Source organism: Pseudonaja textilis, chromosome 1 (assembly GCF_049901715.1).
Source record: "Pseudonaja textilis isolate UNSWEBS1 chromosome 1, rPseTex1.2, whole genome shotgun sequence".
NCBI lineage: Eukaryota > Metazoa > Chordata > Lepidosauria > Squamata > Elapidae > Pseudonaja > Pseudonaja textilis.
Window position 1 is genome coordinate 224,360,888 of NC_141990.1, and position 144,179 is coordinate 224,505,066.

Below are 144,179 nucleotides of genomic sequence, written 5' to 3' on the forward strand. Positions count from 1 at the left end.
ACATTTTGATGAGCAGATGCAGTTTTATCTGAGAAAAATGCCATTTCTATGAACAAAATTGCTTAACAAATATAATTTTAAACAATTATATATCTTGCTTGTACACACCCTATGTTAATCTCTAAGTTTCAACTGTCTCCTCTTTCCCTTTGTGATGAAATGTTTATTTGTTAGAAATATTATTCAACTTACCAAAGTATTGCACAGAAATGGCAGGCACAGGAAACACAAGGGGCCTGTCTACAGTCTTCCATGTCCAACAAATAGATTGATACAGCCTCATTGCATGCAACATTTCAAAAGGTAAGGATCCATATATTTTATTCTCAGAAAATTAGCATATTTTGCTTGTAGAAAATCTAAGATACCCTGGGGGGTTCAGGCAGAGTCTTTCATGGATTATAATAAATCCCATTGGCAGTGCGCATACTAGACAACAAAATTGTCTATCTCTTGAAAAGTTAGTGTGAATTGTCTAGACATAGTTTACAGACAAGATGCCGATGGAAAAAGAATTTATAGGATATTACTTTTTGACTCAACAAGTGGGAGGTGGTTTCATATATCCCACTAAAACATGGTTTGTTTTATCTATGGATTCTTGATGAAGCAATAGTGACTGGTTCACATGTAATGTCATGACACTAGTCATGATTTCCAAGCACGTTATTTGGGTTATTTGCAAACCCCTTATCTCTAACCATTTCTGCCTGTCCCACCAAAGCTTGCAAGGCAAGTATACTTTCTTCCATTCCTGCCTCAGATTCCTGCCTTTTTAGTCACATGAACAGGCCTTTTTACCAGGGGTGGGATTCTATTAGTTCGGACCGTTTCTATCAAACTGGTTGTTATGATTCTGTGCAGTTTAGAGAACTGGCAAATTGTGCTCCTGGGTGGCCCCGCCCCTCTCTGCCCACCCGCCCCCTCCCTGCAGTCAGTCCTTATCGTGCATGCGCAACATCGTGCGCATGCTCAACATTGTTGACTGCATTCTCCCCTGCCCAGTCACTCCTTAAGGTATTTCTTTTCCCCCCTCCCAACGATCAGCTGTTCCGATGATCAGCTGTGCTGGGATCCCACTTGCCGTCTTACTGCTTCACCCAGGAGGCTTCCCTGAGGCCCAGGAGGCAAAGGGGGGCTCACGGGGGGAGGGAGTTGCGCCCCCCCCATGCTCCAATTTTTGCCTTCCTGGGTCCCAGGGAAGCTTCCTGAGAGCAAAAATGCCACCCCAGGAGGCTCCCCTGATGCCCAGGAGGCAAAAAAGGGGAGATGCTGCAAAAAAAGAAGTCATGCCCACCCAGTCACATGGCCATGCCCACCTAGCCACGCCTACCTAGCCATGCCCACAGAACTGGTTGTTAAAAAATTTGAATCCCACCCCAGCTCTTTACTCATCTCTCAAGATGTGGACTGTTGTGGAGCGGCGGAGGAACGAGGCTGAACCAGAGTGAAACGTAAAAGGCTTTATTGCAATGAATAAAGGGTTGCCGTGTCTGCCTTCTCGCTAGGCAGGCTGCTGGCGGCAACGGAGCTGGCACTGCTCAACAGCTGCCTTTTATAGCCGGCTGTCAAACGGTGCCAGCCAATGGGAGCGGCTGGTGCTCCCGCTCAAACAGCGGACCTGGTTGGGGACTCCAACCAGTCCCAAAGACATAACATGGACAGACCCTGTTAGCTTTTTGCAAAGCCTTGAAATTGGCTCTTTTCCTGGCACCAAGCAGAACGTTGGATGAACTTTTGTGTAATGTAATGGTTGAGATTATTTTGTGGTGTAGCCTTGGTTTCATGGCATTTTTTGTTGTTTTATTTGGTTGGTTACTGTCTGTTTTCCATTTTTAATTCAAGGCAGGGCAGGTCTATTGTATAAGTGTGATATTTACTTTGTGTACACATCTACTCAGAAATAAATCTCGTAGAGAATACTCCTAGTAAAGCAGGTTTGCAGATTTACTGATCATTCTCTGCAGACCAGATATTTTGTGATTGCTGATTTTATGCAGCGATACACATTATACATACAATGTGTAGTTTTGTTTTTTGTTTGTTTTGTTTGCTTGTTTTCTGTTGTTAAATTAATTAAATTAAATAGCTGATCAGTTCATAGTTCTGAACCTGACAGATGTACATTGACTTGGAAGAGGAGATGAAATCCAATCTCTCTGAAAGGATCCAAGCAAATCCTGGAAGCTTTGTGAGGCTTTCCCATTCTGCAAACAGACATGCTGACTGTAGAAATGATTGCAACTCCCATGTCAGGATGGCAAAAGGCAAAAAAAGCAAGGAAAAAAGGAGACACATAATAGATAAAATTGTGTCCTCATCACCCGGATTAAAGTAATCATGGACTTTCAAGTCTCAATGCTTTAGAGCAGACTTTTGCTTACAAAAGTTGTATATTAAATGAGATATTAGCTAGTCATTGCAATGCATAGGTTCTTCCAGATGATGCATGGGAACTGCTAAAGCTGATATCAAAATCAAAATATCAGCCATATTGGAACATTGCTATTGTGTATATTTAAGCACATGAAAAAAAATCGGTTTAAATAACAGATTTTCCCACAAATGTCACTTGATTCTTCATAAGAAAATACAAACATTCCACTTATTTATCATAGTTGATTAATCTCATCTTAGACTGGCCCCTGTTTCAAAGTGTTTAGTCCTGGGTACAATCTGAATTTTAAAAAAAGTTTTTTTCTGAAAGCCCAATTATATATATCACAAACTCTCCTTTTATTTTACTATAATAAGCAGGCACAGCAACTAAGCAAAGATGTTCTTGGCACATCTATGCTGATTTCTAGCATGTCCCTGGGCTCTTGTCAGCCCTTCAAAATAGGCCAGGTCAGGAAACAGCAAGGATTTCAGGAATGCTACTGTGCTGTGGGGGGGATGCAGTGGCTCAGTGGCAAAGACACTAAGCTCGTCGACCAGAAAGGTTGGCAGTTCAGCAGTTTGAATCCCTAGTGCCATATAATGGAGTGAGTTCCCATTACTTGTCCCAGCTTCTGCCAACCTAGCAATTCAAAAGCATGTAAAGATCCAAGTAGAAAAATAGGGACCCCTTTGGTGGGAAGGTAACAGCGTCCTGTGCACCTTCGGCATTTAGTCATGCCGGCCACATGACCACGGAGATGTCTTGGGACAGTGCTGGCTCTTTGGCTTTGTAATAGAGATGAGCACTGCCCCCTAGAGCCGGAAACAACTAGCACATATATTCAAGGGGAACCTTTACTGTGTTGTGCTACGGTAGAATAAAAGAATCTTGAAACCTGAGAAATGATCCTTCTGCCCCTTTTATACCAAACATTGTCAAGGTGGGGTTGGTTTTTTTATTTCTCAGATTGTTCATTTTTCCTTTCCCAGGACTGAGCTATCTTTGTCTTAATCCTTGCATTTCTTTTTCAAGATTATCTGCACGCCACTCAATAGTTCCAGCTCATAGAACAAGAGAAATTAAGGATGCTGTATAGCAAGGGTGCCCAACCTTCTTGGGCCATATATAAAATATATAACATAATATCACTTTTAAAAATCACTAAAAAGCATATAATAATGTTAAAAGTTGTGGGGCCACATTATTGGCTATCTAGGCCTGTAGGCCATGGGTTGGACAAGCCTGCTGTATAGGATTTGGTCTTCTCCAAAAGATTTGACTTTCAGCTATTGCTGCTTTTTACCATTGATTTGCTCAATTAGTAGCTGGTTAACTTACTCAGCTTCAGAAACATATATATATGAGTAATATTTAAATCATCAGAAAGTTAAAAAAAAGGCTGCAATAATTCAGGAATTTTTAAATAATACTTTAATAATAATAATTATTTTTGCAAAAGCTAAAATTAACATTTAGTAGTGGCTCTTTTGTACATTTTGGTTACATGTAGTCCTGGAAGGAGAAAATAGCATAGCCTTGTCAATTTCACCATTTTTAAAAACAGTGGTCAGTCCATCCGTCTACCCTTCCTTCCATCAGAACATTTGGAGGAAAACAAAACCTGCCTACTCATTGTTCCACTGGTGAGTTTGTAAAAATATTTTGGTCCTGGAGAACAGCAATCAATGTCAAGGTAAAGAAGGCCTACCTTTCCTTCAGTCTTTCCCAGCATTAGAGCCTTCTCAACACAACTAGGTCTTCACCAGAGGTGGTATTCAGCAGGTTCTGACCAGTTCTGGAGAACCGGTAGCAGAAATTTTGAGTAGTTCAGAGAATCGGCAAATAACAGAGAATAATATGGCTTGTAGTATTTTGTAGGTATATATGTAGGTATTATATTGTAGGCATATTCTTTTCCAAAGCCTTCAGGACACCATACCAAGTGCTAGTCTGCATTTTAATTCTAGAATGTTAGTTTACTGCTGATGGTTGATCCCAAAAGGCAGAAGCTATTCACCAATATTTTCCTTGCTTGTGTCTTGAATAATTTTCTCTATCTTCCTGGGGTTAAATCAGGGATATATCAGAGTTAAATTGGGTTTATATCAGGTTATATCAAGTTATGCCAGAGATGTAGCCACTCTTTGTAGCTTGATAAGAGAGGTGCTGGTTGTTTGAGTGGTCCAGAATGTTAGGTATTCAGAATGTTGTTCCTTGATGCTCACTGAATGTTGTTTGCTTGCTGATGTTTGGTTACCCAACTACTACAAGTAACATCATCAGTGCTATCCTAGCACTGATGATGCTACTTTGTTGGGTAATGAAATGTCTGGGAGTTTGAATTTCTGCTGACTCTTTTTCCCTTTTTTAATTTTTCGGATATTCCCCTTTTTATTGAATTTCTTAAATCTCCTATATTTATTTCTGACTCTTTTCCTCTTTCTTTCCAGAGTTCTTTATTCTGGATGATCACTAAAAATGGCCTCTTCTATAATTTGCTCCGCCTCCTCTTGTACCTTTTGTCTTTGTTGTTCGTATTATGCAATTGAATTTTCAAAAAAAATTAAAGCAAAACACAGTGATTTGTAATGCCAGAGGAGATATTGCCATTTTGCAACTTTCTAATTAGCAATTTAATCCAAATAGTGTCTTGAAAGTTTATTTCCAACAGTCTATTTTTATTTTCTTTCTCTCAAATTTTAAGCTTCCACTAATCCAATGCCAAGTTCATATCAGAATCAACAATTAATCCAGGGGCAGAATCTTCCTGTTTCTTTCTTTGTTACAACGTTCAATTTTTCAAAGTTCTTGCTTTATTGTATTAACTTTCCATACAGTTTTTTAAGAGACAGAGTCTTTTAAAAGAAAAACAAGTTAAGTTTGACTTAGATGGCACTCCTTATCATGCTAATTCTTCACCCTCTCTTTTCTTTTTCCTTCTCTATTATTCAGAGCTTTTTAAACCACAGTTTTCAAAAAAGAAAAGATCAAATCCAATCAATATTAGGTTTCTTCTTTAACAATCTATAGTTCAGCTTTATAGTGCCTATATGGAATTAAAATATACTTATCCAAATTGATTGTATGATTCCTTCTAACCTTCCACCTTTTATGGTTCAAAGTCCTGCCGCTGTCAAAAGCAATTCACACCTTTTTCTCTCTTTCTCTTCATTGCTTTAAATCCTTTTTTAGAAATTCTTTGAAATGTTAATTCTGGGGGGTATCTTCCATTTAATTATATCATCCTGTTTCTCCTGCTACTTGCTTCTTTCTCTCTCTCCTGCACAATCTTATTCCAGTCTAATCTTCCCCTTCAGGGTGGCCATTTTAGAACACCACTTCAGGTGTCTTCGGGAGGAAGTAATTACCAAGCTGGGGAGGGGATTTGTGACTCCCCTCTACCCAGCAGACAGTGTCCCCTTCCTCCACCACCCCATGAGGTGGCTTCTGCCCCAAATCCAAAGATCAGGGCTCTCCGATGCTGAAGCATGGACCAAAGCCATGCATGATCGTGGTCAGCAGTCCGTCTTTGGGGAAGCTCAAAACTGGAAGTCGACAAAGACTTTCTTGAGTAGTGCTACCCCATCCAGAACTAAAAATGTTAAAGTCCAAGATCAGGAAAAACATACAGATGTAATTTTCTTTGTTTTGATTTAATGCAGATTAAATGCAAATTGTTCAATCAATTTAAAAATACAGTACATTGTGGTTTCATTTTTCTTTAATTTTTACTTAGACTTTGGATAACTTATATGAAATTTCAGCTCTTTTCTCAACTGCTCAAAATGCTAACAACATTCAATATAATTTTTCACAGAGAAATGTTAAGTATGGCTTTAAAATGAAGGAAGTTACATTTATATCATTTTTATTTTAGCAATATTATCTTGTTTAGCATTCTGCTAACAGCATCCTTTACCTCCCTGTTCTACAGACTGTAGATGAGTGGATTAAATGAGGAGATGACAAGAGTATAAAAGACGGATACAATTTTGTCTTTATTCAATGACAAATTGGAACCGGGCCATGTATACGTGAAGATGATGGTTCCAAAGAAAGTGGTTATAGAGGTGAGGTAGGAGGCACAGGTGGAGAAGGCTTTATATCTTCCCTGGGCTTTGGGTATAAGGGGCTTCAGGATCTGGGACTTTAACATCTTTAATTCTGGATGGGGTTGCACTATACTTGCTCCTTCCAATATGCATCTTGCTCCTTCCCTTCCCTTCCCTTCCCTTCATGGCAATGTTAAACCAATTTTTGTACAAATATTTATTGTTTTAATGTTTGGATATTATTTTGTTTTTAAGATTGTCAGTTGCTTAGAATCACCTTTAGAATCACTATGGAGGATTGCTTCTAAGTAAACATGAAAACAGCTCCTGATGTGATCCTCTATTATTAGTTGAAATTGCATTTTATGTAAAGATATTCTTGGAATCAGAGAAACACATGGAATAACTATGAAACCTAAATAGATCTAAATAGATTAAATAGATTATTTTCACCTGTATTATTCTTCCTTGCAGCTCACATCTTCCCTTCTTGAAGATTAAAAAAAAAGTTTCAGAAGGATAATTTTGAGGTAAAGAAAATGGAGTGAGGATGGAGAACAGAGAGAAAGAAGAACCATTCTCTTTCTGCCTGCCTTTAGGAGGGCCTTAATTTGAAAAAAAGCTTCCAAGTTGATTTTTAAGATTACCACATATTGCTAGTGGCCATCTATTGTGTTTTTAATTGGCAACCGTTTTTGCTTTTTTCATCAAATTTTTAATTCAAAGAACCTTTAAAAATAACATTCTTTCTTGTAATTAATGTTATTTTGTGTACTATTTTCCTTTTTTCATTACAAGGTATTTTGAAGGAATGTTGCTAAAATTGATTGAAGTACTTAAAATGTGGGTGATTAAACAAAACTGAACATACACATTGCACTTTACCATTAACTGACATAGACATTTTATCAGTTCCATCCACTTCAGTGCCAATAAAATAATAAGAAATTTTCCATCTGAATTACCTGGAAATATACATTGCATCTAAACTTTGATTTATAATCAAATCACTGACATTGACATACTCTTCTTTAGCTTCATGTTTCTGTCAATACTGTACATCTTTTTCCACAAGAAAAGCACTCAAACATTCAAGTATTTGTTTTGATTAATAAAAAGAAATTATCCTTCTTTTAAGTCAGCATGAAAATGCATTGTCCTTTCCTTTTAGCCTTGGTATGACTTGGTCATGGTATGAAACTTCTTTTCTCACCTCCTTAAATTGTTACCAAGCATTCAATAGGATGTTTCTAAGAGAAATGCAAGTATGACTTTCTTTTTTGAAATGAAGGAAGTCACATTTATACCATTTTTATTTCAACAGTGTTATCTTGTCTAGCATTCTGCTAACAGCATCCTTTGCTTCCCTGTTCCTCAGACTGTAGATGAGTGGATTAAATGAAGGGATGACAATAGTATAAAAGACGGATATGATTTTGTCTTTATCCAATGAGAAATTGGAGCCAGGTCGTATATACATGAAGATTATGGTTCCAAAGAAAATGGTCACAGTGGTGAGATGGGAGGCACAGGTGGAGAAGGCTTTATATCTTCCCTGGGCAGAGCTGATCTTCAGGACGGCAATAACAATGGCAATGTAGGAGATCAAAACGGTCAGAAAAGTTGTCAGTGCAATTGCAGTGGATATAACAAAATGCAGAAAGTGAGCAATGTGTGTATCTGAACAGGACAATTGGAGCATTGTTGGAACATCACAGAAGAAATGATTAATTGTATTTGAGCTGCAGAAATTCAAAGTAAAAATAATTATAGTCTGGACTATTGAACTTGCAGAGCCACAAGTATAGGCAGCTATGACTAAGAGGGTACAAAGCTTCTTTGACATGATAACAAAATACAACAATGGGTTGCAGATTGCTGTGAAGCGATCAAATGCCATCACGGCCAGAAGGCAACCTTCAGCGGTTACAAAGACAGCAAAAAAGAAGAATTGTGTGGTGCATTCTGTGAAGGAAATGGTTGAATGTTCTATCATAAATGTTGTCAACAATTTTGGGGCAATGGTAGTAGAAAGGCTAATATCTATAACGGAGAGATTTCTAAGAAAAAAGTACATAGGGGTGTGAAGCCTAGGATCAATTCTGGTTAGAATGATTATCCCAATGTTTCCCACCAGAGTGATTAGATAGATGAGCAGAAAGAAGATGAAGAGGGGAATCTGAAGCTCTGGGTGGTCCATGAATCCAACAAGGATGAACTCAGTTACAGTGGTTTGATTTGTCTGCATTGTTTATTCCTCTCTGATAGAATAAAAAGAGAGGGAAAACCTTATAGCAGTATGAGTACTGTTGGTTTATTTGAGAATGCCCAAGGGAGGAGACTCTGAAAAACCCAACCTGAAAAGGAGCTGTTTGCATGGAAAGCAGAATTACTTATTTTTGTATATATGGGCTTCTTGGATTGTGGGCTCTTGATAAGTATGCTCTTTTCAAAGTACATTGTTGCATTCGAGACTGTGCACACTATTACATAGATGTGAAATGTTGGTTAACAAACAATAGTTTCATACCTATTATCATCTCTCTGCATATTGTAGGAAGCATTTCTCTGTGGGGATGAATGTGGACTTCTTACTAAAATGTATTTTCTATTGCATTCCAGTACTCTCGAAGAAAGTCAGAATGATCAGTCACTGTGTGGATTTATAATTCTCTCCAGAGCACTTCTGCAGGAAAAGTTCTGTGTAAAAATCATTGTCATCTATTGGCTCCTATGCACCAACATCCATTCCACCTGCATCTGAAATTAATTTCAATTTGTAAACTATAAATCTTACATTTATAATTCATTATAGAACATTTCCAAGTGGCTGATTAATGTACATTATAGCCTTGTCCTGCAGTACAGTCCCATCTAGTATTTCTTTTTAGAAATACTTTGTAGAAAAATGCCATGGATTAATTGGATTTTAACATGGATATGTTTACTATGGTATATTATAAGTAACATACATCGATTAAGGAAATACTGTAAGCAACTCTTTGCTTCAATGCACAACTTATAGGATGAACCACTAAAGCCCCCACTGATAAGCTAGAAGAAAGAAGGAACCATCACAAAGTTCATTATTCACGCACTACAAAAGATTTAATTCACAAAAAGTATAAAAGGTATAAAGATGAATTGGTTTTCATATGCACAAATACATTCAAGGTATGATGAAGATTTCAAAACAGAAGGATTGTATGATAAATTGACTGATTTCGATAAGATTTTGACAGGTACTGATGAAAAGGTGATTAAAAAATTATATGGTTATTTATTGGAAATTAAGCTAGAGGAAGAACAAGTTAAAGAAACTATGATTGCTTGGGGGAAGAATTTTGGATATGGGATCGATTTAGAGAAATGGCAAAAATTGTGGTCTCAAAATTATAAAATGACAATGTCAACGCATATAAAGAAAATTTGTATAAGATGTTTTACAGGTGGCACTCTCCCCTGATAAGAATAGCAAGAATGTTCAAGAACAAATCTGAAAAATGCTGGAAATGTCATCAGATACCTGGCCCGTATTACCATATGTGGTGGACTTGTGAGGATGCTAGAAAATATTGGATTAAAATCCGCATATGGTTGGAAAAAATGACAAAGAAATACATAGACTTGAAACCAGAGATCTTTTTATTGGGAATCTTACCTGATACATATAGTAAAGACTTGAAATACCTGATTGTAAATGTATTAACAGCGGCTAAGATTGTATTTGCTAAAAATTGGAAAAATGAGAAAATACCATCGCAGGAAGAAATTATTAAGAAAATATTGGAATGTGCTGAAATGAGTAGATTGACATTTGAAATTAGAGAACAAGAGGATAAACAATTTTATAAAATTTGGGACCTTTTCTACCAATGGTTAGATAATAAAATACAATAATAGAATATCTAGAATTCTAGGAAATAATGACTATATAAAGATATATTTCTTTTTCTTTTTGATATCATATCTATAATAATGTTTTTAGGATAGATTTGGTATGATTAAGTAAATTATAGTTATCTCGCAAAGTATGAATGAATAAAATTATAGTCAAATGATTGTTTAATAGTGATACCAGAGTATTTAATTTCTGATTGATAATATGAGTTATTATGTAATGTAACTGTAATTGAGACTACAAAATGGATGCACAAAAAACTGGTAAACCAACCAACACACTGCTTGTATATTTATGAAAGAAAGCTGGATGTTTTTATGTTTTGTTTGTCTTTAAAAACCAATAAAATTGTTTTTCAAAAAAAAAGTATCTTGAAGAAGCTTTTGGAGTTTGGGTGACAAGAGAATTATAAGTAAAACACAGAACAATATTTTTATATCAAACCAGTTGAGTATTCCTACTTCTGTCTGAAAAAAAATACGATGAAGAGGAGAAGGAAGAAGAGAAAGATAAAAGCATTTAACAGATTATTCAACTAACTAGAAGTGCTCAATTAAAGAACTTACCAGATTTGGAATAAAGATTCCATTTCAAAAGATGAAAGATGGACTGTTTGGATAGAATTTCTCATTTTATACTTTGTTTACTATTAGTTAAGAACCAATTTATTAAAATCTCAATGCAATCTTTTGGCAAAATACACTTGAGGACCTACTGGGAATTCATATTTCCACTGTATAGCCTTTATGCATAATTAGTTCAAACTTTTATTGGAATTCACTAAGAAAACTCATTATGCAGTATGAACACTTTTATTTGAAGTATTAAGTTGCCATTTCAGGGACCTTAAGATGAAAGTACAGGGCATTATAGAAACATGTTTTTAAAGAAGCATTATACTTAGTAGTGCATCTCTAATGCAATGTAATAATAAAACAACAATGTTGTTTTTGACAATCCTTTTCTATGCAAATATAACAGAATCCAATAACTTCAAAATATTATTTTTTGTTTTATAAGTGATCATTTGAAGTTGATTGACATCTTTGCTATAGAAGTTAATACCGTCTTCCATCTAGGCAATACAAGAATCTCTAATTCTTTATTCCCCTCATTTCTTAACATCTGCATCAGTGCTGGGATTCAATTTTTTTTTCTAATGGTTCTGTTGGCATGGCTTGGTGGGCGTGGCAGGGGAAGGATACTGTAAAATCTCTAGTCAGAGGTGGTACTTGCCGGTTCTCCAAACTACTCAACATTTCCACTACCAGTTCTCCAGACCTGGTCAGAACCCGCTGAATACCACCTCTGATCTGCATATCAAATGGATTTATTGGGAACTCATATTTGCAGACTTAATAGTATAAGTTTTAGTTTTAAAGAAATTAATCAGTTGTTTTAATATCTCAGGTGTGTCAGAAGCTGAAAAAGCTGCTTGGCAATGTTGTTGGCCGACGCCGTTTGACAGCCGGCTATAAAAGGAGCTGTCAAACGGCAACAGCTGTTGCCGCCAGCTGACTGCCAGTTAGCCTCGGCAGCCGTGGCGACCCTTTATTCGCTAGAATAAAGCCTGTTAACTTTGAGCCTGTGTCTGTCTCTATCTTTACCGCCGCTCCACAACAATTGCCATCTGATAGATATCTCTGATAATCTCTTAATACCGAGTATATTAGAAATTCATCATCTATCAGTTGGTCTAAATGATAGATGATGAGAGAGTATTTACACCAAGACAAATTCCTTGTGTGTCCAATCACACCTGGCCAATAAAGTATTCTATTCTATTCTATTCTATTCTATTCTATTCTATTCCATTCCATTCCATTCCATTCCATTCTATTCTATTCTATTGATAACTTCCCCACTTCCACCCATTTTTTCATATCACCATCTTTCTGTTTAAAGTTGGTTTTCCCATAAAATAAATTTGGCATGAGGATCCCCAGAAAATAGCACTCTGAGCAGTGAGGCATGTTTTTCTCCTTGCCAGTGAACAACTGACTTTGTTAGCAAAGCTGGTCCTTTGACAGCATACTCCCCAGATCTGAATGGGAGTATCTAGGAACGTCCCTTGGATGACCATGGACAGAAAATATAGAGGATTACAATGGCTGGAGTGGTTGCATCTCCATCTTTTCCAGTCACTGTTTGTATTTTTAGGTGTGGTTTTTAACTTCACTTTTTGATGTTTGATTGTTAATAGTCTGGCTGAATGCCGATTTACTTTATACTCTTTTGCTTGATTATAAATGTAAACTTTCATCAATTTAATCCAGAGTTTTAAAATATTTTTTCTTTTGGTGCACGGAAGTTAGTGGCATGACAGTTTTTTTCCTTTGCAGTGAAAGTGACTTGATCTGATTTAAATGGGATTTTAACTCCAGCAATTTTGTATTTTACCAGTTTTTCTAAAAATACTTCATTGCTTCATTTTATTTTTATATGCAGTATTTTGCAAAATGCTGGTTGTACAGAAAATCCTGTAAATTAATGATGTTTTCAGAAATAAAATGTTAATAGTCCATTTTTATCAGTTATAACAAAATAGAAATGAACAGAAGAGAAATCCAAATCCAATCAATATTTGGTGTGATGACCCTTTGCCTTCAAAACAGCATTAATTCTTAAGCTTGCACAAAGTCAGGGATTTTATAGGATTAGAGTCAGATGTATGATTAACCAATTATATCAAGCAGGTGCCAATGATCACCAATTTCAAATATAAACTGTAACACAGTCATTGACTGAAACAGAAGCAGTTGTATATGAGGCTTAAAACTGGGTGGAAATGGATAAACTTGGGTGAGATTCTACCAGTTTGGACTGGTTTGGGTGAAATAGATGTTAAACTTACATCTGGTTTGCCAAACTGGTACTTGAACCGACTGGCTGTCCCTGCCCACCCTGCCCCTCTTCTCCCAGGAGTCTCCATGTGGCCCGTTTGGGATGCAGGTAAGTGCAGGGTCTGGGCAGAGGTTCTGGGAGGGCGAAAAATGGCCCTCCTGGAACTTCTTCCTTTTAGAGACTGAGTCTCACCAAGCCACGCCCACAGAGCTGATAGGAAAAACTTCTGAATTTCACCCCTGATCTCAACCATACTCTTAAAGCACAAGTTGTGAAGCCAGACCAACAATGGCAAAGTAGTGAAGATACCTATTTTAAATCTGGCAAAATGGACAGTGCAATTTTGCATGTTAGACATAGTCTATGCAAACATGGATTAGCAACATGGTGGGGGATTGTCTTCCTTCCAAATGTAGCACTATCCCTGAAAGGGCCACTAGAGTCTAGATCCCTGTCTCCCTTTCTTCAGACAATTAGCTTCTTCTGTGACTGGCTTCTCAATATCTCTCATTTTGTCATTTCCTCTGGCCATTAGCCCACTCTGGTTGCTTGTCCATGTGCCTCTGCTCACCTCCTCTGTCCCTTGGTATGTCTAGCACCACCCCTGGTCACTTGCTTGGTCACTCACCTACATTAAGTCAACTCAGCTGTCCTCTACTGCATCCGATGCTCCCTCTGGTCACTGGATGGCTCACTTGCCTGGCTCATTTGCCTCTGCCTTCTGTCCTTTGGCAAATCTGTAATAGCCTCAAGCTTCATAGGGTCAGTTGATATCCGTTCTTTGGAGACAACATGCCCAAGATAGCTGACAGAGACTTGATAAAGTTCAAAGTATTCTCAAAGACCCATCTCATCCTGGGAACCCTTTTTTTTGAACTCTTACCATCTGGAAGACGGTAGATAATAATAAAAGCAAGGACAAATAGGCTGAAAAACAGCTTCTATCCCAGGGTAGTAGCTCTTTTGAATTCTGCTGTATAGTGCAGTGTTGGTGCCATGTGGGGGTTTCCGTTCTATGTATGGAGTGTGAAGGATGTGTGTTTGTGTTTATTTTCATGGTCATGATGTGCAGTGAAGATGGTGTTTGATTTCGTTGTATGAGATGCAGTGACAATAAAGTAAACTAAACTAAACTAAAACTGACACTTCTCCCGGGACAGCTTCAACCCCTCCTTCTGGATTTATATCAGGACTTTCTCCAGTCACTCTTCATGTTGTTCAAAAATCTCCCTGAAGACAATGATGTCATCTAAATATGCTAACACCTCAGTCAAGTTCATGTCTCTGACTGTCTGCTCCATAAATTGCTGGAACATTGCTTGGGTCCCTGATAAACCCTGGAGCATCTGATTGTACTTGTAGAACCCCAGTGGGCAAATGAATGCCATCTTCTCTCAATCATCTGGGTACATGGGAAACTGATGGTTACCTGCTCTTCAGATCCAGCACACTGAACCACTTAGTCCTCAGTAGGCAATATAATGTGTCCTTGATCTGTAGAGTAGTATACCGGTTTGGGATGTTGCTCTGGTTGAGCATGTTATAATCTATGCACTTCCTTCCACATTTGTTTTTAGACACCACTATGGTAGAGCCATAAGAGCTCTGAGACTCTCAGATAATCCCCAAATTTTCCATTCTTCTGGATGTTCTCTGAAGTTCTCCAAGTCACCTAAAGGGATTTGTCAAGACCGCTCTCTGAACAACCTATCCTCTTATAATCAAATTCAATGTTGGGCACTCCTAACACATCTCACATCAAACTCATGTTTTAAGAATAAATTCCACCACCTCAAAAGTTAATCTCTGGCCCTCTTCTTCTATTCTGGGGTGAGTGGAGTGTCCTTTGGATAGAGCTGTTTCACTGGGATCTTGCCCTCAGCACCCTCCCCTGAACCTGCCATTACAATGAGGGTGACCACACTTAGTTGTCCTAACAATATCCAGTCCTTTAACGTCAGCAGGACATCTGTAACATTTCTGAGCCCTATCAAGATTCTCCCTTGGCTTTGCCACAATGTCCTTATGGGGAGCACTTCAAGGATCACTTCCACCCCAATGTCTCTTCTCTTGGAGTCAGCCTTGAGACAACATAGGGCCCAGGCTGTTTCCAGTTTAGCAACAACAACAAAGGAAACAGCAAAAAGTATAATATATCATTTTAGCAGTAACTAGTTACAATTCTATATGTAGTTATGTAATGCAATTATTATTCTATACATTTATATTTCTAATACATTTATATAACTATCATATTTTGTTTACTTTTTTGAACCTGATGTGTTTTGTATAAATGATCCAATATTGCAATAACTTTGTCCATACAAAGTCTAGATCAGCTGTCAAACTTGTGGCCCATGGATGCATCTAAGGCATATAGTTCAAAAGAATATTATTTCAAAATGTTAACAATTGTAATTGTTGGTGGCCTTTACAGTTAGTATGGAATTTCCAATTTTTATAAAATGACATGTGGCCCCTAGTCATATAACCATATTTTGGATGCTTGTCGATCAGTTTAAATTTACCTCTCTTGCCAAGTGACTGCTGTTTGCAATCTTATTTGCCAGCTTTCCAAGAAAGTCAATGGGGAAGCCGGCAGTGAATATTGCAAGTTGGGGGGGACATGGATTTGAGTTCAACTCCATCAGTGCACTGAGGGATTTGCTGTCCCTTCCATTTATGTAAAGAAAATACTCCTATATATTGAAGGAATGGATCTTAATCTGGTCAAATGCAACCAAATGCCAACTCAAAATGTTATCAAACTTTCAATAGAATTTTTCCTCAGAGAAAATGCAATTATGTGTTATTTCTTTAATATGAAGGAAGTTATATTTAAAACATTTTTACTTCAGTAATATTATCTTGTCTAACATTCTCCTAACTGCATTTTTCACCTCCTTGTTCCGTAGACTATAGATAAGTGGATTAAGTGAGGAGATGACAAGAGTATAAAAGACAGATATGATTTTGTCTTTATCCAATGAGAAATTGGAGTCAGGTCGTATATACATGAAGATGGCAGTTCCAAAGAAAATGGCCACAGTGACCAAATGGGAGGCACAGGTGGAGAAGGCTTTATATCTTCCCTGGGCAGAGCTGATCTTCAGGACGGCAATAACAATGGCAATGTAGGAAATCAAAACTGTCAGAAAAGTTGTCAGTGCAATTACAGTGGATAAAATGAAATGCACAAAATGAGCAAGCTGAGTATCTGAACAGGACAATTTAAACATTGGAGGAGCATCACAAAAAAAATGATTAATTGTATTTGAGCTGCAGAAATTCAAATTAAAAATAAGTATGGTTTCCACTGTTGAACTTACAAACCCACAGGTATATGAAGCTATAACCAAAAGGATGCAAAAATTCATTGACATAGTAACAAAATACTGCAATGGGTTGCATATTGCTGTGAAGCGATCAAATGCCATCACAGCCAGAAGGCAACCTTCAGTAGTTACAAAGATGTCGACAAAGAAGAATTGTATGGTGCATCCTGTGATGGAAATGGTTGAATGTTCTATCATAAATGTTGTCAACAATTTGGGGGCAATAGCAGTAGAATAACCAATGTCTATAATGGAGAGATTTCTAAGAAAAAAGTACATGGGGGTGTGAAGCTTAGGATCAATTCTGGTTAGAATGATTATCCCAATGTTTCCCACCAGAGTGATGAGATAGATGAGCAGAAAGAAGATGAAGAGAGGGATCTGAAGTTTTGGGTGGTCCATGAATCCAACAAGGATGAACTCAGTTACAGTGGTTTGATTTGTCTGCATTGTTTATTCCTCTCTGATAGAATAAAAAGAGAGGGAAAACCTTATAGCAGTATGAGTACTGTTGGTTTGTTTGAGAATGCCCAAGGGAGGAGACTCTGAAAAACCCAACCTGAAAAGGAGCTGTTTGCATGGAAAGCAGAATTACTTATTTTTGTATATATGGGCTTCTTGGATTGTGGGCTCTTGATAAATATGCTCTTTTCAAAGTACATTGTTGCATTCGAGACTGTGCACACTATTACATAGATGTGAAATGTTGGTTAACAAACAATAGTTTCATACCTATTATCATCTCTCTGCATATTGTAGGAAGCATTTCTCTGTGGGGATGAATGTGGACTTCTTACTAAAATGTATTTTCTATTGCATTCCAGTACTCTCAAAGAAAGTCAGAATGATCAGTCACTGTGTGGATTTATAATTCTCTCCCAGAGCACTTCTGCAGGAAAAGTTCTGTGTAAAAATCATTGTCATCTATTGGCTCCTATGCACCAACATCCATTCCACCTGCATCTGAAATTAATTTCAATTTGTAAACTATAAACCTTACATTTATAATTCATTATAAAACATTTCCAAGTGGCTGATTAATGTACATTATAGCCTTGTCCTGCAGTACAGTCCCATCTAGTATTTCTTTTTAGAAATACTTTGTAGAAAAATGCCATGGATTTATTGGACTTTAACATGGATATGTTTACTCTGGTATATTATAAATAACATACATCGATTAAGGAAATACTGTAAGCAACTCTTTGCTTCAATGCACAACCTATAGGATGAACCACTAAAGCCCCCACTGATAAGCTAGAAGAAAGAAGGAACCATCACAAAGTTCATTATTCACGCACTACAAAAGATTTAATTCACAAAAAGTATAAAAGGTATAAAGATGAATTGGTTTTCATATGCACAAATACATTCAAGGTATGATGAAGATTTCAAAACAGAAGGATTGTATGATAAATTGACTGATTTCGATAAGATTTTGACAGGTACTGATGAAAAGGTGATTAAAAAATTATATGGTTATTTATTGGAAATTAAGCTAGAGGAAGAACAAGTTAAAGAAACTATGATTGCTTGGGGGAAGAATTTTGGATATGGGATCGATTTAGAGAAATGGCAAAAATTGTGGTCTCAAAATTATAAAATGACAATGTCAACGCATATAAAGAAAATTTGTATAAGATGTTTTACAGGTGGCACTCTCCCCCGACAAGAATAGCAAGAATGTTCAAGAACAAATCCGAAAAATGCTGGAAATGTCATCAGATACCTGGCCCGTATTACCATATGTGGTGGACTTGTGAGGATGCTAGAAAATATTGGATTAAAATCCGCATATGGTTGGAAAAAATGACAAAGAAATACATAGACTTGAAACAGAGATCTTTTTATTGGGAATCTTACCTGATACATATAGTAAAGACTTGAAATACCTGATTGTAAATGTATTAACAGCGGCTAAGATTGTATTTGCTAAAAATTGGAAAAATGAGAAAATACCATCGCAGGAAGAAATTATTAAGAAAATATTGGAATGTGCTGAAATGAGTAGATTGACATTTGAAATTAGAGAACAAGAGGATAAACAATTTTATAAAATTTGGGACCTTTTCTACCAATGGTTAGATAATAAAATACAATAATAGAATATCTAGAATTCTAGGAAATAATGACTATATAAAGATATATTTCTTTTTCTTTTTGATATCATATCTATAATAATGTTTTAGGATAGATTTGGTATGATTAAGTAAATTATAGTTATCTCGCAAAGTATGAATGAATAAAATTATAGTCAAATGATTGTTTAATAGTGATACCAGAGTATTTAATTTCTGATTGATAATATGAGTTATTATGTAATGTAACTGTAATTGAGACTACAAAATGGATGCACAAAAAACTGGTAAACCAACCGACACACTGCTTGTATATTTATGAAAGAAAGCTGGATGTTTTTATGTTTTGTTTGTTTTGTTTGTCTTTAAAAACCAATAAAATTGTTTTTCAAAAAAAAAAGTATCTTGAAGAAGCTTTTGGAGTTTGGGTGACAAGAGAATTATAAGTAAAACACAGAACAATATTTTTATATCAAACCAGTTGAGTATTCCTACTTCTGTCTGAAAAAAAATACGATGAAGAGGAGAAGGAAGAAGAGAAAGATAAAAGCATTTAACAGATTATTCAACTAACTAGAAGTGCTCAATTAAAGAACTTACCAGATTTGGAATAAAGATTCCATTTCAAAAGATGAAAGATGGACTGTTTGGATAGAATTTCTCATTTTATACTTTGTTTACTATTAGTTAAGAACCAATTTATTAAAATCTCAATGCAATATTTTGGCAAAATACACTTGAGGACCTACTGGGAATTCATATTTCCACTGTATAGCCTTTATGCATAATTAGTTCAAACTTTTATTGGAATTCACTAAGAAAACTCATTATGCAGTATGAACACTTTTATTTGAAGTATTAAGTTGCCATTTCAGGGACCTTAAGATGAAAGTACAGGGCATTATAGAAACATGTTTTTAAAGAAGCATTATACTTAGTAGTGCATCTCTAATGCAATGTAATAATAAAACAACAATGTTGTTTTTGACAATCCTTTTCTATGCAAATATAACAGAATCCAATAACTTCAAAATATTATTTTTTGTTTTATAAGTGATCATTTGAAGTTGATTGACATCTTTGCTATAGAAGTTAATACCGTCTTCCATCTAGGCAATACAAGAATCTCTAATTCTTTATTCCCCTCATTTCTTAACATCTGCATCAGTGCTGGGATTCAATTTTTTTTTTCTAATGGTTCTGTTGGCATGGCTTGGTGGGCGTGGCAGGGGAAGGATACTGTAAAATCTCTAGTCAGAGATGGTACTTGCCGGTTCTCCAAACTACTCAACATTTCCACTACCAGTTCTCCAGACCTGGTCAGAACCCGCTGAATACCACCTCTGATCTGCATATCAAATGGATTTATTGGGAATTCATATTTGTAGACTTAATAGTATATGTTTTAGTTTTAAAGGAATTAATCAGTTGTTTTAATATCTCAGGTGTGTCAGAAGCTGAAAAAGCTGCTTGGCAATGTTGTTAACAGAAGAAGAAGAAGAAGAAGAAGAAGAAGAAGAAGAAGAAGAAGAAGAAGAAGAAGAAGAAGAAGAAGAAGAAGAAGAAGAAGAAGAAGAAGAAGAAGAAGAAGAAGTTGTTGTTGTTGTTTATTGTCATTGTACAAGTACAACAAAACTGTGGATGCACCCCAGCAACTGTTTGCAATGCAATAAAACCAAAGCACTTAAAAATGAAGATAGGAAAAATAGAGTACCCACGTCTTCATTTGCAATTAGAGAGTACAATATCTATGAATATACACAAAATATACATCCAGCACTGACTGTAATGCTTTGCCAAGTATAGTACACAAGAGATGGGTTGTACTTAATATGTTATTATACATCTGAATGGGGTATTGAGATTTCACATCTTAATAAGGTAGTGACTTAATAAGGTAGGTCGTGTTTATTTGCAGTTCGGATGGCCCAGTAATTGTAAATATTGCTGCTGTGTTCACAGACTGACAAGTTCTCTCTCTGGTCCACCGCCTTCACGGGAGCGCCGACCGCGCCCATTGGCTGACGCCCTTTGACAGCCGGCTATAAAAGGAGCTGTCAAACGGCATCAGCTGTTGCCGCCAGCTGACTGCCAGTTAGCCTCGGCAGCCGCGGCGACCCTTTATTCGCTAGAATAAAGCCTGTTAACTTTGAGCCTGTGTCTGTCTCTATCTTTACCGCCGCTCCACAACAATTGCCATCTGATAGATATCTCTGATAATCTCTTAATACCGAGTATATTAGAAATTCATCATCTATCAGTTGGTCTAAATGATAGATGATGAGAGAGTATTTACACCAAGACAAATTCCTTGTGTGTCCAATCACACCTGGCCAATAAAGTATTCTATTCTATTCTATTCTATTCTATTCTATTCTATTCTATTCTATTCTATTCCATTCCATTCCATTCCATTCCATTCCATTCCATTCCATTCCATTCTATTCTATTCTATTCTATTCTATTCTATTGATAACTTCCCCACTTCCACCCATTTTTTCATATCACCATCTTTCTGTTTAAAGTTGGTTTTCCCATAAAATAAATTTGGCATGAGGATCCCCAGAAAATAGCACTCTGAGCAGTGAGGCATGTTTTTCTCCTTGCCAGTGAACAACTGACTTTGTTAGCAAAGCTGGTCCTTTGACAGCATACTCCCCAGATCTGAATGGGAGTATCTAGGAACGTCCCTTGGATGACCATGGACAGAAAATATAGAGGATTACAATGGCTGGAGTGGTTGCGTCTCCATCTTTTCCAGTCACTGTTTGTATTTTTAGGTGTGGTTCTGTTTTTAACTTCACTTTTTGATGTTTGATTGTTAATAGTCTGGCTGAATGCCGATTTACTTTATACTCTTTTGCTTGATTACAAATGTAAACTTTCATCAATTTAATCCAGAGTTTTAAAATACTTTTTCTTTTGGTGCACGGAAGTTAGTGGCATGACAGTTTTTTTCCTTTGCAGTGAAAGTGACTTGATCTGATTTAAATGGGATTTTAACTCCAGCAATTTTGTATTTTACCAGTTTTTCTAAAAATACTCCATTGCTTCATTTTATTTTTGTATGCAGTATTTTGCAAAATGCTGGTTGTACAGAAAATCCTGTAAATTAATGATGTTTTCAGAAATAAAATGTTAATAGTCCATTTTTATCAGTTATAACAAAATAGAAATGAACAGAAGAGAAATCCAAATCCAATCAATATTTGGTATGATGACCCTTTGCCTTCAAAACAGCATTAATTCTTAAGCTTGCACAAAGTCAGGGATTTTATAGGATTAGAGTCAGATGTATGATTAACCAATTATATCAAGCAGGTGCCAATGATCACCAATTTCAAATATAAACTGTAACACAGTCATTGACTGAAACAGAAGCAGTTGTATATGAGGCTTAAAACTGGGTGGAAATGGATAAACTTGGGTGAGATTCTACCAGTTTGGACTGGTTTGGGTGAAATAGATGTTAAACTTACATCTGGTTTGCCAAACTGGTACTTGAACCGACTGGCTGTCCCTGCCCACCCTGCCCCTCTTCTCCCAGGAGTCTCCATGTGGCCCGTTTGGGATGCAGGTAAGTGCAGGGTCTGGGCAGAGGTTCTGGGAGGGCGAAAAATGGCCCTCCTGGAACTTCTTCCTTTTAGAGACTGAGTCTCACCAAGCCACGCCCACCAAGCCACGCCCACAGAGCTGATAGGAAAAACTTCTGAATTTCACCCCTGATCTCAACCATACTCTTAAAGCACAAGTTGTGAAGCCAGACCAACAATGGCAAAGTAGTGAAGATACCTATTTTAAATCTGGCAAAATGGACAGTGCAATTTTGCATGTTAGACATAGTCTATGCAAACATGGATTAGCAACATGGTGGGGGATTGTCTTCCTTCCAAATGTAGCACTATCCCTGAAAGGGCCACTAGAGTCTAGATCCCTGTCTCCCTTTCTTCAGACAATTAGCTTCTTCTGTGACTGGCTTCTCAATATCTCTCATTTTGTCATTTCCTCTGGCCATTAGCCCACTCTGGTTGCTTGTCCATGTGCCTCTGCTCACCTCCTCTGTCCCTTGGTATGTCTAGCACCACCCCTGGTCACTTGCTTGGTCACTCACCTACATTAAGTCAACTCAGCTGTCCTCTACTGCATCCGATGCTCCCTCTGGTCACTGGATGGCTCACTTTCCTGGCTCATTTGCCTCTGCCTTCTGTCCTTTGGCAAATCTGTAATAGCCTCAAGCTTCATAGCGTCAGTTGATATCAGTTCTTTGGAGACAACATGCCCAAGATAACTGACAGAGACTTGATAAAGTTCAAAGCATTCTCAAAGATCCATCTCATCCTGGGAACCCTTTTTTTTGAACTCTTACCATCTGGCAGACGGTAGATAATAATAAAAGCAAGGACAAATAGGCTGAAAAACAGCTTCTATCCCAGGGCAGTAGCTCTTTTGAATTCTGCTGTATAGTGCAGTGTTGGTGCCATGTGGGGGTTTCCGTTCTATGTATGGAGTGTGAAGGATGTGTGTTTGTGTTTATTTTCATAGTCATGATGTGCAGTGAAGATGGTGTTTGATTTCGTTGTATGAGATGCAGTGACAATAAACTAAACTAAACTAAACTAAAACTGACACTTCTCCTGGGACAGCTTCAACCCCTCCTTCTGGATTTATATCAGGACTTTCTCCAGTCACTCTTCATGTTGTTCAAAAATCTCCCTGAAGACAATGATGTCATCTAAATATGCTAACACCTCAGTCAAGTTCATGTCTCTGACTGTCTGCTCCATAAATTGCTGGAACATTGCTTGGGTCCCTGATAAACCATGGAGCATCTGATTGTACTTGTAGAACCCCAGTGGGCAAATGAATGCCATCTTCTCTCAATCGTCTGGGTACATGGGAAACTGATGGTTACCTGCTCTTCAGATCCAGCACACTGAACCACTTAGTCCTCAGTAGGCAATGTAATGTGTCCTTGATCTGTGCAGTAGTATACCAGTTTGGGATGTTGCTCTGGTTGAGCATGTTGTAATCTATGCACTTCCTTCCCCATTTGTTTTCTAGACACCACTATGGGAGAGCCATAAGAGCTCTGAGACTCTCAGATAATCCCCAAATTTTCCATTCTTCTGAATGTTCTCTGAAGTTCTCCAAGTCACCTAAAGGGATTTGTCAAGACCTCTCTCTGAACAACCTATCCTCTTATAATCAAATTCAATGTTGGGCACTCCTAACACATCTCACACCAAACTCATGTTTTAAGAATAAATTCCGCCACCTCAAAAGTTAATCTCTGGCCCTCTTCTTCTATTCTGGGGTGAGTGGAGTGTCCTTTGGATAGAGCTGTTCCACTGGGATCTTGCCCTCAGCACCCTCCCCTGAACTTGCCATTACAATGAGGTTGACCACACTTAGTTGTCCTAACAATATCCAGTCCTTTAACGTCAGCAGGACATCTGTAACATTTCTGAGCCCTATCAAGATTCTCCCTTGGCTTTGCCACAATGTCCTTATGGGGAGCACTTCAAGGATCACTTCCACCCCAATGTCTCTTCTCTTGGAGTCAGCCTTGAGACAACATAGGGCCCAGGCTGTTTCCAGTTTAGCAACAACAACAAAGGAAACAGCAAAAAGTATAATATATCATTTTAGCAGTAACTAGTTACAATTCTATATGTAGTTATGTAATGCAATTATTATTCTATACATTTATATTTCTAATACATTTATATAACTATCATATTTTGTTTACTTTTTTGAACCTGATGTGTTTTGTATAAATGATCCAATATTGCAATAACTTTGTCCATACAAAGTCTAGATCAGGGCTGTCAAACTTGTGGCCCATGGATGCATCTAAGGCACATAGTTCAAAAGAATATTATTTCAAAATGTTAACAATTGTAATTGTTGGTGGCTTTTACAGTTTGTATGGAATTTCCAATTTTTATAAAATGACATGTGGCCCCTAGTCATATAACCATATTTTGGATGCTTGTCAATCAGTTTAAATTTACCTCTCTTGCCAAGTGACTGCTGTTTGCAATCTTATTTGCCAGCTTTCCAAGAAAGTCAATGGGGAAGCCGGCAGTGAATATTGCAAGTTCGGGGGGACATGGATTTGTGTTCAACTCCATCAGTGCACTGAGATATTTGCTGTCCCTTCCATTTATGTAAAGAAAATACTCCTATATATTGAAGGAATGGATCTTAATCTGGTCAAATGCAACCAAATGCCAACTCAAAATGTTATCAAACTTTCAATAGAATTTTTCCTCGGAGAAAATGCAATTATGTGTTATTTCTTTAATATGAAGGAAGTTATATTTAAAACATTTTTACTTCAGTAATATTATCTTGTCTAACGTCCTCCTAACTGCATTTTTCACCTCCTTGTTCCTTAGACTATAGATAAGTGGATTAAGTGAGGAGATGACAAGGGTATAAAAGACAGATATGATTTTGTCTTTATCCAATGAGAAATTGGAGCCAGGTCGTATATACATGAAGATTATGGTTCCAAAGAAAATGGTCACAGTGATGAGATGGGAGGCACAGGTAGAGAAGGCTTTATATCTTCCCTGGGCAGAGCTGATCTTCAGGACGGCAATAACAATGGCAATGTAGGAAATCAAAACTGTCAGAAAAGTTGTCAGTGCAATTACAGTGGATAAAATGAAATGCACAAAATGAGCAAGCTGAGTATCTGAACAGGACAATTTAAACATTGGAGGAGCATCACAAAAAAAATGATTAATTTCATTTGAGCTGCAGAAATTCAAATTAAAAATAAGTATGGTTTCCACTGTTGAACTTACAAACCCACAGGTATATGAAGCTATAACCAAAAGGATGCAAAAATTCATTGACATAGTAACAAAATACTGCAATGGGTTGCATGTTGCTGTGAAGCGGTCAAATGCCATTACAGCCAGAAGGCAACTTTCAGTAGTTACAAAGATGTCGACAAAGAAGAATTGTATGGTGCATCCTGTGATGGAAATGGTTGAATGTTCTATCATAAATGTTGTCAACAATTTGGGGGCAATAGCAGTAGAATAACCAATGTCTATAATGGAGAGATTTCTAAGAAAAAAGTACATGGGTGTGTGAAGCCTAGCATCAATTTTTGTTACAATGATTATCCCAATGTTTCCCACCAGAGTGATGAGATAGATGAGCAGAAAGAAGATGAAGAGAGGGATCTGAAGTTTTGGGTGGTCCATGAATCCAACAAGGATGAACTCAGTTACAGTGGTTTGATTTGTCTGCATTGTTTATTCACTCTGATTGAACAAAAATGGAGAGAAAACCTTATAGCAATATGAGTACTGTTGGCTTATCTTAGAATACCCAAGGTTATGTAAGATAAATCAATCAGAATAGAACTGGCTTGAATCCAAAGTCCAAAAACTTCTTCATGGTGCTTTATGAGAATTAAATCTCCTGTAGTATATGAAATGCAAAAATGCAGAATAACAAGGTAACAGAATTGGAAGGGACCTTAGAAGTCTTTTAGTCCAACCCCCTGTTCAAACAGGAGGCCCTATACCATTTTAGTCAAGTAGCTGTCCAGTCTTTTCTTAGAAACCTCCAGTGATGAAGCATCCACAACTTTGGCAGGGAAGCTCTTCCACTGGTTAATGGTACTCACTGTGCTGAAGTTTATCCTGAATTCCAGGTTTGTTCTCTCCTTCATTAGTTTCCATCCATTATTTCTTATCTTGCATTCTGGTGCTTTGGAAAATAAGTTTACCTCATCCTTGTATTTTCCAGGGAGCATTTTTCTGTGTGAAATAATATAGACTTCCTGCTCCAAGAAGCTAGAAGTCTATTACATTCTACTACTCTCCAAAGAAGTCCAAATTGATCAATTATTTGAACTGTGTGAAATGAAGTGTAATCTACTTTGGTAGGAAATGTTCTGTGAAACAATCTTTGATGACTATTGGCAACTATGCATTAACATTTTTCTAAATTACATCTGAAATTAATTCCAATTTGTGATCCATAATCTTTACATTTACAACTAGTTTTAGATCATTTCAAACTGGCCGATTAGCATGCACTATATAGCTCTGCCTGCAGCAGAGTTCTATCTAATATTTCTTCTTCCAAGTAGAAATACTCTTAAATGGAATACCAAACTTATATCTAACTATGCAGTTTAGATTAAGTGGATTTTAAAACTGGCAGGACATTAGCTATGTCATGCAATATATTATTCCACTGGCAGCACCATATCTTCATAGCCACATTGTAATGATTGTGGTCATTACAGTTGTGCAGGTATATGTATTTGTTTTCCATTTGAACATTAATATGTTTACTACATCATAAGTAATAGAAATTGATTGAGGAGATACTGTATAAAACAGTTTTTCTCAATTGACAAATAATAAGATTAACCATTGAAGCCTATAGTGGTAAACTGGAAGAAAGAAGAACCATCTGTTGACTCATGAATTTAATTTGTTGCCACCCAGGAGCAAAAATTAAAGATGTGATTGTATCTTAGTCAAATAATCAAGCCCGCATGTTAGTATTTTTTTCTTCTCTTTCATATGGGGATGATATGACAATGAACCTGAAAACAATATCAAGAGATTATGAGCAGCTTAGCAAGAAAGGCAAAGAGATAAGAGCACAGATAGTGTTTTCCACTGTACTTCCAGCAAAAGGTCACCATCCAATGAGAGAACAAAATATTTTAGAATTACACTACTGATTTAAGGGATGGTGCTGTCAAGAGAACTTCAGGTTCTTAGACCACTGTCTATGTTACCTACCTAAAGGGCTTCTGACATGGGATGGGCTGCATCTGACAAGAACTGAAAATAATGTGTTTGGAAAATGATTGGCTTAGCTTATATGAAGGGCTTTAAACTTTAAAATTTAAACTTTAAAATTGACATGGGATGGGCTTTAAACTTTAAAATTGAGGGGAAAGGGTGACCAATCTTTAGGATCCAATCTCAAGCATAAACCCCAAGACAACCAATCAAACAAGGAAAACTCAGACATAGAAAAGAAGTTTTAGGAAACCTGGGGTCGGCCATAAAGGGCTTGGATGCCTAATGCTCAAAGTTTGAGGAAGAAACAGGGTGAACTTGAAAATACTAGTACATGAGGGCAGGTATTATATAGTTGCCATTACTGAAATTTGATGGAATTAAACTCATGGCTGGAATGTCATAATGGCAGGACTTTAATTACCCTGATATCAAGTAGGAGATCAAACAAGTTCTTGATGAGCCTGGCTCACAACTTTGACATCCAAAAGGTAGCGGAGGAGGGAAAGAAGATCAGCTACCCTGGACTTAATTCTTACTAACAGAGATGAAATGATAGAGGGGGTTGAACTAGCAGGATCTTTGGGAGACGGCAACCATATCATATTGGAATTCAATATAATGGAGACATAAGCAATAGAACAGTGTCTTAGGTTTTAAAAGAAATGACTTCAACAACTCAGAGAGAGCTTAGATAGTGTTCCATGAATAAAAATCTCAAGAATCTTTGGAAACTCTAAAAAAAGTGTAATTATAAAAGTCCAGCACAATATCACTGAAAGCAAAAATAAGAGAACCAAGAAGTAAACAACATGGTTGCATAAAGAACTATCTAATGAACTGAAAGACAAAAATGCCATGTATAAAAAATGGAAAGAGGGACACATAACTAAGACAGAATGCCAGTATACATACAAACCAATTTTGCAAAGATGAAGTCAGATAAAATAAGACTCAGAATGAGTTAAGACTTGCAACAAATATCAAAAATATTTTTTAAAAAAATTAAAAGCATGTAAAAAACAAGAACGAAAAAATTGGTCCACTAATGGGAAAAGATGGCAAGGAAATGACAGATAGGAGGGAGAAAACAGACTGGTTAATTCATTCTTTGCATCTGTCTTCACACATACACACAAAAACAGCACAACCTTCCAAAAACAGAACCGTAAAAGACAGACTAGGAATACAAATTAAAATAGGCAAGAAAATAGTAAGAGAACAGCTGTCTACTAGAGAAGAATTCAAATCACCAGAACCAGATGGAATATATCCCAGAACTTTGAAGGCGCTAGCAGACATGATCTTGGAATCACTGAAACATACCTTGCAAGATCCTGGAGCACCGTAGATTTATCAGAGGACTGGAAAACAGGTGGCATGGTTCCCATCTTCAAAAAAGGAGAAAAAAATGAATTCAGATAAATAGAGAGCAATCAACCTGACATCAATAACTGAGAAGAACCTTGAAAAGATAACAAACAACAAATCTGTGAACATCTAGAAACAAGCAAAGTTATAATCAGAAACCAGCATAGGTTTGTCAAAGACAAACAAATCTTATTGCATTCTTTGACAAAATGACTAAAATGGTGGAACGAAATGCTGTGGACATAGTATACCTGGACTTCAGTAAGGCATTTGACAACCTACTTCTTGCTAAGATAGAAAATAGGATTGTACCTGGTTGACAAACAACTCTCAATGTGTAATCTTCAGTTGAACTGCATCTACATGTAGGGAAGTAAACAGTGGGGTACCCCAAGGCTCTGTCTTTGGCCCAGTACTCTATAACATCTTCATAAATGATTTAGATGAGAGGATAAAAGCTGGCAGGAATAGCCAACACCCCAGAAGGTAAGCTCAAGATCCAGAAAGAACTTGACAGACTAGAACACTGGGCCCTATCTAACAAGATGAAATTCAATAGTGAAAAAAGGAATTTTACACTTAGGCAAGAAAATGAAATGTACAGGTACAGAATATGTGATACCTGGCTCAATAGCAGTAACTGCGAGTGGGTTTAAGGACTCCTAGTGGACAACCAATTAAATATGAGCCAGCAGTGTGCTGCAGCTGCAAAAAAAAAAACCCAACCCAATGCAGTCCTAGGCTGCATTAACAAAGGGATTTAATCAAATTCATGTGAAATATTAATACTGGTTTATAATGCCTTGATAAGACCACACTTAGAATATTGCATCCAGTTTTGCTCACCATGATATAAAAAAGTAGTTTAGACTTTAGAAAGATTATAGAGAAGAGCAAGAAAGATGATTAGGGACTGAGGGCTAAAACATATGAAGAATGGCTGCAGGAATTGGGTTTCTATAGTCTAGTGAAAACAAGAACTAGAGGTGACATGGTAACACTGTTCTAATATTTCAGGGGCTGTCACAAGGAAAAAGGAACCAACCTATTCTCCAAAATATCTGAAGGTAGGAAAAGAAGCAATAGATGCAAACTAATCAAGGAGGGAACCAATCTAGAACTAAAGAGAAATTTCTTAACAGTGGATGACTTCCCTCTAGAAATTGTGGAGTGCTCCATCACTGGAAAAGAGATTGGACAGCAATTCGTCTGAAATTGCATAGGGTCTCCTGCTTGAGCAAGGGGTTGGACTAGAAGATCTCCAGGGTCCCTTCCAACTCTTAATATTTTTTTTGCATTTCATGTACTACAGGATATTTAATTCTCATAAAGCATCACGGAGAAGCTTTTGGAGTTTGGGTGACAAGAGAATTCTAAGTAAAACATAGATCAATATTTTTACATCAAAACAGCTGAGTATGCCTGCATTTGCAAAAGTATGATGGTGATGATGAACATGAGGAGGATAAAGATAGGCATTTACTGAAGATATAAGCATTTAAAAATATATTAGTCTAAATAGAAAAGCTTAATTAAACTTACCAGATCAGAAATCAAAATTCCATTTCCAAAGATGAAAAATGAAATGGTTTGGGTAGAATTGTTCATTTTATATTTTGTTTACCATTAATTAAAAGCCAAGTCCATGAAACTCTCAGCTGAGAGTTCAACATATCATTAACATGTTCAGTGTGACCTCTAAGTAAAATAAACTTGAGGATGTACTGGGAATTCATATTACACATTCATAATTAATTCAAACCTTCATTGCAGTTCACTAAGAAATCTTATTATATAGCTTGATCTCTTTTATTTTGAAATATTAACTTGCAGATTGAGGAATTATAGATTAAAGAACCCTAATCAGACTATGATAGGGTTTCTTCAATCTATACATCCCTCAATATCTCTTATCTTGAATTATTAACTTGCAGATTGAAGGCAGAAACAATGAAGCTAAAACAAGAATGGCAGAGTAGTAAAAATACCCATTTTTAAATCATGCAGAATTCACAAGCTAATGTTGCATGTTAGATATACAGGTAGTCCTTGTTTTACAACCAACCAGGCACTGAAAAAAGTGATTTATGATTGTTTTTCATACTTACAATTTAGCCCATGATCACATGATCAAAATTTGGATGCTTGGCAACTGGCTCATATTTATGACGGCTGCAGTGTCCCAGGGTCATGTGATCACCTTGTGCAACCTTGTGACAAGCAAATCCAATGGGGAAACCAGATTCACTTTACAACCATGTTACTGTCTTAACAACTGCAGTGATTCAATTGTCAACTGTGACCAAAAAAAGGGTTGTAAAATGGGGCAAAACTCACTTAACAACTGTCTCACTTAGGAATGAAAATTTTGGGCTCCACTGAGGTCATAAATTGAGAACTACCTATGGTCTATCCAAACATGAAGTGGCAACATGGGAGTTTTCTTTTCCTTCAAATGTTTCTAGTAACTATTTTTCTATCTTAGCATATGTCCTTTGGCTTCCATTTTGTTTACTGGCAAAAACTATGGATTGATGGTTGTGAACGAACATTGTTGTACTACCATAGTTGGATCGAAGGGGGGTGGGGCAGCTTTGGAGTCCATATCTTCCCTCTTTTAAAGCCTTTTTTCTTGCATTAATGTTCATTTCCAGACTATAAGCATTAGAGTAGCAGTCAGGACAACTCATAAACATTAGAGATGTAAATACAAATTTTGACAGGTACTAGTCAATAAGATGCTGAAATGCTGTGAAATCCTGTAGCCTAGGTATTCCCACACTGAAATTCTTCATCTCATTTGCATTTTTATTAGAGAATCTGCTGGATATAAATGAGACCTCTTTATGTGTAGGCTTTGGGTCCTTCAGCTGCTTATGATGTGGATCCTCACTCTTTTCAGAGGTCCTGAAATTAATCTTGAAATGTCTCTGGCATCGATAGTCTGAAATGGATGCACACTTTCTGAAATACTTTCTATTTTTAAAATAATGTCCCACATTATATTCACTGAATCATAGTGGGGAATCGATTAATGAGATCATATAGCCATCTCTTTTGAGCCATGTAGGCCATCCCTTTGCCCAAGGTGGTTGTTTTCAATAGCCCAGCAGCATAAAGTGGAGGAAGAGGAATCAGACAAATTTTAATCTTGTAAACAAACAGTAGCAGTTTTAATTTATTTGTTAATAAGATTTATAAATGGCCACTCATCTCAGAAGAACCGACTCTGGGTTGTATACAATAACCAACAATTCAAAAATATATATAAAAAAACAATCCTATGTAACTGGGCAAGAATCAATCCCAGGCATCTCCTCTGAACCTGCAACAAGGCCCAGTTAAGAATGATTTGAGTGCTTTTGTTTAATCGATGCTGAAAAATTCTTCCACATGTCTCTGCAAAAGGTTCCCCAGGTCCCTGTTACTCATGAGGCCTTGTATCACCAAAAACAGGGCTGAGGGGTAGCAACTTGTAGATGCAATAAGGGTGGAGAAGTACTGCTGTTTCACTGCCCTACCATCACAAGGTAGGCCTTGACAGAGACTCTGACTCATTTGCTATTGAGTTTTTCCTTCGTTGAGTGCCAGCGATGCTCTAGGCACCTCTGCTCTCATTTGGCAGGGTCCCCAAGTGGGACAAGGATCCCCCAGAGAGGTGAGGAGGCATGGGTGCAATGATTCCAATGCCTCAGCCACACCCCCTTATTCCAAGCAGCAACTAAGGCTTCAGATGAATCCTGCAACAGACTAACAGCAACAATCCCCAGCACCTACTGGAACCCATCCATGTTCTTCAATTGTTAGAGGCAGACCAATGCAATGGTTCCAGCATCCCTATAGTGGAGCATTTAGTGGATACTAGGGAATCCCATGGAAGTCAGGGCATGATGTGGACAAGACAAAGGGAGATGCGAAGAATTCCCCCAGTTTCAGATCACATAATTTAAGCTTTGACAAGAACCAATTCTGCACTGTGACCATTACCCTGTCTGTATCTGATTCTGGATGACCTGGAATAAGCCCATGGTTCTTAAGCCATGAACTCCTGAAACACCTCATATCCCATTCCTAGAGAAGGTAGATTGAAGTCCCCCAGAACCATTAATTCTGGGAAAGTCCACTGTAAATCCAGAAGTTGAATCAAGGAGCTCAGACAGGGAAGTGGTTATGCTACCTGGAGGCTAGTATGCAGTGTTAGTCTGACCATATGCACTTTTTAATGAAGACTACATAAAATTAAATTAGGGTCTCAGCCCACAAAAGGCTACTAACATTTTCTCCAGGCTTCCAGGCAGAGGCAAGCAGATCATCCTGTCATTACCTCCTTTTCTGCTCTTAAAATGTGAATTAGGAGCGAAGCAAAAAGGAAAATATGATTTTGATTCCCTCTGTTAAAAAAAAACAACCATAAGAGTATAAGCCATGTTATATACTCCAGGGAACACATCACCAAATGAGAATTTAAATTGTTTATGACCACAAACAAAAAGCATTTTCAGCATATACATCACAATAGGTAGTTAGATGTCTGGCCCCAATAACAAAGAAATATAAGTACACGCTACTTCCAAGCAGATTCCTTTATTGTTCCTTGCCCATAGTCAGAAATCTTGTCAAGCTAAAGCAACTACAGGCTTCATTAGGGATACACTCTGAGAATCTCTAGGGAGGAGCTGGTTTAACTCTCTTTGTCCCAACCAAAGTATCTAAACTTCATTGTCTTTTGATTCTCTGGAATGTAGCCCCTCCTTCCTGGAAATTCAGACTACGTTCCATCATATTAGGGCAGTTTCTTTTAAAAAAGAGACTTTGAATCAGAGACATAGTGTGAAGATGAATAAATAAAGGAGAAAAAATAGTGTAATGTGATGAACAATAGGTACATAGTCAAATATTTTAAACATTGTCTCTTGTGTTCACTGATTGGAATTAAAATTGGATCCAGAAATGTCAGTGTCATGTGTCCCTAACCATGGAAAAAACATGTGTTGGTAACTCTCTTTATATGACATGTCTCATGATGATTAATTCAGCACTTTCTGAAGTTTTAATGACTGCTTAAAGGTAAACATTCCCCTTGCACATATGTGCTAGTCATTTCCGGCTCTAGGGGGCAGTGCTCATCTCCATTACAAAGCCGAAGAGCCAGCGTTATCTGAAGACGTCTCCAGGGTCATGTGGCTGGCATGACTAAACGCTGAAAGTGCACGGAATGCTGTTACTTTCCCACCAAAGTGGTCCCTATCTTTGTACTTTTATTTTTATGTGCTTTGGAACTGCTAGGTTGGTAGAAACTGGGACAAGTAATGGGACCTCACTCCATTACGCGACGCTAGGGATTTGAACCACCGAAATGGTCTGATATCTGATCGACAAGCTCAGCGTCTTAGCCACTGAGCCACTGCATCCCCAGTAATGACTGCTTAGAACTGTCATTTTAGGTGCTGTAGTTTAATAGTAAAGTTTCTGCTTCTTCCACAGACTTTTTGCTAGATTTTTAAAAACATGGGCTTAGTAGTCCTCCTTTATATTTACAGAAGAGGATTCTTTCTCTAACTAGTGCATTAAACCTTTCATGCTGCTTCTGATGACAAAAATTTTCACCTCAGTGTGCTCTTTGCTATTTTTATGATCCTGGTGGGCACCAAGTTTGCCTACTCCATAGATTACCTCTGGGTGCTGGAGGTGACAGCTCCTTGCTGATAGTCCAGCCATTCCATTGCAGCATTGCATTGATTTTTAAACTAATATATACATGAAGAGAGTCTTTTAGCATAAATCATCATATGATGGTGGACAGAAATAGTGTTTATTGTTGAAATGCAAAACTATGAAAAGTTCAGCTGGCAAGCAAAAGTATTTTATTATTCAAAATTACATCTAATCAACATCTAATGAAAATAAAGGCCAATAGAAGATTTTAATTAGGATGTTGAATAGAATAACAGAGTTTGAAGGGATCTTGGAGGTCTTCTAGTTCAATTCCCTTCTCAAGCAGGACACCCAATTTCATTGCAGACAAATGTTTGTCCGGTCTCTTCTTTAAAATCACTAGTGTTGAAACACCAAAAAATTCTAGAGGCAACTTCACTCCACTGATTAATTGTTCTGTCAAGAAATTTCTCCTTAGTTATAGGTTGGTTCTCTCCTTAATTACTTTCCATCCATTGCTTCTTGTCTTGCCTTCAGCTGCATTGAAAAATAGTTTGAGCCCCACTTCTTTGTGGCAGCCGCTGAGATATTGAAACACTGCTATTATATAACCTCTTTTCATTAAACTAGACATACCTGCAACCATGTAACTGTTCTTCATGTTTTAGCCTTCAGTCCCCTAATCATCCGTGTTGCTCTTCTTTGCAGAAGGTGTTTTTTCTCTCCTGCAGTATGCAATTTTATAAGATTAATTTCCAGGCTAAGTAGCAGTTCCAGCGCATGTATACCAGTGGTGGTATTCAACTGGTTCTGCCTGGTTCTGGAGAGCCGGTAGCAGTGATGAGCAGTGGAGACCGAACCGGTTCTCTTTGCTGCCCTGTGTTTGGTCCACCCGCCCGCCCGGGCTCCCATGCTCACTTTTATGGCCAGAATTCAAAGCGTAGCTGATTTGCGCGGCGCAGAATAGCGCCGCACGGCAGCTGCTGTAGTGACCAGCATCATGCAGGCTTGCAGGAGGAAAGTTAGAATGCCTGTGCACCTGCACAAAGTGCATGTTTGCTGCACACGTGCAAGCAAAATGTGCATGCGTGCAAAGCGCAGCCACCAAGCCATGCCCACCAAACCAGTGGCAACTTTACTTGAATACCACCACTGATGTATATGTCCATGTATGGTTGTGAAGTTGTTTGAGAGAGAAAGAATGGGATTATTTGTTTTTTTTAAAATAAACTTTATTAATTTTACAATGAAAACAGACAAACATACATAAATGTGAAAGAGAAAAAAAGAAATAAAGAAGAAAAAGTTAAAAAGAAAATTCAGGAGACAGTTAAAAACTGTTTCGTCCTCAACAGTTTGTGGGACTTTCTTTTCAACCTTATTGTGTACCCTCTATACAATTACTCCTTGTGCGAATACACACACACACACACACATATATATACATATACACTACTATGATTATAACCTATTTTCTTTTGCCCTTTGTTGTTTACTCGATCTTTGTTCCATCCATTCATACCAGCAGTCCCAGCTGTCATAATGCATTGATGTATCTTTTCCTTTTAATGCCAAAGTTAATCTGTTCATCTCTGCACAGTTTGCTATTTTTTGAATAATCATTTCCTCTGATGGAATATGAGGTTGCTTCCAACATTGTGCAAAGGCCAGTCTGGCCGCTGTCAAAATATGTATTGTTGTGTACTTCACTTTTTTTGAGAGTTGTTTATTAAAAATCCCTAATAAAAAGAATTCTGGTTTCAATTCAGTCTGTTCTATTGTCATTTCCTCCAACCATTTTCTAATTTTCTGCCAGTATTTTTGAGCCTCTATGCAAGACCACCACATATGGAAGAAAGTTCCCTCCTTTTTTTTTACATTTCTAGCAATTCAGACTCATGTTGGGGCGCATTTTCACTAATCTTGATGGGGGAAGGTGCCATCTGTAAAACATCTTGTAGGCATTTTCCTTGTAAGTTGTCGATTTTGTAATTTTGTTGTTTCTACTCCAGACCTTTTCCCAGAATGGGATTATTTGTTAGGGTCTTAACAGAGAAAGTGTTAAACCTAAATCATATGCTCAATACTGACTTTTGCTCTAAAGACCGCATTTAAGCATTGATAATACCTGTCTCTCTTCTCACTGTTCTCTATTAAACCTTTTCCAACATATGCCATTGCCTTGCCTCCTCAGACATTAAGATGCCTTCACTTCCCATTAAATGAAAACAAAATCACTTCTTCTGTTTAGCGTCTCTGATGACAAAACAAACTCCTTAGCAGTTTTTGAATGGATAATTTAACGTCTTTATTTCTCAAGGTATAAATCAAAGGGTTCATCAAAGGGGTTATAAAGACAAAAAGAGTTGAGATCCACGTGTCTTGACCTGGCGAGGAAGCGGACTTAGGTCTCAGATACACAAAACAAGCACAACTGAAGTGGGTGATCACCACAGTGAGATGGGAAGCACAGGTGGAGAACATTTTTTTTCTTCCCAAACTGGAGGAGATCCTTAGGATAGCAGAAATAATATAGGCATATGAAACAGAGATCAATAGGACTGTGCCCAGCAAAACAACAGCAGATAAAAGGACCACCACCAGATATGTCAGGTAAGTGTCAGTACAAGTCAGGTTCAGCACAGGTGAAATGTCACAGAAAAAATGTTGGATTTCTTTTGGCCCACAAAAAGGCAACCTGAAAATAAGGATGCAAATAACTAAAGATATATAGCATCCTGCTAGACACGATGCAGCTACTAGCTTGATGCAAACCTTTTTCTCCATCAGAACCTGGTACTGAAGTGGGTAGCAAATTGCTGCATACCGATCATAAGACATAGCAACTAACAGGAAACAGTTGTTGGCTGACAAACTAAAAAAGCAAAACATCTGCATGGCACATCCAATGAAGGAAATGGACTGTCTGTCGGTTAACAGAATGAAAAGAAGTTTGGGGATGGTGACAAAGGTAGTACAGGTTTCTGAGACAGATAATGCAAAAAGTAAAAAGTACATCGGACAATGTAGAGCCCGGTCAAGCAATATGACTGACATGATAGTCACGTTGAAGGTCAGGATGGTGCCATAGGTGAGGGAGAAAATCACAAAAAGTAAAGTTGGTTTCTTTCCAAGGATGGAAAAGCCCAGCAGCAGAAAATCATTCACTGAGCTGTCATTATTATTTTTCATACCAGATGTAACATGGTCCAGATTGTCAAGAAATAAGTGGGGAAGATATTTATAAGTCATAGGATGATCCTCTAGTCATCTCAAATGAAATTAAATTTGATCTTTGTTTTAGTTTAGGGTTTTCATAGAAAAGGTAAGCATGCATGAAACAAGCAATCCACTATATGACAGCAAAGACATCAGGTAAAATAGCTTTCCTTTCCCATAATGTGGACAAATAGTAACATAAAGTAAAATAATATGAGAAGCTGAGTGGCATTCAGATGATAGCTAATACCATCTCACCCACATTCTTAATATTTCCTCTTCATGTAGCTACTGGTCCTAAGTATCCATGTACAACATTCCTGCTTCAGTTACCTATGCAAAAAAGAAAAAGAAAAAAAGAAATACTACTACCATAGACACAATCTTTCCCCCATTTGTTTTCTGAAGTTTAGTGGCATTCTAAAAAAAACTTGATGAGACCGAGCCCAACTTACACTAACTGCTTTCTTTTCAGGCTTTTAAAATATACATCTGGTAACAGAACGATGCTTCGTACTGATTACCAACAGTGCCACACACCTCCATCCTGAAAAGATCCCTGGTTCTCCATTGTTTTTCATCAGGTTTTATGAAACAACTCTTCTCAATTTGCTAATGATATTTTTGACTTGATCACAGAAACAGGGATAAAGGTGCCGGATCCAGCCACTAGCCCATATTAGAGGCTGATGCAGATATATTCATGCTATCTTCAAAGCTTCATTTACAACAAACCTGTATTCAATTTTATTAAGATTCACAAAGATACTGATTTACTCTTTGGGAATATGTTCCCTTGATAACATAAGTGAGTTCACATTAGGAAAACATAATTTATCTTTAGAAGCATGAAGATTTTTTCTTTGTTGGGCAAAATACTATAGTGTATTCCCTTGGTTTCTCCTTGTTAAATGGCTAAAAGAGTTGAGCCTCCTCCCAGTATAGCAAATTAAGCCTTTTCAAGAAACAAAATTATAGATGCTATAAACTAAAGTTAACCAGAACTAATTACTTGTTTATTGAAAAGTTAGATTTAATCTCAAGGCTTCGTCAACAAATGTATGACAAGCAAATAACAAACCAAATAAAATATCAGTGATACAATGAAATATTACAAGTATCCATCTATATCAAGCCAAGACAGCTCTTTCTCAAAAATAGGCTCCAGTTTAGCTTTGTGGTGACTGGAAACAGAGTACATTGGAGCATTGCAGAACATGAATGCATCACTTTCCTGCAACCCCCAAAGCCTTTGCATCTTTTCCTGAGACTACACAGCAGGTGCAGAGCACAGCCATGCAACCTAGAAAAACCCTGTAGCAACAACTTCTAAGAGATTGCAGAAAAGTGCTGCATTTTATGCCTGTGTGTGCCCTAAGCCATTTTTGCAGAATGTCTCCGAAGCACTGCATAGACACCCTGGATGTGAGGATTAAAGGAAGCACTGAAGATTCTGAACAGCTAGGCCTTTGGCAAGGGAGGGTGAGACTCCTTGCTTCACTGAACTTGCCATCTTTTAACTTTAATGTTTTATTCTTATTTCTTTTTTGTGAGATACCTGGAATCTTTTTGAGAGTCTGATGGCGCACAAATTTAATAAATAATAATAATTCTGCAATGATACCATTAACACCATCAAACTGCAGCATCTGCCTATCCCAGGTGGTTGGGAAAGACTTGATAGGTAGATAAAATGCCAAATCTAGGCTAAACATCTGGTTGAATGTGTCATTGAAAAAAAAATCAACTGGAGGTCCTTGTAGATCACATGAAGTACATGCAGCATATATGTATCAAGTGTACAGCAGTGTAATTATTTTTTATTTGGCATTTGGATGATGATGACGATGATGATGATGATGATGATGATGATGATGACGCAAGGCATACTTTTTGGTATAGTGGTGAAGGTGCTGGACTAGAAATGAGGAGACAGAGTTCTAATTCAGCCTTAGGCATGAAAAACAGCTGGATGACTTTGAGACAGCCACTCATGCTCAGCCCAACTCACCTCAAAGGGGAGGAAAATAAGAGGAAGAAGTTGCCTTGAGTTATTTGTAAAAATAATAAATAGATACAAAAATGAATGAGTGAATAAATAAATAAATAAATAACCTCAAAACTGTAGAAATCATGGTAGACTTTAGAAGAAACCCTCCCATACTACCACCTCTTACAATACTAGACAACACAGTATCAACAGTAAAGACCTTCAAATTATCATATCACAAGACCTAAAATGAACACTTAACATCAAAAGCGTCATCAAAAAGGCACAACAAAGAATGTTCTTTCCGTGCCAACTCAGAAAGCTCAAACTTCCCAAAGAGCTGCTGATTCAGTTCTACAGAGGAATTATTGAGTCTGTCACCTGCACCTCTATAATTGTCTGGTTTGGTTCTGCAACCCAACAGGACAGATACAGACTTCTGAGGATAATTAGGACTGCAGAAAAAAACAATTCGTACCAACCTGCCTTCAATCGAGGACCTCTATACTGCACGAGTCAAAAAGGGAGCTGTGAAAATATTTACAGACCTCTCACATCCCAGATATAAACTATTTCAACTTCTACCCTCAAAACGACACTATAGAGCACTGCATACCAGAACAACTAGACACAAGGACAGTTTTTCCCCAAAATGTTCTGCTTATTATTCTCTGGATGGTATAAAGCAGACAGAATAACTCCACAAAACATCCATAACAAAATCTTTTTTAGTGATACATCAGGTATCCCCATAACTCACATTTGTGACAAAGTTCTTCTTAATGTCCAATCCTTTGCATATCTGTCTTGTAGTATAGAAAGATAAAAAAGTCTCAACCCCATGATGATTGGAAGCATGGTATGGTATGGTGGTTACAGGCAAGAGTGAGGGAGCCTCCCCCAACCCAACAAGGGTCAATATAGTGACCAATCAGGATTACAGATGTGGTCACATGACATGGACTACATTTCCCAGGATACCTTTACTACATTTACCATGATGCATTCCCTTAAGGGGACAGCTCACAATTCCTAAGTAACTATCCCAAATCCCATTAACTCTAAACTGTCTGGACAGCACATGAATGCCATCACTCTGCTAAACAAATAATTCCCTCAATACTCTCCAACTATTTACAAAGTCTGCATTACTATTACTATTAATCTTCTCATCATTCCTTATCACTCATCCCCTCCCACTTGTGACTGTATGTCACAAGTGGGAGGGGATGAGTCATTGTCACTTGTATCCTTACGATTTGTATTGACTGTTTCCTAGTATGATTTGATTGCTTATTGTACCCTATGACTATTATTAAGTGTACTTTATGATTCTTGACTCTTGATGAATGTATCTTTTCTTTTATGTATATTGAGAGCATTTGCACCAAGACAAATTGCTTGTGTGTCCAATCACACTTGGCCAATAAAGAATTCTACATTCTATTCTATATTCTATTCCTCTTCCCCCTTTCCAGAATAAATATAGCACATTTCTATTTAAGTTCTTCTAGTCTCTCTCCCCACTGTGTGTACACTTGGTCAATAAAGAATTCTAATCTAATCTATTCTAAAATTCTCTCTGTGTGCCATACGTATCGACTATTATATGGAGAACATGACTAACTTTTTCTAGGTCAGGCAATAGCCATCTAAAGGCAGTAATACAATTTTTTACTTATAAAAGGCACATCCGATTTTTTTAAAATTCTTGCTAAGTGTCATAAGGCTTGTACAAACTGTTCATTGGGGCTTACTTTAAATCACCTCAAATAGAATATGGCTGCTATCAGAGGTGGTATTCAGCAGGTTCTGACCAGTTCTGGAGAACCAGTAGAGGAAATGTTGAGTAGTTCAGAGAACTGACAAATACCATCTCTGACTGGAGATTTTATAGTATCCTTGCCCTGCCATGCCCACCAAGCCATGCCCATAGAACCGGTAGTAAAAAAATTTGAATCCCACCACTGGCTGCTATGCTCATTTAAATACCTGTATTTAAAGTAGCAACCAAAAATGTTTTTAAAAGACAGCTTAATAATTTTCCATTTTTTATTTACTTCAGAACTGCTCAAATAGACTTTTGTTTGCTATGTTCATTATATTTAAAATTCTCAAAAAAACAACTAAACAAAACAAGCCCCAGAAAGTCGGGCTATGAATGATCTAGGGTTATCTATAATCAATAGTGATAAAATTGGGGTCAGGGTTACTCCATTAGGTTTGTTAATCATCAAAAGTGGAGTTCGTAAATAGGTTTCTGAAATCATAATAATATCATTTTGGGAGAGGGTTCATGACCAGCTAAGATCTGCACTGGGTGGACCAATAAATCATCAAAACTAATGAGTCTCAAGTCATATAGAATCCCTGCTGTCCAGACCTTCAGGGAAATGCTGGTATATCACCCTGCATGATTTTTCCTGTTCTCAAAAGGCTACAATATTATATACATTTATATGGGCATAAACTGCAATGAAATTAAAATGGTTTTAAGACTGTGCTGTAAGCAATGGCTTGCAAGACCTGAGAAGCAACATTACTTGATGTTAATTTCCTCTGAATCTCCATTTATTCGAAACTTGTATTTCAGCCTAGGAAATTCTGTAATGGTCAATTTCCCCAAGTATTTTAAATCACTAATATAGACATACTTGATCCATTAGGCAGTGGTTCTAGATTCATTTAGAAGGACTGGCTGCTTCCTACTACAAGCATGACTGGAGTTGGGTTGATCTTTGGCTGCTATGACTTCTTTTCTTTTCTTATTGTAAGTTTTTTGTTTTGTTTTATCCCCATGCATAACATCACAATTGTGAGATGGGTGAGCTGTATAAATTGATTAAACAAATAACTATAAACAGGTTTGTGTGTTTACTTTGCTTGTGTGAAGAACGAGATTCAAATGTTTCATTTTGACTGCTTTTTTAGCTCCATCATTTCAGAGGATGAGTGGGGAATGAAATAGTCAGTTGCTGGAGAGAACTCACAGGAATGAATGTGTAGTTTTAATTATTTAAAAAAAATAATTTATTTCTCCCTATTTTGGCAGATGGGAGACATTATTATAAATTATAAGTGGTAGATGTTTAAAAAAGGGTGTGTGTGGAAATCACAGGAGGAGACATCCTTCCTTCCTTCCTTCTTTGTTATATGTAAACATTCTGTATACCTAGGTAGAATCTGCTAGCATAAGCAAAATATTTGTAATTGGAATTTTCCTCACTGATTGAGTTTCAATTTATTTTTTTAATTAGGAGAATCATATCTGTAGATTGAATAAACTAACAGTTTCCTTCCAATTTTACAACGAGAGTCCCTCATAAGATTACAAAATGATTCTAAACCATCACAGGGCAGCAAAAACTTTATTCTTTTTGACAAGTAATCATTTTCTTCAAGGCATCTTTTACCTCTTTGTTCCTCAAACTGTAGATCACAGGATTCAGCATTGGGACTATCAGAGTGTAGAATACAGCTGAGATCTTCTCTTGTTGCTGAATGTACATAGAACTGAGTTGCAAATGGCTTAAACTAACTGGCCCGTAGAACATGGTGACTGCTGTTAGGTGGGAAGCACAGGTGGAAAAAGCTTTGTATCTATTCCCAGAAGAATGCATCTTTATGATACTAGTCAAGATACATAGGTAGGAGATTATAATTATCAGGAGAGTAGAAACAGCAATTATTCCAGAGAAGGTGACCAATATAACTTCATTAGTATGGGTATCACTGCATGAAACTTTCAACATAGCTGGCGTGTCACAGAAGAAGTGGTTAATTACACCTGGGGCACAGAACGACACCATAAGCAAGCCAGAAGTGTGGGTGAGGGAATTCACTATTCCCCCTAGGTATGAACCTGCTACTAGCAGGACATAGACCCTTTTGGACATCATAGTGGTATAGAACAATGGCTTACAAATGGCTACATAGCGGTCATATGCCATCACTGCAAGCAGAAAGCCCTCGGTACTCACAAAGACTACAAAAAAGCAATGTTGGGTGATGCATCCAGCATATGAAACAGTTTTAAATCGTGCTAGATTCATCAAGAGCCTTGGTGCAAAGATGGAAGAGTAGCAGATGTCAACTATAGACAGATTGCTGAGGAAGAAGTACATTGGGGTATGAAGCCGGGGACTGATTCTGATCAATACCACCATTCCCATGTTCCCAGCCAGAGTCAGAAAATAGATCAGGAAAAATATCATGAAGAGGAGCACTTCAAATGCCAGCTTGTCTGTTAGCCCAAGAAGCATGAATTCAGTTACCATGGTGTTATTGTTCATGATCAGTTAGAGGTGACCACCTGGAACGGCACCTGCAAAGAGAAAGGCTGTAGAACAACTCTATTGGTCATATGCCATTACTGCAAGCAGAAAGCCTTCGGTACTCACACAGACTACAAAAAAATCAATGTTGAGCGATCATGGTGGCATCAGTTAACTCAACTTTAGGCAGCCAGCTTGGAATTGGCATCCTAGTGGAAAATTGGATTTTTAAATGAGATACAGAATTTTTGGAAGATCCTGTTTGTGTGAGAGGTATTTTTCAAACAAAAATACCTTCCATACAAACAGGTTGAATCTGAGTGAAAAATGCTTGGTGGATGGAGAAATCTGCTTATGCAAAAGATCATGTTTTCCCCTTTCTCCTCTTGGAGCTCCTATTCTTCAAAAAGCCTTTCTAGAAGTCCAGATGAACCAGATAACAAATCATCAGAGTTGGAACAGACCTTGTAGGTCATCTAGGGAGACTCTACACCATTTCTGACAAATGGCAGTCCAATCTCTTCTTGAAAGTCCCAAGTGATGGCGCTCTCACAACTTTGGAGGGCAAGCTGTTCACATATTGTTGATGGTGTCTTACACGATTGTAGTAAGAAACAGAAATTAACCAACAACTATGTAAAACAATTTTGCATTATTTCTTATACTGGATGTACGTTTCTCCCCATTGCTCTCTTGAAAAACCACACAACTCACAACGTTGAAATGGTCCTTCTGAATCATTTGAAGAGGTTTTTCAAGAAATATAGACAGCTGCAAGGGAAGGACACAAAGCAAGGCATGTTGCCTTTTGTTCAAATAGCATAGGATATAATTTAGGTGATTTTCCTAATGATTGGCATTTTTCTAAAGGATTTTTTCCCAAACCTGCATGGGTTTTGTGGGGAAAAAATAAAAGTCACCAGAAGATTTTAACTGCAGTTGCTTTTAGCATTATAGCTACAGCAAGTTAAGACAGTACAAATGATTAATGATTACCTGGATCCTTTGAGTATTGGGCAGCTTCAACTTCCTCAGCTTCTTTTGAAGATTTGTCCTTCATTGTAGATTTATCGCATGCATTGTTTGAAGTGTTTTTTTCTGATTAACATTAACATATTGTTATACATTAAGAAGATTAATTAAATGATATAAATCATTCCAGTTGTTCCAGGTGAATTACATCTCCCCACAATCCCAAATAAATTATGCCTAGAAATCCTAGATCACTACTCTGTTACTGTGTGAGTCAGAGGATTCTGGGATTCAAATGAAAATATATGAGCTAAGGAAGCAAGTAAAAATCCTCAGAGCATTTGCTCCACATTAAGTTTTCCTGAGGTTCCTGCCCAGAAATAGAATTGTATAAACTATACATAAAGCAGATAGACTCCTTTATGGGGGACCTAACACCTCTTAGATAGGCTGTCAAATACTTGAATGTTAACTAAAGTAAAATAAACTAATTTTTTAAGTACTTCCAGAAGGATCACACTGAGCAGAATAACTTTTAGAAAAGGCTCATTGCTGAAGGTGATCAAACAAACAACCATAGAGTGAGGGTGCAAAGTTGGAGAGCAGAGATTGCAGAAGAAGATGGATCTAGTGGATGCCTTATGGCTATCACAATCTTCTGCCTACATTTGTTAAATGTAATTATAACCCATTGGACAAGGTGATCTAGACTGGGCAATATTTGTATTCCAAAGTGGTAGGGTCAAGAACAATATTCTTTTTCCTTTCTAAATAAACACTGTCCAACTATTTACTAAATTTGTGTTACTATTAATTTTCTCATCGTTCCTGTCACCCATCTCCTCCCACTTGTGACAGTATGACTGTAACTTTGTTGCTTGTATCCTTATGATTTATACTGACTGTTTCCTAGTGTAATTTGATTGCTTATCGTGACCTATAACTATCATTAAGTGTTGCACCTTATGATTCTTGACTCTTGACAAATGTATCTTTTCTTTTATGTACACTGAGAGCATTTGCACCAAGACAAATTCCTTGTGTGTCCAATCACACTTGGCCAATAAAGAATTCTATATTCTATTCTATATTCTATTCCTCTTCCCCCTTTCCAGAATAAATATAGCACATTTCTATTTAAGTTCTTCTAGTCTCCCTCTCCCTCTCCCTCCTCCGCTCTCTTTGCAAATTGGGCTGAAAATTTAATTCACCACTGAAAGAAGAATGCTTAAAGAACATTTGAAGGATATACCAGATCAGGGGTGGGATTCAAATTTTTTAACAACCGGTTCTGTGGGCATGGCTTAGGTTGGTGGTCATGTGACTGGCTGGGCGTAACGAACTCAACATCACTAACATTGAGGCACGCATCTCCTCGCCTGGCTTCTCATGACTGTTGGGATGCCGCAACAGTCATAAGTGTGAAAAACAGTCATAAGTCACTTTTTTCAGTGCCATTGTAACTTTGAATGGTCACTCCACACAAGCAAAGTACCAGCAAAGGAGGGGGAAAAAAACTCCAGAGACATTCCTGAGACAGGAAGTCTAGTCCTGCCAAGAATGAAATAAGGGTTAACAGAGAGGCAGTTTCTGTAAGCAACACCAGAATGTTTCCTTCCTGCCTTCCTTACAGGATTAGGCTAGTAATTTATTCTAACAGCCGGTTCTCTGAACTGCTTAGAATGTTAACCACCAGTTCTAATGAATAGGTGCGAGCTAGTAGAATCCCACCCCTTTACCAGATGCAGAGTAGCTAAGAATCCTTTCTAATTTGGTTCTGAAAATTATTCCTTATGCATAAAAAATACCTTAACTCTTAAAAATAAGAAAATAAATACCAACCTTTGCAAAGGTAGCCTTGGGCATTTGCAACAGCCAAAATGATGTTCATTTCAGCTTTTAGATGCTATTTGCTACCACACAAACAATATTTTAAATTGAAGAATCCCAGTAGCTTTGCTGGATTTTTTTTCAGTTTTTGCTCTTTAGGCATCATAGGCATCTGATCTTCATAGACTATTATCCTGAAAATATTCAATTACTTTTTCTCTATGTTCTTGTATTTCACAGCACTATAAGCAATGTAAAGGCAATCCAGAAATAATTTTTTTATCACTAACACTATCCCAAATGAATGTAAGAAGCCAATTGACCTAGTCCTTCGAAGGATTGCATCACTTTTCAGTATAGGTTTATACAGAAAAGGCGAGCTGGTCACAGACTTAATGATTTTGGACAGAAAGACATCTATTCCTTTAAATAAGCTGAACCAATAGCACCCTTGAAGTAACTTCATCTTCAGAGTCTTAAGGGAAATGATTCCAGGCTATCCTCCTGGGAGCTTTAATGTTGTATTACTTTTAAATTATTCATAATTGATGCTTATTTTTTTGTTAAATAGAAAAACAAACCAACACAATTTCCTAATATCGAATTACTTTGCCCCATTCTGAGGATTCTCTGTGCCAGATCAATGAAGAAAAGTAACACTACTGTTCCAAACCTGATACTGTACAGCAGTATGGTTTCTATAATATAGATTGCTAGTGTCTTTGTGTTTGAAAGGCAATGGGTAATGTAAAGGAATACATTTGTGTGAAATTTGTGAATGAAATAAGACTGTAGTTCACTTGGATTTTGTGCGATCTAGATAAAAGTTGGATTTATGCAGATCCTCAGAGATCCCCATGTGAGTTCCATCTTCAAATTGAAGGTCACACCCATCTGATATTGCAATGACAAAACTAATATTGTTTGGCATCACCAAATGTGCAAAAACACAAATCCGAGCTATGGATTCTCACATGTCCTCACTATTTTTACATGAAATTTAGCTAATGCTACAATCAAAACATATACAGCCAGGGGTGGGATTCTATCGGTTCAGACTGGTTCAGGCAAACCCCTTGTTCCGATGATCAGCTGGCTCCAAACTGGTTCGCTGTGATGAGCATATGGGCCCACCCGTCTGCCCCTGCTCTTTCCTGTCCTTTATTTCCTTTGTTTAGAGCTCAGCTGATTGACACATCAGAGTGGTTTGCCATCCCTCAGCTGTTTTATTCACAGAGGCTTCAGTTGAAGGTAAGTATGGGCTTTTTACAATGCGGAGTGAGCAATCACTGAACCAGTTGTTATACCAGTGGAATCCCACCCATACAGCATTCATCTTCATGGAGTGATCTACAATCATCACACACCCCAAAGAACCAAAATGGATTCAGAGTCGGGAAGGTGATCCAGAACCCTTGGATCACATACTACCAGTTAAATTAAATTCATTGTTTTACTCTACAAGCTCAGGGAAATTTGGATTACTAAATCCCTAATATCCAATCATGTTTTAAGGAATCCTCTAAAACTCTTGTAAGAATGCATTAAGCTTGGTTTTGATCTATCTTTTAAATTCTTCTGATGTTATCTTCTTTTGACTGGGATTGGGCTGCAGGTCATAATATGATAATATGATAAATGTCTAGTTGTCATTAGAGTTCAAATGAGCAATCAAAAGGTGCAAATAAACATTGATGACATGCTGCCAAAGTGTCCCTCCCCTAAAAAACTGAGTTACATATTGGCAGTTTTCTTGTACTCTTTACATGCAAAACAATAATTCTGTTTAGAATGGGAAACTGAATGATATGCAGCAGGGGTTGCCAACTTTTTTGGCTTGGTGGACTGGCAGAAGTGGCGACGGCAGCAGGGGGTGGAGATAAAGGATGATTTCATGCGTGTTCACACATCACTTGCACAGCCTGGTCTGAACAGGTTGCGGTCTGGCACTGGACCACAGACCAGAGGTTGGGGACCCCTGATGTGGAGAACAGTGGGTGCCAATCCAATATAAATGGTAATATTTCTTTTTGCTTCTAAGTCACTCCAATTTTTTACTTCTCTGGAACAGATTTACAGATGCTTAAAAGAAAAAAAAAACAAGAACTCAGGTTCTATTGAAATGGGGAACCTCTCCTTAAGTTTATGCTTTTTGGCATAAACGAGAAATTTTTTCAGAGCTTGGTATCAGAGAGTTAACATGAGAAATACAAAGTAACTCAATGAAGACAATAAGGTAAATAGGCCACCATGCTTCTCTAAACTCAGAACTGCAAATGTAATAACAACCCTCCAATCCAACTTAGTAGAGAGTCTAGATCAGGCTTGTCCAACCTGCGGCCCAAGGGCCGCATGCGGCCCAGGTCACCTTGTAATGCGGCCCAGTGCCCACCCCAACCTTCATGCCAGAGCCAGCGAGGAGGAAGAGGAGAGGCAGGCGCGAGGCAGGGCGAGGCGAGCGCCAGGCCAAGCAGCAACAGAAAAAGCATGCGCCGTCAGAGTGCCACCTCCTGCTGTTGCCACCACCGCCATTGCCTCCGCTTCTGCCCCCGCCGCTTCTGCCCCCGCTGCCACTTCTGCCCCTGCCATCGCTGCCGCTTCTGCCCCCGCCACCTCCGCTTCTGCCCCCGCCACCGCTGCTGCTTCTGCCCCCGTCGCTGCTGCTGCTTCTGCCTTCCAGTCCTGCCTCATCCAGCTGGGCCATTTGCAGGAGGAGAGGTAGGCGCGAGGCGGGCGAGCTTTCTCCCCCACCCCCGCAAAATTTGGCCGGAAAATAAACAATGATAAAAAAAAACATGATAAAAAAACTGTGATAAAAAATAAATAATTTTTAATAAATAATTAATAATAAAAACATCTCGCTAACTTCATTTCCAAATAAATTTAATATGTTAACTATGTTTTCTATGGTTTTTTTTGGATGATCAGGTATCGTTACTGTTATTTTATTTTATGTGCGGCCCAAACCAAATTTTCATCTTCTAATGTGGCCCAGGGAAGGTGAAAGGTTGGACACCCCTGGTCTAGATGATGTGAAGACTGCAGCATATGAGAGACCATGATAAGTACAATGGTATGGGGAAGAAGATGGTCAACAATATTGAGGAATATTTTTTAGTAATTTCTCAGTTTTTTTACAGGTGAAACTCAAAAAATTAGAATATCGTGCAAAAGTTCATTTATTTCAGTAATGCAACTTAAAAGGTGAACCTAATATATGAGATAGACTCATTACATGCAAAGCAAGATAGTTCAAGCCGTGATTTGTCATATATGAGGTGATTATGGCTTACAGCTCATGAAATCCGCAAATCCACAATCTCAGAAAGTTAGAATATTGTGAAAAGGTTCAATATTCTAGGCTCAAAGTGTCCCACTCTAATCAGCTAATTAAGCCATAACATCTGCAAAGGGTTCCTGAGCCTTTAAATGGTCTCTCAGTCTGGTTCAGTAGGAATCACAATCATGGGAAAGACTGCTGACCTGACAGTTGTGCAGAAAACCCTCATTGACACCCTCCATAAGGAGGGAAAGCCTCAAAAGGTTATTGCAAAAGAAGTTGGATGTTCCCAAAGTGCTGTATTAATAGAACATTAATAGAAAGTTATGTGGAAGGAAAAGTGTGGAAGAAAAAGGTGCACAAGCAGCAGGGATGACCGCAGCCTGGAGAGGATTGCCAGGAAAAGGCTATTCAAAAGTGCTGGGGACTTTCACAAGGAGTGGACTGAGGCTTGTCAGTGCATCAAGAGCCACCACACACAGACGAATCCTGGACATGGGCTTCAAATGTCGTATTCCTCTTGTCAAGCCGCTCCTGAACAACGAACAACGTCAGAAGCGTCTTACCTGGGCTAAAGAAAAACAGAACTGGTCTGTTGCTCAGTGGTCCAAAGTCCTCTTTCCTGATGAGAGCAACTTTTGCATCTCATTTGGAAACCAAGGACCCAGAGTCTAGAGGAAGAATGGAGAGGGACACACTGCAAGATGCTTGAAGGCCAGTGTGAAGTTTCCACAGTCTGTGTTGATTTGGGAAGCCATGTCATCTGCTGGTGTTGGTCCACTGTGTTTCATTAAGTCCAGGGTCAATGCAGCCGTCTACCAGGAGATTTTGGAGCACTTCATGCTTCCTTCCTCAGACAAGCTTTATGGGGATGCCGAGTTCATTTTCCAGCAAGACTTGGCATCTGCCCACACTGCCAAAAGCACAAAACCTGGTTCAATGACCGTGGGATTACTGTGGTTGATTGGCCAGCAAACTCGCCAGACCTGAACCCGATAGAGAATCTATGGGGCATTGCCAAGAGAAAGATGAGAGACATGAGACCGAAGAATGCAGAAGAGCTGAAGGCTGCTATTGAAGCATACTGGTCTTCCAGAACACCTCAGCAGGACCACAGGTTGATAGTTTCCATGCCACGCCGCATTGAGGCAGTAATTGCTGCAAAAGGGGCCCAAACCAAGTACTGAGTACATATGCATGCTTATACTTTTCAGAGGTCTGATATTGTTCTATGTACAATCCTTGTTTTATTGATTGCATGTAATATTCTAATTTTCTGAGATTGTGGAGTTGGGGTTTTCATGAGCTGTAAGCCATCATCATCACAATTATGACAAATCACGGCTTGAACTATCTTGCTCTGCATGTAATGAGTCTATCTCATAGATTAGTTTCACCTTTTAAGTTGCATTACTGAAATAAATGAACTTTTGCACAATATTCTAATTTTTCAAGTTTTACCTGTATGGCTTTATTCTATGAGTTACAAGCTGTCTATTATGAAAAGACAATTGCATTGGATATTCTTTATTACAGTGCAAACACTTATTTTCAGAGAGAACCCTTTCTTCCATGGAAAAGCATGTAGAGAGGAAAACGCCATTTTCATACTGTCATTAGATCTGTATCTTCAAAATGCCTTTCCAAGGACTAGAGATCTCTGCTAACAGATGTTTCTGTGTGGGTTGGAATAATTAAAATGGAATATTGGAAACTTTCAAAAGAGAGAATAACATTGTGCATTGTTCATTGCGCATTGTGAGTGTATATATGATTGAGAGGAGGGCAGAAGGAAAACTAAGTGAGATTTAAAATTATTGAGTGGCTATAAAGATGTTTCTTTTCTCCTTTAAGTTATTTTAAGCAAAATCAAGGACCAGGGAAGATCATTTACCAACCCTGCTGTTTGCCTTGCAATTTATGTCCAGAAATTCCTCTGGAAAAGATATTTTATCAAATTTACATCATTTGTTGTTGTTTGTTTTTATTTTGAAATATAATCTACGTTAAGAAATTCTTTGTTAAGACTTCATATTTTTTTCTGAAATGTGGCCATTTTTCTTTGTTCACTCTGAAGATAAAGTAAAAGAGATATTTACTGGGACCCCAGTTCTCTTCCAAACACCTTTTTCATGGCATATTTTACATCCTTATTCCTCAGGCTGTAGATCAATGGATTCAACAGGGGTATTATTACTGTGTAAAACACAGATGCTGTTTTGTCAGTGTCAAGGGAATAGCTAGAAGTGGGCCGGAAGTACATGAAAAGAATAGTGCCATGATATATGGCCACTGCTGTGAGATGGGATGTACAGGTAGAAAATGCTTTATGCCTCCCTTCTGTGGAGTGAATCCTCAGAACTGCAGTAATAATGAATATATAAGAAGTAATAATGATCAGCAAGGTGCACATTTCAAACAAACTGCCAAAAGTGAATATCAGCATCTCATTCATAGATACGTCATTGCAAGCCAGTTTCAGAAGCTGGGTGACATCACAGAAAAAGTGATTGATGCTGCTGGAGCCACAAAAGGACAATCTTAACAAACCACAAGTTTGAATCATAGAGTTCACAACTCCCCATAGATACGAGCCAACTATCAATCTGATACAAAGCCTCTTAGTCATCACTGAAGTGTAGAGCAAAGGGTTGCAGATGGCCACATAGCGATCATATGCCATAGCAGCCAATAGGAAGAACTCAGTTGTGGCAAATATTGCGAAGAAACAATATTGTGTGATACAGGAAGCATAAGATATGGTTTTCCTATCCACCAGAAAGGTCACCAGCATTATAGGTGTGATGGTAGTGGAGTAACAGGCATCTAAAAAGGATAGGCTGCTAATAAAGAAGTACATGGGGGTATGCAACTGGGGAACAATCCAAATTAATAAAATCACCCCAAGATTCCCGAGCAGAGTGGCAATATAGATGGTTAAAAACGTTGCAAAGAGCAATTGTCGCATTTCCAGGTGTTCTCTGAGTCCAAAAAGAATGAAGTTGGTCACCAAAGTGTAATTTGTTCCAGGCATTGGTTTCATTCTCTTTTTCCTGTGAAGAAAATCAAGAAAAATATTTCTCAAAAACATACAGTTTGCAGAACTCTGAGCAGGTGGCTTCAATTTTCTCTTTCTCCTGAATATAGGATTTGTAATGAGAGAATGTTTAATTGATGAATTAGGGTGGGGAAAGGAGATTGTAGTTTTCCTCTCTTTACCTCTTTGCTATGCCATTTTTCTGCTTGCAAGAAGAGGGATCTTATTTTTTTGAAGAGGACATCTTTGAGAGAACATTTCATTTTGATTCTGGCAACAACAGTCAAAAAGTCAATACAATTATTTTAAATTTAGGATTATTTTGCCTTTAACATATACCCTAATGGTTTTTTAAATTTATTTTTGATTTTCCAATAAATACAGTAGATTTGTTGAAGTATATTTCTTACTGAAAGTGTACTTTTTGTCTCAGAAGTTTAACGTTATCACAGAGTAATATATCTATATATATAAAAGCGAAATACTACTCACGCATCATTACAAAATCTCCAAAACCATAAAGCCTACAAACTTGAAATTTGGCGCGCATGTTCCTCTTGACTTCTAGGTGCTCACTAAAAAATGATTTTTCGAAATGACCATCAGAGCATTTGTATTTCATATATTATTATTAACACACTCCGATGCTAAGGAGTTCTACTCCCCCTTCTCACCTGAAAAGAAATATGTTCCAAATGCAAAACACAAGCAGAGGAGAGGAGGTTCAGTTTCACTTTTAGTTTCACTGCAGCAACTAGCTTTAGTACAGAACAGTTGAGCTAAGCCACGTCTAGCCTCTTTGCTATCTCCTTCTTGCTCACACAGCAAATACTGTTTCAGTTTCCAAACAGCCCTCAACACACTCTCACACTGACAGGATACTAGCCAGATGAATACCAATGGATTCTGGTAGGCAGAGGCATATTCCACCCCGCTTATTTTCCTCCTCCAAAACTAAGCCCAATCACATAGTTTTGTAGCGAAGCACGGGTATTGAGCTAATTATAAATATAAGTGTTCATGCAGCTGGCCTGACTAAGAGAACTGAATATGTGATATATTATACAGGTTTTTTTTGTTATTGGAGATAATAAAAAATTCTTTGGATTGCAAAAACAATGTTCATGAAGTTCCTTGTAATGTAATGAAGCCTATTGTGCTCCACGGGACTTCATCAATTGCTTTCACACCTAAGTTCTGCAGAAGAACAACAGTTTCCTCAAATCTGTGGGGTGATCATCTCACTAAAACCATAGATAGCAGTGCTTAAAATACATTATGGTATAGAAAGATGAACTGCCCTGAAACAGAAAAATGTTATGACATTTTCAAGATCACAGTTTCTCTTTGGTGGTCTGACTGTCAGGAGTAAATTTAGGCACATAGGCAGTTACAGAAGAAAGGAAGGGAAACATTTAAACTTCTTAGAACCACCTGCAAACTGGAATGTAGCTTTGAAAGAAAGAAATGGCAAATAAGCCAAAGCAGATAGACAAATGTGTGTGTGTTTCTGTGTGTATTATTCTCTAGGAGATGCTGCTGGAAATGTGAGGTAACAGAATAGAAGATGGAGGAGAGGAAGCAGTGACTGAGAGAACCATGAACCAGACTATCCCCTGTCAAAAGATGCAAAGACTGGGAAGGAGTTTGTGGCACCAGGAACCAGAGGAGGAATTTGCAAAGAGAGAGCCAAAGAAGAAAACAGCCAGAGATTGTAGATGGTACAAAGCAGGAGGGTCAGGCGCTAGAACTGGACCAAGCACGTAAAGAAGGATAAACCTTGATATATTCATGGTTTGGGCATACAGGAGAAGTTACTGGCATTCTTAAGGTTTTGGTAAATCCATGTAAGAGGAGAGAAGAAACCAGCCACTAAAAGTTTTGTATTATCAAGGAAAGGAGTGGAGTAAAGGTTTGATTCTACTCCTTTGACATTTAGTTATTTTAATATTCCCTAGAGTTAGACTTTGTTAGTGTACATACTTAGGTATACACTTGATTCTCTCTCTCTCTTTCTCTCTCTCTTTCTCTCTCATACAAATATCCCCAGACGCATATGCCTAGAATTATTGTAATATCTAAAATTATATAGTAACAAATAGTTCTCTATTCACTTGTTAGTGGTGTCTGTATCTCTGGCTTTGTTCCTATCCATACTCAACCTATGACAGAAGAAATCTAAGCTTCTCTGGAAATATTATTATTAATGGAAGTAATAAGTACCAAACTAGTAAGTCAAAGAAACTGCGTACTCAGTATAATGCAGGTATAATGTTTATAATATCTTGTGTGAGTGGTGGTTTTTTGTATATATGTGATGGGGGAATAATTAGATATAAAGATTTGACTAACATGCTATATTATGTTAGCCATAATAAATATAATAAAATTACATTTATTTGAGGAAATATAAACATAGTTAAGAAAAGAGACATGAACTTGAAAACCCATATACATTTTCTTGTAATCTCCAAAAGCAATGAAATTTAAACCAGTTCCTAAAGGATATTGTATCTGAGACATATGCACCATTTGGGAGTTCTAAACAGAATCAGCTCATGTCCAACTATTTATTTTTGCATTATGTAATATCCCCCATTATTTTTGCAATCCAATATTTATTCATTTAGAAACTTCTATAGTGCATATGATATATAAAATAATCCTAAATAGCTCACATTAATATTAAATAGAAATAGAATATGCAAAACAAAATCAACCACATGACACCACATATTACAAGCACAACATCACACCAAATAGACTCCTCTTGCCCTTACTTTTCCTGGGCTACCTAGTCCAGTGCCTGGGTGGTGAGGCAGGTCTTTTCAGGCCTCTGAAGGATTCATACTAGGGTTGGAGTTCCTTGGAAACCCAGGTTGAAAGGCACAATTGTTCAGGCTCAAATTATCCTACTCTGGGCAATGCTGTGAAGATTCAGCTCTCCGGAGAAGGCTGTAATGCTTGGAAAGGTGGAAGGGAAGAGAAAAAGAGGACAATCAGCAGTAAGGTGGATGGACGCAGTTACAGGAATGATGGATGCACCATTGGAAGACCTAAAGGAAGAAATTAGGGATATACATTAACAAAATCTATCTATGCAATTGTCAAAAATAAACAATGACCTGAAGTCATATTAACAATTGTTATCAATAGGAAAAAAAGCTGTTCTTAATCTAAAATGATCTATTTCTTTCTTTTGACTATGAAAATATTATAGAAGTATTCATGGGATGTGTTTGTCTCTTCCCTACCCTAAGTGGAAAAGAAATCAAGCCAATTCCAAGGATGTTCTTCATTTGAAAACAACAGAATCAAATGAACCAATTCAGTTTGTAGCTGAAGCATGAAAAAATGATGCCCATCTAAATAAGAAGAGGACTTTGTCAGTATAATCTGTGCAAACTTCTTAAAGAACAAGTCATATATGGCACATTATAGGTTTAGTAAATCAGACACTGTCGCAGCAAAGTTATTTACAGGTCCTTTTATACCTCACATATGACTAATGAACTTTGAATCTGAATAGATCATTTTATTCTGATGATTGCTTGTGAGAAATAGACAAAATTGAATCAAACTAATAAAAGATGCACTGCCTACCTTTAAGCAGGAATTAGCATTTAAAAAGCATTCAGTTCAAGCAATAAGGCTGAAGGCTGGGTTTTCTGAAATATTTATATCAAAACTTATGAAATGCTCAATAACATCCCTAAAGCATGGTAATTAAAGTTCCTCCCAGATGTACATATTTAGAGGATTGTAATTGATCTCAAAATGATCCCAGTTGTTGCATTATATCATTTTAAAAAATATTTTTTCTTTTTTTCTTTCTCTCTTTTGAATGAGGAATGAATCTCTCCGTACATGTTCCTATGAAGATTCTCAGTATTAGATAATCATATCTGCAAAGAGACGGACAGTTTACATGGAATGAGACAATCTGTGAAATAAACCAGTCTGTAGATATTTGGGGGGGAGGGGTGAAAAATAATAACAGATGCCTGGAAATTAATTGATGGCATCTGGGAAGGAACTACAGTCAATATAGTTGTTATGATATTATAGTCCATTTTTCTTTAAGTTACCAGAGCAGAAAAGTACGAATGTTACATAATACATTATGTAATGTACAAGGTTTCACATGAGTTCTACTCTCTGTTCCTTTCTGAGGTGGGGATTCTCTGTTTTTACACAGTGTTTATCCTATGTTGACCACCAGGAAGCAGTATGTGACCAGTTTTGTCCTAATTGGCATCCTTCAGCATGTTTGTCTTTTAATTATGGTCTTCAAAGTTGAGAAGACAGAGAAAAGAGGAATCACCTGTATACAGTCACTACAATACTTGGAGCTGAAACCTAAGAATAGTCAAAAGCTGAATTTATTTTTAGTGAACAAGAGACAGTGGCAAGGAAATTAACACAGAAAGAAAATGGAGGTTATCATTTTAATAACTCTTGTTCAGGCTTTTAAAGTTACTGAATTCATATAGATAATAACTTCAGAGAATGAGATAGAACTGAACATTTTGATGATAAAGCAGAGATCTGATTTTTCTGGTGGGAACGGGAAAGAGATGTCATAGTGAATGATTCACATGACAAAAATACTGATACCAGCTTGAAAATACTGCTAAATATGGAGAATCAGTTATTTTACATGGTCCAACGGACTCTCTCTGTCTCCCACAAGCAATGGACAACTATACTATAAGAGCATCCGGAAGCTGCAGTTGGTGCAAAATACAGCGGCCCACATGGTTTTGTGCAGACCCAGGTGTGCACATGTATCACCTCTCCTGTGGGAATCTACATTGGTTGCTGATTTGCTTCTGGGTGCAATTCAAGGTGCTGGTTGTCACCTTTAAAGCCCTTCATGGCTTGGGACTAGGCTATCTGAGGGATTGTCTCTTGCCAGTCACATCTACCTGACCCATCAGAGCGGGGAGGCAGGGAATATTGTGAGTCCCATCCCGAGGGAGATACACCTGATGGGATCCAGAAGAAGGGCCTTTTCTATGGTGGCTCCCTCTCTCTTGAACATCATTCCCTCAGAGATTAGAATGGCCCCCATTCTAATACTTTCCAGAAGGCACTGAAGACCTGGTTCTGCCAGCGGGCCTGGGGAACTCAGAGCGGGATGGAGGCCATTAAATGGCTCGTGTGATCTGCTGTCACTGGGACAGGGGGTGGGAGTTAAAGAGCGATTTTGTTATATTATACTACATTAATTTATTTGATTCTTTTTGTTAGTTTTTATAGTTTTAAATGTGATTTTTATACTGTAAGCCACCTTGAGTTGCCATGGGTAACATAGGTGGCAATATAAATTCAATAAATAAATAAATAAGTACTACATATGTTCAAAGCTTCTGAATTATCTTCAAAACTAGTTCTTCACAGAATGCTCTGCAGTTCTGTACACTGGAATTAATATATTTATTAAAAATGCTACAACAAACAGTAATTATCCTGTGTAGAGAAATATATTACATAACCTCCTAGTTAGGGGAATATGGGGTAAAAGCATACTGCCTTGCAAGTTTCTAGGTCAGAGATCCTCCATTACATAAAACAGTATGAGCACAATTGGGAAAAAGCAAAACAAAACTAGGCTTTGGCTATGCATGTGTCATGCTGGCCCAAATGTACCATGTTGGTGATAATGTTCTTATCATAAGCAGAATTCAAAAACAGTCTTGCAGATTTTTAAAATTATTTTTCGTTATCCAAATTTCTAGGCCAGCTCCCAGAATGACACTTGGTGGCTTCAGAAAATTAAAAGCAAAAAATAATCTATGAGAGGGAACAAATCTCTCATATCATCACCAATTGGAAGGGATCTGCCAAACACCCTAACCCAAGGCTGAATGAATCACCACATTTTAGAGCTCACTTGAAGGTACATTAGGTGAACAAATCTAGGTAGGCTTGTCTATCACAGCTCATACCACTAAGCAACTGATAAGGGCAACATATGAGGACATATGATTCCTGAACTGAAAGTTTTGTACTGGTTATGAATTGCCTACCAGACACAATTCAGAGTATTGATTTTGAGCTCTAAAGGCTCAACAGTTTAAGACTATTTGTGGATTTACCTTAATTATTGTGAATCTGGTTGAGTAGCTTGGTTACTCTGCTATCAGCAATACAACTGTTGGGTATACAGGGAAAGTTTTTTTCCTGTGTTTTCTCCTGTTTTCTCCAAGAGGCATGGACATGGCCTATTCTGTATAGGAAACTAACTTTTTTATTAAGAATAATTAAAGCAATGAATTTGTGATTGTTACAAATTTCTATCTAGAAGATGATACCCAACCCCAAATTTGGCCTTTCACCAAATTTACTTCCTACCCATGCTAAGCATCTTGCTAGCAACAAAATTATGATGTTTCGATTAAATTATAAACAGGGATTTGTTATTGTTCCTCATTGCTAAAATACAACTTCCTTGGGTTTTGTGAAATAAAGTACTTGGGTTTTGAAATGGTTAATAAAAGTTTGAGAAAATATTAGAAACTTCATTCAGTTCTTCAGGACAACTTTTCTACATGTCATTAAGCTCCACCTCAGGAGACACAAAGGGCATTTTAATTATCCTAATTTTCTTCAAAGGCAAATCTTTGAAGTCTTTTTTTTCCTTTCCCAAAGTGAGAATATGTTAGATGGAAAGAAACTCTCAACATTCTCTTGTCCAACATCAGCAATGAAATTGGATAATCATGCTTGTCATCCAAAAGGTATGACCATTATTCTATGATAAAATAAAAGTGACAGGCCAGTGAAGCTTTGAAATAACTTGTAATCATGCAGTGTAAGATTTTGTGATGACTTTTTTTGCAGTCACTTTTGAAATTTATTATCAGAGTACTACTGCACTTTTATATTCTTTTTTAATGCTTGCCACAAGCAGCTCAAAAGTGTATTTCAGTAAGATTGCCTTGCTAGATTACTAACTTAACTCTGTGAAAGAGAAGAGTCAAATTTAGTGGAAGTAAAAGTTTATTTTTTTAGGTAAAATGTATTTCAGTAATTCTAAAGAGATTAAATGATGATTTATCTTATAGTGAGCTGCTAGTTGTATTACATTAATTAAATGAAAAAACAAGTGGGATAAAACTGAGAAATAATAAAGGAAAGCATTTACAAACACTTAGACAAATATGACTTCTTTTTCTTCTGTCATTGCTATGTATTTATTTATTAAATAGGGCACATCTGAAATGTTTTCTTCTTTCATGAAAATGAAAGAAAGTATATTTTGTAGCATTTATTATTCACAATATAAATCTTACTATCTGCACAATACTTTTCACTCTTTGTCTAGTACTAGTATTCTAACAGTTCTTTCCATTTTCAGTCTGAAAAACTGTCTTGTCTGAGGCCTTAGCTGAGACCAAATGTGAGCCCCAGGCCCCCTGGCTTGTCGCAGTTGGACTGACTCTTCTAATTTTTGATAGTAAAAAGATTTCGCCACTTTTTAAATGTATAGTGGTTCAGTAGGAATGTGAATCTGACAGAGAATAGATAGTGGAGGAAGTCTTCACATTTGTGTTCTCCATGCAACAGTTGGCACTGGCAAGTATAAGTTTGAAAAAAGGAATTGGAAAAAGAGTCCCTCACGCACCACAATCCACCTTATTGTCATTATGTCCTTTTTACAAAAGTATATAAAATAGCTGACAATGTCATCAATCTGGAATGAGTGAGCTAAACATTCAACCTGACAAATCAAAGCACAGACCTCCTTAGTTAAACGCTGAGGAAGGCTGAGTGATACACACCTTTCAGAACCCCCAGGCTGCTTTCTGAATCTTGTTCAGGGACTGAGATAAATTGTACCTCTAATTTGATTACTGGACAGCCCTTTTGCTTGATTAATTATGTGCCATCAAGTTGCTGTTGACCCCCAGTGATCACATCGGTAGATCTTTTCCATGATGATCTACATCTAACCTGGTCCTTCAGGCACTTCATCACCACTGCAACTGAGCCCATCCATCTTGCTTCTTGTCACTTTCTTCTTCTTTTTCCTTCCATCTTTCTTAGCATCTGAGATTTTTCCAGAGAAACAGGTCTTCACATAGTATGTCCAAAGTAGGATAATTTGACCCTCGTCATGTGTGTCTTGATTGAGAACTCTGGGTTGAAGACAGTCCTTTTAGAGGAATCTTACTTAATAGCAGCAGTGATATACTGAATATGAACACATCACTTTCTACATCATGTTTTTGATAGCCATGTCATAATAATGATTCTTTATCACATTTGATCAGTTAGATGTTTTGGAATTAGTCATTATCATCATAATCTGAATTCTATATATATGCAAAACAGGCAACCTCTTTTTTGTGTGCTTGTCCTTCCAATTAATTTAATTTTAATTATTTTAATTTTAAATACAAAATATTTTTGCATATATAGCTATGCATACATAAACTCACGTCTTCTTTTTAATAGTAGTTTAGTTAGGTGCTACCAAATGAAGTCAGGTGACTTCTCTTGGAAAACAGATTTACTCTCTACTTTTTATTGTTTAATTCTATGGTTCTTGAGCGACTATTTAAAAAGCCATATGATGTTTGAACCTCCATGTTTCAGAAGAAGAGATCTGACTCTCCTCTATGAGACTATGTTAAGGTTTGAATCTAATGGATCCCTGTATAAGAATTTGATGCTGGAGAAGATACAAAAGACATGAATGTGAATGACTAGGGTGGCATTTACGTTCTGTGAAATATATACTCTAGATAGGAAGACAGAGAAGAACAGCTGTAGATCCTCAGTACAAATTTCCCCACCTTCTGATATTCCTTCAGAATGTGAGGAAAATTTTGACAGTCTTGGATCTGAAATATCTTGATTTTTTTCCTTTACTCTCTCCCATAAGCAAGTTCTGCTATTGTATTTTTATAGGAGAGGAAATGAATCAGAAATGTGTCCAGATTGAATGCATTCAGTCCATACCAGCCTTGCTTTAGCATTTTATAGTTACAGATTTCTAAGAAGATACAATGGTTCCCAGCTTTCCAAGTGGTATATAATTCTTATATTCCTGGCTTTAATTTAAAGACAAAAGCAGGTATCCAGTCCTTGCCATATTCCATATATGGTGCAAAATAGGCAACTTATTTTCTGTGTGCTCGTTCCTCCTCCAATATTGTTAGCCTATCAATATTAGTCATAGCAGTAATTGGCACACCTTTTACTTGGAGAAGGATTTGAAGGAGAGAGTTACTTCTCTTGCAATATGGCATTGGTCTAAAGGAATCAATATGCTGTGGAATACCAATAGAATAAAGATAATGGAGAAACAATGTTTGGTTTAAATTTTCTCCTGAAGGGAAGGAAATATAGTAGAAGAGAAGGGCTTTTGGTTTATTAGATCCAAAGCTTCACTTTATTCACTCTGGTCACAAGGTTTCTCAGCAATAGAAAAAGCTGAGGATAGATGCTAGAGAAAAAGTTGAAGGGAACATTTGATTTAAGATTTTTCTCTTCTCTAATCAGGTTGTCTTCAAACACAAGGAAGAAATCCAAAGAATCCTCCACTGCTTTCGTGGTATTCCTATTCTGCTTGTTCATATTCATTCTCATCCATATAGTAGAGTGGAGGTTCAAAGTGGGGTAGAGATCAAAATAGAATGAATAAACATGAATATACAGTATATATGAAATCAGATTAATACATCAGTGAGTAGACTCTTCACAAGGACAGGGAAGGCTCAAGATTCAGAATCTAGTTCTAACATAAGCATAATTTAAGAACTAAGGGGTCCACATATCATCTAATTACCAAGATCAGAAATTAGTACTTAGAGACAGATGGTGGTTTAGTCATTAGGAACCCGGAATTTAAAGATTTTAAAGTTTCCAGATTTTAAAGTACCAGCCGATGTCTAATTGTAAATGGTCTGCAGTGTCTCCGAAGGGTACAACTTGTAAAGAAAGGAATTTACTTACTTGCTTGCTTGCTTGCGTGCCTGCCTGCATGCCTGCCTGCCATGTACCTACCTACCTCTGTCTGTCTGTCTGTCTGTCTGTCTGTCTGTCTGTCTGTCTCTGTCTTTCTCTCTGTCTCTGTCTCTGTCTCTCTCTAATCAACTGCCCGTCTCCCTCACAGGCTCTGGGCAAAGTTGCTCTTGAATAAACCTTGTACTGAGTAGTGCCTTACACGGGCATCTTTGGAAGGGCCAAGGGGTAAGTAATGAAATGTGGTGATGTCATGAGATAAAAATCCCATCCCTTATGTATCTGTATGATATGAATATATGGAACATGCATTGTGAAGTTATGACACATATACTATGGGATATTAGTGAGTCATTCACTGGATCCAGTTTCTGCCATCATCATCAGCTCTGTTAAAAGAGAAGTCATCTTCAGTCTGCCATTGCTTTCATGGAAGTAATGGCTTTTATTTTAGCAGCAGTGCTCCCTCAGGATGAAAGGTGGCTCAGATTCTTTGGGTACTCAGATAGGGTTCCTCATATCCTAATGATTCATCAGTAAAAAAAATCCTTTCAAGGACTGAAATCTTTTTAGTTTAGGCTCAAATTGGAAGCTATAAATTTTAGTAATTTCCTAATCATCCTGAAATAAAAATAGGCCAGAGTGAAAAGAATAGTCCCAAGGATTAAACAATGTCAGACTTTTTTTTTTTAAAAAAAAGTATCTTCCCTTATAGGAACATGTTAAAATGTGTTAAAGTAGCATGTTAAACATGTTCAAAAAAACAACATAGAAGTTCAGATTGTATGTTAAATGCAATTAAGAATCATTTAATATCTTAAACAGTTGCAACAAAAATCACCATTCATCACCATTTTGTAACTCAGGGCTTCATCTTCCTCTTCTTCTTCTTCTTCTTTAATTCGCTTTTATTTTGTAAACGTTCAGTAATATAGTCAATCAATAAGAATACAATCATTTATCACATTATTACATCTATTATCTTCTTCTCAATATATCTAATTGATATGTTACACTTAGGACCATTAGTGCTATTATGGGAACATTAGAGAAGATTCTTACATTGATAGATTGCAACAATTTAATTGAAAGTTTAGAGCAGGTGATTAATTACAGTATTAATTATCTCTTTCAGAAAGTGCATGAAGTCGGAAGGAAACAAGTTTTTGCAACAACTGATCAGCTATCCCAGGCTCCACTTTATTCAGAATAAATGAATAAAGAAGCAGAAAAAATGGGCAAATGGAACCAAACAACAGTGACTGAGTTTGTTCTTCTTGGCTTCACCGATCATCATACGATCAAGGCTGTCTTCTTTGTTCTCTTCTTAGCCATCTATCTAGTCACTTTGGTAGGAAATATTGGTATCATCATATTAATCTGGATCAGTCGATGCCTCCGCAGTCCAATGTACTTTTTCCTTAGCAACTTGGCCTTCCTAGACTTCTGTTATTCTTCTGCCATTACACCTAAAATGCTTCTCAATTTCATAACTGGAAAGAAGACAATCTCACTTGCAGGATGTATCACACAAATGTATGTGTTTGCTTCTTTTGCAGATGCTGAGTGCCTTCTTCTGGCTGCCATGGCATATGACCGTTACATGGCTATTTGTAACCCACTAATTTATCCCGCTCTTATGTCCCACAGAGTTTGTTTCGGGTTGGTAGTTGGCTCTTATCTTATTGGTAGTGTGACTTCACTAATTCACACTTATTATACATTTCACTTGTCATTTTGTGGATCCAACATCATCAATCATTTCTTCTGTGATGTCCCTCCACTGTTAGCTCTCTCCTGCTCTAACACTCACATTAATGAAATTCTTCTTTTTGCCTTGTGTGGTTTCATCCAAATGAGCACTTTTTTGTTGATTGTTATCTCCTACGTCTATGTCATTTGCACCATCTTGAGGATCCATTCAGCTGAAGGCCGCCAGAAGGCCTTTTCAACTTGTACCTCCCACTTGACAGCAGTTGCTTTGTATTATGGAACCCTCCTCTTTACTTATTTGCGGCCAAGCTCCAGCTATATCCTGAATACAGACAAAATAGTTTCTGTTTTTTATACTGTGGTTTTTCCTATGTTAAACCCCTTGATCTATACCTTGAGAAATGAAGAAGTAAAGGATGCCTTCAATAAATTATTGCAAAGAAAGCTGGTTGCACTCAGAAGGATTAGGAGATTTTTTCAGTGTTTGCACTAGCAAAAATAAACATAGACTTGAAACTGGGAATACACACATGCACAAACCTCTGTGATTACATTTCATTGACTTAATTTCAGCTATATTCATTTCACTTCACATAAAAAGATTTTGTTTAACTAGTGTTCTTCAAATATTTAATGATTGTATGCAATAAAGTACTTTTATATGGGGATTCATAAATAACTTAAACTTCTATTTTGAAAAGTTATGGATCACAGCCATAAAGCTTCATCTCATGAAGATAAATTCTACTTGGTAAAAACAAATCTCATAAACATATTTGTTGTGCTATAAACTATTTCTTAGCTACTGTGATTTTTTTTTTCATCAAAGACAAATTAACGAATTATCCCCAATGCAAGAAAGTAACCTTGAAATTTATTCTTACATAAAAATGCCCCATAAGATGGAATGCAATCTTCACAAGTCTCTAGATGCTGAGGATCCTTAAATATAATAGTTCTCTAGCACTCTGTGGTCTGGGATAGCAACCTCATCTGCATGGGCTCCCCTTGGAAACATAATCTATGCTTTAATTTGGAAGAAGGTCTTCTCCCGCCATCTATTTAGCCCTAGTTGGGGAAAGATCACTAGGGAAGTTTGCTCCTTTGATGATCATTCATAGCAAATGTTATGAGAGAATGAGGAATGTAACAGTGCTAATCTTTGTGCATTAAAAGCCATAATATAAAACGCAATTTAAAAAATTGGGTTTGTCTCAGTTCCATATCATGTTCATCAGTTCTGATAGAGAAAGGAGTGCCCTCAAGCTTCTCTGCTAGAGAGAATTTAAGGGTTGTTTCTGTGCTCAGATGAGTATTGTACTTTTATTTTATTATAACATCAGGAATCAAATGCTCAAATGATCAATGGGTATGTTAAACACAAGGTGATTCTACCTCTAGATAATATAACAATTTGGAAAATTTAATTAAACTAAGATGGATCAAAGGAAGACTTACAGTCCAAATGACCTGGAAGGCATTAACCATTATAGCAATAAACTTGGTTTGAGGGCTTTTAACTGAATTATGAATGTTATCATTGGCAATCTGAAATCCATTCATTGTACAAGTTATATATGATGTTTACACAAGCTCATTTTATTATGGTTAAACAAATATATCACTATCTGCAATCTTATATAAATTCAAAGACATTTATTGTTGCTGTCAATATTATGGATTAAGTGGACCATGGATTGTTGCTCTCTTTAACTGTATCACGGATGCCAATTACATTGATCTTTTTTTGTTTTTCGAAAACTGCTAGTTTAAATACCTTCAACTATAAATTTTCCATGTTAATAACATGACATTTCTGGAAAGATGTTGATGAGGATTATTTCCTCGTAAGATTAATAAGCCCCAGTGGTGCAGTGATTAGAATGCAGTATTGCAGGCTAACTCTGCCCATAGCCTGGAGTTAGATCCTACAGGGCCCAAGGTTGCCTTAGCCTTTCATCCCTCTGAGTAAGGTAAAATGAGGACCCAGATTGTTGGGGGCAATATGCAAATAATGCTTCTACATTGTAAATCACCCAATGAGTGCTCTAAAGAGCTATGAAGCAGTATGTAAGCCTAAATGCTATTGCTATTTAGAGACCAGTGATGGCACCATGGTTGGAATGCATATTGCAGACTAATTCTGCTGACTGCCGCAGTTTGATCCTGACTGGTTCAAGGTTGACTCAGATTTCCATCCTTCCAAGGTGGGTAAAATGAGGATCAAGATTGTTGGGGGCAATATGCTGACTCTGTAAACCACTTAGAGCTATAAAACACTATTAAGCAGAATACAAGTCTAAGTGCTATTGCTATTGCTAATGTACATGATTGCTTCAAGTCAACTTTATGGGAGGGTCTATGTAATTTTCTAGGAAGTAACATGGAAGTTGTTTACCATTGCTTTCTTTTTGAATAGTTTTTAATATTTATTTAAGGAATTTCCCATGCACTTTTACTCAAATGCTAACTAGGTCTGACAATATTTAGCTTTGGGAGAGGTCAGTTAAGGTTGGCTAAATGCTAGGTGATTGTAATTAAAAATTTCCTAAGTGACCTCCAAGTGTTTGTCTTTCATGATGTTTCAATCATATTTATAATCCCACAAAGAGCCACTTTTGCACAATTGCTCTTGTTTTCAGATTGTCTTTTTCTCTTTTTAAATTAGTGTTAGTTCCTAATGATGCTGTCACATAACCAAATTTATGTCATTGTCACTGGCCAGATGGGTAATTTCATGAAAACAATGGTGGCACCACCAGTGGAAAATTACAGTAGAAGCAATTATTTTGAATGCCAACAAATGGATGTTTGGTGTGGGGGTGAGAAAACAAGACGGCTTGAATGAATAGCAATAGCAATAACACTTAGACTTATATACTGCTCTACAGTGCTTTACAGCCCTCTCTAAGCAGTTTTACAGAGTCAGCATATTGCCCCCAACAATCTGGGCCTTCATCCTCCCACCTCGGAAGGAAGGAAGGCTGAGTCAACCTTGAGCCTGGTGGGATTCGAACTGCCAAGTTGCAGGCAGCTGGCAGTCAGCAGAAGTAGGCTGCAGTACTGCATTCTAACCACTGTGCAACCGTGGCTCATTATAAGGGGAATCTTCTTTCTGAAATGTCCCTTATGGGGTGGGGGGAGGCTTAATCTCCATCTGAAAAGGAACATGTTTGGACAAGAAAACTACATATATGATTCTACCATAGAAACAATATTTTGAAGAATGGTTGTGGTTATTTACAGAAAATACTGGATGTGTATTTAAAGGATGAATTCTAACATTCAACTCTCCATATACAACTCTCCATATATGTAAACATGAATTACATGGGGTGTATGTGTGTGTATGTGTATACAGTATATATTCTTATTCTTTCTACATTTTCCTCAGCCTTGAATATTTTGTGCTTTGGCGAAAGTGCATGATGCACACAAGAAAAATGGGGACATTCATTATTTCAAAAGTTTATTATACTCTTTACCTTCTGGGTGGTAGTTAGAAAAAATGGATCTGTAACTAAGTTAAATAAAAGTTTAGTGATCAAATAGTATACCAATAGAATATTTCAAACACACATATAACCAAAGAAAATCCAAGGCAGCAGGAAAATAGGTAACTCAAGGAAAGAAAAATATTAATGCGAGGGATCTCTAGATGTTGAACTGTGGATATTCTGTATGTAAGACAAACCTTATAGTTATTATGCTAATAAAAAGAGTATCTCTAAGAGAATCTGCCCAGACCTTATTCAGGAAAAGCAGGGAAAGCCTGTAAAGGGACATTCCTGTTTTTCTGAAGTAGACAGTCAAAGTTCAGGGACTGTTCTAGAAGAAAGCAAAATGCTCAGCAATGTGAAAAGCCTTGAACAGGTTAATTCTATCCCTTCTTCTATAATGGTATGCAAGGATGATCTTTGAAAACAGGAGGAAGAACTCAGACAAGGCAACTTCCATGCAAAAGGTATTTCAAGCGATTAAAGGAAAAGGGATATGGGAAGCATCTCAGAAGGGATCCTCTCTAGTTTTCTGGAAAGTAAAAGTAAAGGGGGAAGAGAGGCTTTCATACTTGCAAGATTCTGTTACTGTAATCTTGCAATAAAGGTAATAATAGTACTCAAGATTTGTGCTTTTTGTTTGGATTAGATCAAAGAGCTGACAACTTCCACCCTCACCAGGTAGATTGCATTATGTCTATAGCACAAAACTCAGGTTAAAATCATTTACAGAAGCCTATTTTTCCTTTGGTTTATTTTTGCTCAGGTTAAAGATATAAAAACGATGTCTAGTGGTGGGATTCATTTTTTTTATTACCAGTTCTGTGGGCGGGGCTTGGTGGGTGTGGCAGGGGAAGGATACTGTAAAATCTCCAGTCAGAGGTTGTATTTGCCGGTTCTCTGAACTACTCAAAATTTCTGCTAACGGTTCTGCAGAACTGGTCAGAACCTGCTGAATACCACCTCTGATTCCATACCATTTCCTTCCATACCACTTTGGGCAACATTTAAGTCAAAAATAGTGAAGGGATCTCTTTTGGTTCAAGTCCCCCTATCTATGCTCAACTTGATTAGCTACCGTTTTAAGAGGATGATAGCTGGTGATAGCATATTGTATTTTCTTTAGGAAATATTACCATTGGCCCATTACAGAGCATAAGCAGGTGTGGATTAAATTAGTTATGATTATTTCAAAGTACACAAGAAATAGAAGCAGATGCTAACAGCCTATATTCAAGAAGTGTGATTGAGTGTCAAGTCAGTGAACCAGAAACAAGTAATCTACACCCAGCAGCAAAGATCAACGTGGTTTTTCTCTCAATTTTATCTACTTCTGCTTCATTCTTCAGAATTGTCTTCCAATGTGACCCAATGTTTATCAGAGATTAACCAATCAGGTGAGTGGTGGGATTCAAATTTTTTACTACCGGTTCTGTGGGCGTGGCTTGGTGGGTGTGGCAGGGGAAAAGTTACTGTAAAATCTCCAGTCAGAGGTGATATTTGCCAATTCTCCAAACTACTCAAAATTTCCACTACCGGTTTTCCAGAACTGATCAGAACCTGCTGAAATCAGGTGGATTTACAAGTGAGGATTTCATTTTAAATAATGTGCTATTCCCAAGGAAATGTCCTTATTGTTTGTGCTGTTTTAATATTTTGCATTTTCTTTTCATTGTGTTGAATGAACTGATTCAAGCTTAAGTTTAGTACAGAAGATGTAAAAAAATCACAACTAACTGAGTATCCTATTTCTCAGCTTTCTGTTTTAAAATGTTTTGTGTTTTCAGCCTCAAGGCTCACAATTTAAATTGAGCTTGGTTAGTATGATTTTGGAGCTGAGCCTACATTGCATCTCTTGAGGGCTCTTCATTGTCAAGGCCCATGACTAGGGACATATAAGGAAGAGACAGACTTAGTAGGAACCAAATATTTCATCATTCTTTTAAAAATGCCTTTTAAACTAACAACCAAGAAATAAAACATTATCACTGAGAAAATGTCATTCTTTTACTTTAATTGAAAAGTATAAAACATTACTATGGTGCATAAAACATCATAGAGAATGGGGGCTTTTTAGCATAATCTTCCAGAAGTATGAAGTTATATTAGCATTTTGACTGGTCATGTTAATGTTTGGATGTTCACTCTCCACTCCTCCTTTTCTTTTTGCATGCCATCATGAATGGCAGGAAACATTTCTTGCCAATGTTTTCTTCCAGGCATCCTTCACTTCTTTGTTCCTCAGGCTGTAGATCAAGGGGTTCATCATGGGAAACACCACAGTATAAAAAACAGATGATTTTATCAGTGTCTGGGGCATAACTGGAAGTAGGCCAAAGATAGGTGAAAAGGAGGGCCCCATAGAAAAGGGCAATAGCAATGAAATGGGAGCTGCAAGTTGAAAAGGCTTTCGGGCAGCCTGTGTTGGTAGGAATTTTCAAAATAGTGCAAAGGATAGAGGAATAGGAGATGAGGATGAACAAGAAAGTGCTTGTCTAGATAAAACCACACAGAGCAAAGAGGAGCATCTTGTTTATATGGGTATTGGAACAAGAGAGGGCCAAGAGTGGGGGGATGTCATAGAAGAAGTGATTGATGACATTGGATCCACAAAGGGAGATGTGAAAAGTAAAACAAGTGTGCACCAATGAGGTCATGCTGCTAATCAGATAAGAACCTGTTATCAAAGAGATGCACACTTTGTGAGACATAAGAATAGGATAGAGTAGCGGGTTGCAAATGGCCATGTAGCAGTCATAGGAAGCAAAGGAAGCAAATAAATACATTTGAACAATGCATCCTGCAAATGGAATGGCCTTCTTCTCTCTTAAGAAATTGACTAGCATCTTGGGAACAATGGTGGAAGAATAACTAGTATCTAGGAAAGCCAAATTGCTGAGCAAGAAGTACATTAGACTATGTAAACTGGGGCAAATCCAGGTTAATAAGATAATACCAATGTTCCCCACAGAGTGATCATATAGATGGCTAAGAAGAGGACAAAGAAGCCTGTGTTGATTTCTTGACAATCGGTGAAGCCAAGAAGAAGGAACTCATGCACTGTTGTGTGGTTCCCCTTGGCCATTTTGTTCAGTCTTTGGAGTCCTTGACTCAGGAACTGAAATCAAGGAAAGATACAAACTGTGGGGACAATGACAAACACATTGTCAACATATTTACAAAAGGTGCTTCCTCTCTCCTCCTGAAATTAGAAGAACAAATATTTTCATTGATCTTCTTTGATACTTTATAAAAACAAAATGTTGAAAAATGATAAGCAGGGAAACAAATGACCAAGGAAGCCTGACATTGGTTTGCTTGGTTTGGCTGAGTTTGCATTCCCTTTGAAGGAATATATTCTCAATATACTTCATATAAATTCAAACATGTTTTAGCACATACAGTGTGCATTCTCTAGAACAGGGGTGGGGAACTATGGCCCCTTTATGACTTGTGGACTTCAATTCCCAGAATGGCTGGCTCAGGAATTCTTGATGTCCACAAATCATAAAAGGGTCATAGTTGATCGAGAACAGGGGTCTCCAACCTTAGCAACTTTAAGACTTGTGGACTTCAACTCCCAGAATTCCTCAGCTAGCTTTGCTGGCTGAGGAATTCTGGGAGTTGAAGTCCACAAGTCTTAAAGTTGCCATGGTTGGAAACCCCTGATCTAGAAGAAGACCAATGAGGCCTTCTTCACACAAATTTTGTCCCTAGCCAGTCTGATCTATGCATTGTTGTATTGATTTTCATATTTATTTATTGATAGGTTGGTGGATTTATATATGTATAACTCCTGTTTCTAAAGCTGCCCAATTTCTCAACAGTTCTGGGTAGCATACAAAAGGAAAACCAAAGAAAAAGAATATGTTACACAATAGTAAAAGAAAACAAATGTCTCATTTGTCTCCTTTATATCTAACTAGCAAGAAAGACCATGGCTAGTCAGTGACCATTTAATGTCTTTAAAAATCTGAATGGTTTGCAGTTTAAAAGAGAGAAAAATATCATAGACCTGCTTTAAACCAAAACATGAGTGAGTATTAAGGCCAATTATATTTGCAGTTTTTTCTGGAAATCTCTGGATTTGAATGGTATAGGAATGTTAATAAACAGAGAAATAAATTAAAAAATGCAAGAGATAACCCAGAAAAGATATAGCATATAATTTCATGCCCGAGTACAGTTTATTAATATTAGTATGAGTAATTAGTATTGTTTACTTTTGCTTGAAAGGATGGATATGACAGAAAAGGAATTAACATCTATTAATAATTACTGTATCTGATTTAGAGAGGTGCGTGATTTTTTTCAAACTTAAATTCACGTACCCCTGCTGCAGTATACGTTTGCAATTTTAAACAAGGTTTAAAATATACATTTTTGTGTGATTTTTTTCTCTCTCTGGTATACTTATTTTTGCACGTATGTCTTTTCAACTATATTTTAAGTCAGATATCACACTAAGAGCTAGAATGGTCTAGCGATTAAGGCACCAGGCTTGGAAAGTGTGAGTTCAAGTCCTGCCTCACCCATGAAAGACAGATGGGTGACTTTGGGCCAGGAACTCTCTCTCAGCCCAACTCACCTCACCTGATATTGTGCAGAAATTAGGAGGAGGAAGATCTGGTGGATATGTTCACCACCTTGAGTTATTGTAAAAATAATAATTGCAGTAGCAGTAGCACTTAGACTTCCTTCACACTTCTTTACAACCTGAGTGGTTTATAGGGTCAGCATATTGTCCCCAACAATTTGGGTGGGATATAAATAAATAAATAATAACAAAAGGGATGGAGATCCTTAAGTTGGATTTATTAACTGTTAAAGTGTGACTGATGGATAGAAAAACAGAGTGGGGAAGGAAGGAAGGAAGGAAGGAAGGAAGGAAGGAAGGAAGGAAGGAAGGAAGGAAGGAAGGAAGGAAGGAAATTTTTTCCTATTCAAATGTATCAGTAAATCTAAAACAGATCTCCCGTTTAAACCCTTCCTTTAAAAAAAAAAGTATGCCAATATAATATTTTCTGGTACTTATTTTCACAAATGTCTTCCCTTCTATGTGTGCTGCCTTTTGCTTGGAGAATGGTGTTGCAAAAGTGAAAAAGGTAAACATCTATTGTGAGAGTCAATAGCATTTTGTTCAATGGAATTAGTTCACAGTGTTTAAGTAAGTGCACATTATATGTATACCCCACTTCTTCCAATGCCTAAACCTATTATTGCTTATCTTCCAGAATTGAAACAACACAGCATCAACAAGTAAATGAAATTATACAGATAATATTATTTCATAATTATTGTTTTCCTTGCAGTGATAAATGCTATTTCTATTTTATTTCCCAAGGCTTAAAATATTTGTCTCTAAATTATTATCAATTTGTATCCTGCTTTTCTGTCCAGAGTATACAAGTCACCTAATCATAGAAATCCAGTCAAATGCCCCTATGAGTCATCCACATCCTTTCTCAAGGAACATCATCACCAATTCCTGCTATATCACTGCCCGTAATATATTCAGAGCTCCATCTTCAGATTCTGTTTTTGCTCTAATGGTTTGACTTACCAGGGAGGCAGGGTGGAAATATTGGATGCTTTGTTACAAAAACGGCTGCTTTTAAAGATTTTGAATTTACCATTCTGATACCAGAGACCAGGATCCCTGGAGTAGTTTAAAGTAGTTAAGCAAGGGAAGATTGTTAAATGTGCAGAATAATCAATTATTAAACTTTGCTTTGGGGGCAAAACATATAGATTGTCTACTTTGTAAAAACTTGCAGATTTATTTTTCCAGAGGCGGTGTGTGTACCTACATTCTCATAACATTGTAGAGGAACATAAATTGCTGCTTGGTTTTGACTGCTATTAAAAACAATATTGTCAAAAAAAACCCCATCCACTCACAAACATAGGCAGAGAATGTTGTCATATGCTCAGACACATCAGGCTGTAGGTTTTGCAAAACTTCAGAAGGTTGATTCACTCGGAAGAGGGTTCAGTTGAAATGTACATACTCTTGAATTAAATGATCAAATTCAATCTTTGAATTATTTTAACTTTCAAGTTCAGCAACATCCATAGGAGGGCAAGGGGGATAAAATTGACACAAGCACTATTGCGAATGTTGTATAATGAAGGCCTCACCCCGCTTCTCTATGTCTCTGCAATAACAGACAATAACAGCTATTTCTATGAAATCTCTGGGGTGATGCTTTATAATACATCAGCTCCAAGGGCATAACTCATGATTGGATAACAAAAAAGGATTATTGTATAATTTATAATGCTTGAAATGGGTAAAAGGAAGTGGCCACATCCCATCTAGAAAGAATCATCTAAAGGAGAAAAAAAAAAAGACAGATCTCAAGCTGAGTTTTATAGCTTAGCAGATGCTATGTTCAGCCCAAGAGATTTATATGCAATATGTCTTAGGATTCTCAATGCTTAATGCCTTCAGTACAGAACCTCTTAAAACCATTTTTTTCATAATAAAGTTCAGCCTGGCAATTTCTTAGGAATGCCAATGATCCTGCAAAACAACCTTAAATATTCTTGGCTGGAATAATTATGCCCAAAAGAGGGTTCTTCATTTATATACTTCTGAGATTCAGCAACAATTGGAAAGTTTTGTAAACAAGAGCCTGCAGATCAGTAAAAATCTGGATTCATTAAAGTTGCTTTTAAATTTATTGGGTGGCCCTGATGAGGAGTCATTAGGGGTTGGGGTTAATTTATTGTTCTGTGTTTGGAAATCAGCATTACCTCATCCTGTGAGGATGAATTCCCAGCACAATTACATTCCCTTGGCTTTGCAGCAATCATAATTCAACTTGTTCCTCCAGATTCTGAATACATCTCTTTTCAGTCTTTTGACTGAGCAGATCAAGCTTTAAAATGTTGTCTTCTCCAAGATACCTGTCTTGTTTTTTTCCCCTTTTTGGCTTGACTTCCCATGCAAACCTCAAATAGCCATACAAATTGACTGGATCATTGTTGGAAGTTGGTGTATATATGGATGGAATCCGATCTGAGCAATAATTAGTGAAGTACTGTAGGTTGTAGAACAATGAGGAAAGGAGAAGAATATTTACAACAAATGCAATACAGATGTAAACAAAACCCACTGTATCCTATCAGAAGAATAGTCAAGGAACATAGGCCTGGGAAAAAAAGGGAGAAGGAAGTGATATCCCAATCTCATAGACAAAAAGAAGGCAAAGTGTTGTGTCAACAGAGTACAAACAATGAATATTTAACACTCTATATACCTTGCAGTCATTTAGTTATGAATCATTGTCATTGGATTCCTATCGCCAACATTTTACTTTTTTAAATTGCAGTAATATAAAATAGGTATTTGACTCATTGGTCTTTTAACAATGTTTAAAAATTCATTTTAAGAATATGCCTCCTCTTTTATATGTAATTTTTCTAGCACAGAAAACTTCTGTACACAGCTTTCTCTAATTGGCATAGCTTTTAACATAAATTCCTAAAATAATTTTTTTAAAATACAGATTTCCATTATGTTATTCTTGAAATAAGCTTTTAACATATATTTTTCCTAAAATTAATGTTTTTTTAACCTCCAATTCCACCCACTAGTTTTTGCAATATGTGAAAGAATCCTTTTACATCCTTTTTGAAATGGCTCCAGATTCAGTAATACTAACATTTATTGAGGTGTTTGTTTTGCTGAAAATATGAAGCTTTCACAGTTAAAATGTGAACAGGTTCAAAACAATTTCAGATAGCAAGTGGCAGACTTCATTTTGAATGATCCTGGTGTTTAACAAAACCCCAGTAATATAAATTCAGCACATCAAGCAACAGGATTCTGAATCCTTTTTCTTCTGCTGCTTATTTTCTCCCTCTCTACCTTCCTGCCTACTTTCTTTCCACCTAATATGGAAATTTCTTCTGGAGTTGGGGTGAAAAACTGGCATTGTGACATGTGACTGGAGGTGGGTTACTATTAGACTTCCCAATTCCATGATATGCACACAAAAGAAAACAAACAAGAAAGGCTAAAATACCACTGTGTCATTTTATTATATTCTTCAAGATGAGAGATTATTTTAAAGGAGGGCCTCTAGCCTCAGAAATGTTATTTATCCCCAATTTAAATAATAATTCAGCTTTGTTTTAATTCAGCTTAGTTCAGGTTCTTGATGACAATCAATGGCTGAGTGAACATTCAAATGTCTCACTTAACAGAAAACATCAGTTTAAATATTCCACAGAACTAGGACACAATTCCTGGCACTTGATTAAACTGAATTCCTATTCACTGCAGTCTGCAGATGAAAATATTTATCTTACATGTGAAGCATTCTTATTCATTGCGCTTATCGGGGCATCCTTTACCTCCTTGTTTCTCAAACTGTAAATCAAGGGATTTAACATAGGGATGAGTAAGGCATACAGTACAGTCATAATTTTATGCTGACATTCAGAATAGTTTGAACTGGGTTGCAAATAAATAAACAAACCTGTTCCATAAAACATGGTCACAACAACCAGATGGGAGAGGCAGGTAGAGATAACTTTTTGCTGGCCTCCCAATGAGTTAACCTTGAACACTGTTGAAAAGATGCACATGTAGGAGATGAGAATAATTACAAAATATATCAAATGATGGTTCCAGCACCAGTGAAACCATATATTTTAGGGACAAGAGTGTCTGAGCATGAGAACTTGAGGAGTGGTGGGAGATCACAGAAAAAAATGATTGATTTCATTGGATTGGCAGAAAGACAAAGTCCCTATCAGGATGGTATGAATAATGGAATTCAGGAAGGCAGCTATGAAGGCTCCTCCTGCCATTTTGAGGATTGGGCATGGGACATGAGAGATGGGTACAGCAAAGGATTTCAGATGGCCAATTGCATATGCCATCAACCCAAACAGAATGATTTCTGTACTTGCGAAAGCAACAAATAAATAAATCTGGATGATGCATCCTGTGAAGGAAATGGTTTTCCTTCTTGACAGGAAAATTGTCAAAATCTTGGGGAGGGTGGTAGAAGAATAACAAAAATCTATGAAAGCCAAGTTGCTAAGGAAAAAGTACATGGGTGTATGAAGCTGAGGATCCATTCTGATCAGCAAAATCATGCCCAAGTTACCTACTATTGTGATAACATAGGTCAGGAGGAAAAACATGAAAAGAGGAACTTTCATTTCTGGTTGTTCTGCAAATTCAAGGAAGATGAATTCAGATACTGCTGTGTGATTTTCTCCAGACATCGTTGTGGCTGAATTTATCCTGTCTTGTTTATGATTATGGGTCTCCATACATGTTAGACATCAGAAGCAATAATGCAAAAAACTGTGGAATAACTCAGCTGTTTATTTCATTTTGTAGAACAAATACTTTTATTCTTTTATTTCCTGAAAAACATAATGTAAAATAAATCTCATTATATGGTGTAAAGACATTATAAATAAAAATCTACATACAGTACTCTGCTGTGATTATAGAATTTGACAATTTCATGTGATTGACAAAATGAATAACACATCACAATCCAAGTTATGCCCATTTCATGTCATGTCACTATACATACAAGGGGCCAAGCTTGTGTTGCAACATCTTGATACTAATTTCATGATGCACCCCTATGGATGTCACTATAGCTTGCTTTAATATCAACAAATATAACTTTCGCTTGCATTCTAAGAATGTGGTTGTTTTATTTTCAGTGATGTAGTTTGATAACCTACACAGAGAGTCCAAAAATTGATAACTGATGCAGCAAGGCAATTCAATGAGTTGTATAATTGGGATATCTGTCCAACAAAAGGATACAACAGCCAAAAGTATTTTTTTCCTACTGAAACTTTTAGAAAAACTAATTCCAGCAAGACTGCAAATTAAAGAGGCATTTCAAGGTAATTGAGCAACAGTACAAGTTTATTGATTTGTTTTAATAAATCAGTGATAGCAATAGCCCAATACAATTGTCTGATTACATGTTGGAAAAAAACTAGGAAAAAAGTTTAGTTAGAATAGGTTGAAAATTAATATTGAGTTATAGGAATTATTTTTTGCAGCTGTGTTTATCCCCAGGAAGAACATATAATTTCTCTTAGCTTCATGAGATATGAAATTCCTGGTAAGGTTCTCTGTGTGGCAAGAAAGTTGTGATGCTTAGATGCATCTTTTAAAAAGCTGAGTTTATTAATCAATAGAACTGATATTTGATCATTTGTGAGGAGCAGCTGAAATGCACTCAAAGAGAACCAAAGTCAACTGAGTTGTTAAATTTGCTAGTGGTTTTGTTTGTTTGCTTGTTTGCTTCTTTTCAGTTACTTTTCATTCATCTAGAATAATAATAATAATAATAATAACAACAACAACAACAACAACAACAATAAAAAAGAAAAGGGTTTGGTTCATTGACATTACAATACCTGGTGAAGACATGCAGCAAGAAAAAAAATCAGAAAGTATTGGGACTTACAAACTGAAGTTGAGCTACTTTGGAAAAAGAAATTGTGTGTTATCCCAATTGTAATTGGAGCCCTTGGAGCAATACCTAAAGGGCTACCTCGCTATTTGGAAATTCTGAATTTATCAGACTTGAATACCCTGATTCTACAAAAAACCACCCTACTTGAAACAGCTTATATCCTCCGATGCTACTTTAACTGTTCCTAGGTCCTTGGTTAGGCCTTGAGCTGTTGAACTATCAAGCAGCCCCAAAGGCTGTGAATCTCACCAAAGATTAAATAACAACAACAACAACAACAACAATAATAATAATAATCGTAATCGTAATCATAATCATTCTAAAAATTACTGTTTGCTCAGGGAAATAATTTTCTGTTTAAAGATTCATAAAGAAGCCAGATTTTTGCAAACATTCTTCCTCCCCTCCCCCATTTAAATCAGGGAAAAAAATAAAGACAAGCCTGGCAAGCGTGATTTCTAAGGGCCCAGATAGGAGAAAGAGGAGTTCTGAAAAGGCAGGACAACCTTGACAGGCAGCCTGCATCTGATACTCTTCTCAAAAGGATATTGATATCCTGTGAAATTATGGGATGGGAGAAAAGTCCTCCTCTGTTGGTTTGTAGAAGAACCACTGTTTCTTTGTGGTTCAGAGAAGTTTCAATGAATATTGAAGAGTCATCTAATATCGTAAAGGTTTATTTATACAGCTTTCTTGGATCAAATTCCATTTCACCAAATGCCTGGAGTTCATATAATTGTTTATTTTATTACATTCTAGCGTTCCTCAAAAAAAAGTCAGCTTAAATAGAGATTGCTCACAGATGCAACCCCGAGAGCTGATGGGGGTTCTGTATTTTTCTATGTAAGAATTGCCATTAATTTAGATATTTGGGGCAGCTTTGCAAAAGAGTAGAACAGTCTCTTTCTATAATTGTTTCATGAGGATGTGTAAAGACACAATGGGTGGTAGTATGTGTCACTGTTTAAGTCTCAGAAACAAACTGTTAACATGGTTATGCCTGGATTATGAGAGGGATACAAGAACACTGAAGGACAATAGAGATATTCCAATAATTCCACTATTCTGTTAAGAGTAAATGTAATGCAGAATTGTTGTGGGGAAAAATGGGGAAAGTACCACAGTATATAGAAGAGGAGGAGGAGGAGGAGGAGGGTCATTCTCAATTCACAAATATACTACACTTTCACACAGATATCCCCCCCCCCATCAAATGTATATATGTATCAGTCATCAAATTCATCATTCTCACCCCAAAATTGTGTTAATATCCCTCTGCATCACTGATACAAAAACAATCTGGCTCTATCACAAAGATAATTTATCTTTGTATCTCCCTATTTTCTTTCCCTCTCTCTCCCATTCTCAGACATGTAACAACCTACCTATATGAGCAGGAGGTAACTCATGTGATAATAGAAATGTCTCATAATTATTTCCAGAAGCACTTTCTTTCTATGTCTCAAAGATTGTACTTGCACACTTAATCTATCATAAGAACTTGTCACAGTACCCTTTCGAGTGCACAGTTGATGTTATTATGCTGAAACAGCAAGTTAACAAAAGTAATATTGCTTCCTTCCTTGGTTCCCTTAAATAACTTTCAGGGGAAAAAAACCTGGTTGGGAGTTCAAAATTTATGGTAACCGAGGATAATGTGAATCATGGCCCAATCTCTCTGCAGAATTTGGTGTTATTAAACAGCTAGAAAATAGTTCACAAAACTTTTGGATTTTTAATAGCCAGAAGGAGGCTATTTCTACAGGCCTCCCAGTGGGGACAGTTTAAATTCATCATATGATATTCAAAAGCTCCCTCTTTAGTTTCTTAATTGGTTACTCAAAGGATCATGGTAAATGGCTAACTATCCGCTCTAATTTTAGATTGCTTGTCACTGTTCAATGAATTAAGTATTACTATCTTCCAAATTGCCATTGAAAGTTGAATGAAAACTCATGCCTATATCTCCATAAATTTATTTCAAATAGGGATATTTTTTAAAAAATGAAGCAAGAAACTACTGGGAATTCTTGAAATTAGCTATTTTTTTTATTTGCGTTTATGTTGTTACATGATCACCACCATTGGCTACACATGTCTGCCAACGTTGGACACCTAGTGGCTCATCTAGCAATACGTCTGTGCCCAGTGCAGGAATCAAGTAGTATTGCATTCCGAACAGATGATCATTCAGGATGCCTTTAAACATTTTTAAGGAGGGAAGTTCTACCATCTTCTGAGGTAGTCGCTTCTATTACTGAAAAGTCCTTAGGAATTTATTCTTGATGTCCAACTGAAATCTGCTTCTGTGGAATCTAAACACATTGTTTCTTGTCCCATCTTCATGGACAGCTCTGAACAATTCTGTGCCATTTTCTATATGATAACCTTTGAGGCAGTGGTGGGATTCAAATTTTCTTACTACCGGTTCTGTGGGCGTGGCTTGGTGGGCGTGGCAGGGGAAAGATACTGTAAAATCTCCAGTCAGAGGTGGTGTTTGCCGGTTCTCCGAACTACTCAAAATTTCCACTACCGGTTCTCCAGAACTGGTCAGAACCTGATGAATACTGTGTCTGCCTTGAGATGTTAAAAGAAAGTACCTTTTCTTCATTGGGATATGCAAACACAATACCTTCCACCATTCTCCATCAATTTTTACTTTCATGATACTTTCTAAAGTAAGAGGCCATTAAATTTATTTACCGTTTTGATAACAAATTACAATATTTTAGACTTATTGACAATATTTAAAGTATTTTACAATTTCAAAGTATAATACAACTGCTACACAGTAAAATACAAATTGGGGAGCATATCTAAGTGAGCTGAAACCTTCTCGACTTAATAATTATTTCAAATGCAAAAATAGATTTCTATCCATTGTTCTCTTCAATGAATCCTTCAGCTGCTTGTTTCTCAGACTGTAGATTAAAGGGTTAAGCATTGGGATGATGAAGGCATAAAACAAAGAAACAATTTTATTCTGATCCTCTGAATAGTTTGAACTGGGTTGCAAGTATATAAAGAGGCCTGTTCCATAAAATATGAATACAGCAATCAAATGAGAAATACAAGTAGAGAAAGCTTTTTGACGGCCAACCACAGAATTCATCTTAAATATTGTGTAAAGAATGTGTATATATGAACTCAGTATTATCAGGAGAGAGCCCAGCATATTAATTCCAGCACAAACAAAAATAAATATTTCAGTTAAAAAGGTTTTGGAACACGAGAGTTTGAGGAGTTGGGGGATCTCGCAGAAAAAATGGTTGATTTCATTAGAGTGGCAGAAAGATAAAGTGCCTACCAGAGTGGTATGAATAATGGAGTTCAGGAAGCCAGCTATGAAGGCTCCTCCTGCCATTTTGAGGCATTGGGCATGGGACATGTGGGAAGGATACAGCAAAGGATTGCAGATGGCCACGTAACGGTCATATGCCATCAACCCAAACAGAATGATTTCTGTACTTGCGAGAGCAACAAATAAATAAATCTGGATAATGCATCCTGTGAAGGAAATGGTTTTCTTCTCTGCCAGAAAATTTTCCAAGGCTTTGGGGATAATATTGGAGGAATAACAAAAATCTATGAAAGCCAGGTTACCGAGGAAAAAGTACATGGGTGTATGAAGCTGAGGGTCCATTCTAATCAGCAAAATCATGCCCAAATTACTTACCACTGTGATAAAATAGATTAGTAAGAAAAATATAAAAATTGGAACTTTCAGTTTGGGATTTTCTGCAAAACCCAGGAGGATGAATTCAGACACTGCAGTGTGATTTTCAATAGACATCTTTGTTTCTGAATTATTCTTGTGATGTTCATGGAGAATAGATATGGATCTTCATGTACCTTCCAAAGTTAGAATTAAGCATTTTATTTAAATAATACTAATGAAAACTAAACAAGAACAACAAACCTCTCCCAAAACTCCATCCCAAATCCTTCATCATCAACAGAGAAACTGGTCCTTAAATATGATACTATTAAGGGGATTTTCTGCCAATAAATCCTAATTTGTCACTTTAGAGTATAGAGACAATAATGTTTAAGAATCTTTCTCAATCTGCAAATATAAAATCAATGTCATTGTAAAGTCAGGTGTATTTTAACAGTTTGCATATTTGGAAAATATTATTAAAGTTTAATAATCATGAGCTTTGGGTAATTTTGTTTGTAATATGCAGCAATATATTATTTTATGAATTTCTTTTTCAATTTTTATTCCAGGCAGTTTAAAATGCTTTAAAAAACAATTCTCATCATATTCAATAAAAGATGGTACATGGATGATCACCATATCTCTTTCTAGAAGATGCATTCAAGTGTCCGTATTGTACGATATACTAGTGGAAATCACTTAATCAATCTTTCATGTTCCCTATCGGATTCCCTTTTTCCTTAGAAAATATTATTAGCATATATATTCTAGAACTGTCTATTGCTGGTAAATATTTCCAGATGTTAACATGTTTATCTTGATTTTTTAAAACTCATTTCATAAATGTTCCAATACCACAGTTGATATTTTAAACTGGTGGGGATAGGGAAAGTCTGTCCCTTGCTCATAGGCTTGGAGAAGATCCTAAACTGTAAAAGGAAAAGGTTGGATCCAGAAACTTCCTTCCATCTGGCTATTGCATTATATGTATTATATGGCCATGTGGATGTATCACTTATGCATCTATGAGAAGAGAATATACATACGGTAGTTATGCACCCGATTCTCTGATTGCCCCTGAATAAAGAGGAATAGTACATTTCTGCATTTTAGCAGATATATGTTACTACAGTATTTGTTTCCTTCTATGTAAATTTTGGATTAGTAGGAAGGTGTTTTCCCTTGGAAGTCATTTGCAAAACCTAATTGCACAGGACAACTGCATTGGGTAGGATTAGACAGTATTATTTATGACCCAAAAAGAATAGGAGCTTTTTTGTATGTATGGAATTCTCAGTTAATTTCTGTAAATGGAACAGTCCTGCAATGGGGTAGGGAATCCTGAGAATATAGAACAGAATTGTAAAGAGCTCCTTTTTGCATGGCGACAAAAAGTTATGTGTTTATATATATATATATGTGGATTTTCCAACATTGTTTATTTTGGCTGTTACAGTGTGCATGTCCATGTCCATGCACACACACAAACCCAAGTCATCGTACAAATAGCCCAGTCAAACAGCTGGTGGTAGTTTTTCTTCTTCCTTATTTAGATATTATCATCTGGTATATAGTTTATACACTGTGCATCCAGCATTTCTTCCTTAGCTACCTTCCATATTCTGAACATATGAATAAGCAAATGGAAAAAACAGAAATTTATCTAACCTGAATAACAATAACACTTCCCACCTTTAGGACCAGGAAGAAATTAACTGGACAATGGGTTACCTGTTAGATAGCTCCAAATCCATTGTTTCAGTGATGTTGTTACGATGCCCGATTAATCTCACATGGTATACCTTACGCTCTGTGTTCCTAGAAGGTTTGACTAAGCTTATTCATCTTTAGGTCACATTTACTTTCTGAGCCCAACCTGAGAATCATTTCTCCCTGCTATTAACTAGCGCTTTAAAAACTTTCAGTCAGTATTCTTATGGGAGCACATAATTTAAATTACTAATTTAACTTACTAACTTGAGAGATATAATGTTTAAAAATAAAGCAAAACACTAGAAGTTTTGAAGTTTTTTTCTCCCCCTCTTTTTAATGACATGTGGCAGGTTGTGTTTCCAATTATCACCTTGTTTCTAATTGTTATCCTGCCTAGCTTAAGCCATATAGTTTCAAAACATCTGAAATATGTGAACTTTTAACTTTTGTATTTTTAAATTATTATTACAATGATGATATTTAATAAAAATGTTTAAATGATTGACTATCTCAGAAAAAGCAGTTTACTTCATTGTTTCCTTGATGGTGAAGTTCAGATTATAGATTACAAGCAGTTTTTATACAGGATGTAGGCATTTCTTCAATTCTGTAGGGAATACACTTAAGCCTCATACAAATTCTCTTTTACTTTTCCCCATCTTGCAAAAAGATTCTTCCACATACATTTATATTCTACAAAACTCCAGCAAAATTTCAGTTAATTTAAAATGAAAGACTAAATTCTGTAGGGGCTTTGTCATTCAGACTGAGGATACACTGTTCTATAAATTTAACAGGGAATACAACAGAGGTCAAAAAGAATTGCAGCAATGTTGCTGAACTAAGTCAAAAGCAGATCGAAATAGAAATATGGCTGTTTTAAAGGGTGGCATTTCAAAGACAATAAAGTCGACCTCAAGGACATATCCTCCCATATTCTTCTTGTCAAACCTTTGGTAAACTACCCTGCCCATTCATTGTGGGGGGAAAAAGATTTATCTATAGTGTATTTGCTGAGATTGCACTATTTGGTGCCATTGGCACCATGAAGAATGGAATCTGCCTCTTGTTCTTCTAAGAGCATCCTTCACTTCCTTGTTCCTCATGCTGTAAATTAGTGGGTTAAACATGGGGGTTGTAACTGAGTACAACACAGAAACCACTTGGTCCTGATCCAGGGAATAGCTGGAACTTGGCCATGAATACACAAAAAGGGAACTTCCATAGAACAATGCACAGTGGCTAAGTGGGAAGCACAAGTGGAGAAGGCTTTGCACCTGCCTTCAGTAGAGTGGATAGTCAGCACTGTGATGAGAACAGACAAATAGGATGCTAGAATGACTGCAGTGCTGATCAAGATGTTGAACCCAACTACAGCAAAAAGAAGTCTCTCATTGAAATGAGTGTCCGAGCAGGCTAGGGTTAGGAGTGGGGGCCCATCGCAGAAAAAGCGGTTGATCTTATGAGAACGACAGAATGGGAGACGAAATATAGAGATTGTTTTAGGAACAATTGTGGAAGAATAGCACATGTCTAAAAGAGAAAGATGGCTCAGGAAGAAGTACATAGGAGTATGGAGTCGTGAGTCAATCCTGATTAATAAAATCATGCCAAGATTTCCAACAATGGTAAAAATATAAACATCTGAGAAAAACAAAAAAAGACAGCGTTTGAAATATATACTGATCTGTAAAGCCCACAAGAATAAAATCACTTCCCATAGAGACATTTCCTTCAGACATTTCTTTGATGAAAAGGTTGCATGCCAGTCTTTGATTTTTTTTCAGATGACACCACTGAAACTAGAGAGAAGCACATTTTTTAAAAAATAGCAAATATTTAAAAATAATAGGCTATAGACTGTTTTGACGGTTATTTCCACTGTCATTCTAACATGAACTTTTAGAATCAATTGCAGTTCAATATATCCTTCCTTCTCCTGTAGCCCAGCCACTGCCAAATCTAGTTATTTATTCAAGATTATAATTTCAGATGTTTTTTTCCTAAACATTCATCCTATTCCTGATATACATAAATCTGAGTTCTCTAAACTGTTATTTTCCTGAGGAGTTCTGGTTTGCAGCGCTTCAGCAACAGACAGGAATCCGCGATTGTGCATGGTTTCTGCCTGAGGTCGCAGCTGGTGTGCCCCAAGCCAGCTGGCTTCAGGCTAAGCCACCCCGTAGAGGTGGTGAAGACAGGGGAGAGCTGGCAGGGTCGAGGGGAGCCACACCTCTCCTCCTCAGCTGGCTAAACTCCCTTTTCTGAAGGCGGTAAGAGCGGCAGTCAGAAATGGCTGCCTCAAAGAAGCACTCAGCTGGAAAAGAAAGTGCAGGAGAAAGTTAAGAAGTGAAAGTGTTTGGCTGACCGGGACAAAAAGCAACAACTGAGGTACCCTGGAATTTAAATTTTGTAAAAGATACATTGCTCCCAAAGAAGAGTCGGAAGCAGCGAACGAAAGTGAAAAGGGGAAGGTTTTTTTTTCACTCTCCTTCCTCACGCTGATAATGAGAAGACCTGAATAAAGAAATCAGAAAAATCCACTTTGGCACTAACAGGTAATTAAACTGGAAATTTAATTAAATGCCAAAGGGACAATAAAGATTTTTGAATATTAAAAAAGCCTTTTTTTGTTATAAGTGGGAAGGGAGATGAAAAGAATAAGAGCAGGACTTGGAAGGAGGAGACTGCTTGTAATTTAAAAGATCTTAAAGTTAAATCTTAATAAGACTTCTAAAGGATACATTTTAACTGGAATTTTGCAACTAAATTGTAACCCCAAGAAGAGAAAGTGAAAAAAGAAGAAAGTGTTAACAGAAACAGCTTGTGTGTATTTGGATTGTTTGGTGATTTTGGGGTTTTTGGAAATCATATTTGAATGACTAAAAATAATTGGCTGGTTGCTTAAAAAAAACATTCTACAATGGCATCACTTCTGGATGGACTGAATGAACTGGATGAACTGAAAATCGAATTTAAAAAATATAAAGAAGAGGAACAAGAAGGGAAGGGCTCTTTTGGCTCTACTTTTCAATTCTTAGAAATGGCGATTGGTGTTTACAAGAAACAGCAAGAAAGGAATGCACAACAAGAAGATTGGGATAAAGAAGAAGCCATTTTTAATGAACAAGTAATTCTATCTGGGGAAGAAAGGGGAAAGGGGGAAAAGAGAAGGGAGAATTTAAGACCTAAAAAAACAGCCAAAAAAGGGAAAAATAATGTGAAATAATGTTGGAAAAGAACAGAAAAGGGGAATACAGAAGAGGGAAATGGAGGTGGAGAGACAGGGGGGTAAAAAGGGGAGGGAGAAGAAGAAGAAAGGGAAGAGAAGTTACAAAAGTCTGGGGCAAAATGTAAAGAAATAGGATTTATTTAGAGATAATGGGTGAAAATTTAACTGAAAAAGGGATTCTGTAAAGGTACATAAGATTTTATTGTTATATTTGTAATAGAAATAATGTTAGAAAATTGGAAACAACATATGATTTAAAAGTGGAATAAAATATTCTGTGTCATTTAGTGAAACTTTTGTGAACAAAATAAATGAAATGAAATAAATGAGACAATTGAATTAGGAAGGAATGGGAACATTTTAACTACTCAATGTTTTATAAAATATAAGTGAAGTGGGAGGGAAGGAATGGAAAGTTTATAAGTGTTCCCATAGAAGTATGATACTTATTTGAAAAGTAATGTGTAAAATGTTCAAGATTTAAATGAATATTAATATTAATGATAGAATTGAATTGGTATGGATTGTTGTTTAATTATGTTATATATTTACAATTTTTTCTTTTTTTAAAATACACTGTAGTTTCAGAATGTACCAAGCATAATCCGAAAGGAAATTATGTATTACATTAAGTGTTATAATTTTAGGGGAAAGATATAAAGGCGTCATACTCCAATTAGTGATCACAGGAGAAATTTTGCTTAATGAGAAAAGATAATAGACAGCTGAAACAGGACAGACAAAGAATATAAGCATGATGATTTGAATTGAGATGAAATAAATAAAATAAAATAAAGAAAGTTGAAAGAGGGGAGAAATTATATAGAAAATGTAGAATGATAATAAGATATGGAATGGAATATAAAAATGAGCATGAACTTGAATTTGTGTCTGCACGAAGAGATGTAACCCGGGATCAGGCTGCTTTCAAAAAAGATGTTTTATGTTTTATGTTTTGATTGTTTATGTTTGTTTTTAAAAATCAATAAAAATTTTTTTAAAAAACCCTGTTATTTTCCTCTTTCAGCCCTCCTTTATATAAATAATAAATCTGCTCCTCCCTAATTTAAATCTCTTCCCTGCTATTTAAAGTCACATAATTTTTTCAGCTGTACATTTCATAAGATACATACATCATTATAATTATTTACAATTAGTGTTAAAACTAAAATAAAAGGAAACACTCTGCTTCACAAAAGATGCACCTCCAATTTTCAGTTATCTTTCCCCTTTATTGAAAAGTTGCTCCAGCATGGAATGGAATGTAGAAATGTATAGGAGGCAGTGGGGAAGGTTGACTCTTGAATGCCTTCTCTCCCATAAGAAATATATCTTTCTAAATGTGCAAAGCCATCACCCAGTACAACTGATTAATAGAGGAAATAGTATCAGGCGCCACAAATAAAAAGAAGAAGTACCTTGGAACAGGCATGAATGGAGAGAACAGGTCTTCTTTTTTTAACCTCGCAATGAAATTCTGCTTCTTACTGTTATATACTTGTTTATCTGGAACTATGAATTGTTGAAAATAATTTATTCTTTCCCCAAATGCTTCTGAACTCGCCCCTTTCCTAAGAGGTCTGTAGGGGGCGTGCATAAGTGCACCAATTTACCTATCATCCCTGTCCTATTGTTTCTTTTATTTTTCTTATATGTATCCATGTATTCATAACTATGTTTTTACTTATACCTATTATCTTGTAAGCAATTGACAAACCAAATAAAATAAAAATAAGTAAATAAATAAATAAATCATAACCTCACTCACTCTGGGGACACAAGAATAATGTTCAGTTTTAAACTTGCTTGTGTCTTGCTTCCAACAGTTTTAAACTTGTGATTTAACTGTTTGCTGAAGGGACCCTGGGAAGATTCATTTAGGAAAACCAGTGAAATGTTCTAGAGGTTCATACATTGCAACTTCATCTATGCATCTTGTTAGGTCCTGCTTGTGGCACAAAATTGTTTAATGTGCGCTAGGAAATAATATCATTGTGGGCAAGACCAGTTGACAAATGAGAAAAAAGAAAACTTTAAAAACAGTCAATAAAGTCCAACATTTGCTAATAAAATTAGAATAGTGACCATTCAAAGTTACAATGGCACTGAAAAAGTGGACTTATGACCATTTTTCACACTTACGACTGTTGCAGCATCCCCACAGTCATGAGAGGCCAGGTGAGGAGATGCGTGCCTCGATGTGAGTGATATTGAGTTGGCCACACCCAGCCAATAACATGACCACCAAGCCATGTCCACCCAGTCACATGACCACCAAGCCACGCCTACCACCTAAGCCACACCCACAAAACCGGTTGTTAAAAATTTGAATCCCACCCCTGGTTGAAGGGCTTTTCTAGCAAAGCAGAGGTAATTATGATACCAGCCTGTGATGGTGCAGCTAGGGCTGTAACTTAACATTGAAAACTATGATCCTGCAGCTGAAGCTGCTTCCAGTGGTAGAGGAAAGACAAGCCAAACTACTTTGGCCAGCCTTGAACTAGCTAATTTAGAAAATGATGTTTCCTCTGCCATTAATTTTCTCTTTATCCTATAGGATTATTTGGCTCTATTTTTTTTTAACCTTAGGTATATTATCACTTGTTCATCAAGAGAACTTCCTTGATGTGGTATGGCTATTTTCTTCTGAGCCACTTAATTATTACCCCATTAGTTTATTTTCAGAATGAGGTAGGCCACTTATAACAATTCACTTTCTCTGGTTTTGGTAATAAATCAAAGTACACTAAGCTTGGAAGTGTTTGGAGACTATAGATGATCTAGAAATGTATTTTAAAATATTTTTATTGAACATTTAACCACAAAGAGAAGACTATTGAGTATTGTCAGACATATATGCAATCAAACAAAGAAATAAAACAAGCCATTGAGAGGACAATATGTTTAATGGTTAAGGCATTGGACTTGTACTGGGAAGACCAGGTAGTAATTCTCAGGCATGGAAACTTACTGGTTTTGGGCCAGTCATTATAATTCAGCTAAGACTAACACATATAGTTTTGGGGGGAAAGGAGAATAAATGCTGTTTATGCTGCCTTGAGCTCCTGGAGAAAGAAGCAAAAGTAATGGTTTCTTCAAATCAAGCTTGATTCCTGATGGCTTCATAGACTCTCAGTGTGAGGTGTGATAGGATTTTCTTAAAGGATGTCAACACTAAGAAAGTTCTTTCCTGTTGCCTTCTTCCATGATGCTTTCCAACTTCCCAATCTTATGACTTGTTAACTATAAGACTTGAGATTTCCCAGTGTTGTCAGTGGTCTCCTATTGAAGGACTAATTGATCTGAGCCTCTTTAATTTTTTCAGTCTCAGCTCAGAGCAGCTAAAGCTTCCCTGCTGCCTTCTGAGAAATGGAGAAAATGTGGGCTAGAAAGCCAGAATGCTTCAGAGGGATGTTGATAAAAATTCTCAGTCATCCAGGTAAACCTGTCTGAAAGTTGAATCATGACAACCAGACTTATTTTCTTGATAGAGTCATTTTACTGGTCATCCAAGCAGGTTCCTTAGTCAGAGCAAGTTAGGCAGAGTCATTGGAATGTACCAACTCCTCCAGCATCAACCTCAGGGATCTCCTCCCTGAAGAAAGAGTTGGTACGTTCCAAAGGAGCTTGCTCTGGCTGCTGCTACTGCTTGGATGAGCGGTGAAATGTCTCAAACCAATAAGAAAACAAGTCCAGTTGCCATGACTCAACCTTCAGACTTCAAATATATATATATATATATATATATATGTAGATCTTTGGTTGTTCGGGTTTTCTCCGCGTAAGATTTGAAGTATCTAGGCAACGTTTCGATGAAGTCTCATTCATCATCTTCAGGCTTCTGTCTCCAGCTCTGTGCTTCTCAGAGTAATGGAGATTGCAGCTGCTTCCTCCTTTTAACTGCCAGTGGGGGTGGAACTTGATTGGGTGGGGCTTGGCTGTGTTCTGATTGGGTGGGGGTGTTCTCATTGGTAGGGGTTTGGCTGTGTTCTGATTGGTTGGGGGTTAGCCGTGTTCTGATTGGTTGGAGGCGTGTTCTGTTCAGGAGGGGCTTGGTTGTGCTCAGGTTAGTTTTAGTTGCTGGGGATTTGAGCTGGAGAGTTGTGATCTTGCTGTTTGGCTTCGAGTTCGTGGTCGTGCTGCATATAAGATCTACATATAAATACCCGAGAACCTCAGAAAACAAATATATATATATATATATATATATATATATATATATATATATATATATATATATGTGTGTGTGTGTGTGTGTGTGTGTGTGTGTGTGTGTGTGTGTGTTTTCTGAGGTTCATGGGTATTTGTATGTGGATCTTTGGTTGTTCGGGTTTTCCCGCGTAAGATTTGAAGTATCTAGGCAACGTTTCGATGAAGTCTCATTCATCATCTTCAGGCTTCTGTCTCCGGCTCTGTGCTTCTCAGAGTAATGTGAGATTGCAGCTGCTTCCTCCTTTTAACTGCCAGTGGGGGTGGGACTTGATTGGGTGGGGGCTTGGCTGTGTTCTGATTGGTTGGGGGTTAGCCGTGTTCTGATTGGTTGGAGGCGTGTTCTGTTCAGGTGGGGGCTTGGTTGTGCTCAGGTTAGTCTTAGTTGCTGGGGGATTTGAGCTGGTGAGTTGTGATCTTGCTGTTTGGCTTCGAGTTCGTGGTCGTGCTGCATCTTCATAGTGGGTGTCGGTTTGCTTCATGTATGGCTCGGAGGGGTTTGAAGTGGGTAGTGATGCAGCTGCAGTGCAGCTTCTGGTCCATGGTCGTGTCTCATCTTCTGAGTGGGTGTGAGTCTGTTTTCTACATGGAAGTGTGGTGGTGGCATCTTGTGTGGCTCTCATGGGTGTGGGTCTGGTGTCCTTCTTCATGTTAGGTACTCGTCTGTTCATGAGGGCGGGTTTCCAAATGGCTGGAAGGCGGGAGGTATCATCTCATTTGTTCATGCTGTGTGGGCATTTTTCTATCTCTATGGCTTCTCTGATTATTCTGCTGTTGAAGTGTTCGGTTTTGGCGATGGTTCTGGTATTTTTAAAATCAATTTCATGTCCTGTGGCTTTGAGGTGTTGGACCAGGGAAGAGGTCGTTTCTTCTTTTTTGATTGAGTTCTTATGTTCTTAACATGAAGAACTAAGTACCTAACATGAAGAAGGACACCAGACCCACACCCATGAGAGCCACACAAGATGCCACCACCACACTTCCATGTAGAAAACAGACTCACACCCACTCAGAAGATGAGACACGACCATGGACCAGAAGCTGCACTGCAGCTGCATCACTACCCACTTCAAACCCCTCCGAGCCATACATGAAGCAAACCGACACCCACTATGAAGATGCAGAAGGACCACGAACTCAAGCCAAACAGCAAGATCACAACTCACCAGCTCAAATCCCCCAGCAACTAAGACTAACCTGAGCACAACCAAGCCCCCACCTGAACAGAACACGCCTCCAACCAATCAGAACACGCCTAACCCCCAACCAATCAGAACACAGCCAAACCCCTACCAATGAGAACACACCCCACCCAATCAGAACACAGCCAAGCCCCCACCCAATCAAGTCCCACCCCACTGGCAGTTAAAAGGAGGAAGCAGCTGCAATCTCACATTACTCTGAGAAGCACAGAGCCGGAGACAGAAGCCTGAAGATGATGAATGAGACTTCATCGAAATGTTGCCTAGATACTTCAAATCTTATGCGGGAGAAAACCCGAACAACCAAAGATCCATATATATATATATATATATTTAGGGCTGCTGTGATCTCTCTCGGGTATTTGTATGTGGATCTTTGGTTGTTCGGGTTTTCTCCCGCGTAAGATTCGAAGTATCTAGGCTCTCTATATATATCTAGTATCTATATATATATATATATAGTTGCTGATATTACTGGAAGAATCCCTCCTCCCGAGGAGACAAATTTAAAGTACTTCTGAGATCACATCCCAAAGGGCACAGAGATTATTGAAAAAGGGTCCCTCATGCATTCCAGTAGCATTTGTCTTGGAGGTCAAGGAAGAGGAGTCTGTTGCCATTGGCTGGACAACTGCAGGTGTCTAGGGCTGCTCTGTTGCTTTACAATGTCAGATGGCACCTGGTAAGAACTGGAATGAAATTAAATTTAGCCCAATCTAACTTAAAGTTTGAAAATCAAACAGGAGATCTGAAATCTGAAGAAAGTATGATTCAATTATTTGCAAGTTGGCATGCAGGGCAAATTTCTTCTATTCAAGAATCAATCTATTTTTTGAGGGTGAAAAAGAAAGATTTGCACATAGCAGGTCCTTTGAATTGAACCTGGCTTTAGTTTAGAAACTGCTTCAAAGAGGTAATTTGATCCAAGCTTTGTTGAATTGAATTGCCCCTTAGAAGCTTTGCAGAGCAATGCTCAGGAGCCTCTTGACAAATTGGAATCTATTCACTTTCTAATCCAACAGACCCCCTTCAGTCTAAGCCCTGTGAAAACCAGGAAGCTTTCCATATAGTTAAGTGTTGATTCTGATAACTTGAGTAGGGGGCTTTCAACTGTTACTCATTTTGTGGTAATTTGAAGATGACTACTATAGGTTGCAATCTGAGAATGTTTTGGTTATCCATTTATACTATGATAAACATATGGAAGATACATGAGCTGGTCCTGGTAGATCTTTCTTACATAGTCTTACACATCCAATTAACTATGGGGTTCTTTTTGGTGTCTTGACTTTATGGCTGATGAGAGATACTTCTATAAATAAATAGATGATAGATAGATAAATAGATGAGAGAGAGAGAGAGAGAGAGAGAGAGAGAGAGAGAGAGAGAGAGAGAGAGAGAGAGATTATATTCCTCTATTACTGATAGGTTATAGAGAAATAACTGCAACTGGGATTGCAATATTATGATGGGTTTTGCTTAAAATCTCTTTTCAAATATGTTGATGGATTTTAATAAGTGATTGGTTCGACAGCCACAAGCCATTTTTAAAAAAATGTTGATAAAGATTCCTTTATTGCTTTTTCCCCTTTTCTCTCTCTTCTCCCCCTCAAAGGAGTATTATCCACAGGTGAAAAAATAAATCACTCTTTGAAGAACAAAATATGATACAGAAATAATCATCATTTTCTTTAGATGGTTTCTAGGTCAAATGTCTCTTCATATTGTATCAAATGTAATACTTTCTAGTTCGTGATCTGAAAGGAATGGAGAAAGGAAACTACACAGTGGTGACGCAATTCATTCTTTTGGGTTTCTCAGACCACCCAGAAGATCTACAGGTCATTCTCTTTCTGATGTTTCTTGTGATCTACATTATGACCATGGTGGGAAATCTTGGGATCATCCTGTTAATCAAGTCTGAATCTCGTCTCCATACCCAAATGTATTTCTTCCTCAGCCATTTATCTTTGACTGACATTTGTTACTCTTCATCTATAACACCCAAATTGTTGATGGGCACTGCCTCTGCAGGTATATTGTGTTTTTTGCACGTGCAGTTCAGATGTACCTGTTCATCATGTTTATTGTTGCTGAATCATTTCTCTTGGCTGCAATGGCATATGACCGGTATGTGGCCATTTGCAATCCTTATTATATACTGTGATTGTGTCCAGAAATGTTTGCATCTTTCTAGTGCTTAGTTCTTATCTGTGGGGCACTATTTGTGCTCTAGTTCATAAAGTCTCTGCTTTTTGGCTACCGTTCTGTGGAAATATCATCAACCACTTCTTTTGTGATGTTGTGCCAGTTTTAACTCTGTCTTGTTCAGACACCCAGCTCAATAAGATGCTGCTTTTCATTTTTGCCACCTTTGTAGAAAATAGCACCACCATCATTATTCTCATGTCCTACATTTTAATTATTGTGTGTGTTTCAAGGATTCACTCCAGCAAGAGAAAATACAAGGCTTTCTCCACTTGTGCCTCTCACTTCACAGCAATCTCCATGTGACAATTCTCCTAATATACTGCCAGCCTAATGCAATCCGTGGAAGGGATTCAAACAGAATTACCTCTGTCTTCTACACAATGGTTATCCCTATGCTGAACCCTCTGATTTATAATGTGAGAAACAAGGAAGTAAAAGGAGCTTTTCAAATGCTCATTTGCATTGATAGACAAAATGCATTTCTCAGAAGGAAACCTAAAGGAAATTCCGGCATTTCTATATTTGTGGTTGTGTAGCTTTGTAATGTATTTCTTGAAAACTACTGGTAGAAAAAGTATTACTTAAAGTATACCAGAATAAAAATCAGGATGTTTTCCCCCATGATGGTCTCATTTATTATAAAACTATGGATTCATAAGGCTCGCCCTGTCCATAAGAAGGCTTGAGATGGCACACAAATTCTTCCTGAAAAGAAATAATTGATAAGGCAGGCAATGGAAATTTTTCCTACATACACTCTGACATCTATTTGTTAATAAGTATTGATGAGCTCTTTCTGGGTTACACTAGGAACCAAATGAAACACCATTAATAATAAGTGGAGTTTCTCCCTGCTTATTCTGCTGCCTCCTCTTCTCTATCTTCACATGTCACCTCTTTATTTCTAATTTACAAACAGGATGGATTTGATAAGGGACCAATTTTAGCTGAGTGCCAAGGATCAGCATCAGCTTCTTACTTTCTTAGGGGCATCATCACCCCTAAGAAGATGTTCTGCTGATATCTTGGAGCTGCAGAGACCAGAAAAATGTCCTCTGTTTTAGAAAGCACTTGAATCTTTTGTTTTTAACTGGAGCAGAACGGCATTATTTTAACTGTTGAGATAACCTGGGGCTCTTACCCAAAACTGTGCATGGATTTTTTTGGCCAGTGTGTGCAACAACTCTTAGGAATCACTTTTCCTTCCTTTGTGATCATTTTAATTTGTTAAGGCTTGGAGTATGCTTAAAATATTAAAATAACACATTCCTAAATTTGAGAAGTAGGAGGAGGCTATAAAATGTACATTTCTGCAATATAGGCCGACCCAGTAATCTGATATATCCATGCAATTTTCATGGCTAAAGGGAAGAGGGAGGAAGCATGCCAGAAAATAAGTGTATTTCTCAGCCATAAATGATCGTCCTGTTGGTTGATAGGGGTAACAAGTAGTATTTAGATGCTACAGTATCCATAATCTGCAGACTTCCCTACAGACTGTACTGCTGAACCAAGCAGTCTTTGGTTAACATTTTCAGAACAAAAGGTGTTTTGAGATAATCTGAATGTTTTCCTGAAAGGGACCTTAAGGATAGATTAGTATCAGACAGCCATGGAAGAAGGTGAGGTCAAAATGGTCATGATTTGGCCGCAACCCTTTAATCAAAACTCTGTCCCTTCTCAGATGCATTGCTTGCAGAGATTTGAATTATTGAGTGTGGATGCCATTTTGTTTTTGTTTTTTACATATCTCTCTCATGTGATTGCCTCTGAATACTATAGAATAAATACTATATCTGCAATTCTTGCCTCCAGAAGTTGTGAATGCCCCAAACACTGGAAGTTTTAAAGGAGAGATTAGACAACCATTTGTCTGAAGTGGTGTAGTGTTTCCTACTAAGCAGGGGATTGGACTAGAAGACCTCCAAGGTCCCTTCCAACTCTGTTATTCTATTCTATTCTGTTCTATTCTATTCTATTCTATTCTATTCTATTCTATTCTACTCTACTCTACTCTATTCTATTGAGTCCAACTTTTTTTGAAAAAGTTTATAATGGTTGTTTTGATGTTATAATTATAATTTAGTGATATGGCTGCCTGATGTATTATATTAATTGTAATAAGACATGAATACTATAATTATGCTTTCCCACTACCAGAATAGATGGAAGATTTGGTGAAGATTTGAAGAGTGACAACTTTATCAGTTGAACTTCCTTATTCTTCTGATTGCTAATGATGTAGCTTTGTTCTCTTTGCATGTTGTTGATTCAGGGAAGATTTTTCAGTCTGAGAATGACCAGGCTGATTGTGTACATCTGATATTGCCAACTTTTAATAAGTATGGATTGAGTATCAGGGAGTTTGACAACTTTTGCCTCAAACGAGAGATAATATTAGCCTCTGCAAGATCAGATCATGGATTTTAATGACATGTCTTTGTTTCTGGTGATCAGTGACTTGGAATGACAATCTTCATGGTAGACAGGATTTCTAAAGCTTTAGTATTCTCTTGACAATTCTCACATATTATTTTGCGTTTCTGAGATGTGTGCATGCATGTAAAACCCTTTACTTATGTAGTTCTATCTTATTCCCCACTTTGATGATCTTGTTAGGGCCAGTTCCCTCAGATACAACATATCAAAATAATCAACTATTTTGTCCTGATCTATTTTGGCAGAGGCATATTTAAAAAATTAGCTCTCTGGCTTCAGATATATTAAAGCCACTTACTCTCTGCTGATTGTAGAATACTGATCAAATAAATATTTTACTCAGATTAATACATAAGTCTCTTAACTTGATCATGTCTTCTTTTGATCTGTGGCTGATAATGTGGGATAGTGATGTTTCAGTTTGACCAGGGCAGTAAAGAGAAATCTAAGCTACACCTTTATTTTGAAAAGACGTCATGTCTCATATGTATGCAGTATGTAACTATGCATGCATGTATATACATATCTACTTACTTACTTACTTAACAAATTGTATATTGTTGCAGTCCACGACTCTCAGGAATCCCAGTACTTAATAAAATAAAATAAGTCAGATAAAACAAAAATACAACATACAGCATCATGCCCCAAAAGACCTCTGGAAAAACTTAGTCTTCAACTGCTAATTGTTCTTCCTTTTTCACTAAACTCTTCCGTTAGAACCCAAACATGTGGGTGGGGTTCAGTTTAGATATTGAGTATTGTAATTACATTTGGGGCAGCTTAATATAAAAGACAAACTCAGTTCAGGTTTTGCCAGTGTCCATAATTTGGAGACAAAGATTGTCCACTATAAATTCCTACTCTTGCATGCTGAATTAATTGTGTTTTTTAATTGTGGCAGAATATCAGCAAATAGCCTGAGCCTGCAAAGATGAAGTGAGGAAAGCTAAGGCTCACAATGAACAAAGGCTTGTGACAAAAGTAAAAAAAAAATAAGAAAAAAAGCTTCTTCCAACATGTTAAAAACAAGAAAAAAGTCAAGGAAACAATTGGTCCATTGCTGAGAGAAAGTGGTAAGAAGGTGGCAAACAACAGGGAGAAAGCAGAATTACTTAATTCATTTTTTGCACCTTTCTTTATACAAAGGGAAAAAAACAGTCCAGCCTATTAAAAATAGCACCACAAAAAAACAGATTAGGGACACAAGTTAAAACAGGGAAGAAAATGGAAAGTGAGTAGCTGTCCCAAACAGGGAAACGGGTATTTCCTTTCAGAAACAAGACAGCTTCCAGAAGGGAGGAAAGTTTACCTCAAATTTTTTTTTTAATAAATGTGATATAATATATTCAAGACAAGTGAGTAGCATAAATATGTTCTTCTAAATTTTGTTTGCAACTCATTTGGAAGTGGCTATTCTTTGAAATGTTTTTTTCATGGCATTTCTAACTTCTCTATTCCTGAAACTATATATGATGGGGTTCAGCATAGGAATGATCACAACATAAAAGACGGATACAATCTTGTCTTGCTCCAAGGAATAGCTGGAGCTAGGGCGCAGGTACATGAAAAGAAGAGTCCCATAGAAAGTGCACACAACAAGCAGGTGGGAAGAGCAGGTAGAGAATGCTTTGTAAATACTTTCAAGTGAACGCATTTGGAGGACTGTGATAATGATCCAGCAATAGGAGATTACCACTAGGGATGTAGTTACAACCTCATTAAATCCTACAAAAGCAAAGAGTAGAATCTGAACAAATTGGATGTCAGAACAATAAAGATGAGTCAGAGGAGGTCCATCACAGAAGAAATGGTTGATGATGTTGGAATGGCAGCAGGTTAATCCTAAACGAAACCCCACTTGTATGGATGAATTCAGAAGTCCAGATATATAGCAGATCATCACTAGTAGAATGCAGACAATTTTGGACATGGTGGTGGTATATTTCAGTGGGTTGCAGATGGCTACATATCGGTCATATGCCATCACAGCCACAAGATAGCATTCAGTAGTTGCAAAACAGCAATATAAGTATTGCTGTAAGAAACATCCAGTGTATGAGATGACTTTCCTCTGTACCAGGAAGTTTACCAGCATCTTTGGGGTGACAACCGATGAGTAGCAAAGGTCTAAGAAGGATAAGTTGCTCAGAAGGAAATACATGGGGGTTTGAAGGTGGGAATCATTTTTCACAACCACAATGATCCCAATATTCCCCACAATAGTGATAACATAAATCAGTAAAAATATCACAAAGAGCACATGTTGTAGCATTACATGATCTGTGAATCCTAGAAGAATAAACTCTTTCAACTCAGTGCAATTGCCTCCAATCATCTCACTAGTTTAGTTGATTCTTCACTGAAAGAGAAAATCATGTAAAATTAGTTCTCAAAGTTGAAGGGAACTTTCTCATGGGGGTCAAACATTAAATTCCAGGGGAACTATGTCAGCTCCAAAATTTTTTGCATTCAATATATTTCAATATTCTGTTAAAAGGAAACTTTATGTTCAAACAGTTTGGCAAACTCATATTTTGCCTATAGGTTTTCTCAGTGGAGTTCAGTATTATGAATGTTTGTGTTCTGAAAATTAGATCACATTTTCTTGTTTTCTTTTCCCCTTTGAAAATTCACTTTCATTTTTCTAGGTTGGGAAGGAAAATGACAAGAGACCATAAGCAGCAACAATAACAGAGTCTTATCTTTTGCTCTTACCCATTTGAAAAACAAACATTAGTGATCAACGTCTTCCTCAATTTCTTATCCCCAATTTTTTTTTTAGGAGCAAGTTCATCTGTTGTGGCTACAATGAAAGAGTTTAGCATGAGGTTTATAACCAGATTATTCAATTCATAAAAAGCTGAATGGGGAGACAAACCTATAGATAATAAGTTCAAATACTCCATTCTTCTGAAGTTCTGAGGAGAATATCAAAACAACTATGCACAAGAGAATGTCAAAAAAAAGGACTACCTGTGCACAAAATAGTGGTTACCTAAGCAAATTGGGTGAAGACCCTTGACTCTAGTTCTGTTAAGTATATTTAGAAGAAACTCTAAAGAGTGTGAAATAAGCAGAGTGGAAAAGTGATTGAGGACATGGAAAACCAACTTTGAAACTGCTGCTCCTTATATGAAGCTGACAGCCCTTTCCATGTTTTTCCAACGAAATCCAAGTTCTGCTGCAATGGCTGAGATTAATACTGTAATGGACTTATTAGATGCAGAAAGAAACTGCATCTAATACAGATAAGACAGAACTTGTTCTTAGCCAGACAAAAAGGAGTTTAGGAAACAGAGATTCTATCTGTGTTAGGCAAAGTAATTCTTCTCTTGAAACTTCTTCTTCATTATTTGGAAATCTGAGTTTGGATGGTCAATTTTTGATGGTGCTCAGAAGTTTCATTACAACTAGAATGTTTTTTCCTGGATCTGTCAGATTCAATAATAATATACAAATCCCACATGTCCTATAGAATATACTGCATGAGAGACTGCCCTTGAAATCAATTCTGAGACTTCAGGTTATACATATTGCAGATCAAATTACTAACTGGGGCTAGTTATAAGATGCATATACTGTGTTGTCAAATAATTACTGGTTTGTTTCTGATCTGGCATGATGAAAATCATGATACACACGCACACACACACGCACAAAAAAATCATATTCTACCTTACTGATTTATCTGAGATTGAAGTTCTTTAAGTGAGTGTGATTTTGGTTCTATTGCTGACAAAAGCCAATTTGATAAGAACATCAGCTGCAATATTTTAGAGGACACTGATATGTTTTGAATGAGGGTGGGGGTGAGGAATCCTGAGGAAGCATTGCAAAGAAACCTTTTATGAAATGTAATCACTGGCTCTTTTATAAATGATTTAGAGCCGGGATGGCAAACCTGTGGCACCTGTCCTCTCTGTGGACAGTTGTCAGCTGCTCTTCTGGTTTCCAGCTGGTCTTTGCAGGTGCCAGAGTGCCAGAAAATGCCAAAAAATGGCCAAAAGCAGACCATTTCTTAGGCCATTTTCAGGCCAAAAATGCCCTGAAAAACAGCCTGAAAATGGCCCAAAACAGCTAGTCTTCGGCACATGCACATGCATACACGCATGTTCTGGTTTGGGCACTCGGTGCCGAAAAGGTTTGCCATCACTGATCTAGAGTCAAAAAATTGTAAAATATTTTTTGAAAAATAGTTCATCGATATATTCATCAAATGCATTGAATACATTTTATTTTACTAACACTATAACATTTTAGTAGAGTTTACCTTTGTTATTATATTCCTTATCTTGACTGATTGATGTCTTTGTCAAAATAGACACTGAATGCCAAATTAGATGAAGAAATAAATGTGCACTTACCATGGCATTCTACAAATACTTCAGGAGAAACAAAATATATTTCTTTGATTCTTTTCAGAATGATCTCAGTTGGCTTAGAATGAGGACTCCCACCTGAAGAAGGGGTTATGTCTATCAGGAAGCATGGTGTTTATTAGCTTTTTGTTTTTCAACCACTGGGATTCATATTCCTGAAAGGCTGTGATACAAAGTTAACCTTCCTATTTACTCTCGGCATAAAAGAGGAGTAATTCCCCTGTCCCAGAGCTACACTTTTGAGGAGGAATAGATTTCCTTTAGGGAAAGAATTATCTAAGAAATGTCTGGGGATTTTCTCTTCTCATACCAGCACCAAAGGGAAACCATTTTTCCACCATTGTCTTTCAGGCAGCTGGCATTTCTCTCCACATTTTCTCTCCACATTCTCTCCAGCATTTTTCTGCATTTTAGGTACTGTAGAAAGTGACCAAAGCTGCTAACACAGTTACATCTTCTGGCACATCTAACATTATTGTTGTTGTTTTGTGCTACTGTTACTATTATTGTCAATGCAGTTCATAATAAGATGGCCCTTAAGGAAGCATCTCTGGAAAATATTGGATGAAACAGTCATCTGGATTTAGTTCAGAGAATTCTGGAGAAGACTGGAGAATTTCTGAACTACCATTCCTTTAGTTACCATTTAAACTTACATCATTCAAAAAAGTGACATACAACCAGTTCTCATTTTTATGATCGTAGTAACATCCTCAAAGTTACTTGATCAAAATTTGGGCAGTTGGCAACAAGCTCTTATTTATGATAGTTGCAGCCAGAGGTGATATTCAGCAGGTTCTGACCAGTTCTAGAGAACCGGTAGCAGAAATTTTGAGTAGTTCGGAGAACGGGCAAATACCACCTCTGACTGGAGATTTTATAGTATCCTTCCCCTGCCACGCCTGCTAAGCCACACCCACAGAACTGGTAGTAAAAAAAATTGAATCCCAGCACTGATTGCAGCACTCTAGGGTAATATGATAACTCCAAATTCTGGACAAGGGACATAATCAGGTATACCAATTGCAGAAAAAAGAACAGACCAGACTTGTTTAAGAAAAAAAGATGTGTAATGGTGATAGTAAATCCCACAAGTATTATTTCATTCACTGTGGTCCAGTTGTTGCCATCCATGTATTGGGAGCTCAGAATTCTGGGTTTTAAGAAAGAATTAGGGTAATGTGATTACTTTTTTAGGGCAAAGAGATTTAAACTGTAAACGGTATTCCATACTGGATATGACAAATGTACAACTAAACATAACATGCCATTAATGTGATTTTTGTGTGTGTGTGTATACACACACACACATGTTTATAGTATTTATATATGTTTAAAAATAGTTAAAGTAAGATGGCAAACATATCTAATACTTCTGCATTCCATTTTCCCCGCCAGAATAACCCTATGAGGTGTGTTGGGTTTTGAGAGGTCACTCAGCTGGCTTTTATGGTGAAGGGAGTCTACAACTCACAAACTTCTGGTACCCTGAACTAAAGTGGTTTATTACAAAATGCTATAGTTAGTTTGAAATCCTCCCCAGTAGTGTTTCTGATTGTCTGAACCAATAAAATAAAATGCAATGAAAATATGCTTTGATATATTTCAGGGAACAGCATCTGGTTGGCCATATGTGAGCAGCAGAGCTAAACAGATTCAGATCTGGTTAGCACTTGGATAGGCTCTTATTCTTCTGAATCACAAAACAGACTTATTGTCCCCTGAAAAACCCCATTTTTATTTGGTTATTGTGAATTCCTGGCATTCACACCCAGAAAAGTCCCAGCAATAATCCTTTCCATGTTTAAGTGCAAGAACAGACCTTATCAATCCTTGGATAGTTTCCAGGATAAGAGCTTCCAGTTGCAATGCTGTAAAAGGAAATGTTTGGCATGGAGTCTTTGTGAGGCATGAACTCAGATAAGCAAATCTTCACAATAATAAACAAACTAATGGTCTCTTGCAAACATCCCTCCCCTTTTTCCTCCTGTTTATTCCCTATGGGAGGGGCCATTCAGCATCCACTTGGAGATCTAATCCTAAGTGGATTTTCCATGAATGGGATTTCCCTGTGTATTTTCATGGAAAACTTAGACAAGACAGGGTGGAACAGTGTGCTTTCTTCTAACAATACCGATGCACTCTGAATCCATTGGAGAGGTCAATTTTCCTCTCCAAATTAATGGAGACCTAACCCTAATGTTGTGGAAAGGGAACTTCACCAGGGCAGGGGTGACATCCAAGTAGGAAAAATGTGAGGGGAACATCAGGCTAGCCATAAAAGCAAACTTGCATAGGAAAAGAGATTTGATAAAAGGTATTGAAAGAAGCCCCCTAGACAAAAGCCAAGTAATTAAAGCTAGGACCAAATCCCTTACAGACAAAAGATCATGCCAAATCAGCAAAACAAATAGAACAAAAGACACATAGCAGAAGGAGATTGCCACTAAACAGATATAAGAAATGAAACTAATAATCCAATCAAACCACCCCGCAGAGTTTACCCTCTGACGGAAATGGAGACAACCCCCCCTGACAGGATTTAAGCACTCACACACAAAAGGAGAACAGGTATAAAAATCAGGAGTTTATTACACAAAGCTGGCTAGCCCCAGGAACGCAGACTTCTTGCTATCTCTTGCCTTCCTGAAAATTAAAGAAACTTGCTTCCAAATAGCTGTCTGTCTGTGTCCTTACTCTGAAAGCACTCCCAGCAGGAAAAAAGAACCCTTGGAAGAAAGGCATTTGCAAGCCTTTCAACAATGTAATGTGGATTTTTTTGTGAATGGGATTTTCCCATATATACATGGGATTTACATGGGATTTCCGCATGTAAATGTAGATAATGCAGGTTCAAAAGGTATGCATCCTCCTAACCATAACAAGGGACTCCAAATCCAATGGCGATGTCCATTTTGCTCTCTGACTTTATGGAGACCTAACCAGGGGTGGGTTATTACCGGTTCGGACCAGTTCAATAGAACCAGTTGTTATAATTCTCGGTAGTTGGGAGAACCGCTAAATTGGGCCTCTGGCTGGCCCCACCCCTCTCTGCCCACTTCTCTGTTCCCTGCCCCATCAGTCCCTATCACACATGCGCAACATCATGCACATGCATGACATGCCTGCAGTCTGCTTTTGCCCGCCCGACAGGCCAGCCATTGCTGCCTGCCTTTCGCTGCAGCACTGCCTCATCTGATGATCTCCCTGGGTGAGTGCAAGCCCTGGTCACCTTTCCCCTCCACCACCACTTGCCTTATGTTTTGCCCCTCCCCCCCTGCACTTGCATTTTGCCACCGCTTCCGGTCACCTTTCCCCTGCCAACTCCACTTGCCTTCCACCAGGGAACACTGGAGAGGCTCTGCTCTCCATTCACTCCATTGGATTTGGAATCCCTGTGTATGGTTAGGAGGGTGCATACTTTACAACTCTGCCTCATCTGCATTTCCTGGAAAAATACATATGGAAAATCCTATTCGCTGAAAATTCATTTAGAATTAGGGTTAGGTCCCCATGAATTGGAAATTGCATTGGATTCAGAGAAACTGGGAATGGTTAGGTGGGTACATACTTTTCAAGCCTGCGTTATCTACATTTCTTGGAAAAATACATGGAAAAATCCCCTTAATGGAAAATCCACTTAGGGTTAAGGTTAGGTCTCCATGAATTTTGAGAGCAAAATGGACATCTCTAAGTGGATTTTTTGCAAATGGGATTTTAATTTAATTTAATTTTGCCAGGCAATATAGATGAGGTAGGCTCAAAATATTTCCACCTTCCTAACCATACACAGGGACTCAAAATCCAATGGCGACATCCATTTTGCTCTCCAACTTCATGGAGAACTAACCCTAACTCTAAGTGAATTTTCCGTGAATGGAATTTTCCCATGTATTTTGCAAGGAAAATGTAGATGAGGCAGAGTTGAAAAGTATGAACCCTTCTAACCATATACAGGGACTCCAAATTGAGTGGCAATGTCCATTTTGCTCCCCGACATCATGGGGACCTAACCCTAACCATATGTGGGTTTTTTTGGCAAATGGGATTTTCCCATGTATTTTGCCAGGAAATGTAGATAATGCAGACTTGTAAAGTATGCCCCTTCCTAACCATACCCAGTAGGGTGCAAACTGTTCCATCCTGTCTTATCTATGTTTTCCATCAAAATGCATGGGAAAATCCCATTCACAGAAAATCCACTTAGGGTTAGGGTTATGAAGTCAGAGAGCAAAATGGACATCTCTAAGTGGATTTTTTGCAAATGGGATTTTCCCATATATTTTTTTCAGGAATTATAGATAAGGCAGGTTGAAAACGTTTCACCCTCCTAACCATACAAAGCAACTCCGAATCCAATGTCAATGTCCATTTTGCTCTCCAACTTCATGGATAACTAACCCTAACCCTAAGTGGATTTTCCCCAAATGGGTTTTTCCCATGTATTTTGCCAGGAAATGTACATGAGGCAGGCTCAAAACATTTCCACCCTCCTAACCATACACAGGGACTTGGAATCCAATGGCGATGTCCATTTTGCTCTCCAACCTCATGGATAACTAACCCTAACCCTAAGTGGATTTTCCACAAATGGGTTTTTCCAATATATTTTGCCAGGAAATGTAGATAACGCAGGCTTGGAAAGTATGCACCCTCTTAAGCATATCCAGTAGAGTGCATACTGTTCCACCCTGTCTTATCTACATTTTCCTTCAAAATACATGGGAAAATCCTATTCATGGAAAAACTACTTAGAGTTAGTTCTCCATGAATTCGGAGAGCAAAATGGACATCACCATTGGATTCAATGGCCATTGGTATGATTAGGAGGATGCATATTGTTCCACCCTGTCTTATCTAGGTTTTCCATGAAAATACGTGGAAAAATCCCATTCACAGAAAATCCATCTAGGGTTAATATAACATAAAAAGTTATTAGTTTTCCTGCATTTTTTCTTAGAAGAGGCACTAGGAGTCCTTGTATAAAGAACATGACTCAGTAGGTTCACAAAAACATGAACAGACATGTTCATCATATAGAGCACCAGCGAATTTACCTGCATAACTGCAGAGGTAACACATTCAAATGAAAGAATGTGTATAAAAAATAGACACCTTACTTTGAGGAAAATTCATTTTAAAGCCAAGAAGGTGGGATAAAAATGTTACTGTACTTCTGACTGCACAGCAATGAGCGGTTCCGGTAAGATCATTCTCAGTGATACCCTGCAGATTTTTTTTAAATTAGTGAACTTTCAGAAACAACAAAACGTTTCTTTCATAGTAAAATAAAAATACTTTCCAGTGATTTAAACAAACTGAACTTATGAAAATGAAAATAAGGGAAAAATAAAATCCATATAGTATCAATGTAAGATTAATTCAATCCCTTAACTGATCATTAAATCTAGACCATAAGAACACATTGCTCCATCCTTTCATTTCTAGTATATAAAGGCATTTCAAAACCTGATAGCATATATCTTGAATCCATTCTTTAACTTCAGGAAAATACATTTCTTTCATCTGTGTAAAATTATTCTCTTTGCTGAACCCAAAGCTTAGTAAAACCCAAAGTCTTCCTAAAATATCAAATCCTGGTTTTAAATATAGAATTCAACATCACATCTATAGAACTGTGTTAACATAATTTGTAATTTAAAACCAAAAGGGAATTATGACTGGATAGAATCAAATCATATGAGCGAAAATGAAACAACCTGCCATTGCCCTTCAATTTTCTTACAGTGCCAACACAAACAAAAAAAATATCAGATATTCAAACTTTTTTTTAATCATTATTTGATGCTCCAGTAAACATAAAACAATTTCAATTAATTAACTTCATTCTTAAATTGTAATAAATATTTCTATTTCTGAAAAGCTGGATCCATCGATTTTCTAAAACTTGGAATGTTTAATAATTATTTCAAGATGTCAGAAGCTTTTTCAAAGTGTCTGGTATGTGGAAGTTCAGCCATCGTTAACAAATGCTTCTTAATAAAAGATGTCACAAAAAAAGAAGAATCTGTTTTGTTTCTTGACGTTCAAGAAATAATAATAATAATAACAACAACAACAACAACAACAACTTTCAAAAGCACAATCTATTTGAAAAATATATGATTCACAAACTACTCCTATTTGTGTTTAAGAAGCAATGTACCGTGTTTCTCATATAATAAGGCCAGGTCTTTTTTTTTTTTGAGCCCCCCCAAAATGGTTAGGCTATCTTTTTTGGGGTGACTTAATCCCCCCCCCCCCCCTTGCATCTTCGGGTGGGCGGGTGGCGATGGCTTGGATGTTGACCTCGGCGTTGGTGGGGCACTTCGTATTGGGGTCAACACAGGCAGCACCATATCCGGGTGTGCAACACAAGTACTTCCTAACGGCAAGCCCCCCCCACCATTCCCCCCATTTCGCATGTTTTAATATAGGCCTTAATTTGGGGGGAGGAGCTTAATTTCATTTCATGCCTATAAAACATGCTGGGACTTCCTATTGGGGGAGGCCATATTGTTGGAGAAACAGGGTATTTTGTTTTGAAAAATGGAAATTTAGCCTGTTAACATGTATGTATTGTAGTGTCCTAACTTGTCTGTTTTTTACTATAAACAAAATTCATTTAGAAAAGACCATTCTTTTTAATATTTTCTTCATGCAAGTTATAACTTCTTTGTTTTTCAAGCTGTATATTATTGGGTTGAGCATTGGAATTATCACTGTATAGAAGACTGACACTACTTTATCGGTGTTCATGGAATAAGTAGTTGTAGGACGCAAGTACATGAACAGAAGAGTTCCATAGAAAAGGGTGACAACCATCAAGTGAGATGTGCAAGTAGAGAAAGCTTTGTGTTTGCCCTCTACTGAGTCCATTCTGAGGATAGTAAAGAGGATGCAGCAATAGGATACAAACACCAATGATGTGGTAGTGACTTCATTAAACCCAACAATTGTAAATAGCAAAAGTTCATTGAGTGAAATATCAGAACAGTAAAGATAACTCAGAGGAGGTCCATCACAGAAGAAATGGTCAATGACATTGGTTTTGCAACATGTTACTCGTAAACTGAATCCTGTCTGGATTGTAGAGTTCAGGAATCCAGCCAAATATGACAAGGTGACCAAAGTGATACAGATCTTTCGAGACATGATGTATGTATACATGAATGGGTTACAGATAGCCAAGTATCGGTCATAAGCCATCACAGCCAAAAGGTAACATTCTGTGGTTGCCAAACCAGCATAAAAGTAAAGTTGCAAGATGCACCCAGTATATGAAATGATTTTTTGGTGTGATAAGAAGTTTATAAGCATTTTTGGGGTGACAACTGAAGAATAACAGAGATCTAAGAAAGACAAATTGCTGAGAAAGAAATACATGGGGGTTTGAAGGTGAGAATTGATTTTCACAACCCAAATAATAGCAGTATTTCCTACAACAGTGATAATATAGATGAGCAAAAAGATCACAAAGAGAATGTTTTTCAGGACAAGACAATCTGTGAATCCCAAAAGAATGAAGTTTTCCATCAGAGTACAATTTTCTCCAGCCATCTATTTGATGTATATTATGAAATATGGAGTCTAAAAAAGAAAAATGATGTTATGGTATTCACCTGAAAAAATATGTTATTATGTGTGAGAGGGAAAGAGAAAGGGGACTTATCTGTCTGAGAATTCCTTAGAATGTCTCTATACGAGATTGGACAAATGAACCTCTGCAGTGGTGGGATTCAAAAAATTTTAGTACCGGTTCTGTGGGCATGGCTTGGTGGGCATGGCAGGGGAAGGATACTGTCAAATCTCCAGTCAGGGTGGTATTTGCTGATTCTCAGAACTACTCAAAATTTCCGCTACCAGTCTCTAGAACTGGTCAGAACCTGCTGAATACCACCTCTGAACCTCTGTGCTTATTTTCCTTATTTGTAAAAGAGGAACCTTATAGTAACTGTGGAACCATGGCATGGAATAATACTTTAAATTAGTCTTCTGCAACCCAATGTTTTCTCAATTTGTTCGATTGCAGCTCAAATCATCCTAACCAGCATGGCATTTCTCATCCTGTCTGCAGATTATGACAATTCTATTCCAGTAAATCTGGAATTCATGAATATGAGAAAGATTGTTTTCAATATTACAAGGCATTTTTCTGTGGGTAATAAAATTGTGTCCTTTCATGTCTTGGGAATCATTTGCCTCTGATTTTCAACAACAACAACAACATTATAGACTGTTTCTTGATTTTATTAATGGTTGGGTAGATAGCTATTACAAATAAGAAACAGATTTGGATAAAGAGGACAGAATGTTGAAGCACAAACATCTTTGCACATATTGTCTGTGTAATCTATTTTTTATAGGAAACCAGATCAGATTTACCTTTGTTGACTTTTATCCAAAACTAGCCCTATTTATTGTTTATAGTGACTGTTATACTCAGCATCTGATTCAGAGCAGCACACATTTATAGCAATTATTAAAAGCAATACAATCCAAAACAATAGCATATAAACACCCAATCTTGCAAATATCTAATCTTTTGCAAATCTTCCAAAAGAAAAGGGAAAAAAAAGAAAAGAGGTTATTAGCATGTTTTATTCAATTGTAACCCATATAAAGCAATATTCTATAAGCTTCAGGATTCTAACTACATAGCAATAAATTATTATTACATTATAATGTTTTCTCTTATTAGACAGTATGTGGAAATGGCCTTACAAAGGAAAGTTTGTTCGTGTCATAAAAAGCAGTTAGTAGTTAGATTACTAATTTATTAATATTGGATTCTATAGCCTGGGATGAGAATTTCACTTTTTAAATAGTTTTCTTCCTACAGTGTCAAAGCAATCTGGTTTTGTCTTGAGCATTATAAAATTAAGATCTCCAACAGAATGCAAATAGTTGAAATCATAGCAGCAATTAAAATCATTAAATCATCAATTGTACAGAAAATGGAATATAATTGCTAACTTGTTTAAAGTATTGACTTTCATTGTTTAAAATATTTAGTAATAAGTACAAAATTACTGTATTCAAGATTTAATTCATATAATATAACATTTATTTTTGTTTTTGAGATCCTCCTACAATCCTGCAGCTTTGCTAAAAAAAAAGACACCCAGTATTACTGAACAGATGGATTGGTTGGTATGAATCCAGGGATTAGATGGTAATTAGACTTCATTTTTACTTTTGAAAGAAACATAATTGATATTAAAGTTTGATTATTCTGACATCTGTACCATAAGCTTAGTTGAAAACCAGGCTTACTAAATGTAGTGCTTAAGAAATAATAATTTAGAAGCAAGAACATTTGGTGCAACTTCAAATCTGTCAGTCAATATCTATACATACTACTCTACAAACAGACACAAAAAGTTTTTTTTGATTAAAGGCAATGTACACATTTTAACAATATTGGTCATTCAAAACATTAAATAAAAGGACTCAATATTCTAGTCTACCTCAAAAAACAACAACAAGAAATTGAATCCCTCCTGATGTATTTTGAACTGTAACTTGCTGAATGTTTTGCCTATATTAGAGGAGGCTTAAACAGTTACCAAAATTCTGAACTATATTTGATTTAGCTTACAGTTCCTACCTTTCATTTCTGTAAATAATACAGACTTCAATAAGAAAGAGAAAACATGCTCAGATCTCTTATTAAATTAGAAGGGACATGACTACAGCAATTTAAAAAACAGATGTTAAATGGCTATCTTAAAATGTGGCTATTATAATTCCTACCCCACAATTCCATTCCCTGATTTCTGTAAGCCAACGGGCACAATAGTAAATCCATACTCACTTTATTTAGGTGTAAAAAATATAGGTTGTTTTGTTTTGCAGGCTAGAGATAGACATCTTCTCCTAGTCATCTTAAAATGAGGGATTCCCAAATGATGATTATATCAGGAGAATTTTGGGTTTGTTTGCTTTTAAACCTTTGGGAATGGTACTCCTAATTGACTTCTGACTCTGTTGACTCAAATCTATAATGTTCTTTCTGATTTTGATGATCAGCAAGCTGACAAGCAGAAATTTGTAGTTAAAAAAAAAATAGAATGACCATGTTGGGTTTTTGATGGACAATATCAGTCAACATGTCAGACTGCTGATCATAGTGCCATTTTGTGGCACTAAACTTCCCACAAAAGAGTTAAAGCAATTATGAAAGAATTTCAACAAGTGTTGCACATCAAATGGAAGCTTTATTTATAACAAATTACACTGAACTTTTTTTAGCCTCTTCTGCCTTCTCCAAAATTAAACAAGAAGTAACTCTGTCCTGGATGGGAAATACAGGGTTTTGTGGTAATGGCATGATGTATCATCAAGTTCTTACTTTTGATTATGTAAGAACTAGTCATCACAGAGATGCTCTCTGTAAGGAGACAAATGATTTCTTTGCCACTAAAGCAAAAATAACAAATAACAACAATATACTATAACTAAATTTCATTGTGCTTATCAATATTTATTGAAGTATTTTTAAAATATTCATTTACTTAGTATTAGCAATAGCAATAGCACTTAGACTTATAGACTGCTTCACAGTGCTTTACAGCCCTCTCTAAGCAGTTTACAGAGTCAGCATATTGCCCCCAACAATTTGGGTCCTTATTTTATCCACCTTGGAAGGATAGAAGGCTGAATAAACCTTGAGCCTGGTGAGATTTAAACTGCCAAATTGCAGGCAGCCGGAAAGTAGCAAAAGTAACCTGCAGTACTGAACTCTAAGCACTGCACCACCATGGCTCATCATCATTATTTCATACTTAAATATCCCCTATCCAACTCCTATTGTCAGAATTTCAATGGAAGGTACTGTATATCACCATACTCAATGGTTCCACTTCTCAGAAACCCTGAATATCCCATGTACCCGACCAATTACAAAACATAGCATATAACCAACCCCGTGCTTATTTCACACTGCATTAATCTGTTTAATAATGAATTATAATTATTATGGTATAATGATGGGGTGGGATTTGGATTGGCTACTGTGACATCACATCCCTGGCCAGTACAAGACACCAGTTCAAGAAAGAATTAAATAGTTTTATATAAAGATAGGAGAAAAATGTTTCAATCCAATGTTAAGTCCCTCCAAACTCTAGAACCTCTAGCCAAAGCTTAGAACATTTCCTGGTTGATTTTAAACCTAGCAACCTTAACTGCATGAAATAAACACAGATAGTCTTTCCTTTATCCTAAATGCAAAGCCAGTTCATAAACAGAGAGTGAACACATTTAATTAAGCCAAGATTGTAAATCTGGGATAATATAGGGTTTTTTTTTCATTGTACAATATTTTTCACAGTTCTTCATATAATAACAGATTCTACATTTTTGATATGCTATTCAAAATGACATTTATCTTTTAAAACTTGATATTCTTCACAAAACCAGATTAACAAATGGACGGATATTAAATTAAACAGGGTGAAAGTAAGGCAAGTCAGTATCTTATGCATAAGGATGCCCTTCATGATTTTACATTTCCAAGATAAGAAAAATGACAGCCAACCTTTCTGAACGTTCATTGAGGTATCCAATGTACATGAAAAAAATAATAATCTTAATCTCGTTTTAAACTCAAAGGAAATGGGCTTGGAAGGTTCTAGGAAATATTTAAGATCTTCAGTGATTGCTTTGTTAAAGTGGAGTATTCCTAACCTTTTTTCTCAAATTCTTGCAAACAACCACTATAATATTCATCTTGGTAATTTTTTTTGTTTTTTAATATAAAATTACATGAGTCAGAAGCCATTTTGATACTCATAATAATTCAGGAGATTTAGATGATGTTAATGCATTTTGAAGACAGCCAGTTCAGTGTAAAGGCTAAAGAAAGCAGGAGACCATGAGCTCTAGTCATGCTTTAGGCACAAAACCAGCTGGTAACCTTGGGCCAGTCCTTCTCTCTCAGCCCTAGGATGGCAAACCACATCCAAAAATGCTGCCAAAAAAATGGCACAGCCTTGTCCAGGCAGTCCTTAGGAGTCAAGACCAAGTCAAAGGCACTGTTACACAAAAGAAGTAACTTGTTGCATCTGTTTATGTGTTTGTTACTGGAGGTTAAAGTATGCTGCTTCTGCATGTGAGTGCTTTTGAGAGTTGAGTCTAAACAACGAGTACTGAAATATTTTTAACTATAATATACAGAGTTATTTTTTTAAATTTATCTGCCTACAGGACTTATCGATTGTTATAATTAACTGACACTGAGGAATGTGCAATTCCCCAAGTCCATTGTGAGTTAAAACAAATGCATAACAGTAAAAAACAAAATGAAAATAAAAAATATGCAATATAAAGAATCATATGTACCAGGAATCAAGCATGCCAAAGACACCATGAAAAACTTGCAAACCCAGAGACATTATTATAATAGCTGTGCTCCCAAGGCTTTTTCAATAGTCCAGTAATTTACAGGAAATATAATATAGAGATAGGCAAAGATTGGCACATTGCTAGCTACATTTTATGAGAAGAAGAGTCCAAGAGCATGTGCTCTATGCCTATGTGCTTGGTAAGAAAGGCAGAAGGAAGTGTCTACCCAGAGTTCATGTTAAGCAAATACAGGCATTATAATGTACAGAGGTACAAAGGGTAAATCCTTAATTCATTCATACCAATAGAAGATAATATTTGCAGCTCAGGGTTGAACTGTGGGATTCTTGGTGTTCTCTGATCTTGACAAACACTTCATTCCCCGACTAGGTAACATCACCAGCGCTCTGAAGCATAGACATAGTTCTTAAAGGATCCATCAGATAATTTTGTAACTCACAATGATGTAAATAAATAGATTTATTTATTTTTAATGCTGCCCATTGATATTGCAGCCATGTCAGGAACGCTGACATGCAGCCCATTGATATGCAGCCATGTCAGGAGCACTGAAGATCTTCTGGGTTGAAGGGATCAGCTGATGACATTACTGCTGCCAGGGAGAAGCCCAGTTGGGAGCTCCTTTCGTGTCCCCATTAAGCTGCCCACTGAAGTGGTACACATCTATCTACTCATGGTGGCCCACTTTTGAATTGCTAGGCTGGCAGGAACTGGACCAAATGATGGGAGCTCACATGTCACATGGCAACAATGGGTCTCAAACACAAGCCTGCCAATCATCTGCCCAGCATCTTAATCATGTGAGCCACTGTGCCCATTGATCAAGTGACTTTAGACAACTTATATAGGACCAAAACAGGATACAGAATAAAGGTAAAGGTAAAGGTTCCCCTGCACATATGTGCTAGTTGTTTCTGGCTCTAGGGGGTGGTGCTCATCTCCATTTCAAAACAGAAGGACCAGCGCTGTCCAAAGATGTCTCTGTAGTCATGTGGCTGGCATGATTAAACCTTCGGCACATGACTAAACTCCGAAGGTGCACAGAATGCTGTTACCTTCCCACCAAAGCGGTCTCTATTTTTCTACTTACATTTTTACATGCTTTCGAACTGCTGAGTTGGCAAAAGCTGGGACAAGCAACAGGAGCTCACTCCGTTATGCAGCGATAGAAATTCAAACCACTGAACTGCTGACCTTTATGATTGACAAGCACAGCATCTTAGTCACTGAGCCATTGTGTGCTTACAGAATAAGAATAAGAAATCCATAGAAATAATAGTGCCACAAACATTTAACTGCAAAAATACACTTAAATAGAATTCCATTATATTTTAGTCTTTTGCTAAGTACATGTAAAGCAGAATATTGAGAATATATTGCACCATCTTAAAGAACATACATTAATTACAGAAAAGAATATTCCATTTCAATATTTGGAAAAAGTTGCTTATACTCTTCACACACACACACCCAAAAAATCAGGAAATCTTTTTTTTTAATCTACTAATTCAGATTGAGACTTTTTAAAAAAAGACCTGTTAAAGCATCCTTCACCTCCTTGTTTCTCAGACTGTAAATCAAAGGGTTCAGCAGGGGGATAACAATTGTGTAGAAAACAGCCAGAATTTTGTCACTCACGTCCTGGATGGGGGATCCATTGCTTGATTTTGGTCGGAAATGTAAAATAAGGATTGCCCCGTGGAAGATAGTAACTGCAATTAGGTGTGAAGTGCAAGTGGAGAAGGCTTTCAGCCTGCCTGAAACTGAACTGATCCTCACAATGTTGGCCAGAATACATATATATGAAAGAAAAACACTCAGCAAGGTAGTTGCTTCTACAAGTCCAGCCACATAAAAAATGAGAAGTTCATTTAGGTGAGTGTCAGTACAGGAGAGCAATAAAAGGGCTGTGATGTCACAATATACATGATTGATCTCAGACCGACAGAAGGACAATCTGAAAGTGAAAATGGTATGCAGAAGGGAATGCAAAAATCCCAGGAGATAGGAACCTGTCATCAGAAGAAGGCAGACTCTGGGAGACATGAGGACTGGGTACAGCAAGGGTTTGCAGATAGCTGCATATCGGTCATAGGCCATTGCCACAAGGAGAAAACACTCTGCACTCCCCAAGCCTATGACAAAGTACATCTGCATGGCACATCCAATAAAGGAAATTAATTTCTTATCTTCCAGGAAATTCGCCAAAGACTTACAGGCAACCACAGAGGAGAATAATGAATCTATAAAGGAGAGATTGCTGAGGAAGAAGTACATTGGAGTGTGGAGTTGGGGGCTGGCCCTTATTAAAGCAATCATCCCTATATTGCCCACCAATGTAGCTATATAAAAGATCAGGAACACCAAAAAAAGGATGATCTTCAGGACAGGTTGGTTGGTGAAACTTACAAAGACAAAATCCTTGACTTTTGTGGTGCTGTTTTCTTCTGTCATTTTCTTTCCAGACCTGCAAGGTTTGCAAAAAATATGGCAGGCAAAGAAAAAGCAATATTTTTTTAATAATTCATATGAGTGATTTAGGGAATTCATGGATTCTAAATGTAGGGATGAGCACGGGCTTGAGTTATATAGAAGTGCAAGGAAATTGGCATACTGTTTGGGGATAGCGAAAGTAAAAGTAAAAACTTGCAAAAGCCATCAGGTTTGCAAAGATTGGAGTAGATGGAGAGGGTATGAAAGCTTAGGGGGAAGAAGCATCCATGTTTAAGCTAAATGTATGTTTGGAAGGAGATTTTCAAATATATTGTCAGTGGAAAAAAAATTGGCCATAGTGGGAAATGGTAATAATTCATTGTTACTTTTTATATACTAGTAATTATTCAGCTGTATGAATATCACTGTGCTTTTTTAAACAGGAAGGAAGGTAGGAATTTAGCCATTCCAATTATTTGTCTTTGAATTCCAGTTCAAAACCTTCTCCATATTTTTTTTACAATTCAAGCTACATGATCAAGCTATTTATCATACACCTGTTTTGATAGACAGTTAAATGTCAAATATTTGTACATAAATATTGTCTTTGTAAAGTAATCTTCTCTTTTCACTTTTTAAAATTTATAGAGATGAGACTTTCTACAATGCAAAGGCCTAAAGGAAATAATAATCTGATAAACAATATTTTGGTGTTCCAGATAATTGAATACACAATCATTTTACTGAGAGTAGAGAGCTCTCCTGAGGAGCCTGGTCTGATCTGGGCCACTGAGTAGATAAAAAGGAAGCCCCTGCACAATTCATATGAAATCCAAGTTCAGTTTAGCTCTTAGCTTCTGGCAGGATCTTTTTTATAGGCAGAATTCCTATTCTGCCATTTTGAATTCACTATAGAGAATCCTGCTTGTTGGATGACTGAGCCACTGGGAAGCATCATCTCTTCTCCCTTCAAAGCTCTTTCTCAGCTTCAGAACAAAGGCTTTTCTTAGATAGAAATATCCTAATCCTCAGCCAATAGGGAGTCACTATCTCTGTATAAAACATGTATAAAATCAATGGACACAGGGATGAACAGACTGCCAAGTACCTCAGAGTTCAAAATAGTTCCAGAATTCAAGACAAGCCCATACATTTTTTTATATACCAAATAGAAATGTAAGGGCTAGTGAGACTTATTTCAGTTTGGAGTGGTGGCCGGGGGGAGGGGGGGTAGAGTGAACACAACTACATGACTGTTATATCATTTAAAAACATCAGTACTTACCCAAAACAGAAAATGAAATGACAGCAAATCTGACGAAATAGACACTGAGTGAAATTGTATGATGCAACAGAATTTCAAGGAGATAGCCATATCATTTCTCAGAGCAAAAACATTCTTACCCTGAAGCTCACTATCAGATACACAAACTTGAGTCATCAAATGTCTGGTTTATATGTAAATCCAAGCAGAATTGTCTTTCCCCATAGCACCAACCTCATCTCTCCAGTCTCTGGGTGTTTGAAGGATCCTAGTATCCCTCCCAGTCTCCAGAGAGGCTGTGATACTCTTAGAGTTGAGTGTGTTTTAGACTGCAGCTATTCCTGGATTTGAATAAAAGATTAATTCCATATGAAGAAAATAATGGAGCATACATATAGATGACATCTATACTTCCATGATGTGGACAACATCCAGCCTAGGGCCACATTCAGCTCTGGAAGAAATTCTCTCCAAAATGCGACAAGGCTTTAGAAAATCAGTGAAGACAAAGCCTTCAGGTTCAGTTGAATGGCATTTCTCTGTCTTGTTCAGGTTGCCTTTTTTATTTATTGGCTTATTTTTTAATGATGCGTAGGGTCTTTTTTATTGTTCAGTTTTGTTCTATGAAACTGAAATAGATTGAGTGGCATGGCTTTATAAATATTTGACTGAAATAAAAAGATGGTTTGACTTTGGTTTTATTTTTAACTGTTTCTTCATGATATTCATGCAGCTCAGGGGTGGTATTCAGCAGATTGTGACCAGTTCTGGAGAACCGATAGCAGAAATTTTGAGTAGTTCAGAGAACCGGCAAATACCATCCCAGACTGGCCCCGCCCCCATCTATTCTCTGCCTCTTGAGTCCCAGCTGATTGGCTGGGTCTTCTTTTGTTGCCTTGCACAGGAGAACGAAGCTGGAAAGCAAGTTAGTGGGGTGGGGAGGGAATAGGATTTCACAGTATCCTTCCATGCCAAGCCCACCAAGTCACATCACACCTACCAAGTCATGCCATGCTCACCAAACCACACCCACAGAACCAGTAGTAAAAAAAATGAATCTGACCACTGATACAATTTGTGTATTTTAAAGCATTGCAGGTGATTCAATCACAACTTGCTCACTTTTCTGGGCAGGATTATGATACAATCTATGGAGAGTTCTACATACACCTGGAAGAATGCCTAACAGACCATGGGAAAACAGAGGAAACAGCAAGGCAGTTAAGTGGGGCAACAGGGCTGCTCCTCTGACTGCTCAGCTAGCCTCTGCCCTTCCCCAACCTCCTCCACCACCTCTGGAGCTACAATTCCACTCCCTGTTGGCTGTTCCTCCTCTTCCTCAGAGTCAGTCTCCACCAGGGGCATGAAATAATACTTCATGTGATCCTGATTCTATGCCTCTGTTTATACAACCCAGGATTGTATTAGCTTTTTTGCCTGCTGCTGCACATTGCTGGATCATATTCAAATGATCATCCACTAGGACTCCAGGTACCTCTCATGTTGGCCTGGCCAGTGACCTCTGCTGCTCTGCTCCATTTTCTCTAGCCTTCACTGCATTTTGCAACCTGGCTCCAATCATCTCACCAAGTTGCCTCTGTCCTGGTGTTTGTTACTTGCCTTTTCTCATGCATTCAGCCTTCATTTTTCTTGCTCTCCAACACACACATACAATTGTTTCTCTTGATACACATACACCCAGCAGTAGGTATTATCCCTTTGTAGCTGAAATGCTGGTGTGGTCCAGCTAACCCAACTACTGGAAAACTCAAAAGGGAAAACATCTAAAAGGAGAGGAACAAGAATCTTGCATTGACCTCTGGAAGAGTTTTCTTCAAAATAAAAACAAAAACTAGGTGCAAATCTTTCACAAGCTACAGAAGCTCATTATGTGACTTCAGAGCACACAGGGTCTTTCAGCCCAACCTATCTAACAGAAAGGTATTGAGAACATTTATTTCTATGTTTGGGAAGAAATTAATTACAACACAATGCCCCCCGGTCTAAAAAAATAATAATAATCAGGAAATATAGCCAGTTTGGGGCTGTGGTTATGTTGCTAGCTTAGAAATCTGAGTGCCAGTCCTGCTTTAGTCCTGAAAGCCTGCTGGGTGACTTTTGGCAACTCATTGTCTCTTGCAAATGTCTATGGAGATTCTCAGCCATCCAGGGCACGGTTGTCCCAAAGGTGCTTTTTCCAACTGGACTTTCTGGAAAAAAAAAAAACATTTTGGGGACTCTCATAAGGTACTTGTGGGCAAAAGAGGAGGAATGTATATTCACCACCTTGAATTACTTATGAAGTAATAAAATTAGAATAAAAATCTGATAGATAAATAAAGCTGCTTTAAAAAATGTATTTATTTTGTCAATGCTCTTCTCCAAGAACATCTTAAGGCATCCTTCACCTCCTTGTTTCTCAGACTGTAAATCAAAGGGTTCAGCAGGGGGATAACAATTGTGTAGAAAACAGCCAGAATTTTGTCACTCACGTCCTGGATGGGGGATCCATTGCTTGAATTTGGTCGGAAATGTAAAATAAGGATTGCCCCGTGGAAGATAGTAACTGCAATTAGGTGTGAAGTGCAAGTGGAGAAGGCTTTCAGCCTGCCTGAAACTGAACTGATCCTCACAATGTTGGCCAGAATACATATATATGAAAGAAAAACACTCAGCAAGGTAGTTGCTTCTACAAGTCCAGCCACATAAAAAATGAGAAGTTCATTTAGGTGAGTGTCAGTACAGGAGAGCAATAAAAGGGCTGTGATGTCACAATATATATGATTGATCTCAGACCGACAGAAGGACAATCTGAAAGTGAAAATGGTATGCAGAAGGGAATGCAAAAATCCCAGGAGATAGGAACCTGTCATCAGAAGAAGGCAGACTCTGGGAGACATGAGGACTGGGTACAGCAAAGGTTTGCAGATAGCCACGTATCGGTCATAGGCCATTGCCGCAAGGAGAAAACACTCTGCACTCGCCAAGCCTATGACAAAGTACATCTGCATGGCACATCCAATAAAGGAAATGGATTTTTCATCTTCCAGGAAATTCGCCAATGACTCACAGGCAACCACAGAGGAGAATAATGAATCTATAAAGGACAGATTGCTGAGGAAGAAGTACATTGGAGTGTGGAGTTGGGGGCTGATCCTTATTAGAGCAATCATTCCTATGTTGCCCACCAATGTAGCCATGTAAAAGATCAGGAACACCCAAAAAATGATGACCTTCAGGACAGGCTTGTTGATGAAGCTTACAAAGACAAAATCCTTGACTTTTGTGGTGCTGTTTTCTTCTGTCATTCTCCAGACCTGCAAGGTTAAAAAAAATGGCAGATAAAAAAAGCAATATTTTTTGAATAATTAATATAAGTGGTTCAGGGAATTTGTGGATTCTAAATGTAGGAATGAGCATGGGTTTGAGTTATGTAGAAATGCAAGGAAGTTTATGAAGAATACAGAGTGAATTTTATTCAAAATGTAACTTGCATTCTTCTTGAGTCTTGTTAGAAAACTACATAGAGAAATTCACAGCAAATTGAGATCACTTTTTGAGCTCGCTAAAAATATCCTTCCAATCAGAAACTTAAAACTTTTCTGTCTCACTTTCATGCTACACGATATACTGGGGTATATTTTCTACCTTTCCACCAATCACATTGGCATGCTGGTTCTGGGTAGTGAGCAATAGTGAAAACATGCCAAAGGCATCAGGTTTGCAAAAACTGGAGTAGATGTTGAATTCATTTAGGCTTAGGTAGAAAAAGTATACACCCTTAAGCTAAATATGTGTCTGTGTGCATATTAAAAACAAACAAACAAATTGCCATAGTGGGAAACTGAGATAATTTAATTACTTTTACTTTTCACATTCCATTAATTATTTAGCGGTATGAATATCACTGTTTTTTAAACAAAATGCAAGAAGGAAAGAAGGAAGGAAGGAAGAAATTTAGTCCGTGCAATTATTTGTCTCTGAACCTTTTTCATGTATTTTATAATTCAATCTACATAATCAAGCTATTCATTTTATTTAATAAACACCTGTTTTAATAAGCATTTCAATGCCACTGTAGGGGCTATTAAATATTCATACATAAATATTACCTTTGTAAAGTAATCTTCTCTTTTCTCTCCCCTTCCTAAAATTAATAGAGATGAAACTTTCTACAATGCAAGGGACTAAATGAAATATTGATTTAATCTGAGAAACAGTGTAATCATATTCCAGATAATTAAATACCTGATCATTTTAATGAAAGTGGAGACTTCTGGGATTCCAGTCTGATCTAGGCCACTGTATGCTTTTTATAGAGTATATTAAAAGGAAACCCCTGCACAGTTCATATGAAATCCAAGTTCAGTTTAGCTCTTAACTTCTGGCAGGATCTTTTTTATAGGCAGAATTCCTACTCTGCCATTTTGAATTCACTATAGAGAATCCTGCTTGTTGGATGACTGAGCCACTGGGAAGCATCATCTCTTCTTTCAAAGCTCTTTCTCAGCTTCAGAACAAAGGCTTTTCTTATATAGAAATACCCTAAGCCTCAGCCAATAGGGAGTCAGTATCTCTATTCAGAATATGTATAAAATCGATGGACACAGGGATGAGCAGACTGCCAAGAACCTCAAAGGATGAAATCAGTTCCAGAATTCAAGGTAGGTCCATAGAAGAGGCAAGGCCAATGAGAGAGACAGCCGTCATATCATTACATCATTTCCCAAAGCAAAAAACATTCTTACCCTGAAGCTCCCTATTAAATATATCAGCTGGTATCATAACATGTCTAGTTTATATGCATATCCAAGCAGAGTTGTCTTTCCCCTACAGTGCAAACCTCATTTCTCCAGGCTCTGGGTGCTTGGAGAACATCTTAGCATCTTTCACAGTCTCTAGAGAGGCTGTGATACTCTTCAGTCTCCAATGGGTCTTAGACTACAGCTATTCCTGGGTTGGTTAAGTAATCAGTTCCATGTGAGGAAAGAAAAATTGTGTGTGTGTGTGTGTGTGTGTGTGTGTGTGTGTATGTGAACCCCTGTTATCTTTCAATGATTTGGGTTTTTTTTTTTTTGAAATTTTTATTTTTTTTTGTGTAACACTCAGAATGAGCGGAGTGGCCTTATAAATTCTTGAAACAAAGAAAATTTAAAAATGAAGTTTGTTTGGTTTTACTTTTAACTGCTGCTTCTTGATGTCCATGCAGTTCAGGCCTGGTAAGAAGGTCAGTGTAGATGATTCTATCAAAACTTGTTCAACCTTCTGGGCCGATTGTGGTACAATCTATGGAGAATTCTATATACATCTGGCAGAATGCTGAACAGACCACAGGAACATGGGGAGAAAGCAAGACAGTTAAGTGGGGGGGGGGACAGACAATGGAAAAACGGGAAAAGAAAGAGAATAGAGGGAATAAAGTGGGACAAAGGGGAAAATAAATAAAAAGAAAAAAAAACAATTTACTTCTGTTATATTAAGAAAAAAGTTTAATAATATATTTTATGTGTATTAAATATTTTTAATATATATTATATGTGCTTTATATATAATACTAAATATGATAATATGATCACTACATTTAATAATATATATTAAATACATATATTAAACATTTATACATGTTGTGTTTATATATATATATATATATATGGATCTTTGGTTGTTCGGGTTTTTTCCCGCGTAAGGTTCGAAGTATCTAGGCAACGTTTCGATGAAGTCTCATTCATCATCTTCAGGCTTCTGTCTTTGGCTCTGTGCTTCTCAGAGTGATGTGAGATTGCAGCTGCTTCTTCCTTTTAACTGAGAAATCATCCAGATGCCCTAAGCTTTATGGTCTCCCCAAGATACACAAAGAAGGAACCCCACTCAGACCAATAGTCAGCTCCATAGGCTCACCTCTACAAAACCTGGCCAAATTTCTCGCCAAACAACTACAACCCTATGCAGAATCCATCAACTCACACGTAAGAAACTCATTCCAGTTCATCGAGATCATAAAGAAACAAAACTTACAACCCAGCGACCTACTAGTAAGCTTCGATGTCATATCCCTCTTCACCCAAGTGCCAATAAAAGAAGCCTTGACAGCCATCCAAAACAAATACAACCCCCCCAAGCACATCCTAGATCTGACCAACCACTGTCTATCCAATACATACTTCACCTACAATGGACAAAAATACAAACCAATAGAAGGAGCACCCATGGGATCACCCCTCTCACCTGTCATCGCAAACCTCTACATGGAACACTTTGAAACACAAGCTCTAGAAAAATACGACCACAAACCCAAACTCTGGCTCAGATACGTAGATGACACCTTCATAATCTGGCCACATGGGAAAGAAAAACTGAACAACTTCCTCACACACCTCAACAGCCTACACCCCAAAATACAATTCACCATGGAAACAGAAGCCAACAATCAACTTCCCTTCCTAGATGTCTTGGTATAGAAAAGATCCAATGGCTCCCTAGGACACACCATCTACCAGAAGAAAACACATACAAACCGCTATCTACATGCACTCTCACACCACCACCCAGCACAGATCAATTCCGTGGCGAGACACTCATCTCCAGAACAAAATGCTTAGCCGATGAACAACACCAAAAAACCGAACTACACACTCTCACCAATGTACTAACAGCCAATGGATTCCAAAGAAAGAAGATTACCCACCTAATCCAAAAAGAAACCCCAACCAAAATCCAAGACAGAGAACAAGAAAACGGCAAAGCCCTCCTCCCATATATAAAAGGCACTAGAGACAAAATCAGCAAGATCCTCCAAAAACACAACATTAAAACAGCATTCTGCACAAACAGAAAAATATCCACCATCCTAAGAAACCCCAAAGACAAAATCGAATTAGAAAACCAAGGAGTATCACGAAATCCCCTGCACTGCCTGCCCCACCACATACATTGGACAAACTAACAGAAGAATAAGTGCACGCATTGAAGAACATAAGAACTCAATCAAAAAAGAAGAAACGACCTCTTCCCTGGTCCAACACCTCCAAGCCACAGGACATGAGATTGACTTTAAAAATACCAGAACTATCGCCAAAACCGAACACTTCAACAGCAGAATAATCAGAGAAGCCATAGAGATAGAAAAACGCCCACACAGCATGAACAAACGAGATGACACCTCCCGCCTTCCAGCCATTTGGAAACCCGCCCTCATGAACAGACGAGTACCTAACATGAAGAATGACACATGAGAGCCACACAAGATGCCACCACCACACTTCCATGTAGAAAACAGACTCACACCCACTCAGAAGATGAGACATGACCACGGACCAGAAGCCGCACTGCAGCTGCATCACTACCCACTTCAAACCCCTCCGAGCCATACATGAAGCAAACCGACACCCACTATGAAGATGCAGCACGACCACGAACTCAAAGCCAAACAGCAAGATCACAGCTCACCAACTCAAATCCCCCAGCAACTAAGACTAACCTGAGCACAACCAAGCCCCCCACCTGAACAGAACACGCCTCCAGCCAATCAGAACACGGCCAACCCCCCCAACCAATCAGAACACAGCCAAACCCCCTACCAATGAGAACACACCCCCACCCAATCAGAACACAGCCAAGCCCCCACCCAATCAAGTCCCACCCCCACTAGCAGTTAAAAGGAAGAAGCAGCTGCAATCTCACATCACTCTGAGAAGCACAGAGCCGAAGACAGAAGCCTGAAGATGATGAATGAGACTTCATCGAAACGTTGCCTAGATACTTCGAACCTTAAGCGGAAAAAACCCAAACAACCAAAGATCCACATACAAATACCCGAGAACCTCAGAATATATATATATATATATATATATATATATATATATATATATATATATATATATATATGTTGTTTTCTTAAGTTTTTGTGGGTGCTTACATGTATGGCATTCAGCTTTGTTGGGTATTTTCTACGTGATTATAGTTGTGCTTTTAAAGTTGTAGCGACGTTTCAGCAGAATCTCATCTGCCATCATCAGGCTTCAGGCTTCAGGCTTCAGGCTTCAGCCTGATGATGGCAGATGAGATTCTACTGAAACGTCGCTACAACTTTAAAAGCACAACTACAATCACGTGGGAAAATACCTGAACAAAGCTGAATGCCATACATATATAAAAGTTTTATATACACTGCTCAAAAAATAAAGGGAACACAAAAATAAGACATCCTAGATCTGAATTAATGAAATATTCTTATTAAATACTTTGTTCATTACATAGTTGAATGTGCTGACAACAAAATCACACAAAAATTATCAATGGAAATCAAATTTAGCAACCCATGGAGGTCTGGATTTGGAATTACACTCAAAATTAAAGTGGAAAGAAACACTACAGGCTGACCCAACTTTGATGTAATGTCCTTAAAACAAGTCAAAATGAGGCTCAGTAGTGTGTGTGACCTCCACGTACCTGTATGACCTCCCTACAACACCTGCACATGCTCCTGATGAGGTGGCAGATGGTCTCCTGAGGGATCTCCTCCCACACCTGGACTAAAGCATCCCCCAACTCCTGGACAGTCTGTGGTGCAACATGGTGTTGGTGAATGGAGCGAGACATGATGTCCCAGATGTGCTCAATTGGATTCAGGTCTGGGGAACGGGCGGGCCAGTCCATAGCATCAATGTCCATTTGTCTTGCAGGAATTGCTGACACACTCCAGCCACATGAGGTCTAGCATTGTCATGCATTAGGAGGAACCCAGGGCCAACTGCACCAGCATATGGTTTCACAAGGGGTCTGAGGATCTCATCTCGGTACCTAATGGCAGTCAGGCTACCTCTGGCGAACACATGGAGGGTTGTGCAGCCCCCTAAAGAAATGCCACCCCACACCATTACTGACCCTCTGCCAAACTGGTCATGCTGGAGGATGTTGCAGGCAGCAGAATGTTCTCCACGGTGTCTCCAGACCCTGTCACGTCTGTCACATGTGCTCACTGTGAACCTGCTTTCATCTGTGAAGAGCACAAGGTGCCAGTCGCGAATTGTAGTTGTGCTTTTAAAGTTGTAGCAACGTTTCGGCAGAATCTCATCTGCCATCATCAGGCTTCTGTATAGTGTTCATCCAGATGACCTGAAAGCATGAATAGAAGAGATGACTCCATCAGATTTTCAATTATTTGGAAGCCTGCACTCTCAAACAAAAAAATATCCACACCACAAGCCAGGCAAACACCTGGACACAAACAGACTCCCCCTGATACCTCCAGCTCAAACACACCTCAACGAGGCACCCAGATGAAACCTAGCTTCCTAATAAATGATAGCCGTCTGTTTACTCGGAGCCAAGCCGCACTAATAAGCCTCCAATACAGGAAGCACAATGTTGCCAGCCAATCAAGACAAAACAAGCTACAAAACGGACAGAAGATATTAGAAACACCAATCAAGCAGAACACAGCAAACTCCAAGACCAATAAACACAGACCAAGACTCCCAACCAATCAGGATGAAGAAAAAACCATTCTGGTACAGCGTAGGCTAGCCCCAAATTTAAAACAGAAACGGCTGTGAAAGTCTGACTCACAGACTAACACTATACAGAAGCCTGATGATGGCAGATGAGATTCTGCCGAAACGTTGCTACAACTTTAAAAGCACAACTATAATGACGTGGGAAAATACCCGAACAAAGCTGAATACCATACATGTAAGTACCCGCGAAAACTTAAGAAAACACACACACACACACACATATATATACCTACCCACCCACCTACCTACCTACCTACCTACCTACCTAATACATACATACATATAATAAGATACACACACACACACACACACACACACACACACATAGGTCATGACTTATGACCATTTTTCACACTTATAATCAGTGGAGCATCTGGTCATGTGATCAAAATTCAGACTCACTGACACATTTACAATGGTTGCAGTGTACTAAGGTCATGTAATCAGGATTTACAAACTTCTGACAAGCAAAGTCAATGAGAAAGCCAGAGTCACTTAACAACCGTATTACTAACTTAACAACTGCAGTGATTCACTTAGCAACTATGAGAAAAAATGTCATAAAATGAGGCAAAAATCACTTAAGAAATGTCTCACTTAGCAACATAAATTTTGGGCTCAATTGTGGTTGTAAGCCAAGAACTACCTGTATATATAATGGGAAATAAGCCTGCTACAGAAAAATTCTTAAGTCCACTGGGGAAGCAACAGAAAGAGACTGAGTAACTAAATTGAATTTACCCCAGTTATGAGATGAGTTGGAGAATTGCTCTGCTAGATTGCCAAGAATTCATTGCACAACCTGACATCAATGATGATCTTCCCCGGAATTCAAACGGTTCACACTTCCTGCCTTTTCCAGCTTTACAGGGCATCACAATAGCTACTTCACATACACCCACCAGAGTGTGTTCTTCCTTTATAGCTGGAGTGCTGGTGTGGTCCAGCTAATCCAGCTACTGGAAAATCCATAGGGAAACCAAGTAAAAGGAGAGGAAGGAGAGCCTTGTACTGACACCTAGAAGACTCTCCTACCCATAAGACACAGATACAAATTTGCCATGAGCCCTGGGAACTCATTGTTTGATTTTAGGACAGTCTGGATTTTTCAGCCTAACTTACCTTACAGAAAATTATTGAGGAAAATACTTTCCTGACAGCATGGAACTACTTGAGTACACAGTTCTACTCTTCTAAGTCAGCATTAGAGAGATTCTCCAAAAAGCACCCAGGGAAGTAAATAGGGTTGTCCTATGAACAGCTGCTGGACAATTTCTAAGCTGGAAGATCAGATCAATTCAATGGGTGTGTATTTATGTATCTTTTCTTTGTTTGATTCTGGATCCATGTGATAAGGAGAAATGGGCTAGGTTGTGAAAGTTATCTCAATGTGACCGCTTCATAGACCTAGGAAGATAGCACATCTATCTAGAGCTTAAGGAAACAAGAAGAGGTTGTGTTCAGTTCCTTAAGTACAGTAATCTAATGGTGCAAATACTGCAAATTCAAGTCAATAGAGGACACCCCGGCATGTCTCTTCAATCAGAAATTTTGGCTTTGATAGCTGAACCTAGTATTATGGTTATGCAAACCCAAAGAGTTTCAATTTGGGCCATAGGGAGAAAATAATCAAGTAAGAAACTAAATCAGATTTTCTCCTTATTGGTTGGATGGTAAATGAGAAACAAGGCCTCATTTACACGCTCATAGTTTACCCAGCCCCATCATGACAAAACAACCAAGTACTGACACCAGAGAACACCAACAAGGATATCTCTGTCACTTTATTTGGAATTAGGTGGGTAAAAACCCAGGATGAAAAATATATTTTGATTTCCCCCTTTCTAAAATTTATTCCTAGGAAATATACAAGCACATGTGTCACATGGAATGGAAATGCATGGAGAATGTTAGAGGATCCATCAACTGATTTCACAGCTCAGGGTGAAGATGTGCATAGATTGATTTATTCATTTGACTTTTAAGGCTTCCTGCTCATCATATGATGGTGGACAACTAATATAGGACTAAAACTATAAAAACAACCAGTTCATAAAAATCATTTTTATTTTGTATCAGACAATCAGACAATTAAATCTGAAACACTCATAAGCATTGTGGCACATTTATTAGCATGCAATATTGCAAGTTGACTTTGCCCACTGTCACAAATTTGATCCTGACTGGCTCAAGGTTGACTCAGCCTTCCATCCTTCTAAAGTTGGTTAAATGAGGATCCAAATTGTTGGTGACAATATGCTGACTCTGTAAGCTGTTCAGGGAGTGCTACTGTATAAAGCACTGTGAAGTGGTATATAAGTCTAGGTGCTATTGCTAAACATGATGCCATGATTTCTTGGCCTTGTGCCTAGAGAGAAAAGACGTCTTCACTTTGTCATTAAGTATACAAAAAGAATAGTTGAGAATGCAATAAAGTATATTAAATCTTTTATAGCAAAGAACATTCTGCTTTTATATTTCAGAGAAATTATTTACAGATTTGTTACAATACCATGGGCCCTCTAAATTAGGAAAGCTGTTGCCTTTTTAAAACAAAAAATATCTAATTATTGTGACCCAGACTCTTCTCCAAGAACTTCTGAAGGCATCCTTGACCTCTTTGTTTCTCAGGCTATAAATCAAAGGGTTCAGTAAGGGGATAACGATTGTGTAGAAAACAGCAAGAATTTTGTCACTCATATCTTGATGGGGTGATCTGTTGCTAGATTTTGGTTGGAAGTGTAAAATAAGGATTGCCCCATGGAAGATGGTGACCACGGTGAGGTGTGAAGTGCAAGTGGAGAAAGCTTTCAGCCTGCCTGCGGCAGAGTGAATCCCTATTACAATGTTTGTGAGAATGTACATATAAGAAACTGTTACACTCAAGATGGTGATTATTTCCACAAGCCCAGCCACATAAAAGATCAGAAGTTCATTGATGTAAGTATCAGAACAGGAAAGTGATAAAAGTGCAGTGATGTCACAGAAAAAATGATTGATAACTGAACCACAAAATGAGAGTTGGAAAGTAAAAATAGTATGTATAAGGGAATGTAAAAGACCAAGAACATAGGAACCTGCCACCAGAAGAATACAGGCCTTGGAAGACATGAGGACAGGATACAACAGGGGTTTGCAGATTGCTACATACCGGTCATAAGCCATTGCAGCAAGGAGAAAGCACTCTGCACTCCCCAAACCTATAAAAAAATACATCTGTATTGCACATTCGGTATAGGAAATTGAGTTTTTATCGGCCAAAAAATTTGCTAACATCTTTGGAGCAAACACAGAAGAGAAGCATGCATCCAGAATGGATAAGCTGCTGAGAAAGAAATACATAGGGGTATGGAGACAGGCACTGTTTCCTATTAAAGCAACCATTCCTAGATTTTCAATCAAAGTAGTTACATAAATGAGAAAGAATATTAAAAAGAGGACAATCTGCATTTTAGGACTGCTTGTTAATCCTACTAATATGAAGTCCTTGACAGCCGTGGTTTTGTTTCCTTCAAGCATCACATCCAGATTTTTGTTCCCCATATCTGCAAAATTCCAAAGTATAGATAAGGAAAAAACAATGTTTGTTTTTGCACAACATAAAACAAATGTATGGAGTTTATTACCGTCAGTCAGTAAAGATAATTAAATAAGGTGATAAAAATCTTTTGGCAATAAATCTGGGTTCCAAATGAATAACTATGTCAGTTTATTGCCTGCAGGCAGCAAAACCAATAAGTAATTTTGAATTGGCTTAAGAATTTAACAATTAACAATTAATCTATAACCTGATATACTTCAGAATTGAATCCTACTGAAGCAAATTTATATTATATGGTTGCATAAATATACATGATTATTGGTTAATGCTTAAAAAGTATCTTGGACTACCATTCGCATGATGTTATCCCTTAAGTATATGATGCCATTTAATACAAAGCCAACCCTAATACAACTTTAACTATAGTTCTAGAAAGAGAAGTAAAATTAAGACAATTTTAGTTTAACACATGGCCATTAAATTAACAGAATTTGCAGCCATATATTTATTTTACTCATTTTCATAATTTTCTGAATAGGGAACTAAATGTGTTCAGATTCATTTCTGAGCAAAAGGTAATAGTTGGCAATTTAAAAGGCCAGAAATAAGCCTGAAACACATGATCATTTATATATGCATGCACACACATTTTTCAAATTATTAGAATTTCTTTAAATTTCTAAAATGTAAGCAAAAGTCACCAGTAAATAAAGACATCCAGGTAGATACGATCTTCTCTCATTGAACAATTACAATTTTCTCAGTTTAAAATAATGGCAGATTTTGCACAAAATAAAATCTGTCATAGGTAAAATACAATCAGCTCACCCCTTTTGTTTGCCTAATGCACATTTTCTTGGGACCAGAAATACACCTACATGCAATACCTATGTTAGGTTTCTGCATTCCCACCCCCTTCCTCTTCCAAATACCTTCTGTTTTTTGTTTTAAATTAGTTACACCATTGCAGTGCCGGTGACCTACAGCGTAGGTCCAGCTTTTGTTTTTAGAACTAAATAAGAAGGATAAGAAAACAAGACTTTGTATAAAATTCAGAACTTTTCTTGCTCCATCTCCATGCTTGATAGCTACTCAAAACCTGTGCTGGATTGAAAACAGAATTAAAAACAAGGGGGAAAGGGAAGAACATTGACTGGAAATGAAAAGGGGAGAAAATGGGTATCTTAAACCAAGTAGTTCTGGGAAAAACCAATGGAATTGGATTGTACATAGTCTAATTAATCATCTTAAACCCCTGTATCATACAGTAATAAAACAGGTTGCTGTTTTTAGACTCTCTGTATAATAGTTATATAAAGTTGTTCTATCCCTTTAAGTTCCAAAGGTGCTTTTTCAAGTGGCAACTGGAAAAAAGCACCTTTGAGACAGCTATGACCTGGATGACTGAGAGTCTCCATATAGATATCCCTTTAAGTAATTTATTTCTGGTAAAAGTTGAAATGAACAAAACTAACACAGTATAAAGCGAATATTTACTTACCTTGGAAACAGTCTTTGCAGAAATTTAATATAATTCACAGTTGGAGTAAGAAGGAAGAAACACTTAATTCTCTTATGTTTTAAAAACTAAAAGGCAGCAGCCTTTTTTCCAGCTGTATAATGGTTTGTTGAATAATAATAATGGCAGTAAAATCATAAGTTTCCGTCAATTTTATTTGCAGAATCTAACACAAGCAATAAATGTATTTTTAATCATCAGTCCCATGATTAATTATATTATTTAATACCAAAAGGACTGCTTTATTTTCTTCATTAACCTGCCTGACCACATGTGGTCCCTAATGCTTCTGCTCAACTGCTCTAACTTCACAGCTGGTTTCTAATTTTCAAACCCTGCTTTTTTGCAATTCTTAGCATAAACAGAAATTGTTTGCTGATCTGAATTTGTGCGATATGTCCTTGCATAAGTCTCTGAAGCAACTTAGTTTGGCTGTTCTTGGAGAAGTTAAAAAGAATTTAATTTATTCCCTTCTGAATTTTTAAACCATTCTGAGGTCCCCTACAAAGTTTGTATCCCAGCAGAATAAAAATGGGACAGTTATTTAGTTCATGATTTCTTTCCTACATTACCTCCAAGTGGCAACATAGTTTTCATACAGTCATAAATTTTACACACCTATGATTTATGCATCTCCTATTTCAGAGGTGCATGGTCTGCCTTCTTCATAAATGTATGTCAAAATGCACCTAAACGTTATCTTTTTTTATCTGTTTCTTTTTTTATTTGGTTTTAGAAAATGGTTTTTCTTTTTTATTTGACTTCCCTGCATAGTTAGATATTTTGGAATAATAAGTATAACAGGACTCCAAGCATAAAATGTTTATATATTAATGATATTGGTTTACATATATATGAGAAATCTCTCTTATTAATCTTATTTCAGTATAAATTTGGGATCCCACCTGCTTACTGGAAACATTGAAGTAAATTAGATTTTTATGACAGAAAAAGGCTAGAAAAGTATAAGGACTTTTACCCTCTTTGGAGGGATATTAAACAGGACCTACAAAGATGGGACAAATTGCACCTATCACTATTGGGCATAATTTATGCAATTAAGATGAACATTTTACCAAAGATGCTTTTTAAAATTCCAGACATTATCAATACACACAACCGATAATCCATTTAAGGAACGGCAGAAGAATATTGCCAAGTTTATATGGCAAGGGAAAAAAACCAAGAATTAGATACAAGCTATTGTAAGATGCTAAGGAAAGAGTGGGTTTGGGTTTACCAGACTTGAATTTGTATTTTGATGCATGCTTCCTGGTCTGGTTAAAAGAGTGAGTGAACCTCCAGAACAAGATATTACTTGAATTAGATGGCCATGAATTAAGATTTGAATGGTACGGTTATCTATGGTATGATAAAACTAAAGTTAATGTTGATTTTAATAATCATTTTGCTAGATATGCCATACTAAGAGTTTGGAATAAATATAAAATAAGATTCTCTATGAAGTTCCCTCTTTGGGTGTCACCCCAGGAAGCTTTTTTTAGAAAAGAAATGGTGGCGAAGCCAGACTGGCGGACCTATGTTAAAATACTATCTTTCAACTCTGGTGACCCTACACTAAAATCGAAAAAAAAACTTGAATCAGAAGGTTATGTTTGCCATTGGTTTACATATCAACAACTGAAAGAAAGATTAAAGAGTTGATTTTGTTAAGAATGAATTGGAAATCTTACTATGTGATGAACATATTACTGCTACGATTTATGAAATGTTATTGAAATTGAATTTGGAACATGAACATGTAAAACATTGTATGATTCGGTGGGCAAGGAATCTTGACTATAATGTGATGCTTGAACAATGGAAAAATGTGTGGATGAAGGGTTTAAAATTTACACTAAACTATAATTTAAAAGAAAAATTTGATAAGATGATGTATTGCTGATATTTAACACTATCATAGAAGTACCAATTTCTTTGTTTCAAATAAATCATTATATTCTGCAAATTATCAGCACTACATTATCTCTTATAATATTAAGAAACACTCTAGTCTACCATACCAGCACAATGTCCCCCATTTTGATGTGGTACTGGCATGTTACTGTGTTTCATTCTGAGCAATGCCATTGTAGTATAGGAACAGGTAAGACTGAATATTTCATTTCTATGGGTTACATAAACCATTGTGGTATAATAATTAGGTGTTGGACGATCTGTGGAGGTTGAGATTCAAGTCTATCTCCCTCTCCCTCTCTCTCCACCCTCTCCCTCCCTCCCTCCTTCTCCCCCCTCTCCCCAATCAACCTCATAGCATTGTGGTTATATGGAAAAAATGGAAGGGGATGTGCTGTGTATGCTACCTTCAGCCCTTGGGTTGTGTATCTACTAATCAATCATATCTGTTTTGAAAGCAATCTAAAATGATAACTTCTTAGCAAAACCCTCCTTACCATGTTAGTTAGGGACATTTGATTCAAAAACTTATGGATGTTCAGAAATGTATATTAAATTTGAATGTGGTTGGGTCACATTAAGTATGGTTTTATTGACTAATTCCACCCCCAAAAAAGTTTCAGGTAATATAAAAGTGGGATTTTGTATTTCCACTTTTACTCTCTGTCACTGAGGAATGCAAAATATGAATAAGAGAACATTAAATACTTAAAGAGAATTCTAAATTTTATCAGGGAGGAGATAGCAGCAGTAGAGTTAGAAAAGGTGGCTTAAATTTTTTAAGAATGTTGCAGAACCCATTGATAAGAAATACATGTGTGGCTCCTAGTTCATTCAAATGCCATGGTACCAGCAAAGGAGGGGAAAAAAACTCCAGAGAAGTTCCTGAGACAGGAAGTCTAGTCCTGCCAAGAATGTAATAAGGAAAGGCAGTTTCTGTAAGCAACACCAGAATGTTTCCTTCCTTCCTTCCTTACAGGATTAGACCAGTAATTTCTTCTAACAACCAGTTATCTGAACTGCTTAGAACGTTAACTGGTTCTAGTGAATAGGTGCGAACTGGTAGAATCCCATCCCTGATACCAGATCTTAGTAACAATTCCCATGACTGCACAAAGTAAAGGAAACTATGGGCGAGCTGGCTTACATCTATTCCTTGGGGGTTCAAACCTGCATCCACAAGAAAGCAAATTGATATTTTGCTTCAACAAATGAAACAAATGATATTGCATAATATTTGTACAGAGAAAAAAAATAGTTTATCCCCTAATGTTATATCCTGAAATTATATTTCTCAAAAATGTATGAATAGGACTTTGAAGGCAATAAAAGATTTTATTATCCAGCTGCTCACTCAGATACTTAAATATATATTTAGAGAAGAAAACCATACAAACATTTAGATTTGATATGTATTATTGGCAGGATTACATTATGTCATTTTGTGGCATTATGGAGTTATAAATACTAGCAGATCACCTGTTTAAGGCTTTCTGTGAAAGTAAATATATATCCATAGAAAACTAGAATTTGAAAGAAAAGTTATTCTTGCAGGCTAAGTCTAAATAGTTATCTTATTACCTGGGTTAGAACTCATTCAGTCTCCTGGCTGTGTGCTCAGCCCATACAGAGCCCTATTTCAAACAATTAAATTTGCATATACAATGTACAAGTGTCTACACTTTTACGAACCTAATATTGTACTTTCAATTTACAGCAGTTTTTCCAAAATTTTCTGAAATGCCTTCTTCATATCTTTGTTCCTCAAACTGTAGATGAGAGGGTTCAACATAGGAATCACCACTGTATAAAACAAAGATGCCACTTTGTCTTCTAGTGCATATGTAGAACTGGGCCGTAAATACATAAAAAAGATTGTCCCGTAGAATAAGCTGACAACAATCAGATGAGAAGAACAAGTGGAAAAGGCTTTGGATTTGCTCGTAGTGGAGCGGATCTTCAGAATGGTAGACAGAATGCAGGCATATGAAATCAGAATGATCAGTGTAGTACTTATACAATTTATACTTACTTGCACAAATATCACTATCTGATTAATGTGAGTATCAGAGCATGAAAGTTTTAGCAGTGGAGGAATATCACAGTAAAAATGATTGACTACATTTGGTCCACAAAAGGGTAAACTAAAGACACACACAATATATAAAACTGAATAACAAATGCTTAGAACATATGAAACAGCTACCAGGCAGAAACACCATTTTTCTGACATGATGGTTGAATAATTCAGTGGGTTACAGATGGCCACGTACCGATCGAAGGCCATCACAGCCAGCAGGAGACATTCACTGCTCCCACAAAGGACACAAAAAAACATTTGAACTGCACAGCCAAATATTCCAATAATTTTCTTCTCCATTAAAAAATCCACCAACATTTTAGGAGTAATGGCTGATGAGTAACCAGCATCAGCAAAAGCCAGATTACTGAGAAAGAAATACATAGGAGTGTGAAGCTGGGCATCAAATCTGATTATAAAAATAATCCCCAAATTCGCTACCACAGTAATGATATACACAATAAAAAACAAAATGAATAAAGGGAGTTTGAGTTCAGGCTTACTTGTAATACCCAGAAAAATAAATTGAGTGACTCTTGAGTGATTGAACAGAGACTTCTCCATCTATCTGAATTTCCTGCTGAAGATAAAAAAATACATATTTATTAATATTTGGGTATTAGTAAATATTAGTTGGTATACTGACTTGAGCCCCCCAAATATATACGCTTATTCTTTAGCAGTACTATATTCATTCAATTCAGACCATTATATAAGTAAAACAAAAAGTTAAGCCATCACTAGGTCACTGGTACATTGTGTGTGCACTAAATATCCTTTAATTTATTTATTTATAATTTTACCTCTTTTGGGACCTCTAATGTTCTTAGATGTGATATGCTGGGGAAATTAAAATCAGGGAGGAAATCTTGACACATCTCAAAGGCGTACTTTTAGATCAGATCAGGAAACCTCCAGCCTAAGGTTTAATGCGGCCACTGAGTCTTCCTCAATGATGTGCAGCATTTGATCCTAACTGTGGCCCTCAAATAGAAATCAGATTCTTTTGGGATCAGAAGTTTGTTTGTTTAGCAAATCTAATTGCATGACAGCAAAGGATTCTTTATGAGTGTGCAAGTGGTGAAGCTGCAGAGGGAAATGTTTGCCCTATCTACTAACTGTGATCCCCATTTGATCCTCCCCTGCATGGCAATTACTTTTAAAGAAAGCATCCCAGAAGATCCATCTAAAGGAGTGGGGGGATTCTTCGCAAGTTTAATTGCTGCACTGGGAAATTTCTAATTCTGGAAATAAATGAGATGTATTGTGGTTCAGAAGGATTCATTTATGGAGGTAAATAAAGAATGTAGGAGTTTTGGGTGTGGTATGGAATTGTCCACTTTTAAATTTTGATTTGGGAAAATGTTTGATATGCATTTCTTAGAAGACTAATCACAAGGAACAGAACCATCAGAGCAAAATGTGTTTGGTTAACATATATGTTGTGATACAGACATAATGTGCCAGTGCCAGGTGAATGAGATCGCATGTTTCTTCACAAACTATGCATCAAAAACTTCTGCTTGGTCAAATTATATTTTTGGGGTCAACATGCCAAAAATCATATCATGTAGATTATGTTGCTTTGTAAAAAGTGGAAAGTCCAATTTTCTGGCTGAACTTTTGCTAAGAAAATTCTGTGGAATATGTCTTTTTTCTGATTTAATTAAGCTACGCATTTAGCGATGGGAGGAAAACTCCTTTAAAATTAAGAAAGACAGCATGACTCTTAACATCTGCTTATCCGAAGCTTGCTTACAGTATAAACCTTCTGTAATCATGGCATAGAGAGTTTCCTTCATAATATATTATCTCTACTTCTTGGGTCTATTCTTTCTTTCAGAAGTAAGACCTTCTGAATGCTAAAGATTTAATTCAATGTTATAGCAATAGCACTTAGACTTATATATTGCTTCATAGTCAGTGGTGGAATTCAATTTTTTTACTACCGGTTCTGTGGGCGTGGCTTATTTGATGGGTGTGGCTTGGTGGTCATGTGACTGGGTGGGCATGGCTTGGTGGTCATGTGACTGGGTGGGTGTAGTCAACTCAATGTCACTCACATCAGGGGGTGCCTCACCTGCTCCCCCCCCACCATTCCTTGTCACCCAGCCTCAACTTATCTATACAAAGTGCCCTCTTTGGGTGTCATCCCAGGAAGCTTTTTTTAGAAAAGAAATGGTGGCGAAGCCAGACTGGCGGACCTATGTTAAAATACTATCTTTCAACTCTGGTGACCCTACACTAAAATCGAAAAAAAAACTTGAATCAGAAGGTTATGTTTGCCATTGGTTTACATATCAACAACTGAAAGAAAGATTAAAGAGTTGATTTTGTTAAGAATGAATTGGAAATCTTACTATGTGATGAACAAATTACTGCTAAGATTTATGAAATGTTATTGAAATTGAATTTGGAACATGAACATGTAAAACATTGTATGATTCGGTGGGCAAGGAATCTTGACTATAATGTTATGCTTGAACAATGGAAAAATGTGTGGATGAAGGGTTTAAAATTTACACTAAACTATAATTTAAAAGAAAAATTTGATAAGATGATGTATTGCTGATATTTAACACTGGATAAGTTATCTAAAATCTATAAAGTTATTTCAAATGAATGTTGTATAAAAGAAGTGTAAAAGTAAAGAAGGGACTTTTTATCTTTTATGGTGGACATGTGATAAAGCAAAGAAATTATGGAGTAAGATTCATATTTTAATACAGAAAATTCTTAAAATGAAGATAAAGATGAAACGAGAAACTTTTCTTTTGGGTTTAATGGAAAAAGACATGGAGAAAAAATTTTGAACTTTGGTCTTATATACTGTATGTTGACAGCAGCAAGTCTACTGTATGCACAAAAATGGAAGGACATTTTGATTCCCACCATGTATGAATGGCTGCAGAAGCTGATGGAGGTGGCAGAAATGGCTAAATTGACCGCTTTGATTCAAGAAAAGAATATAAGTACCTTTGTTGCTACATGGACACAACTTCTGGACTTTGTGCTTGAGGTGGAAAAAAATGTCAACCCTGTTGGAAGAAGACCATGGGTGAAAGACAAAGTCTATACAGAATTTCTACTGCAGCATCATTCCTCCAAAATATAAATGGGCAACCTTAGTTCTCAAGCGAATTGTTTTAGGAACGACTTTCCATCCAGTATAATCATTTCAAATCAGTTCTAATGTTTTATACTTCCAAGACCGTTCAGTTTGCTCTCTGTTTATAACACCATAGCAGAATCATGATAGTGCATTTTAAGATTACACCTTATGTAGTTTTGTAGGGTAGATTTCATAAAATTCCTTGACATAAATGTGTTGACATGAGAATTCATTGGTTTTGGTCCTTCTCTGGATATTTAGGGAACTATGCATATTGTGTGTTTCCTAGATTCTCCTGTGACCTTATGTAAGCTTCTTTCTTACAAGATTTCAAATATTTTATGAAGGAACTAAAAAGTGCTTGAGAACTGTCAAAAAAAATATTGCCTTCGGTATATAGAAACATTAATTTTAGGAACTCGGTTTTAATTACTATTTTAAATCTTTACTTTAAAATTGCTAGTAGTTGATCTGTATTTAGTTGTACAGTGGACTGCTCTTAAAAACCATCTGGAAGCTTCAGCAGATACAGAATGTTATTGTGAAACACCAGAGCTTCAGATGCTGTATTGACTACAAGTTTGATTCCAGATGCTAGTAATAAACTTATAAAGAACTACATGATTGGAGTTTGGATATCTGCAGGACTGTTTTTGCTAGATAGTATCTGCCCATCTATTGGGTGACAATACAGAGAAACCATGTTACCTGTCCCCACACCTTGTGCTGTGTCTTGGGAAGGGACTTGTAACTAGCATTCTCTGCTGGAGCTCTCCTCTTGAGGAATCCGTTCCTTGCTGAACAAAGGCTAACAATCTTGTTGTTAAGATTAGCAAGATTAGTGAAAACTTGATTAAGCAGACATTTGGGGACGGTGACATAAAGGATAGAGATACCTAATATAGACATTGGTGCTGCTAACTATGATATTGTGATCGTGCTTAAATTGAGAATTTGTTTATGTATTCTATAATTTTATTGTATATGTTTTGTAAACCATTTACAATCATTTTATTGAACTGGCACAAAAGCATTTAAAATAAGTGAGTAAAACAAGCAAACAAACAAACAAACATTTTATTGACCTATCATAGAACTACCAATTTCTTTGTTTCAAATAAATCATTATATTCTGCAAATTATCAGCACTACATTATCTCTTATAATATTAAGAAACACTCTAGTCTACCATACCAGCACAATGTCCCCCATTTTGATGTGGTACTGGCATGTTACTGTGTTTCATTCTGAGCAATGCCATTGTAGTATAGGAACAGGTAAGACTGAATATTTCATTTCTATGGGTTGCATAAACCATTGTGGTATAATAATTAGGTGTTGGACGATCTGTGGAGGTTGAGATTCAAGTCTACCTCCCTCTCCCTCCACCCTCTCCCTCTCCCTCTCCCTCCCTCCCTCCTTCTCCCCCTCTCCCCAATCAACCTCATAGCATTGTGGTTATATAGAAAAAATGGAAGGGGATGTGCTGTGTATGCTACTTTCAGCCCTTGGAAGAAAGGCAGAATATACCACCTTCTCAGATAATGTTAAACTATGAAAACCTGAAGACAAAGGAATATCAGAGTCGTGACAGAATCTGCACTTCATTATCATCTGTAATTGTTTCTGTATCAATGATATAGAAGAGGTGCTCTATAAAATACTATTCTGGCACAATGTAAATTTTTAACAAATGCATCAAACTTTGTGATTGTCCATTATATACAAAAAAAAGAGATTGCTACAAACATTAATTGTTATTGCTGTACTTGAACATACTTTTGAGAGGGATAAAAGTAACTAGTTCTACTTTTCCAGATGTCACTAATATGAACTTAACATCCTCTGGGGTGACCACAGCTTCAACTTCTGTGGAAACAGAACCTTAATATTCTACCGGGGACTGATCCTGTTCAAGTCTGTAGACTATCAAATAAGTTATCAGACATGACTTTGTTCCGCATTTGTATGTCAATGTGAGTACTTTCAGTAATACCTGAAGATCAATAATTGGTCAAACATTTCACATCTAAGAACTACAGTCTGAAATAACAATCAATTGCAAATCGCTTTAATATGATTGTAATCTAGGAGAGTGCAGAGTTAAAGTGCCTCTATTGTTCTACTCTTCCATTTTGCAAGAACAGACTTCCTAATCATTCTCTGAAAGGCACATTTCACCTCTTGATTCCTCAAGGCATAGATCATGGGATTCAGCATAGGCATCATCACTGTGTAGAACAAAGAGGCCACTTTGTCTTGCTCCAAGGAGTATGTGGAGCTGGGTCGTAAATACATAAAGAAGATCATCCCATAGAATAAGCTGACAACAATAAGGTGAGAAGAACAGGTAGAAAAGGCCTTGCGTCTGCTCTGTGTAGAACGGATCTTTAAAATGGTGGTTAAGATAGAGGCATAGGAGAACAAGATAGTTACTGTGGTGCCTATACAGTTTATACTCACTTGCACAAATATTACAGTCTCATTGGTGTGAGTATCAGAGCAAGAAAGCTGTAAGATTGGGGGGATATCACAATAGTAATGATTAATCAAGTTTGATCCACAAAAAGATAAAGAAAAACTGAGCGTGGTGTGTAAAACTGCATAGAAAATGCCAAGGAAATATGAAATAGCTGCCAGCCCGACACAGATTTTTCCTGACATGATCACTGAATAACGCAGAGGATGACAAATAGCCACATACCGATCAAAGGCCATCACAGCCAGAAGAAGACATTCAGTGCTTCCACATATAACAAACACAAACATTTGAATGGCGCATGCAGCAAATCCAATGCTTTTCCTTTCTGTTAAGAGAGACACCAACATATTGGGTGAAATGCTGGAAGAATAGTTGATGTCTACAAATGCCAAATTACTGAGAAAAAAATACATGGGAATGTGGAGTCGAGAATCCGTCTTGATTAGCATGATCATTCCTAGATTCCCCACCAGGGTGATAATGTACACCAGTAGGAACAACACAAAGAGGGGCAGTTCCAGTTCTTTTTGATTTGTGATGCCCAGGAGAATGAACTTGGAGACCTGTGTGTGATTGCACATGGAAATTTCTTCTTTGTATATTAATTGTTGGGAGGAAAAAATGCAATTAGACAAAGATTGGAATTTACTACTTACTTTGTAAGGCAACTAAAACTCCCAGACCAATACAATTTCTGCCTAACACAGAGAGTGTATATGTTATTTAGCTGAGATTATATTATTTGGAAATCTATAGATCTATGCCTTTTTTTTCTTTCCAATTTCAATATAACCTAATGCAAGTATTTTTTCCCCCTAGTTTATATAACCTCTAGCCATCCCTTAAACTTATGGTGGTATAAAGATGTGTTAAGATGGAGAAAAATCTATGAGAAGATTTAACTCAATCCCTCTTTTCAAACTAAGGAGACTTGTTGCTCCTTCTAATAACACTAAATTAGGACACAACATCCTGCTTGAGATCTCTTATACTGTATATTATCAGGATACCATAGTACATGTTAGAATATGGTTTTCCTTACTATTCTACTGATTATTTACTCCCATCCTCTACCCTTTTCTGCTTACTATAAATACAGATTATCATAATTTTTGCTGTGTAACACCCAGCTATGCCCCAAGCAGATGATCAGGAAATCACAGTTTTCTGTCTCCTCACATTGCATTTATCTCTGAAAGCATACTATCACATTTGGAATTCAGTTGCCATTTGAAAAATGACTTGCAGGGGATCAATTTATGTACACCATTACTATTGGTTGATAATCATTGTCTTGGTGCTCTGGCAAGTTAATTTAGACATGCAGTTTATCAGGAGATGAACAGCATGGTTAATAACCAACTCTTCATTTATTCCTGTCCTGGCCAATGATAGAGCAGGGTCTGTTCTTCGTAAATAAATAGAAAGAGGAAAAATATACTTACCCCCTATTTTTGAGAGAGCGCCAGAACTTTGTATATGATGCATTTTCAAAATGTATTGACAATTGAACAGCAATAAGACTTCCTAAACTTTATCAGAAAGAATAGGAAGTTAGTTTTTCCTATACTTATCTTTAATAGATTCCCCCCGCCCGCCCGAATTTCTTCTACTGCTTTCAGTGGGAGAAGAAATAACTATAATTTCAGCATCCATGCATGTTTTTCTTTGTTCTGAGGGACCCACACAAGTAATGCTGTGGGTCTGCTGTAAGCTAGAGCTTCTAGCCAAAATTTCCAAGACTTCTTTCTGTGAACAGAATATGCAGTTTACCTAGGAATGAAATACTGATAGCATTGCAGAGATTATACTGAGTTGGGCGAGGGCTCCATTTATTTAAACTCTGGTTTAAAAATTCCCTAAAGTTCCCATTCTCCTGTGACATTTGTTTTTGTGTATGTGTGCTTGTTGATGCAGAGCAGAATAATGAAAATCATTTAAGTAGGGGATCTGTGAATAATTTATGTCACCAACCTGTCGGTTGAACCAAATTAGAGTTATTTTTGTCCTAAAGATCTACATGTTATAAAGTAGGACAACTTTGAAATATTGTTCATACTGCTTGAAAATCATCTTTCTTGTCCCTTTCTCAAAAATGAAAAAATAGTTCAAATAACAACAGAAATCATCAAACTAATATTACTAATCCAATGTTATTTTCTCTTTCTAATGTTGTATAATAAATTTTAGTTTGCTTACATTCTCAAAAACTCTACAGTTCTTGATGTCTTGAT

General features: G+C 37.2%; 15 protein-coding genes and 4 pseudogenes across 16 annotated transcripts in view; 2 read left to right on the plus strand and 17 right to left on the minus strand.

Moving 5' to 3' along the window:
- Positions 1–7,744: 7,744 nt before the first annotated feature.
- On the minus strand, positions 7,745–8,692 carry LOC113448867 (olfactory receptor 5AR1-like). Its single transcript, XM_026719678.2, has one exon. It carries the CDS (start codon positions 8,678–8,680, stop codon positions 7,745–7,747), a length of 936 nt encoding a protein of 311 aa, XP_026575463.2. The 5' UTR covers positions 8,681–8,692.
- A 7,334-nt stretch (positions 8,693–16,026) lies between these two features.
- On the minus strand, positions 16,027–16,974 carry LOC148128048 (olfactory receptor 5AP2-like). The gene has a single exon (XM_087922813.1). It carries the CDS (start codon positions 16,960–16,962, stop codon positions 16,027–16,029), a length of 936 nt encoding a protein of 311 aa, XP_087778939.1. The 5' UTR covers positions 16,963–16,974.
- A 7,951-nt stretch (positions 16,975–24,925) lies between these two features.
- On the minus strand, positions 24,926–25,870 carry LOC113454397 (olfactory receptor 5AP2-like). The gene has a single exon (XM_026725771.2). It carries the CDS (start codon positions 25,859–25,861, stop codon positions 24,926–24,928), a length of 936 nt encoding a protein of 311 aa, XP_026581556.2. The 5' UTR covers positions 25,862–25,870.
- Positions 25,871–36,652: 10,782 nt separating this feature from the next.
- On the minus strand, positions 36,653–37,597 carry LOC113448842 (olfactory receptor 10K1-like). Its single transcript, XM_026719658.2, has one exon. It carries the CDS (start codon positions 37,595–37,597, stop codon positions 36,653–36,655), a length of 945 nt encoding a protein of 314 aa, XP_026575443.1.
- A 5,385-nt stretch (positions 37,598–42,982) lies between these two features.
- On the minus strand, positions 42,983–43,906 carry LOC113448824 (olfactory receptor 5J3-like). Its single transcript, XM_026719635.1, has one exon. It carries the CDS (start codon positions 43,904–43,906, stop codon positions 42,983–42,985), a length of 924 nt encoding a protein of 307 aa, XP_026575420.1.
- An 8,159-nt stretch (positions 43,907–52,065) lies between these two features.
- Positions 52,066–53,013, minus strand: LOC113448808 (olfactory receptor 5J3-like). Its single transcript, XM_026719611.2, has one exon. It carries the CDS (start codon positions 53,011–53,013, stop codon positions 52,066–52,068), a length of 948 nt encoding a protein of 315 aa, XP_026575396.2.
- Positions 53,014–64,216: 11,203 nt separating this feature from the next.
- Positions 64,217–65,188, plus strand: LOC113448843 (olfactory receptor 5AR1-like). Its single transcript, XM_026719659.2, has one exon. It carries the CDS (start codon positions 64,217–64,219, stop codon positions 65,186–65,188), a length of 972 nt encoding a protein of 323 aa, XP_026575444.2.
- Positions 65,189–70,368: 5,180 nt separating this feature from the next.
- LOC113448844 (olfactory receptor 5AS1-like) lies at positions 70,369–71,280 on the minus strand (annotated as a pseudogene).
- Positions 71,281–76,502: 5,222 nt separating this feature from the next.
- LOC148128049 (olfactory receptor 5F1-like) lies at positions 76,503–77,438 on the minus strand (annotated as a pseudogene).
- A 2,183-nt stretch (positions 77,439–79,621) lies between these two features.
- LOC113448870 (olfactory receptor 5F1-like) lies at positions 79,622–82,457 on the minus strand. The gene is made up of 2 exons (XM_026719683.2): positions 81,526–82,457; positions 79,622–79,646 (listed from the first exon to the last, which is right to left on the minus strand). Exons 1-2 carry the CDS (start codon positions 82,455–82,457, stop codon positions 79,622–79,624), a joined length of 957 nt encoding a protein of 318 aa, XP_026575468.1.
- Positions 82,458–85,033: 2,576 nt separating this feature from the next.
- Positions 85,034–85,780, minus strand: LOC113448845 (olfactory receptor 8U3-like; annotated as a pseudogene).
- Positions 85,781–94,447: 8,667 nt separating this feature from the next.
- Positions 94,448–95,428, plus strand: LOC113448846 (olfactory receptor 5G9-like). Its single transcript, XM_087933895.1, is given in 4 exon segments — positions 94,448–94,709; positions 94,712–94,831; positions 94,834–95,184; positions 95,187–95,428. Coding segments are annotated over 4 exon segments (975 nt in total).
- Positions 95,429–98,730: 3,302 nt separating this feature from the next.
- Positions 98,731–99,669, minus strand: LOC113448826 (olfactory receptor 5AS1-like). The gene has a single exon (XM_026719637.1). The coding sequence runs from the start codon at positions 99,667–99,669 to the stop codon at positions 98,731–98,733; it is 939 nt and encodes a 312-aa protein (XP_026575422.1).
- An 8,665-nt stretch (positions 99,670–108,334) lies between these two features.
- LOC113448864 (olfactory receptor 5AP2-like) lies at positions 108,335–112,184 on the minus strand. 2 transcript variants are annotated; one of them, XM_026719675.1, is made up of 2 exons: positions 112,169–112,184; positions 108,335–109,263 (listed from the first exon to the last, which is right to left on the minus strand). In XM_026719675.1, the coding sequence occupies exons 1-2, from the start codon at positions 112,182–112,184 to the stop codon at positions 108,335–108,337; spliced, it is 945 nt and encodes a 314-aa protein (XP_026575460.1). The 2 variants fall into 2 exon arrangements, with proteins under 2 accessions (XP_026575460.1, XP_026575461.1); XM_026719676.2 differs by lacking the exon at positions 112,169–112,184 and having other exon boundaries at positions 108,335–109,276.
- A 3,401-nt stretch (positions 112,185–115,585) lies between these two features.
- LOC113448847 (olfactory receptor 5AR1-like) lies at positions 115,586–116,545 on the minus strand. Its single transcript, XM_026719661.2, has one exon. It carries the CDS (start codon positions 116,534–116,536, stop codon positions 115,586–115,588), a length of 951 nt encoding a protein of 316 aa, XP_026575446.1. The 5' UTR covers positions 116,537–116,545.
- A 3,546-nt stretch (positions 116,546–120,091) lies between these two features.
- On the minus strand, positions 120,092–121,087 carry LOC113448823 (olfactory receptor 5AR1-like; annotated as a pseudogene).
- Positions 121,088–129,841: 8,754 nt separating this feature from the next.
- Positions 129,842–130,837, minus strand: LOC113448848 (olfactory receptor 5AR1-like). The gene has a single exon (XM_026719662.1). The coding sequence runs from the start codon at positions 130,835–130,837 to the stop codon at positions 129,842–129,844; it is 996 nt and encodes a 331-aa protein (XP_026575447.1).
- A 5,145-nt stretch (positions 130,838–135,982) lies between these two features.
- On the minus strand, positions 135,983–136,933 carry LOC113454415 (olfactory receptor 5AR1-like). Its single transcript, XM_026725787.2, has one exon. It carries the CDS (start codon positions 136,913–136,915, stop codon positions 135,983–135,985), a length of 933 nt encoding a protein of 310 aa, XP_026581572.2. The 5' UTR covers positions 136,916–136,933.
- A 4,633-nt stretch (positions 136,934–141,566) lies between these two features.
- Positions 141,567–144,179, minus strand: part of LOC113448809 (olfactory receptor 5AR1-like) — a 3,089-nt gene continuing 476 nt past the window's right edge. The window contains exon 2 of the mRNA XM_087935599.1: positions 141,567–142,508. Within this exon, the coding sequence (XP_087791725.1) occupies positions 141,567–142,508 (942 nt within the window). The remainder of the gene's footprint in view (positions 142,509–144,179) is intronic.

What these genes read in the sequence shown, in the direction of transcription:
- LOC113448842 (XM_026719658.2), bottom strand. Translation starts at nt 37,597, where the DNA reads ATGAAAAATAATAATGACAGCTCAGTGAATGATTTTCTGCTGCTGGGC.
- LOC113448824 (XM_026719635.1), bottom strand. Translation starts at nt 43,906, where the DNA reads ATGAACAATAACACCATGGTAACTGAATTCATGCTTCTTGGGCTAACA.
- LOC113448867 (XM_026719678.2), bottom strand. Translation starts at nt 8,680, where the DNA reads ATGCAGACAAATCAAACCACTGTAACTGAGTTCATCCTTGTTGGATTC.
- LOC113454397 (XM_026725771.2), bottom strand. Translation starts at nt 25,861, where the DNA reads ATGCAGACAAATCAAACCACTGTAACTGAGTTCATCCTTGTTGGATTC.
- LOC113448848 (XM_026719662.1), bottom strand. Translation starts at nt 130,837, where the DNA reads ATGGGGAACAAAAATCTGGATGTGATGCTTGAAGGAAACAAAACCACG.
- LOC148128048 (XM_087922813.1), bottom strand. Translation starts at nt 16,962, where the DNA reads ATGCAGACAAATCAAACCACTGTAACTGAGTTCATCCTTGTTGGATTC.
- LOC113448826 (XM_026719637.1), bottom strand. Translation starts at nt 99,669, where the DNA reads ATGATTGGAGGCAATTGCACTGAGTTGAAAGAGTTTATTCTTCTAGGA.
- LOC113448847 (XM_026719661.2), bottom strand. Translation starts at nt 116,536, where the DNA reads ATGACAGAAGAAAACAGCACCACAAAAGTCAAGGATTTTGTCTTTGTA.
- LOC113448843 (XM_026719659.2), top strand. Translation starts at nt 64,217, where the DNA reads ATGGGCAAATGGAACCAAACAACAGTGACTGAGTTTGTTCTTCTTGGC.
- LOC113448808 (XM_026719611.2), bottom strand. Translation starts at nt 53,013, where the DNA reads ATGAAACCAATGCCTGGAACAAATTACACTTTGGTGACCAACTTCATT.
- LOC113454415 (XM_026725787.2), bottom strand. Translation starts at nt 136,915, where the DNA reads ATGGAGAAGTCTCTGTTCAATCACTCAAGAGTCACTCAATTTATTTTT.
- LOC113448870 (XM_026719683.2), bottom strand. Translation starts at nt 82,457, where the DNA reads ATGTCTATTGAAAATCACACTGCAGTGTCTGAATTCATCCTCCTGGGT. An exon ending in ATGGATAGAAATCTATTTTT is followed by an intron (nt 79,647 to 81,525) that starts GCATTTGAAATA and finishes CCATGTTAACAG; the next exon opens with TTTGTTTCTGAGACTTAAAC.